Source organism: Hippichthys cyanospilos, chromosome 11, assembly GCF_059441005.1.
Source record: "Hippichthys cyanospilos isolate Australia breed blue-spotted pipefish chromosome 11, RoL_Hcya_1.0, whole genome shotgun sequence".
Lineage (NCBI taxonomy): Eukaryota > Metazoa > Chordata > Actinopteri > Syngnathiformes > Syngnathidae > Hippichthys > Hippichthys cyanospilos.
The window spans coordinates 19510257-19654435 of NC_142379.1; the positions used below are offsets into that span (position 1 = coordinate 19510257).

Genomic DNA, 144179 nt, shown 5'->3' on the forward strand with positions numbered 1-144179 from the left:
ATCCGCCATCATATGTGAGTCCCACCGGCCTTGATACCGTTCTTCCATTGTTTTAATGTCCTGATGAAAACGCTCCCCTTGTTCCTCGCTCATATCCCCAAGGTTCTCCGGAAAACTGTCCAAATGGCTGTGTAAATAGTGAACCTTGATACTCATTCTACAACCAAGATCTCGCAGGCTCATTAGTAGCTCTTCCACAATCTCTTCATAGTTGTCTGCTTTCTTATTCCCTAGAAAATTCTGCACCACATTACAAAATGCATTCCAAGCTCTTTCTTCTGTCTCAATCATTGATGTGATAAAATATGGATCTCTCATAAGTGTTCTTATTTGAGGTCCATCAAATATTCCAGCCTTTTTCTTCTCTTCACTAAGACCAGGAAAAGTTGAACAAATATAGCTGAAGCATTCTCCACTATGATCAAGAGCTTTGACGAACTGCTTCATCAATCCAAGTTTAATGTGCAAGGGAGGAAATACAATGTTCTTCCTACCCACTAGAGGATCATTGATGACATTCTTATCGCCAGATGCCAAACTCTGTCGCTGAGGCCATTCATTTATCACCCAATGCTCTGCTGTAGCTCTACTGTCCCAGTAACACAGAAAACAGGGGTATTTTGTGTACCCTCCTTGCTGACCTAGAAGAAAGTTAACCATTTTCAAACCGACACAAATTCGACCACCCGTGAACATGATATTGCAACCTCTCTAGAACAATCTTGATGTTTTTATATTCTTCTTTAAGATTTACAGAATGACCTATTGGTACAGAGCCATAATTATTTCCATTGTGTAACGGGACACATTTCAAACTTCTTTTGGAACTGTCAATAAAAAGCCTCCAATCGCTTGAATCATATGCTGGAAGTCCCATAAAGAGAAGTAGTCCTTCTACATCAATACAGTAGACAAGCTGGCCATTTGAACAGAAGTACTTACGCAGTCAGTTCTGCTTCTCTGTTGCGATAAAATGAGACACTTGTGCCGGGTTTCAGCATTCTATTCTCTTGCAGTCTTGAAGCCAACAGTTCGGCAGACTCATTTGGTATATAAAGATCTCTAACCAAATCATTAAAAGCAGACTGAGTAAACAGAATTGGTTTGTCACAATCTTCATCACAAGGCTGAAAAATATCTGTAGTGTGTTCTTCATCACTAGAAGCAGGTGAGCAGAGATCTGTGTCATCAATTTCTGGAAGCTCAGTAAATATTGGTACAGGTATTTCTTCACTATGGGCAACTGGTCGAATAGCTGAAGGATCATTTTTTCTTGAAATTCATGAAAATGGATCTACCGCAAAAACGTGATGTGATAGAGAAAATATAAGATCAGATTTGAATTCAGCACTCTCAAATTAGTCCAAAACTGTTATTAAATTCCATGCTAGAGAAATTTATTTTTTCTTTGTATATCAGTGTTATGAATGGTTATACTACAGATGTGAATGCTTAAAATGGTCTTTTTGACACTGATTTGTACTCCATACATGCCAAGCTGAAAGAAACGTAAATCGCAGTCTATGGCGCAAAATTTTGTTGAAAAGTTGAATTTGAATTATTTTTTTTGAATCATTTATTTATTTTATGAAAAGTGCTCTCAATTTTTTCATTCTTTTTTTGTCAGACTCCACAAGTTATTTTTCCACATTAAAATTTTTAAAAACTTGATTTTAATCTTTCATTTCAGCAAGAAATAAGTAAGCTATAGGTGTCTTTGAATCCCTAAAACAACAAAAACCTCTCATTTTACTTTCATGTCTTAACTTATCCACAAAGTTATCATCTTCATCATATGGGATTAAAATCAACATTAGATAATTTCATCCCTGTGATAGTTCCTTTGACCTGAAAGTGACGCTTATTGTATTTGTTCCCGGCATCGAGATATTTCGTATATACAGTGCAAAGAAAATGTTTCTGAGAGAATAATGAAATACCAATAATGGTTTGAATTTCTTTTTTTTCCATATCATAGATTTCAGATAATTTGGAGTTAAAAAGTTATATAATTCAGGTAAAAAAGTAAACCCAAGGATTTATGATGAATTAAACCTAATCAAAGATGTTTGGTCATGTTTTTTGGTTGGCATTACTGCTGAATCCTAATCCACTAATTTCCCATCTTTCATGGAGTGGAGTTTGACATTTGTGTGTTGCCAGATTGCCATGATTTTGACCTATATACTGTGTAGTATGTATGTAAAGTAAAGCTTTTACTGACCCATTGACCGTTTTTATGTAGAATCAATATCTATGTAAAAGCTATCTAAATGATCAATAGTCCAACAGTCATCTAATTTCAAAATACATAACCTATTATTTTTCTTAGTTTGTCATGACACCGTCAGATTACATTTTTAAAATATCTAAACTATGAATCTTCAGTATTTTTCTTTGTCTTCAAGAAAGCAATTTTCATTTGGAGACTTGGAATGTGAGCTTCAGTTTGGTTGTTTTTGTCAAACATTTAGATCTGACAATAATGCGAGTACTCAGTTTGCCAATTTGATTACAGTGGAAGCTGGGTCGACTGGTCAACACCTTCTTCTTTAAGAAATTAAAAATTGGAAATAAATAAGACTCAAAACTTTGACGTCCCAAAATGTTTTACGACTGGTACAGGCAAGGTTTCAAGGAATATTTTACCATTTTTAACTGCATAGGTGTGTAAAAACATTGTAAGCATTAGTATGAAGCACTTCTAGTCAATGCATACATACAATCAATAAATATGGCGGTAACTGAGTGTGACTTCATGTGCCATGTGCCAGTATTCCTTTGCTGCTGAGAACTAGATAATTGCGTGTCATTTGTAAAGTCAAAATGCCGAACGTCAAGACCATCGTAAACAGGAGACCTCCTGTTCTCACTATTAATGTGACATGAGGTAGTGCAGAAGATTAGTGTTTGTGCCTAGGAGGTGTGCACAGTACATGCTGTACTTTTTTTGTTTGTTTTAAATTTGTGTTCGGATGTATGACTTTCTTCGATAGGCTTTCACAGGCTCGTGACAATTATGGTCAATATCCCATTCGTGGTCATAATCATACTTTTGTCTTTTCCATGGATGATACTGTTCTTCTGTGGTACCAGAAACACACGCACACATGCAGGCACACATGCGTGCACACGCATGCGCAGAGCCAAAGAAAAGACAAAACTTAGTATCTGGAGGGAGCATTCATGATATTATGCTTTTCAGTTGTGTTGCTCTGCTGTCCTGGTCTCTGTTATCTTGCAAGTCACAGTCTCTGGGTTTATTGCATGTTTGGTTGGAGGATATCTGGTTTGAAAGAGCTACTTAATTGCTCGTTGTTGGATCCATGGTTTCGTAACACATGAGAGACAACACATTTGAGCTGACGCCTAGAAAAATATAAAAGTCTTTGTCACTCCATTTATTTTCAAAGTCTTTTCTGAATTCAATTTTAAAACTTTGGAACAAGCTATGCAGCATACATCAAAATATGCAAATCTCTTCTTGCTAACAAATGCTAGACGGGCTTGGCTTGGCTTGGCTTGGCTTGGCTTGGCATGGAATCAACTGGCCGTTCAGGAACAAATATGCCACTTGCTACCTTACTCTACTGTATCTTGGACCAATTAGATTTCAGTTTAATTCTCCCAGAGCCAGCAAGAAGGGCGCTGATCCCGACCTCTAATTGGCTGGTCAAAGCAAAACTTGTTAAGGCTAACAAGTGATGAGTGGAACTGGTCTGTAGCGATCTGCGGGTATTAATTCATTTATAATGAGTAGAGCTAATAAGTGTGGTGTGTTTCATTTACATCTTTAAAAGTTTGTCATGTTATTAGACAAATATTGTTTTGTACTGCACCAGAGGATATGCATTAGAGCTGCATGTTGTCATTTTGAGTTTTGTCGAGCAGTGGTTCTCAAAGTGGTTTCCGTGGACCCCCAAGGGTCTGTGGCCTGACGGCAGGGGGTCGGTGGAATAATTTGGGTGTTTTGGAACTGATTTAAATTTATTTTATAGATTACAGATTTGTGCCTTGTTTGGCTTAGTCATTGTTTATTGGCGCAGCCTCTGGCCACTGTTGAGAGTGCATTTTGTGGTGGGGAAGGACAATGTGGCTTCAGTTGGGAGCAGTTGCTGTTAGTGTGCACACGTTCCTTCTCTTTGTGATATCTGGCCCATGAGTGTCTTGAGTTGTGTTTTCTTCATTGGAGTGTTGTCATTTATGCTAATATGCCCAACATGCTAGCTAATGTTAGTTTTTATCTTCAGCATGTTATAGAGTGTTTAGGTCATTAGCATTTTCATTGGTACTAGCTATTTGCTTTTGGTTTATGTTTTGCATTGATAATCATACTCGTTTGCATCTAATCAACATTTTGAATGGAAAGGAATAACATTTGTAATTCAATTATATGATTGGTCTAATCTATGCAACCTTTGCATATGGGATTTACCAGAGTTATGCTGTCTGTCTACTTTGATAGAAGCCATTGGAACATCTAGGGATTTTATAATAAATTGTGAAAGTATGACTTCAATAAAACAATCAATTCAAGCAGTTTCATATTTTTTTTTAAAATGTAATAATTTTGAAATTTGCCAAAATGATGTGGTGAATCCAGCAAAGCTAAAGCAACATTTTATTTTATAATGCTGTTTTTGATTAAAAAAAAACAATTGGCTGCCATCTTTTGGGGGGAAATTGCCACGGTTTGTCACAAGGAGGCATAACATTTGCAATTTTTATTTTCTAAACTTAAAAGTAACAAATATACTTGTCAGATTCAATATGTTACTGAATAAAAAGGACGCTCATGTTTGGCTTATTATTTTATTTTTTTTCCGAAAACATTTGCAATGGTGGTCCTTGGAATATTTACTTTCTAAAAGGAGTCCCCGATTCCAAAATGTTTAAGAACCCCTGTTGTAGAGTATTGATGGGTTGTATCATTTTGACGTGATAGTAGTCATATTTAATTGTGGATTACTTCAGTTAAATTCTCATTGAAGGCTACCAAATGCGCAACTACTGCTATCATGGATTTCTTTGCATCATTCTACGCCATCATCCATCATTCCAAATGCCTGTAATACAAAAGAAGTGGTGGTGATATTTTCAGTTTGTAACAGAAAAATTACCGTATGTCCTGACCCCGTATCCACGCATACCCAGAGCATTCCATTGCTGGGAAAAGAGTTGATTGACTGGCGTGACACATCAGGTAAGCGTGGTTCACACACAGTATGTACCGCAAACAAACACAGCAGATCATGCGCAACACCTTTATCGTGTCAGCCGTAAAACAACCCAAGCAGTGTGCAGATACACCAGCGGTCATCCATGATGAGCAAAACAAAAACATGTGCAAACACGTGTGACCGTTCACCTTTTGCTCCATCGCTCTAAGTTAATATCTAACACTGGTTGTCATGCAAGCACGGACACACACCAAACAATGTGGAGGACAATGCTTGTGTGTGTGTGTACACTGTGGCCTCGCTGAGACTGAGGGGAGGAAGCAATAATCGAACGTGCTGTCCTGCATAGCAACAGGAGGCTTTGCAGTCAACACTGGACCGTATCCTGGAATAGAACAACTGTTATTCAATACAATTCAATAAGGACTGTAACAAATGTGAAGTTTCCTGTCACGAGTTCAACAGATGTTACTTCCATAATGTCCTCACAGAAAACCACATCTTTTGAGCAGAGATAGTTGACTCTTACGATTTGTATCTGCATCATTCTCAAAACAATGTCTTTTTAAACAAACCCGGGAAAGTCTGTACGTGTTAAATGACCTTCTGTTATTTAGACGCATTCATGTTTCATGCACGAAATCAAATGAGACAGAATTAACCATCATAAAGGATCTGAGATAATCGACAGCAGAAAGGAAGTTATCTCTCTTAAGAGTGCAGTAAATGTGAGAGGAGGACACTAAAATAGAGACAGGAGTGGGAGTAAATGCAGCGAAAGGAAGGGAGGAGGCGGTAATGTGGAAAATGTGTTGCCTGCTACTGACTTTGTCGAAAGCCTTAGTCAAAAAACTCTATGATTCACTACAGGCCGACTGACCCCCTTGGATGCTTTATGTGTGCTGGAGCCATTTTCTTCCACTGTCTAGCTTGATGTGGTACAGGATTGAGGCATGGCCGTGAAATCCACATTTTTCTTTTTTGAACCCCGAACAGATAGAATATACATCAGATATACACATACAAAAAGCGGAGATTGTTGTGATTTATGAGCATAAATGTGTTTTTTTTTTTAGGGAGTCAAACAGCCTTTTGCAGTCACAACATGCTATCACTTGATATGTTTGTACTGTATATTTGTTGTTCCGGCAACCCATGATGTTGAAAGAGCAATATTGAACAACGACACCACAAAAAGGATCTCTTTGGAGCAGCAACAAATTGAAAGCTTTATATATGAATGAAGGCAACATATTTCATAAGTGTCTATATTAGTTATATTAGCCTACTATTCAAAAGACTGAGGGCGACAATTACGAGGCTTCATGATTAATGTTATTATCCCTGTGGCGCATGTATCCTCGAGAGAAGTGACAATGTGACAATTCTGTTGTATGGCGGTGCTTTAAGTTTTACTCCCACTACAATGCTAATGTGATATGTTTCAGTGCATTGATGGAATTGTGGAATAAAGGAATCAGATTTTTGTTGTCACTTTTATTTTGAGGATTAGAAAAAAAACAAAAACAACAAAGGGAACACCATCTTCGGACCTGAGCAACAAAACACAAAAAACATCTCAATGTATCATTCCAAATATAGACTGACATAAATCAGAAACCCCAGCCAATTTGGAAATAAACATATACCTATGACATAATTTTGTTCCTATGCATTTAATGTGTTCAGTTTTCGGACAGCACTGAACAGCTTCTCAACATTGGGCATGTGAGATGTTTTTGTTATTTGACAATTCATTAAAAAGCAAACATGCATGCAATCCTTCTGCTCTGGCAATGAACACAATTGATCCGGTTCAAGAACTGTTGAATCATCTGTTCTATCAGTGTTTTTTTTTTCCTGTGGGATTTATGGCTCATTAAATATCCGACATCAGAAAGTTATTGTTTGCACCAGCCACCAAATGAAATGTGCGTTGCAGGCTATGACACAAATCTTTGTTGAGAGATTTGTTGAAATTTAATATTCATTCTCATTTTTACAACATTGGAAAATTATTAATGTTTGTGGCATGTTTGTAACCCATATTAAATCAAAAACTGTATTTCCCCAGCTTCAGTTTTTGAAAACGCTCTGGGGACCGGGGACTCTAAGGCAGCCACATGTGTCTAGCTCTACAGTACAAGGTTCGGGTTCCAGCTAGTCTACAGCTTGTCAAAAACATATTTTTTCACATTTATACATTTTCAATAGAAGTGTAACGGAATTTTCAAAAGATGTTTTAACAGCTGGCCAATGACAAATGTATCTTACTACACATTTCTGTGTCTCTAGCCGAAAACATGTTACTGTGTAAATTAATTCTACAGCAACCAACAAAAGATTTTGGAAAGGACATTTTTCATTTTATTGCAGCCCAAGAAACCCGGTCGAAATAAGAAAATTGCATGCAAAATGTGCTGACATTAAGTTTACATTTGTGCTGCAGTCTTCATTTTCAAGTATTCATGAGTGAGATTATACGTTACTGATTTATGCCCTGCAGCCCAGGTGTGATCCGTACAGGAATGTTTGGGTGATTCCCAACAGGTGAAGAGTAGCGACAGGAAAAACACATCATCATGCATCAAGTGAATCAACTGAGCAGAAAAATATAGACGGTATGTTCTTCTCGGTTGCCGTGTGCAGACGTTCAAGCCCTGGAACTCATCTCAGTGGCTTGGAGCAATGACCCCAAAATTTGATATCCACTCATTTTGAACTAATGACTAACTGTCCTTAATAATACCTGGACAACATGAACAGGATTTATGCAAAGCTCACAAATAGTTACCCTATCGATTTGTCTACGGTTATGCGGGCCGACAGAAGGGGAACGCCCACAAAAAAATTAATTAAAAGGATAACATAAACTTTTGGTATGCACAACTGTGATTTTACAACAAACACAAGAATTAAGTAGCAGCACAAAAAAGCCCCAACAGGTTGCAGTCTTTTTAAGGCATGTACTATTAAATGTACCATTCATTCAAATCCACGTGTTTAATTTCTATACAATTAAGCCAACATTAGTGCGTTAACACTAATACTGCAGTGTACATATAGCTATGGGCTCTCCATCAGGTGCAATTGTGGGAATTGCACAAATTCACAAAATGTTTGCAGTCAAACCCACGTTTTCACCACTTGGACATTTTCTCCAATAAAACGTTATAACTAATGAATCGGAAAGTGTTTGCCTGGCCAAATGCAACACACAATGTATTCTTCCCATTTCTGTGCAAAAACAAAAGCAATAGCTAATGCTCGGATAACGTTGGCATGTGTTTTGTCTGCGCGAGCAGCACGGGGGCAGTGTAGAGGCTGTACGAGGGTTTTCCACATATTGTGACATAATCCAGAAAGATGCAGTCATTTTATCTGATAGGGTGGGGCTGGTTATGAGAGTGCAGCGAAGAGCAGTGATTCCCAGAGATTGGTCAAGGTGTGAAAGAACACTTTGGGACTGTTTGGAGTGAGTAATTAGCATTGTAACATGGCTAAAAGCTCCAAAGATTTGAATCACCGTAATACAGCCCCTTTACTATTGTAATGTGAAGACAAAGAATCGTGGCAAATTTAATATCACAGTACCACAGTTTTTTTATACCCCTGCAAACTATATTGTTTGTCAGGGCTGCAAGATGGTGGACCCAAGAGCACGCGCAGACAGGTGAGTTCAATGACAGTCTTTATTTACGAGTGGGTACTTGCAGGCTTGAGAGCTGACGTGAGCGAACCGCTGTGGAGGGACGTCCGGGCCTGGTGAAGCTGGAGTGCGGCAGGCAGTCAGGTGGTGGGGGGCAGATAGGGTAGAGACCTGTTTGCGCTGATGAAGTCGGTGGGCTATTGGATAGTCGGGGACAGGCAGGATCAAGACATGGACAGAGGAGAGAGAATGGAGTGCTGGAAAGTTCGGCAATCTGGTGGTGAGTTCTGGAGGGGAGAGCCCAGGCTTTATACTGAGCAGGTGATTAGTAGCATCTGTTGGTGTTTAGGGACGACTGGCAGGAAGGTTGAGCAGGTGTGGTGAGGCAGAGGATGAGGTGACTGGACTGTGGTGGACTGTGACATTGTTGCCTTACAGCAGTGCTTCTCAATTATATTTTGCCAAGCCCCACAAGGAAAGAGCAAACGTTTCGCACTCCCCCACCACCACCCACTTGACGCACTGACTATAAGAAAATTACTATCTATAAAAAATGGATAAGTATATCCTACTTCTCCGAAACCTGTATTCTTTTTAACATTAACAAGAGAAAAAAGCAACATGCAGTAAATCAACTTTTAGCAATTTTTCATTACTTTTTAAAGTGTTTATATGGGTTACAGTTTAGTCTAAAACAGAAAAAAATAACCAAGTGCATCAAAGTGCCTGAAGCTAGAAATTCTTGTAGTATTGCAATTAAACTTCACATGACAAAAACAAAACCCCTGGGGTCATCTGCACCACCCTGGCGTCACCTCACCCCCCTCAGGGGGGCCCTTCCCACTATTTGAGAAGTACTGCCTTACAGGAATGATAGTTCTGTTCATGTTTGTCCCACATAAACTTCAAAGTTTGTTCATGTCCCAGCTAAGAAATATACTATTGAGTCTATTCAGGAGATTAAGATAAAAAAAAAAAACAGTGCTGTCTGAACAAATAATGGAATTGTGCTTTTCGAAAATAAATAAAATGGTATGTTCTGTCTTCACAGGAATTTGCTTCTCGGTATACTGCAGAATTAGTGTTTACACTTGTAATGACAATGGAAGAGGCCATGCTTATGGTGGTAATGTTCTCCCGTGCATGTTGGAAAGGCTGTCTGCCTTTCTGGTGTCAGACCCGTCTACTCCTCATGCCAGCAGCTTCATGACCTACTGCCTAGCGTGCTTCTGTCTGCATGCATGTGTGTGCGCGTGTCTGGAGGCTGCGGGACTGCCAGCTGTACGAGCAACATGCCCAGGGAGAGCATCGCCTGGCGGGATAGACAGAGAGGGGCCGCGACCCACCTCTTTCCACGCTAACACTTCCATGTTAACACAAGGCCTGCGTGCATGTGTGTTTGTGTGAGTGTGTGTGTGCGTGTGTGTGTGTGTGTGAGAGATAAGAGACAAGCAGACAGCATTCAATGGTGCAGTAGTAGGGGGTTGGCAGAGGTGACTTGAAGGGCCTTCACATTTCATTACAACAACCATTCACTCATGTAAAAGCACACAAACATTTGCGCATTTGGCCAAACGTCTCGTTTCCTCATTTAGCAGTCCATTCACTCACATTTACACACGTTTATTCCCTGCGTGCTCGCGTGCAAACATGCGCACAATTCCTCCCATGAGAGAATAACCTCTGCTTCAGTCACTTAACGCACACGTCCACATAGTCACACTCGCTCATGCAAACAAGCCAACCTCTCGCGGTGGAAATGGACATGAACACCTGATTCGCACATGCACTTTGAACACATCGAGTAGTTCACAGTGGCAAGCATGCACACCAGCAGATTAAGTCAATTCAAGGTCTAATTCAAGGTTGATGAGCATGTGCACGAAGAGCTTTGTGATATTTACTACGATAGTGTGACACCTCATTCATCTGTGCACACACCTGCTCTAAGATCGTGTTTGATATGCTAAACTCTACCGGATGCGCTGGACTTCTTTGGCGAATAAAATTCAAGTCAAATAATGTAACTTTTCAGCTGCACTCCACTTGGTTTGCTCACTTTGGTGCTGTCCATTTTCCCACTTGAAAGCAAAGTGTTCTGTTTACTTCTCAGCATGTGGCTCTTGGCTGCATTTAGGAGAGAAATTGTATTCAAGAGTAGACTGAGGTCAGCAAGAAAACAGGCCAGTGCAGCAAAGCGGTGACTTGAGTTATAATACTGCAACATTGAAAGCCAAAGAAATCAATCATCTGGGTAAGCTTTTTTTTTTATTTTTGTCATCACTAGCCATGCATCCCCAAAGGATACACCATAGAGAGGCCCTTCGCATTTGGTATCACTTTGGTGCTCAATTAACTCAAATGAGGTATAGAATGTATTTCCTTGCGGGGGTGTCAAACACAGGCTTGTCATGAGTAACATTATGCCAATAGTTTCCCTTCAAATGGCCCATTTTATCTGATCTGCAATCCACTGCCACCTTTTTTGTCATTCCTTTTTATAGCTCTTGTCTTTGGAATTTAGTTGTCAGTACAATGTTTACAGAATAAAATAAATGTTAATTTCTCTCATATATGTACATTTAAATGGCAAAATTAAGAAATTGATACAAAATGGTCTCAATTTTTGTCAAAGCTATATGTACAGTTCTGACAAACATTTTTATCATCTCATCAAATATACAAAAAAAAAATTATGGCAAAGCTTTGAAATCAGAAGTCTGGGAAAATAAGTTCAGTAATTTCAAGTAAGTTCAATAAGAATTATTATGATTAGGTTTCAAAGTGAATGTAATGTGTGTGTGCAGGAAAGAGGTGAGGCAAAGACAGGTGTGCTTTAAAACAAGTATTTAATTATAAAATGTCAAACAAAACACTTTAGAATCACCCCAAAACTATATAAATCAAGTTTAAATAGAATATTAAAATTAAAAAAAATCACAATAGTCCTTGATAGTATACATACTGTAACTGAAAATGTACAAAAGCATAGCTACACAGACTAAATCCAATCATTAAATACTCTATCTTTCAAGTCTTACTGTGTGAATTGTTGTTTGTCTCTACATCAGTGACCGGTGACATGTCAGAGCATGTGTAGATCCGCACAAACAAACATGCCACTCCTCATGGTAAATTCTGCATAAATGTTTTGGTGCTTGAGCACATGTAAAAGAGGCCAAGGTAGTAAAGTCTATTTTTTGTTGCTGTCGAGCATCTGATGTTCTGCTCGCTTGACTTGGTAAAATATCCACATTGAAGTACTTTACATAGCACAGAGAAATGCAGACTGCTTTTAAGGAATAACTCAAGAAGAGTTGTTATCGGACATGTGTTTTGCAACTGCACCATCAGAGGACCAACTAAGAGGCTTCCCATATGGTATGCTCCACACATCAGAGCTCATTCAACACATCACAGGCATGTTGGTAGATTCACCAGAAATTATAGCCAACGGCACAGCTGCAAACAAACACATGTGATTAACTTTCTTCTCTTACCCTTAGTCTTACCCTTAGCCCTTTGGAAAGGCCTTTTCTGTATATAGAGAATGGAATGGCAAAAAGGTCACGGTCTCCGCAGCATTTAGCTAAAAAAAAACAATCCTGAAAAGCTGGGAATTTGTAGTACAGTGAGATTGCAAATGAAAATTCCACAAGTAACGGCACACTGGAAAAATGCATAGAGACTCAAATAATGAATTCAATAGCGCGATTTTGAATATTGACATGTAGAGAACCCAGAAAAGTGGATGCCTTTCCTTTGGCACTATACCAAATGTGTGCAAGTTTGTATTCAAGTTTAACTTGTCATAACATTCATCAGAATGCACCCACTCTAAGTGATTGCTATGACAGTCACTGAATGCATTTTTGTCCAGAACAATCGCACAGCTGCTTCCAAGGCAGTCGACCAACTGCCAAACTATCTCGCCAAAATGCTTTTGGATCCCATAAAAGTCACAGAGACAGCTGACATACATTAGGTTTGAAATGATCACATTCAGAACATTCTCACAAAAACTCTCATGACATCCCTGTTTGGTGTATTCACAGCCAGAGCAAATCATTTCCATAAAGTCCACTAATCAGGTCATTGCGCAACACTTGTTGAAAGCAACTGTTTGGTTTTTCTCAGTGATGCTGGGATGGCATGGGGCAGCAAGGGAAAGATATATAGCCACTGAAATAGTGCACACTGTTGTGAAGTATAATGATGTCAGATAACACAACTTTGTCTCCTTCAGAGAGGTAATCATTTAGCATTATGATCTTTATTTTGTTTGGAGTTCGCAGCGGTGTGAAAATCACTACTTCATCATGTGAATTCCTCCAATTGTGTTACCCTTCTCATGTAGCTTCATACCACACCACCACAATATTGTTAAATGAATGTTCCTCTGACAACTGAAAGAACAAAGCATAATTATGTTTGAAAACATGTTTTTTTTTTTCCAAACACTCCTCTCAAACATAATCTCATTCAATTCTGAAAGTCATTGTTGAGTATCGTTCCATTCATACCACAAAAACCAAATTAGATCAACAGATCAGCAAACTTGGGCATTTGTTTTGGGAAGGTATGCTCTTTTCTCACAATCAGCCACTATCACATTACAGTTGTTTTCATGACTGTTTAATGCTGCAAATCCCCAAATATAGGACACACCTGTAAATAGGATGCTCTCAATTTTAGGGTCAAATTCTAGTATTTTCTATATTACCACGTATAGGATGCACCAAGATTTTGAGGCAAGGTAAAAACTATTGCAAAACCAATTAAATCTTGCATTTGTAATTTCTTCATATTTTCTTGTCTTTATATCCGTAAGTTATTTGTTGCAGTGCTGTGACAGAACTTTCTTTGACTGATCAAGCAAGAGAGAGAGAATCAGGATGTGCAGCTTAGTTTACCTGAAGAAAGAGTGAAGAGTTTCACAACAGATTCTTTTAAAATAAATGTGAATGCTGATTGCAGCTTCTCGTTATCCTGCTTGGGCAACGACATGCTCCACTCAAGGTTGACGTGCAAGGGCCGTTAGCCCAAACCTGTAGCAGCCTCACGGTTTGCATCCCGCTCTGCTCCAAGAAACACTTTTTTCTTGAAAGTTACTGTTCAAAGCATATGCTTTACGTCGCAAAGCTTTGAAAATCATACACTGACAATCTTCCTCGAATGGTGTCCAATAAAAAACTGGGCAGTATAAATCTATAACAGTTATGGTTTGAAAATGTCAATATTATAGACACTTTCAAGCCATAACTGACTGTGCTACCTTATACATGAAGTCTTGAATTCTATATTGGGGTCGAAACACATTTAAGCCCTAGGGGAAGTTTTGACCGAATTCGGGCTTTTAGATGTTTTTGATGTGTGATTGATGTGTGCTTCTTTACTGCCATTCAAAATCTGAAATAATGTCAATTTTGGACATATTGAAAACCTGTTTTATCATGCATTTCTCCTGATTTTTTAATTAATCTTTGGAGTTCTTTGTAGAATAGATTTTTTTTTTTTTCGTTGGGACCCCAAAACCACCAGGGGGAACTCACTGACAATTTATGACATTTGCAAGCCTTTTAATGACTTCTTTGGATGGCTTAGCCTGACTCCCATAATGCAAAGTTTTTGCTATGCATTGTTGGACTTGTAGTTGACAAACTACTTTGATCCAAGAAACAAATGTTGCAGGAAAAAATTTCATTAGCTCCAGGGAAGCATCGTATTTCTTGCAAAGCATAATATATCTGCGTATTCCCGTCTGCAAAATCTGCATCTATATATACATATATATACATATATACAGTCGGCCCCCGGTTTACGAACACCCTCTTTTACGAACATTTCGACTTACGAGCGTGGTCCGCAGAGTTTTTTGTCCCCCACTAACGTACAGACCATTCGCCTTACAAGCAATCTGACATGCCGGCCAATGTATTTGTTCATATATTTTCACCTTGCCATGTCATCAAAATCAGTAGTTAAAGCTTATCACGGCAACGAAGAACAATATTGTTCTTACAATGTCACAGTCACTGTCTCAGTCACGGTGTCAGTCATGGTCTCACTCACGGAGATGCTATTGGCCGGCGTCATGTCAATCACAGAAATGCCGATATGCTATTGGCCGAACTCCTTTATCTAGATTGATGGCACAGCTGGTCGGGACGGAAGGAAGGAGAGAAAATGAGTCAAAAACGGAAGGAAGGAATGTTGTTAAGACTTTGCAAACTTTATCTGTTAGACATGGCTTCTAAAATTGCTAGTGGCGGTAAAGGAAGAAGTAAGAGGATGATGACAATAGAAACCAAGCAGGAGATAATTAAAAAAAAAAAATACAAAGGAGGCGCACGCATGGCTCGTGAGTATGGCCGTAACCGCTCGGCAATCTTCTAAGGGCAAGACTTTCCTTGCCGGGGGACGGACCTCGATCGACAACAAAATTGAGAGGCTTCTTCTATTATGGATTAAAGAGAAGGAAATTGCCAGTGATATGTTCTAGTTTTGAGAAAAGTTTCCGTTTAAGAAAATAAATCAATAAATTCTGCGGGTTGGTCTCTGCTCCCCTCCGCCTTCACCCAGCTCAAGTCACGTTGCCCCAAAGGTAAATGTCATTTTTCCTTTGTATATTTATGTTATTTAATTTAACTGTACAGTAGATTATCTTACTCATTTTTAATATGTGTATATAGTCGTGATGTTTTTACCTAAGGTTTTTGCACGCGTTGCACGCATTCACGAATTAACATAAGTTTGGATTGCCCGTCATACGAGCAGTTCGAGTTACGAGCGTAGCCGCTGAACGGATTAAGTTCGTAACACGGGGGCCCACTGTGTGTGTGTGTGTGTATATATATATATATATATATATATATATATATATATATATATATATATATATATATATATATATATATATATATATATATATATATATATACACACACACACACACATATATATGCACATGCATGGATTGGGCTGATGCCACTGAACATTTGAGGGGTTGAACGTTAAAAATGTATTTGTATTTGAAGATGTTATGACCCTTTCAAAGTCAGCTCAAGTTGGGTGATAATAAGGTGAAAAGTAAGTAAAAATAAGTGAAAAGTCTTTGGACACCCAGGGATTAACAACTTAATGTCTGATAGTTTTATGAAAAACACTAACAAAATGCAAGTGCGACTAAGAAAACAAGCATGTACGACTAGTAATTTGCACATGCGTGCGCATGTGTGTGTGTGCGGTTGGCATGGACTCCTACTACGTTGTTTGTGCTGCAGCCAGCACTTCCTGTGTCTTTGTTTATAGCCCTCTGCTGCTCTTTTCACACAATTGATAAGAAAGACACACATTTTAAATGCTTTTGGCAGGAAAGTGGCCACAAACACACGCATACACATACACAATTCTCCCAAATCCACTGCGGTGACCTTTCAGATGCCAAATGTTCTACTGCCAAAATGTCAACATCTTTTGCTGGCTCTTTGCTTCTGATGCAAAAGGAGTTGGCAGCAGGTTAGCCCTCATGTCGCTACACATTGTCTACATACACACAATGCATTCTATGCCCATCTCTTTGCATGATAGAGTAGGGACTACAGTAGAAGTATTTTTTTAATTGTTTGTTACAAAACCAGTTTACAAGTAACTTTGTGAAAGTGTGGACCACGTTGAGTAAGCCAGACCCTTTTAAAAATGAGTGATCCAAATAAAAGCGGAAGTGTTTCCTCAAATCATGGTCACCACTTTAAGGCTGAATTTACACTGGAAGTCTCAATACAGCTTTATTGCCTATAACTAAACTAGATTTAAAAATTCACAAAGTTGTTTTTTTTTTTTTTAATTATCACCTCAAAAAAATATTTGCCTTTTCAAGTACCATAATAATGACCAATATAGTAGTGGAGTAGGCCCACATGTACATCAAAAAAGAGGTAGAGGTTTCATGTTTAAAAAGTATACATAAAGTTATTGTAAACCATTGTAAATAGCATTGGGGAAAAAAATACTTAAATAAAGCAACTCAAATGTACTGCGCAAGGTAAATCACAATTGTTCCTAAAAAAAAAAAAAAAAAAGACCAGAATTTTAAAGATTAATAGACCACAATTGTATAGAACAAATGCACTGTACTGAATTACAAAAAAAGAAATAAAAACAAGTAATTAAGTTCCTTTTCATTGACTATAATCTTGATTCCCACAGCACCTGCATTGAAAAGTATCCAGATTCCATCCAGCCATCCATGTTCTCCACTGCTTATCCTTATTGGGTTCACAAGTGAGCTGGAGGCCCAGCTGACTTCGGGCCATTTAAACAGTAGTGCAACTGTAACCCAATACAAGTCGATTAATTGTCAAAGGCTACATTTTGTCACATATTTAACTGAAGAGCAAATGACTGTGCAAATTAACTGGTGTGCGTTCACACAAACAAAAACAGAGCAGCCCGTTCTTATCTCCTTGTTGTATGAACACAGTGAAATCTGAGGTTTATCGGAACGAAGGAATGGAACCACGTGAGCGTTTGTTTTGGGACTGAGCTCAGCCTGGAGGGTCACCATAACTTTGCGGGAAGCTGAGCTCGTGTCATCGCAGTCCGGATAGTTATGTATCTCACCGCCCGGGTCTTGCTGACCCAATAAATAATCTCTACACCTCCACACGTACAATATGAGTCACACCTCTGAAACACAAACCCGCTGCTGGAGGAGGAAAAAACAGATACGGCTTTTGCTTTGTTAAATTGCCTCCAGTCCAGTGCACAATAGGTCTGCAAGAACTGCTTCCAGAAATGTTTTAAGATTGATTAACAATGTTATGGGTGTGCGTGCATGTGTGTGTGTGTGTGAGAGGGAGAGGGAGAGAGAGAGAGAGAGAGAGAGAGAGAGAGAGAGAGAGAGAGAGAGAGAGAGAGAGAGAGAGAGAAAGGGTGGGTCTTCAAACATAAGTTTACATTTGTTTTCTTTGGTCACACGTGTACAAACACATGTGTAGGCAGTGTGCTGGTACGCACGCACACAGCTAGGGGGTGAGGAAACGTTTTATGGCTAAAGTGGGCACAAAGTGTAAACACATGTCTTTTAAAGGACAACTATTTCATTCCCTTTTCTCCCCTTCATCTCACTAAAAAAAAAAAAACCCACCAAACAGCCTCAACTCCGGCAGATCACGTACTCTTCCCTTTGAGCCAACAGAGACCATTCATCAAGGAACACTACAAATGTGAATTTGCAACGTGCGACCATTTAAGCTAAATTTGAGTGCCATAAATGTGTGGGTGATATTACTAAAATCATGAATGGATAGGTTGGCCATTTGCGGCCATGTGCCATTATTTAAGGATCTCGAGGCATTTGCCACATTTCGCTTTTCATTTTACACCACAGGGGAATATACTTTTCTTATCTCCTTTTTTAAATCCATTCAATTTATTGTGTTAGCACTCCATGTCCTTGTTCACGGGAGATGACGCAATCTGTTACAAATAGAGTACAAGCACTATAAAAGAGTGATTACTCACAAATAAGGGCAATTTAGTGTCTTCAATTAACCATCTAATGGCCACCCTGTTCATTTAGAACACTAACTTGATTTTGTGGTAAATTTAAGACATTTGCTTGGAAATGAACAACTCTTTACTCCTGGTCCTCAACACCCAGCCTCCTGGGTGTTTTGTATGTCTTCGTTTTGCAACAGATCTTATTCAAAAGATGAGCTAATCAACGAGATCTGCAAAAGATGGATCATGATCATGATCAATTGAATCTGATGTCTCACAGCAGGGAGACATATAAAACATCCAGATCATCAGCTCTTGAGGACCAGGCATTACGAAGATCTCTGCATTAAGGCTTTAGTTATACTTGATGCACATACTGTATGTTTTGCACACACACACATACCCAGAACACACATACAGCCATGTTTTTTGGTGGGTGGGGTGGGGTTTCCGGGCTTATGCACTATAAGAGCTTTCAGATTTTTATTTATGCGTTTATTTGAAAATCAACCCCCCCCCATGAAATACTTTTGGCTGAATTTTAAGAGGTTGTTCAAGGAAAAAAAACAAAAATAAAGGGAAGCTATACTGTTTGTGAACATTTCATTAAGTTTTTAAAAATTACACTGAAGAGCTGCAGTTGAAATTATAAAGATTATAAAAGTGAGGCAGACATGCTAAGTACTGGCCTACGGGTGCATTTATTTACTTGCACTGGATTTTCAATAGAGTGAAACATTTAAATCCAAACATCCCTAGGATTATGCAGTTTGGAATTTTTATTTATTTATTTGTTTATTTGTTTGTTTGTTTTGGCATTATCCATTGAGACAACAGACTTCATTAATCACATGCATAACACCAAGAAAGTAGAATCCTATTTGGCAGAATTCATGATATGTTCAAATTAAAATAAAAAAAAAGGCCAACTATACACGAATGGAATTTATTAAAGAAATCTGCATTTTGTGAAAAACCTAGAAGTTACTCAGGAGGAATATTTCACATCTGTGTTCTGCTTGCTTATATAAAAGTGTACAAAGCTCTGAAAATTAACAAAATGCTGCTCACTCTGATGTGGGCATGGTTTCATTTTGTGAAGAAAGTGACAGTCATGGGCTCCATTAGCGCCTGTTCAGCTTTATTAAAGAAAAAAAAAAGCTGTGTGCTGTGGAATGCTCCCATTCCTTTGGAGGAAATGAAGAAAAACAAAAGATATGCCCCCAAGCTCTTTCTGTGAACCCTTTCACTTTGCAGCACATGCCACACGTCAGTGATAAAACATTAATAAAATGCTATTTCGCTTGAAACCATCAAAGGGCGCATGTGACCACTTGTTTGCTCTCTTGTTCTTCAAACCAAATGTGCAAAATCATTTGTTCGAAAACCAGTCAAATCGTTTGAAAAGAGCATAGCGCGTCACTATTTAGTTCATTGCTTCTGTTTCGGATGGAATGTGTTACAATCCACTTCATACACTTCTGTTATGATACTTAAACCATGATAAGAGGCACATGCATATGTACTACTTATTGCTAAGAGGGAGACCACAGATTACTTTTTGGTGGAATGCCCCAGGGGCCGCATAACTTGGAATTTGACCAAATTTCAGAGGAGGAAAGAAATAGAACTGCTGTCATTTATGACATTGTGGTCAGTGGTCATGTGCCAGATTCAATTAAATCCAGAGACCTTCAAAGGAAAAAAATTACATGACCGTTTTGTTTTTTTGTTTTGCAGCTGTTACAATAAGCGCCATCTTGTTCTTCTAATTTCATTTGTAATAACCACTGTGCCAGAGGAAAAACAACCAATGATACCGAAGGGGTCACTGTCAAGGTGTCATTGTCATAGCGGGCACAGCCCCATTGCATTGTTCTGACATGTTAACTTAAGATCCTTTCACCGAGAAAAATTGTGTGTGTGGGGGGCTAGGGGGGCATCACTCATTTGCCACGACCTGGGCATAAGACTAGCAAACAGAAGAAGAGTGAAGGAAACTCGTGCAGCTGAGAAGATTCAGAAGCAATTGAAGATTAACAATATTTCCACTCAGCAAGGACATTAATCATTCTATTTGATTTTTAAAACTACTGCCATACATGCTTTGGCAAAAGGGTCTGCTGGCCGGTTCATCACATTTCGCTTAAATGAAACAACGGAATGGAATAGCAAACTTCTCTGTAGGTCAGCAATCTCTTATTGAGGTTATCAGCCATGTTTTTTTAATGTTTTATAGGCAGGGGAAGGTAGGTAGGGAAACAACAAGCATGTTTTTTTTCCTTCCCAATCTCTCTTTTGAACTGTTTTTACCAGCCTCTGGTTTCAAAACTAGCTAAGAGTGTGACAAACACAATTAAAATGTATTTGATTCACAGTCATTCCAGCCCTCTGACAGAAACTATAATTACAATGTGGCCCACAATAAAATTCAGTTTGACACCCCTGTTCTAAGGGAAGCATTATATACAGAATTACAGCGAGAGCTCTTAGTGGGACATGCCCATTTCATTGTGTATAATTACATTAATTTGCGTGCAGATAAAAATGAAAACCATTATATTTTGCAGTAAGTAAGCCTTCTCCAATAATAGATCAATTCAAAAGTGTCGAGGGCAAAAATGATTCACAAACATTCAGTAACAAGGCGATCACGCAGCTGCACGCGTTCATGTGTCGTCATCTACATGTTTATCACGGCCATGTTTACTGCTGGAGAGTAAATGAAAATAAGCGGGGTGCTATTTGACCCGCTACTGCCCCCACATCATAGCTTAGCCCCCCGCTGCGCTGCTCTCTTTCTTAACTCTGCAGCGAGCAGCAGGCAGTGCGTGTGCGTGTAAGCGAGTGTGATGCACCCAGGCAGGTTTGCGTGATGTCCCTGTCTTTAAATGGGGGTAGAGCTTAAGGATTAAATGTGCACTTCAGGGGTGCAAGAAGGGAGGAAACGAGGAGGAGCAGGAAGCGATCCCAAATGGCCTGCCAACACAATGCCAGGTTCACTCACTCTCCCTCATGTTGATTACTTTGGCTTTGGTGATCCCAGAGGCACACTGACCAACGCACGCATGCACACACACACGCACACAAACACTAGACACCCTCAGGATGGTGTGCCTGGCAATACTCTGACTGTAGCCTGCAGTGTGTGCATGACAGATCACCTAAAGTAGAGGCCTTGTCTTCCTTTCCAATGACTTTGTGACACTTGCCTAAAGCTAAGCTGTGAGAGTCCTATTTTACATCTGCATGCCACTACACTATGCATGCGTGAGTGTGTGTGTGCGCGCGTTCTGTACTGTACGTGTTTTCGTGTTTCTGTGTCAACACGGTGGTGTGACATTAGCCTTGGCAGGCAGTAGTGGTGTCAATACAGAGAAACGGGATGTTTGTCAACATCTTATGTTTGGATTTGTAAAAAAAAAAAAAAAAAAATGTTCCTTATCATTTCTAATGGCTAGCCATAACTACTACTACTACTTCTACTCCTACTAATAATAAAAATAATAATCATGATAATAATAATAATAAATAATAGGAATAATAGGAATATTCTTGTCATATTCAATCCGCGGTATTTTGTCAACTCATTTGATCTTTACATAAAAGACATTTCATATCAAAGGGAAAGCATTAAAAGAAGACAAAGTGAGCTGATGTTTCACCCAGATGTTGACAAAATGACTGAGTTAAACATGGCACAACCACTTAGTTATCACACCACCAGGAATGTGCCATCACTTGGCATAAATACTGCAAGAATGATATGGAATAAAATGACCCAAAAATGGTCAAAATACTGTACTGCACAAGGGTTAACGCAGCATAAAATTGACGAGTATTTTTTGTTAAAGAGTAACGCTATGCAATTATTACTTTGAGCTACATATCAATCACGATTCATCTTTATCTATTGCAGGAATGCAAAAATTATTTTGGTTTGGTGACGTAACATTTTTTATTTACAGTCAGTCGATCCAACACTGATCATCCATCCATTTTTTATAGCCGCTTAGCCGAATTAGGGTCACTGGCTTGTTGTTGCCTATCCCAGCTGTCTGCAGGCACTAAGCACACAGGGACGAACGACCGTTCAACCTAAAGATAATTCAGGTAGGTGTAACTGAATGCACCAACCATTTTTTTGGAGTATGAGGGGGGGTGAGGTGTGGGCACGGTTAGAACATGCAAACTCAACACAGCGGGCTGGACTTCAACTCGCCACTCTCAACTGTGAGAGGGATGTGCTAACCACTCTTCCACCCTCATCGCTCACTCCTTTTAGTCTGTAATATATTTTTATACAGACAAACCAGGAAGTCACCCAAACAAACAGGCCAATAAAACACGTGGATAGTCATGCATAAATTGCCTCCTCCCTGCCCTTGGTGGAGGTAATTCAAGTGATATAAAAGCAAATACTTTTTCTTTTTGTCACACAGCACTATTTGATGATTTGACTTTATGCTGCATGTTGCTGCTAAAAAACTATCGTGGAATGTGTATAGCAAGAACAGTTCTTCATTAGTACTGTACTTTAAAAGGGAAGTATAATTTACAGAAAGTTGGAAAGGAACAAGAGAGAGAAGAAATGGATGAATTGACTGGCTGCGGAAATGAACTGTCATGCCAGACCTCGGGTTTATTTTCTGCTTGAAAAGCACTTATTCTGTTCAAGTAAAATTAAACGGGATGCAGTGCACATCCAAAGATGCTGATGTAACACAATTTGGTTTTGCAGGAAAATAACCATGAGTCATGGCTCATGATGAAGTCAATGTCTTGCTGAGAAGAGAAATGAAGCATATGCTGTGTCATGTTAACACATTGTTGTACTATTTTATTGTTTGCCTTGTGAGTTTGTTCAAAATAAAAATAAGCTGTAGGGTGGATAGGTGCTTTGTGCAAACAAGGCGCCATTCAAGATAGGCTTGTCACTGATTGTAAATAAATACAAATTGAGTAGTAGTTGTAATAATAATAATAATAATAATAATAATAATAATAATAATAATAATAATAATAATAATAATAATAATAATAATAATAATAATAATAATAATAATAATAGCAATAATAATAATGAGTATTTTTATCATTATTATTGTATTATGATTATTATTATTATTATTAGTTTTGTTGTTGCTGTTATTGTTGTTTTTGTTATTATTATTGTTGTTATTATAAACAAATCGTTCAAAATGAGTTTAACCACTGATCTTTTCATCATTGGGGCCATAAATTGTCAGTTCATTTGAGACTTTTATTCAAGTGTTATTCTACAAAGTCGCTTTTACGTTAAGATACTTGTACGTTTACTCAAATACCGTAATCACATACTTTCCAAGACTGTTTTCGTTTTCCTTTGAGGCCAGCGGTTCACTTGCAATGATCATATTTTACCTGCGGAGGACAATACTGTGAATGAGCGCTGTATGTGCTTCCTGTGCAAAAAAGTCGAAGAAGAAAAAAATCAACGGTTGTACTTCCGGATTAATGCTGACGCGTCCCTCTTGAGCTCGCCTAGCGACGTGTCAGTCCTCTTGTGTCCGCAGACGACCAGTCAGTACAACTATGGCGCCTAAAGTTAACAACAAACAGCAGTCAGAAGAAGACCTTCTCCTCCAGGACTTCAGCAGAAACCTCTCGACAAAGTCCACCGCTTTATTCTACGCGAATGCTCTCATTGTTTCAGCCATCCCCATCTGTGAGTTCTCAGCTGCTGCTAATTGCTAACTGCAACTCCGTGCCGCTATCAAGCATTGGGAATTAATGGAAAAAAAAACGTCGCATCCCGTGCTAAAATTTTATTAAAAAAAAGTCGCAAACAATGCGCGGTGATCGACTAATCTTAGCATCGATTTGTTACTGCACGAAGGCTTTCCCCTTTGATAACCAAAAGTAGCTCATTGGAACCCGTGGGACGTAATCGGTATGAGGACGTGTTAGATTTTCTGCCTGTGTGTCTAGGGTTGTTCTGGAGGATTTGGCACATGGACCTGGTCCAGTCAGCGTTCCTGTACACCGTGATGACGCTGGCCAGTACCTACCTGGTGGCCTTCGCCTATAAGAACGTCAAGTTTGTTCTCAAACACAAGTGAGTTGGGCACACACGACACTGTTTTTCAAAGTAGATATTTTATTCAATTGGATTTTTGCATTAAATAATCGCATTCTGAAATACTTTTTATGTTTGCCCATTCAATTGAATAGCACAGTTTAGAACTATGTTTTTGGAGCCTTCATTGATTGTATATTCTGCAGATTTTAGAGCATAAAACACTATTGTGCACTTTAAAATGCAAAAGATGTTCTTTAACTCAGCTGCTGAGTTGACCTGGTGTCTACACATGTTTAATGTCATGTTAATATGGTGCTTAAATAGTAATAGGAGTGGTAGTGCTATTATGGCAGTGCTTCTCAATTTTATTTTGCATATCCCCTCCCCCAGGAAAGAGACCCCGCCCCCTCGCCACGCCAACCATAAATAAGGTTACATCTATAAAAATTGTATGTATACCTAGAACTGTAAACTTTTTAACAAACACAAGGAAAAAGCAATATAAAAAAACTTTCAACAACTGTTAAGGTTTTTATTTTTTTATCAGCATTTAGACAGGTTTATCTAATTATACGTCACGTGGCAAAAACAATTGCTTCGCGCCCACCCAGGGGGGGCCTGTAAACACTGTGTTAGGGTAAGTCAGGGCCTCTCAAATAGTGGGGTGGTCCCCCCTTAGAGGATGTGGGGTGATACCAAGGGGGCATGGATGACCCCTGGGAAAAAGATTTGTTTTGTCATGTGGTGTAGTTGCAATACAATAAGAATTTTTATGTGTAGTTTTTTTATTTTTTTTTTTATTTTTTTTTAGGCACTTTGCAATTTGTTTTTTTCTGTTTTAGATTAAACTCTTAACTTGTATAAACGCTGTAAAAAAACAACAGTGGTTGTTTTTTGAAATTTTTATGGCACAATGCACAAGCCACAGCTATTGAGCCACAATTTCCTTATAGTCCTTAAAATAAATCAATAAATTAGTTCTTAAAAACAATCGTTGTTACGGATTCGTTCCAAATTTATTTTAACGTTTTTCCAGAGTTGCTCAGAAACGCGAGGATGCTGTTTCCAAGGAGGTGACCAGGAAGCTCTCTGAGGCTGACAATCGCAAGATGTCTCGCAAGGAGAAAGATGAGAGGTGAAATGTTCTATCTGGAAAGACTTCATCTTTTTTTTCCATGTAAAATATAGGAATGTACCATCGCATCTTTTTGCACCCGACTCCGAGTCACCTGATTTTTGAGCATCTGCTGTTATCGGGGCCTGATCCGATTTAATAATTTGTTTTTTTAAATCTTTTATGGCCAAGCGTAATGTGAAAAAGCAACCCCTACAGTAGCAGCCAATTTCAAGAATTTTGCAGCATCTTTCAAGGCTGACAGAATATTGTATGATTATGTAAATATTGGTGGTGCCACATGAACAATTGGACATTCTTTAGCCAAAAAACTAAAGAAGGATTCTATCTGATTCTGTTGTTTAGTAATCACATTTTGAAAATAGGTCATTGAGTGATACCAAGCTAGTTTCCACAAAAGGAGAAAAATTGCTTTTTTTGTGTGTAGATATGTTTTCTTTACAACAGTGACTTTGACACAGTTTTTTTGTAGCATCTGAAACAGTCTTTCCCTTTGATAAAACATGAACAAAAACTGTGAAAATGTGTTTTTGATGGCAAAATAACTGCCCCGAGTGTCATCTATCATCAAAAAAAACTGTTGATAAGAATTGACACTGGCACTTAACCTAATTATTTTACATGACAAAAATTCTTGTCAATGGCACTGAAGGAGTTAAGGACACATTTTCTTTTAAAAGTTTCTTTGTTTAAAAATCTACAAAACCTTTTTATATGGGTAGTAAATCAAGTAGCCTAAAAAGAATGTAGTTTACTGCCTGGCTTTTTTAATGTCCGCTGTTTCCATGTTACATTTGGTACCTTTTTTTTTTGTTTGTTGGTTGACGATATCTTTTTTTCTATGTCTGTGTACTTTTCTAGAAAACTATATAATAAAATATGCATTTTTTTGACCTGCCTCTCTCCGATCAGCTGAATGTTGTGATTTGGCCCGATTTCTGATCACGTTTCAAATTTGGACTTCTAGTAAAATACATACAGCAAACTAAATCATCCCTTTATGACAATTGTTGAGATGGTGTTTTCTGTTTGCTCAGAATCCTGTGGAAGAAGAATGAGGTTGCTGACTATGAAGCCACCACCTTCTCCATCTTCTACAACAACACCCTCTTCCTGGTGCTAGTTATCGTCGCCTCCTTCTTCCTGCTGAAGAACTTCAACCCAGCCGTGTATCCTTTCTTTTGATAGAAAGTGTTTTGTGTCAAACAAATATAAAATGTAGCTTTGACCTTAACACGCTTTTTCTCCAGTAACTACATCCTGTCGATCGGCGCTTCCTCCGGACTCATCGCCCTGCTGTCCACCGGATCCAAGTAGATGATGATGGCATCATCATTCAGTGCCAGTCATTTGCAGGCTCTTTTTTTTACCGCTAAAAAAATGAAAAAAATTATGAATGAGTATGTGGGGATTTGAGTGAACACTAAGGTGACAAAAAAAGTCTTTGGCATTGGATGAGATATTGGAAGGAGGAAGGGTGGGATGTTAGGGTCGAGTCCTGTTTGCTTAAGTTGGGAATGGGGAACAACGCATTTCAACTTCATGAAATTCATGATCACAAATCTGGAGGCTTTTGCTCCAGGTGTATCTTTTTTGTAACAATAAAAAAAATAAGCCATGGTACTTTTAACTTTTTTTTGGTTTGCTTGTCTGGGGAATTGGATTACTAATTTTGGTATATTCTACTGCTCACTCACTTTAAAAGAATGACACTTGTTTTCATTGAATTGAGCATTTATTCAGTACCTCATTATATACGGATAATGTTATTCGGGGGAAATATGCTTTTGGTTGGCATGTCGCCACCAAAAACAACTTCCTAACATCAGTAGCAGTGTGTAAAATCAGACCGTTCACTGATATTGGAACGGAAAAGTCCATTTGTCTACTATAACCCCTTCTCCGACATTTGTTCCCCACACACTTGTACTGAAGGTAATTGGGGGGGGCTCATCAAGGCACACGGTCGCGTGGTAAAACCTTTACACGAACACTTAATCTTTCACACACAAATAATGTGCGTAGCGCAGGACATTGTGACTCACAAGAACTGATATGGCCACTGCACATCAAAGGGTCAGCCATCCTTCCATTTGATCGCCTGGTTGCTAGATTGTCAAATTGCATTGGGGGTAAGAACATCTCCGCAGTTTGAGGACTACTGCTATAGCAACCAATTTAACTCTTAGCTTCATGTGGTTTTCCCTCAAAAGATTTGTCAGTTGGAGCATGATGATTAGCTTCATACGATCCTCTAAAAATGAAGTATGTCAACACAAACTAATTCAGTGTTGAAAATTAAATGACCTTTCAGACATTTAACTTTGAGAATGACTCAACAATGCAAGATAAAATATTAATATTTACAACATATTCACATATTAACCAATACACATATACAGTAGTGTACAGTTTCGAAATGCACAAGCCTTCTGTATGTTTGTGTTAAAAAACATACCCTAACATTCTACAAAATGTACATGAAAATAAACTTGTTCAACTTCAGCTTCAAACGCCACTACAGTATTCTAGAAGAAATACTTTCACAGTAGAGCAGAACCTGTGATAGTACTTTTGCTGCTAGCCATGTTTACATAAAATCATTACTACGTGATTGGCAGAAACTAAGATATGGGAAAGTATGAAAATGAATGGAAGAAGGAACGCACTTCCTCTCGTGTCGTTCAGTTCCTTCATTGACCACGTGAGGGCGACATCTTTCCGTTTAACCAACCAAATGTTTCCCGCAAGTGTTGGGCGGAGGTTACTAAGCAGTAATCCACTTGTTTCAAAAGTGTGCTTCGTTGAACCAAAGCAACAGAGAAAACATGCATCAGTCTTATTAATTTTCTGAAGACATTGTCACTCATATCGCATTCAAATCTGACTTTTTTAGCTGACGTTTTTTTTTCTAAACTCACAGATCGTGGATATAAACAGGTGTCTACATACTCCTAATTCAAACGTCATAATTTTGTTTATTGAAAAATGCGACCAAGAAAAAAAAAATGAATATTCCCTCATTAGTGTGAAATATCCTGAGCCTGTACAACTCAAATGAATATATGTCCAAAATCAAGTAAAATTCAGATGTTATGGTAGTCTTTACCCAACTTTTTTTCCCTTTTATTTTCCCCCCCTACTGTCTGTATTTTGGAAATTCATAATTCCCGTCAATTTGACTTAGGACCCAGTTGAAGCTAAAAAAAAAAAACAGCTTTAAAGCATGGTCACAAAATGCGTATGTTTGTACTAGAAGTTCGTTAGTTTTACTGATGGGATTCTGTGCTACTCTGAATGCAAGCACAACTACAAGCAGCACGACTACGCCAACATCCGGCTTTGCTGTGTTCTGTGTGAAAGGCAAATGGATGTTCTTTTGTGGCATCGCTGTGTGAAAGAGGGTTAACCTGCTTCCTTACTTGCTCTCAAGCAAGGCACTTTTTTTTCTTGAAACACTCCTAATGTGCCGTTCATCATGTACAAAGAAGTCACTCAAAGGCAGGGGTGGGCAAACTATGGCATGTGGAACATATAATGTACAACCCATGCTGTTTGACGGAACTCACTGAGCATTTTAAATGATCAAGAAGCCTGCAATATTTGTTGCATTTCTTTAGCTAATTCTCATTGCAAATGTTTGCAATGTTTGGGGGGGGCACTCACTGCTCTCAATTGAAGCCGTACCATCACTTCAAAATGTAATATCAACAGCAGCCAGAGACGGCGCCAAAAAACTACGGTCAAGCCAAACAAATCACATATAAATTTACTGTTATAGGATAAACTAAATCAGTTAAAACACATCATTATTTCGGGTGCGGCCCGATACCACTTCATCAGTTGGCAAGAACACCTTTGAGTGATGTGACATAGCCTAGCCTTTGTATTTCTTGATTATCTCCAGCTTTGTTTCCATACTAATCATCTTCTTACTTCTCTTTTCAACATCACTAGCAATCTTGGGATCCATGGCTAACCAATTAAAGTTTGAATTAAGCACTAAAATGCACAACAAATACGGTATTTTAAGGACTCACATGAGAATAAAGCTTTAAAATGCCGCCATTTCGAACCGAGACGCTGACCATTAGCAGACCAGCATCTTATTGACTCTGTGACGCCGACCAATAGCAGACCAGTATCTTAGGGAGCCGTGACACCAACCAGTAGCAGACCAGCTTTGTCGTGACGTAAGCAGTGACGCATGCAGTGGCGTATGAGCGTGGTCACGCTAGCACACTGCGAGCCATGTTTGAGAAGTTGTTGTCCCCCCGCCCCTCCAAAATGATGCAAGGCAGGGACGTTGTAAACCGGGGATCCACTGTAGTTTGAATCAGGTGCAGCGGAGGAGGGTTACACTGAAAAAAGGCTGCATAGGTCCCCTAGAGTTGGTGACCCCTGACCTAGCCATTCTTTTTCCATTGCCATTTTAATGATTTACTTGGGATTGTCCAGTTCAGTCAATTGGTGTGCGTCAGGCCTAAAAATAATTGAATACAACGCTTGAACAAAATGTTTTTGCCCACTCCTGCTCTTGACATACTATACTTAACAGGCTGTGCCACATGTCCACCCTGATGCTAAACAAGCCACGCTAACTAAGCTAAAGTAGAAGCGTCAAAGAGAGGCTTATCAGGTTTGCGTCTGAGGTGAGCCTCATGTAACTGAGCGGGATGGCTCACATAGACCAGGTCATGCAATGCGGGGTCTGTTCCAGTCTGAGGCAGTCTACAGCAGCTCCGTGGTCGCGGTATGAATATTCTGCAGCAGGCTTGACTTCTTGGTGATCTGACAAGCTAATTCTAAGAGCGGTAGTCCTTCTTGCTGTACGGCCTGTTGCCCAAAATGTGGTCGATTTCAGACACCACGTGAGACGTCATCTTGGGAAGGACCTGGATGTGAAACACATGGTAATTGATAAAGGTGGGCACTGTCAGCACTGACGGACTGTTCCGACTTTGCTTTTGTAATGTGTGTGTGTTTTGTTTGCTTGTGATTCCTGATTTGCAGTTGTGGAAAATGGAAAAGGAAAAATGTAATGAATTTGTTTGTTTGTTTACTTTTCACTCGGCTCGTAAATGAAACTTGTAATTGTGTCCTCACCTGTATTGCCCCAAGGTTCTCTGTGAGCTGCTCAGGGTTGGATGTTCCCAACAGGACTGAACTCACTCCTTCATTCCTTAAACACCATGCTGCAGACAAAGGATGAGAAAAAAGCATGAGTTTATGCAGCAAATGTGGTTTCTTCCCTTTTTGTTTTTTAGAAAGAAAGGTGCTGATTTTGTAAATGGCAGATTTTTTTTTAGTATTGACAGTAAAACACCAATAGATGTTTTTCACTTTACTATATGAGACTATAATTATTAATGAAATCAAAAGTAAAAGTATCAAGTAATTATTCATTAATATGTATTAAATACTGTAAATTGTTATGAATCATGAATATTTGCTGTGTGGCTCCTTTTGTTGACTAGGAAGAGGCAGTATAATTTATAGGTGAGGAACACAAATGAAGAAAACAGTGACAGTACAACTGTTCAACGAGCTGCATGAATAGTTGTTGTTTTTCCACAAACGATACAGAAAAGCTGCCTCTTATAAATGTTATAAAATCAGTCTTAATGTGTTTCTACAACATTTGTGTTTAATATCCCTCATTAAAAAAATACAAGTACAGTAATCCCTCATTTTTCGAGGTTAATGGGGACTAAATACCCCTCGCAAAAAGTGAAAAACCACAAAGTAGCATCAAAGAATGAGGATATAACAGTCTCTTTTGTGGGTACAAACTTCATTTTTCTTTTTGAACACATATAGCAGAGTGCTTTCAGTGAGGCTGCAGCACTGAGTGCGCTATCCCTCCCCCGCCCATTTCTGCATGCCCTGTCACTATGTAAATTCTGCCTACACCCCTCCTCCTCGCCAATTTTCGCATGAAAGTCACCTCTGCTGTGTCTTCCCACAACCCAGCTCTCCCCACATGTATGGGAAGTTCCGTACATTTGTCTTCCAGCGCACAGAGGCGAGTCTCGTAGAGTTTTTCCTAATGCCTTTACATAGTGCCAGAAGTAGAAAAGCAGTGGTTTAGTTTTAAGCAAAAAGTGCCTTCGTTGAAGATAATGTTTTAGAGTTGTTAAATTGCCTCAGGTGTTATGTTAGGATTCAGTGTCAGAGTGCCGGAGAAAAAAATCGGCGATGCACTGAGGACGCGAAAGGGGAGGCGCCAAGTAGCGAGGGATCACTGTGCGCAACACTCATGGTAGTTTCCTTCACTCATGTCTGCTTAGATGTGTGCTTATTATTATGTGACATTAAGCTAACCAACTTTTGTATCAACTAAAACCACATCCAACTTTTGTATCAACTAAAACCACATGCTGTGGTCACATAAACAATGGGTAATCATTTTGTTTATATCTTTAGTTTGACTGTAAACTTCAAATATGATTAGCAATAGGCAGCTAAAATCAATCAATTGACTTTTTTTTATTTGAAATATTGATAAATATATGTCAAACTGCCCCCGCAAAAATAAAAAATAGCCAAACAGCAGCATCTGTCAACAGACATGCATGTGTTTTTCTTAAGATAGCAAACATGAGTGCATCGGACAGGCCGAAGTTTCTCTTACCCACAGCCAGTTGAGGTAGTGTGCAGCCCAGTTTCTCTGCAATGTGGTTGAGCTCTTTCAGCTTGGCTTGCTGTTTTCTTCCGTCTTCACTCACTATTTTTTCTTTGAGCCACTGATATGACTGATTAGAAGAAAAAATGAAAAGGTGACAACATGTGTTGAACGTGAGCTCACCTTTTTGTTTGTGTCCACCAGGACTAGTGCAATATTACAATAGCTAAAGAATTATTTTAAATAATTTATGTTAAATATCCTGTTGACTTATAGTCTGAAAATGTTAAATTAAACATCAGATTGGGGTGGGACCTATTTTGGGGGACATCTGAGGTTGTAGAATATCTTCCAGGGTTAGTGTGGAATTATAATACCGAAACAATTACCGAATTTTCCGCACTATAAGACGCACCCTCAAATAATGACATATTTTAAAACGTTTTCCATATATAAAGTGCACTGGATTATAAGGTGCACCCTCATTTAATTACATATTTTAAAACCTTTTCAATCACAATATAGTAATACTCAAAGTAATAACAATAATATCTCAAATAATAACTCTAAACTATCAATAGCATAATAACTCAATGTCAATATGACTAACCTTGTTCAACTGTAAACACACAAAAGAAACAGGTAAAGCGTACATTATCAGTTCATTCCCCATCTATGAATCCCAATCTCAATATCGATCCATATATAAGGTGCACTTGATTGTAAGGCGCACCATCGGCCTTTTTAAAAAAATAAGGCTTTTGGGTGCGCCTTATAGTGCGGAAAATACGGTACTAATGTTGTTTTTTGGTTTTTTTTTGGAATTATAAATCACACATCCAAAACATCAGAAAGCCCCAGTGGGATCAAAATTCTTGCAGAGGTTAATGTCTTCAATTGACCTAACTTTTTGCACTATGAAAGAAATCCGAAGAACCTGGGGAGAAGCCCTGCTAAAATCCAATGTACGTACCTTCATGGAAGCCCTGGAAGATTCCGGAATGCCATTTTCATATTTTCCCGTGATAATGCCGCACGCCAGTGGTGACCAAGTCATCGCACCAACTCCTATAAGAGAAGCAGAAGGCAAATAGGACTACTTATGGCAACAGAAGAACTGTGGAGAATATGACAGAATGACAGCAAAGACTCCTTGCCTATCTTGTGATAAAGTTCAGGCAGTTGCACTTCCACTTTCTCCCTCTGGAAGAGATGGTACTCTGCCTGCTCACACACCGGAGGGATCAGATTAAACTGTCTTGCCACTGAATACGCCTCCTGCAAAGACAAAGACGGACAAAGAATTGGGAATTCAGATGGATTGATTAGCCTGCTTCTTTGTCACTATAGAAGGGAGGAGAGGTACAAAGAAGCAACTGATGGAGCAATCTTAAACAGAGGGGAGGTGGATGAGAGGGCAAATCAAATGGTGGCAATCAGGCACTAATTCAAATGTTAATTAAAGTCCACAAATCAATATGCCCTCTAGTCCATTTCCATTTGAGTACAATTAAAAATCATTCTTCTTTTGGTCGACAAAGGCTACTCTTTTAATCATTACAAATACTTTCATAGTGAATATACAGTATTGATGTATTTTATTCCATACTTACCATGATCTCCATAGCCGTCCACCGAGACGTTCCCCAGTACATTGCCATGCCTTGGTTGATCACATAGGTCATAGCCCGGACAATCTCTGTCAGATGTAGAAACCATCAGTTAAATGCAATACTGGTCGCCTAATATTCAGAAATATATTGCTGTAGAGCTGGTTTTATTGCTTCCCGTTTTCTTGTTGTTACTTTGTTTTTTGCTTTGTACGCAATATTTTCAAGGTTTTTTGTGTGTTTTACAATCAACTCAGTTTTAAAGTACACCCTACTTTTTTAGGGGTTTTCTTTTGTATTTTTTTTTTTTTAATGTGTGATGAATATTTTGTGTACATGGTACCAATCAGAAGTTTAGAAATATCTTCAAATTGATATAGTCTGAAAAACATTGTGAGGTCAAGAAATTCTAGCTTTTACTTTTTGGAATTACACAGGACAAATGAAAGTCATTCCAAATCATAAAGTATACTCCACGTAAAAAAAATAAAATAAAAACCCTACTAAGAAAATAGCAATATGTGCAAAGGTCATCTAATCTAATTGTATGTGTGCTCCTGCTCAATGTCAGCTGGGATAGGCACCAGCAAATCGGCGACCTTTCTGAAGATAAGCAGCTATATGAATGGATGGACGGATCCATCCATTATTGTGTGTGTGTGCGTGTGTGTGTGTGTGTGTATTATCCTTTAATCCATTTTCTAGATAGATAGATAGATAGATAGATAGATAGATAGATAGATAGATAGATAGATAGATAGATAGATAGATAGATAGATAGATAGATAGATAGATAGATAGATAGATAGATAGATTGCAACTGGGATGATGTAAAGTGGGTGCAAAAACGTCCTCCATCAACAAATGGTAAATAAACAATAAATGAATACAGGTGATACAGGAGACACACATGCACAGTTTTTAGACTGCACACATTTTTGGTGTAGTTTTTTGGACAACTCATTACTGATCCCAATCCACCGACCTAACAATCTCATGTAGTGAAGCTTATGTACAAGCTTAGCACAGGTCTAATGATGCAATTAGCCTCAAAGAGTGCTGACAGCAGGAGCCCAACACAAACTCAGACTCAGGACTGTCATTAGGGCCATTCATCATAACCGAGGCATCATTCTAATTACCCTGCAATCTTGCTCTGTGATAGCATCGCACTTATATTCCTGCTTCTCGGTTAAGTGATGTAGTATGAAGCTTAACGTGTACCTCCGGAGCTCGGAGGGAAAAATTATACAGCATATGGTTCATCAGGAAAAATGGCATCCGATTGTGTTTTGGTTACACTGGCTTTTAGAACAGGCTTATAGAAACCAAGTGAAACTTTCTGTTTTCTGTTGCCGCAGCCATATTTGCTCCTATTGTTGTTGGTGTGCAAGTCTGGATGGCATTAGCTGTCAGGCAGCACCAGCTTGCACACATTTCCAGACTATGAACGCTATAAATGTGCAATTTGAAGCTTATTGGTGTTTCAACAATAGGAGGGAAAACAAAGGCAAGCACTACTTTTGTGTGCCTAAACCGATTAATTTAAAATGTAAATTCATGCATAGCATGGGTATTGGTCAGGACTTTCGATGAAAACTTATCAAGAGTAAAATGAGCCAGGCAGCATATATTTACTAGACAGTAACTAACAAGGCTAGAATGAGATGAGTTTTTGTTGTTTTTTTTCTTCAAAGCTTGATGGGCCAAACTTGCAATGATATACACAAGGACTTTCAAAATAAGCTGTATCCTAACAAGTAATTTATGACACGAACAGCCTCCTGCAAACATGGTCGCGGCAAAGGTCTACTTGATAATCTTTTGCTCCCAGAGGGTTTCTCCGCAATTTCAGCCGCTTCAATAGGAACCATAGTCCTTTCTTGCAGTTTTAATCAATGAGACAGAATTGGAACTGTTATTAAGTGGGGATGCAAGCACTACTAAATGGAACCCAATGACCACTGCATGTAAAGTATGCACAATAGTAATAGGATGAAGTAAGAAAAAATATGCAGGGTAATAAAATGACATGCAGTCAATCGCTATAACTAACCACAGTGTTTGTCCTCATACTATCCAGTTGCTGGAAAAGTGACAACATTGTGAGTGGTGTGTGTGGGAGGTGTGCAAGCCACCCAGGCTACACCACAAACCTTGCGAAGCATCTGAGACTTAATCACAATATAATGTGAGAAGGTTGAGCATCAGATAAATATTAATTGCAATCTGCCACCAGCTGTCTGAATTTGTGTTATTTGACTCTGACAACTTTGTTCCACCAGAAACTGGCTGTTAAATTGAAATGGTCCAGCCAAGTTGGAACATTATGCCATGCTAGCAACAGCGCAACTGTGCACGACTATGTACACACATTCAAGGAAATAAAAATGAAACAAAAATCTGGGAATAAAGACAAAATGGTAAAATGACAAGAGGCTTTACAATTACATGGAATTACATGTGAAGTAATAATAAAGAGATTGTGATTTCAAAAGTGCCTCAAATGGCTACAGCCTCACCTTCCATAGGTGTGTTGCTGTCAGGGCGGTTGGCAAAAACCACATCGACGTACTCCAACTGCATCCTCTGGAGAGATCCTTTTAGACCTGAGTGAAACATGTGAAGGTTTTTTAGAGAAGCAGTAGCTTATTCATACTTGAAAGTCTAATATTTTTTTGGGACCCATACTCCAGTAACCAAAATAAAAACGCATGCGTCTTCATGTTGGTGCCAGAACAGGTGTGGTCAACCATGAACTGCTAATGTGTTTACATTACAGCTACTGTACTTTTGTATGTGCGTGCGTGTGCATGTGTGTGTTTGTAAAATGCTTCAGATCTAGTAAGCATCTTAGATTTCTTTACTGAGAGCAAGGCCCGCAAGATGAAATTCTAATTACATCTTTTTGTTCCTCAGTAGAATTAGTGGGCTTTCAATCTATACGGCAAAGCGCTTGATATTAGGGGACGCAAGAAGCTTTTTGCATACATACTAAAAGATGTAACCCCTTCGCCACCATTTCTTTTTCTTTTTTTTCTTTTTTTCAAAAAACTAAATCTTATGAGTTTATAAGTCTAGGATACTTGGAGAAATTGTTTACAAATTCCCACTTCATTTCCACCAAGGTACACCACTGAGACTGTACATCCCATAGACGCAACATGCGTACAAAAAACGTGCCAAAGAAGTGAAAATGATCACCAAACGCTCACAGTACATAGTAATCAGTGTATTATATAGAAAGACACATTTATCGCACATATTATCAATATATTTCCACAGTACCAGAACCCCTGGGACGCCAGTTCATGTTATACCTACAATTCCTATACCCACTGCGATATTTTGAAACTTTACAGGGTGCATTGTACGGGCGGGAGTGAAATGGTTAAAGGTTATGAAAAAGTTTAATATATTGGAATATTTTTTGCGGTATATTTAATATTTAATCTAAAAATTTAACTAAGAACCGATGCCTACAAAAATACTTGTGACAAGTACGTGTTCTCCGTGTGGCTCTTCGTGTGCGCGCTCGTGCAATTATGTTTAGGGCAAGGTGTCCGGGGGCACAAAACACATTTTGCACCAGGGGCCATCACCGTGTTGTCACAACACTAATAATGTCAGGATTGGCAGGAACACAGCTCGTTCCATCCCATCACAGCACAAAATGACGCAAATGGCCCAAATAACTCAGCCATGCACAAAGACTAGGAAAATACCAAGATACAAAACTCCACCCATGTGCAGCTGGGCATCACTTTGCAATAGACTTGCAACAACATTAGTGCCAATAGTGTTTTAGCCATACCTTCAATAATGTGCTTTCTGGACAGGCCTCTCTCTGTCTCTGCTCTGATGGCACAAAAAAGCAACATTAGCAAATGATACGAAGAACAACAAATAACAAACAACAACAAACAAAGCATTTGTTTTGTCATATTGTCAGCAAGGCTATGACAGCTCCAATGAATCTGCATAAGTTAATGTATTGTATCACATACATTAATTTATGCAGATTCATTCAAGCTGCCATAGCTCTAGTGCTTTTTAATTATTTGTTGCCAAGCCTTGCTAACGAAAAAGAAAACATTTTGCGTGCCTTCCACTTGCTGCTGTGACTAAATGTGATCATTATCTATGAAAGTATTATTAATGTACCTAAAATTGTATGCTTTTTTTACATCAACGAAAGAAAAAAGCAAATTTAAATCAACTTTTATCAAAAGCTACTTTTTACAGGGTTTATACAGTATATTGTGAATCTGAAAAAAATGGCAAAGTTCCTGAAATGAAAAAAAATGTCAATCCTCATTCTAACTAGAAACATGTTAGATCGACTGAACCCTTTGATGGCAAAAAAAAAAATTAAATGACTAAATAATAGCACGGTAAATCTCCTCTACTACGAAACCTGCATGTGCAAAAAAAATTCCCCTAGTATGAAATAATCTTCATGCATTAAAATATTTCCCTTTGTCCCTCTTTCTTACTAAAAATCCTCCTGTTGCATAATACAAAATGTTTTTCTCTGCAATTGCCTGGCATTGAAATGTACTATAGCGAAAAAAAGCCTGCAGCAAAAGTCAAGCTTGGTTTATGCTTGACGCACCGGCACGCATTTTGCAGCACTTTATACTCAGTGTGCCTTTCCCCCACAGTCAGATGATATTCTCCCATACTCTAGGTGGCAGTAAATGGAGTCTACAGCATACAAACAACACCACTCTATAACAGAGGAATAGAATTCCAGTAGATTCAAACGATCTAAATTCTTCCAAGTGTTTTTTAACAGACTCCTCATCTCTCCCCAACATGGTGCTCGTCAGGAGTTGTTTACGGTATTTAGGACACGGCAGTCCTTTTCTGCCGAATCATAAAGATGTTCGTACTTCCATAAGCAATAGTTTGTTCACCATGTTTTACAGATATTCCGGTCGGTATGCATTGCAGAAAATGTGTTCCGTGCAGAGGGGCGTGGTTGCGGAAATGACATTATTTGATGCGCGGAGCTCGCGGACGCGTCACGCTTAAACTAAATTTACACTTGAAGACAGTATAAAAGTAATAAAGATGAAAGTTGAAAGACATTATGCAAGAAGTTGATGTAAGTAAGAAAATGAATGCTAATTGTAGGTTTGGCAATTTATTTATTTCCTGTACTTTCAATGTGGGCTATTTGGATGGTTTTGTTTTTAACTTCTGTCAGATTGTAGATTCCACAATATGCGTTTTATGTTTACGTCCGAGACATAGATTTGCTAGAGTGAAAAGTCCCCTGTTGTGAAAAATTTCCGGCTGCAAACATGATTTTGTTGTTGAGTTCTACTGTAAATGTGAATCTATTAATCTATTAGCACGTAAGCCTCACAGTTCAGGAATCCAAGTTCAAATCCACCTTGCCTTCCGGTATGGAGTTTGCATGTTCTCCCCGAGCCCGCGTGGGTTCTTTCTGGGAACTCCACCTTCCTCCAAAAACTCCACTCCAAAAACATGCATGGCATGTGCATTGGACACTCCTAATTATCCTTAGGTGTGATTGGGTGCGTGAATGGTTTTTGGTCTCTGTGTGCCCTGCAATTGGCTGGCAACCAGTTCAGGGTGTCCCCAGCATACTGTGCCAAGTCAGCTGGGATTTGCAACAGCAAGCCGTAACCCTTGTGAGGAGAAGCAGCTAGAGAAAATTGATGGTGAAGAAAAAAATGAATAAAATCTGCTAAACTTTTTTTTTTTTAAATCTAATTAATCATTAATTTGACTTGTTGTTGACATGGTTTGAAAAAGTTTAGAACTCCTGCACATACTACTGCACAAAAGTAATTACACTCACAGCGCAAACTCTGAGCCCCCCACCCAGCTCTACTATTTAAGGACTGATGTAATACAAAGGAATAAAGTACAAATATTTAGAAAATATTTAAAGTAAATTCTCACAAATACTTACTTTCCTCCCCAGTAAAGTTTAGTCGTGATTACTAAGCTGGATCTTCTGCAAAAGAGTAAAAGAAAATAACCTTGAAAAATGGTTGCTTCATTGAGTTTAAACTCAGTTGTAATTTACCTTCAGGATCAATATTGCATCTTTCAGTCTGTCTCTGTCTGTCTGTCTAATCTATTATTCTAATTTTCAAAACAAACATTTTGTTGTATACACAGACACACCTGAAGTTAAGTTGCTTCGGTTTTCTTCTAATCAATATTGCATTCACAAGTTGTTTGTGGTTGATGTATTTCTCTTTGACTCACTTGTATGGTGGCAAGATGTGCTGAGTTCATAAAAGTATTGTCATTACCTCCAGCACTTCTTCCTGATAATGGTTCCAAGAATCACTTCAGCCCTGCAAGGCAGGATAAAAATGACAAAGATAAACTTTTGATGCAATAAATGTGCTTTTATTGATTATTTTTTTCAGAACAAAAGACAAATATGAAGGACCCACTCAAACAAAATGAATACCTTTATGCTACTTTGAAAATAATCTCAGAATGCTAAGACAATTACATTTTTTGTTCTTAGCATGACATTTTCTAGAGGGAAATTTATGTCAGTTTGATGGCTCATAGATCTTATTAATTTTGTGAAAATTAAATTCTTGGCACCTTGTCTTGATTCTGAAATTTCATATGTAAAATATTGATGTGTTTCTGCTATGAATCAAAATGTCACTTCTAAAAAATAGTACTCTAAGAGCTCAACATTCACAGTTGTTTAGCTTCATTTAGAAAACAAATGTCGATAAACAGCTCTCTGTTTTACATGTTGGTCACACCTTTAGCTCATATACAGTAAATGCAGTTGTGACTATTTTTGGTGTGAATAATCAATGCAATAGAATAGTTTAGATTTCTGCAAAATAAAGAAATAAATAACTGTTATATATCAGAACCAGTTCTAAAGACACAGGAACAAAATCTGAAATATTGAGGACTTACTGTATCTCATAATCATCTCTTATTAATCAGGCTCAAATGTTCTTAGTCTAAATGAAAGGTAATTAATTCATAGTGTTATGAAATGAAAATTATTTTGATTATTAAAGAATCAATGAAAAAAAACATGTAGTACTAGTTACAGCAACTAAAGTTGGAACAATTTTAAGGAAAGGCAAAGATGTTAGAGCAGGGGTGGGCAATTCCGGCGCTCGAGGGCCGGTGTCCTGCATGTTTTCCAGTTTTCTCTCCTAACACACCTGATTTAAACCATTAGCTCATCAACAAGCTCTGCTGGAGCTTGAAAATAATCCAAATCATTTGAATCAGGTGCGTTTTGAGAGAGAAAACGGGAAAACATGCAGGACACTGCCACCCGAGGCCTGGAATTACCCACCCATGTGTTAGAGCAACACCCACCTGCCACCCGCATACACTTCAGCTGTGTCAAACAGGTTTACCCCACTCTCGTAGGCAATGGTCATCAGCTGTTCTGCAACCTGGCAGCATAAATTGAACGATGAGAAGTTAGACTAAAATCTCTATTTCACAAATAGGAAAAAAAGTAGCACTATTGGATGTCAGGGTTGTGTTTGTTTGTTCAATTTTTTGTCCATTTTTTGTACTTTTTTTTATCTTACTAAATGTACACAAATTGCATAGATGAAATCAATCATATAACTGAATAAGATCCATTCAAGACTTGTATAATTAGATGACAAATTGCATAGATGAAATCAATCATATAACTGAATAAGATCCATTCAAGACTATTGTGTAATTAGATGCAAACGAGGATGATCAATGTAAAACATTTGTGTATGCTAACGTTTACCAAAAGGAAATACATAGCACAAACAACAATGCTAACGAGCTACACACATACAAGGCAACGCTATGTAATATGCTGAAAATAAAAGCTAACATTAGCTAGCGTGTCACCTAGTCATAAATTGGACCAACAAATGACAAACATTGTGCATATAAGCATAAATGACAACATTCCAGCAAAGAAAACACAACTCACAGAACCCTCGTGGGCCAGATCTCACAATGTGAAGGAACAATATGTACGCACCGACAGCAATTGCTCCCCACCACAAAATGCACCATTAACAGCAAACAGAGGCGGTGCCAAAAAAACAAAACAAAAAAAAAACAATAAACAAAGACCAAGCCTAACAAGACACGAATCTGTAACTGTTAAAAGATAAACTAACTGCGTTCCAAAACCCAAATTATTTCTCAAATCCTCTGCAGTCAGGCCACGGACCCCACTTTGAGAACCTGACCAATGTGTCTAAATTCAGTTGATTTTACACCAAGGAGGAAAATGTCCTTTTCATATTCAAGAGTGTGTCAAAATACAGCCAGTTTACTATTAAGTAGTAATTGGTACAAAACAAACATGAAAGTTACCGTGTGACTCTATTGCCATATTGCATAGTTCTGCCGCAGGCCTTTACATGTAACCGGTTTATTTAAATCCGCATAGTCTACCCCTTGTTGTTGTTGTTTATTTCAAAAAGTCCCATCTATATAAAACCGCATAGTGCGGAGTTCAAATTCGTGTACAAGCATGCTAAATCGCTAAGCAGCAGTTATGTTGCAAATTCTGTCCAATCAGAAAGAACGTCCACCTCCAAGGTGTCCAATCAGAAAGAACTTCCGCCTCTGACGTCACCAGAATACGCATCTTTGGCGGGAAAAAGAGGAGCACGATGACGCAGATCTCCGTTTAAGCTAGTTCCACGCAATCTCCACTTTGGCCAAATGTTCTTTGTGTGTATTGTTGGGTCTGTGGTTTTATGTACTTCAGGTCGAATGAATCAGCCTTAAAATTCAATAGCTTCCCATTAAATATGTTCGCGATGAAAAATGAAAACAAGACAAGTCCATTAAAATGGGTACTAAAACTATGTAACAAGTGGTTATACGTAGCAGCCAAACTGCTCCCATGTGACAGTGAAGCTGCTCAATTTCAAAATCAATTTTTTTGACGGCAATGATGAAATGGTGAGTGATGTCATCTTGCAGCCTTCTCTCTTCAAAAGCCTCAACGACACCCAGTTAACAGGAGAGCAATCAAAAGGATTACTCTTGTTGCAAGAGAACAGTACAATTGCTTCAAAGGGAGGGAAACACAGCTCTTCATGCCCGATAAATAAAAATACATTTGAGTTTTAGAAATACACTAACATAACTTCTTCAGAGGAGAGGTTGAATCTGAATTGACTAACTTGTACTTTTGGTCCAACAAGACCATCTTTAACACTACTATATGATGCAATATACTCCAGACATTTTACTAGCGATGCACTGTAAAGTAAATTCACAATTGTCAATGGGCAAATAAATAAAAGGCAAAAACGAGGGTTCAGGGCTACAATTCTAAAAGCCTGGCAGTTCTCGTTCAGTCTGTGAACCACACAGAAATAATGAAAACTGAAGAGAATGAACACAAAAGGTGGGAAAAACAGCCCCCATAATTCCCCAAATATAAGATGTGCTTGTGTATAATTGATATAATTAATGTTGGGGTAAAATTATTGTATATTCTAAGTTACTGTGTATAAGACAAACCAACACTTCATAACAAAACAGAATAAAAAAAAACATATCTTGAGACCTTAACTTTTACATGATCCTCTCTGTTTTACTAATATTCCTGCGTGTGAACAAGGATGGACTCATACATTGGTTCAGTTTGCTTGCTTGTTTTATTGAAATTAATGTTGTAACAACCTTAGTTAACACAAGCTGCTGTTATCTGTAACAGGCACCGGATGCTAACAGCCACCTGGCATCCACCCTCCAGCTGGTCCCCATTACGTTAATTAATGTTAGTAAAAAAAAAAATAAATAAATAAAAATCTACTATAGAACACACCCATACTTTAAAATAAACGGTGCCTTATATTTGTAGGATTACAGTAATTGAACTACATGTAAAATTGAAGGATTGTTTAAAATTAATACATATACACCTGACTCGGTGTAAAAGCAGAGAACAACTAAGTTCTTTTGGCATCTTCATCTTTTGTTTTAGTGATTAGTACAAAACAATTCCCTGGTTCTTCAATGAGTTATTATGCATGTTCATGGCAAGAAATAAACCTTGACCACAAGATAGGAAGAACTTCTCTTTGGCTATCTTTCAGACCAGTAAGAAACAAATGCACTACTATATTAAGAAAAAAAAAGCCAGCTATCACAAAGACCTAATACTCAAGGGTGGGTGACTTGCTTTTTTTGCTGGTCTGACATGCATCAGAACTCCATCATCGTTACTTCATCATTTTTTCAAGTACGACGAAATTGTAATCATCAGTCCGTCAGTCCAGGTATATCCGGTGTAGTTTTGCCCAATCTTTTGCCCACCACTAGAGTGCGACATTTGACATTTCTTTTTTTATTTATGGTTCGTCATTCGTCAGTCGCTGGTCTACTTCTGTTTGCACTCATACTAATTATTTTTTTCCGTTTTCGTACTTACACTTAAAGGGACAGCGTGTAAGATTTTGACCATTTTTTTTGAAAAGGAATAAATGAAATGATTGTAAATTTTAAAAACTTGCAAATGAATGTATTCTTAATGATCACCAGTATGTTTTAAATATAATCATAGGTCTAAGTTATCATTAAATTAGATTATATGGAGGGTAGCACTTCTCTGGAGGCGGCCATGTTTGCTGCACCTACAGCACCTCCTCCATGGAAAACTGTCTAAATCTTACACACTATCCCTTTAAAGTTAACACCATGTCTGTGGTTCTACAGTTACACTCAAATTGAAACACAACACAATAATAAAAGTGTAACACAAAAACAAAGCCAGCTTAGGGGTTTCACCCTAGAATACAATACACCATCATTTTTATTATTCCACATCTGATGGAAAGACAGGAACTACAAATAAATTTCCTCTAAAGTCAGCTGTGTTATAGCTGTGAATTATGTGAATTGAACCAACCCAGTTTAACTCAACTGAAGATATTTCTCCACTACTTGAACAACTTCATTCTTTCTATTGTTTAGAATCAACAAATGTTTCCCTCTTTGTCAGACAGTGAGACACTTAAAATTTTTTAAATTCAAAAATAAAAACCCTAAAATCTTAAAATTTCTAAAAGGCTTTCCCTGCCGTATTTCGGCATTATCTTCCATCTTCTTCAAAATGTTTTAAATTCAAAAATAAAAACCCTAAAATCTTAAAATTTCTAAAAGGCTCTCCCTGACGTATTTCGGCATTATCTTCCATCTTCTTCAGTGTCAGAGTCTGTTATATTTCAGTAAGCTAAAGGAAGCGCGGCGGGCTGATGAACATATGAGGGACATTTGACGTAATGTCTATCATTCCTGTCATTTGACGGACTGTCCATCAGTGCCCACCTCTGCTTATACTGTTGTATTACCTTCAACCCACGCATCCTGTATTTATTTTTGTTCAGTCCGTAGAATATGCAACAGTAGGGGCAAGACAACTTCATATGACAATGAGACGACCCAGTTTTGTTGACATTGATGACATCAAGATGGAGCTGCGTAGAATCTTAAAAGATTCCTTCCTGGAGTGCATGGTGACATGGCAGAAATGCTGGGAAAATGCAGTAGACTCTCAGGGTAGTTCTTAAAAGGGGAAACATTTGTAATCTAGTTTGGATTTGAAATATATCCTCTATGACAACTCCTGAAACTTTTCTGACATAGCCCTTATACTGATTCAATCCTTACAAACTACTTTGGCTTTGTGAGTTTGTACACTAGTAGAAAGACTTTAACTTAAGGCTGTTGCTTTTTTCTTTCTCGGGTGGTGTGGAACCATTTGATTTGAAATACATGATATTGGTTACCTCAAAAAAAAATAAAACAAAGCTTTTCAAATCTCACAGATGCAACCCACACAACGCCGGCTTCATGGCTACATACCGCAACATACACACACTCCTCTCTTTGCATCACTATTAACAAGTCCAATTTCCAACTGATCATTGTTTTAACTTAGTCTGTAATTTCTGCTGCTGCTCATAAAGGAGTAAAGGAAAAACACATTCCATATTGAACAATGCAAACGCGCTAATAGCCAACATGGTCTTCAAGCTAGTTTGAAATGTTTCAACGCTGTTAAGATAAGCCATGTGTTACACAAAGCCTCTGGGTTCCAGATATCCGCATGATGGATTACAGAAGGGTTCAAGCCGGATCGTATACCAGCTGAGCAAGTGCTTTGATATAAACAGAGAAACAAATTATCTTAAATTAAAGGGCAGCAGTAAAGTCCACCTTGTTGAGCCAATGATCATCTATCACAATAAAAAAAGTATCTCATTGCCACCGGGGATTGTCTAACAAAGCTTGTGTGTATGTCCCGTCTTTAGTCTAATTAGAGATGAGGCAGTGTGTTGATCAGTTGATGTCAACAGAAAAGTTGAATCAAAGAAAAGTTGAATAAAAGGAGGTCGTGCTCCTGCCAAACGGGGCACTTAAATGATGCAATCTAGAGCAACCTCAGAATTTGCCCAGCAAAGGCCCGATTCTCAGATGGAAGTGAACGATTATCCTGACCAACTATCCTGTGGTGTGGGATGAAGCACTATGAAACGGTGAAAGTGAAGATGTCACCTGTAATATTCTCACAGGGGTGTCCAAACTCTGTCTGTCCATCTGTCCAGCATGTTTTCTAGATTTCTTTCAAAAGATTCAAATTATCAGGGTTATTATCTGACTGAGCTTGTTGATGAGCTGACTTTGTTTGGACACCCCTGATATAAAATGATTTAATTGAATGAAGGATTTAAATAGCTTTTCTGATCCAGTGTCCTGTTTTTTTGAGTAGTGGCAGAATGGGAGAGGGGGTTCATTTGGAAAGCAACCAATCAGAAAAATAAAAGAATATTAGCATTAATAGTTTGTCACCTTAGTTTGCATTATATCAATATACAAAATGTGTACTTATAATGGAATTGTTTTAATTATATCACACTATAGCTACTACATAGTATAATATTTTAAATTAATGTCAAAGTGATCCTAATCCAATAGCTGTATCAAACATCTTCTGAACGATAATGTTTAGTTTTCAATTACACTTTGACATTATTTAAGATTAATGATTATACATAGGGTTGTGATATGAACAGATTGATGTGATAAAATACAGTCATTTTACAGTCATGTTTTATCGAAGGGAAGAAGTGTTGAGATATTTCAGATGCTACAAAAAACAGTCATTGTTGTGCAGAAAACACACCTTCACATTTTTTGGTGTACCTTAAACAACATATTTTCAAACAGTGATTATGAAAGAACAAAATAAGGTATAATCTTCCTTTTTTTTTTTCGAGGTAAAGAATGGGATTCAATCTTTCATATTTTACCCCTAATGTATACAGTACATTGTCATACAATACAATCGTCTGTCGGCCTAGAAAAATGTGCCAAATTGATAAAAATCAGCTTGTACTCTATGGTGAGGGTGCCCAAGTCCGGTCCTAGAGAGCCCCTATCCAGTGTAAACCTCATAGGTGCACCTGATCAGGTGGCAACTTGTGTACCAGATGAGGATTTCATGCAAAAAAAAAAAAAAAAACAGGCTAGATAGGGGCTCTCGAGGGCCGTACTTGGGCATCAGGTGTACCAGATGAGGGTTACATGGAACACAGGCTAGATAGTGGCTCTCGAGGACCAGACGTGGGCACCCCTGCTTTAAGAGTTGCCTTTGAAAGAACGCTTGGCATTGAAACAGTTATTGTGTTTTTTTTTTTTTTAATCGTTTGCTTCATTTTTTACATCTCTAATTTAGTGCTTTCTATATGTTGATTAGATATGTTTTTATGCATCAAGCTTCTTGTGCTCAAGGTGTTTGGGGTTGGAAAACAAAGGCCAATTGCACCCCTAAGTGGACAATTATTAGCAGGCATTGTGTATGGCATAACCTGGCAGGGCAGAAAGAAAACATGAAAATAGATTGGGTGAGAGAGCAGAAGGAAGACGTGAAAATGGATGCGCATGTAAGTGATGACAGTTCGATCAATTGTAAATGTATGTATGGTAAATTTTAAAAAATGCAACAATGGCCCCCTTGATACAGTTGGAGTGATATGCATTATTTTTCAGGAGTTTTCTTACTACAGAAGCAGATCAAGTTTAGGATACCACATAAATGGAAAGCAGCTAGCAATAGCAACGAAGACACTAATTGAACAAGACTTTGCAAAGCTCTTCGCCAAACTAAACTGGCAAATGTGACACATTTTCACATGATGAGCAATGTTTTATTTTAATATTATTTTCTAATTATTTAATGATTGACTAAAGAAAAATGCACTATTCCTCCTGATTGTCAAAATCAAAGATTGCAGCCAGTACTTGGGACTAATGTCAAATACAGCAGAAGGTAAATGGTTACAACTTGCATTTGTTAAAGAAAATAAATGACTAAGGCATTTTTATTGTTTCAAATCATGCTTTTAATCTGCCACAATAACACAATTTGTCTAATTTTTTAAATGGCTGAGGGTTCTCAGAAATGTTTAGTTGAGATTAAAAATAGATTGATAACATCAAATAATTACAAAACTTAATTTAAAATACTTTGATTCATTGCACTTACAGTTAAGAGTTCTGCTGCACTGCAAATGTGTTTCCAATGCTTTATTACTATATCATCATGAGAAAGCAAAGTTCATCAAAACTGAATTTTCTGTTTCAAAAAAGCTGAAATGAAAAACACAGAGAAAAATGATCATACCTCATCTGTTATCTGGCCTCCGAACGTCACCCATGTACCTGGAGAGAAAACAGTGACAATTTTAGACCTTAAATCATATTTTGTAAAAATGCTTTTGTTCATGAGCTGTGAAATTGGGAGTAAACAAACGAGGCTGTCATGTTCCTAAGAGAAACAGTTCATCCTTTGATGAAAGATTACTCCGCGTGACTGTTAGCGCTTTGGTGATGCATATGTATGTGACAAAACGTCTGGTACCTTGCACTTTGCATAATGAGCTTTCATGTCAGAATACTTGCTGCTGATTAGCAGGTAAACTATGCTGTGACGGCATGCAAAAGGTTACGCCACCACAAGCAAAGAGAATAATTCCTCAGCAAATTCCCTCACAAAATTATTAATATACCTTTGTTGTGAGCGAAAACACTTCCCATTAAAAATTATCTGTGTAATCTAGGAATTTACAGAGGCACAAAACAGCTTGTAACAAGAACAACTAAAGTATTTGTGTCCTCTTCACACCTGAGCATGGTTGCAAGACTTCATAGTACCTTAGGGCAGTAGTTCTCAAAGTGGGGTCCACCGGTCTGCAGCCTGACTGCAGGGAGTCCGGGAAATAATTTGGGTGTTTTGTAACTGATTTAGTTTATCTTTTAACAGTTACAGATTTGTGTCTTGTTTGACTGAGTCTTTGTGTTTTGGCGCCGCCTCTGGCCACTGTTGATAGTGCACTTTGTGGTGGGGAAAGACAGGCATCAGTTGGGAGTAGGTGCTGTTGGTGCGCAGGAGTTGTTCCTTCTCTTTGTGATGTCTGGCCCACAAGTGTCTGTGAGTCGGGTTGCCCCAAATTAGTCGGTCGTTGGTCCAACTTGTGACTGTAGATAACATGCTAGCTAATGTTAGTTTTTAGCTTTAGCTTGTTCTATAGTGTTGCCTTGCATGTGTTTCGCTTATTAGCATTTTCATTTGTGCTAGGTAAATGGTAAATGGACTTTCACTTATATGGCGATTTTCTACCTTAGGTACTCAAAGGGCTTTACACTAACTCGTCATTTACCAACTGATGACGCAGCATCAGGAGCAACTGGGGGTTCAGTGTCTGGCTCAAGGACACTTAGTCATGGTCTTGAAGGTCGGGGGATGGAACCCACGGCCTTTTGGCTGGGAGACGACCACTCTACCACCGAGCCATTTTTCCTTTTGGTAAATATTAGCATTTGTCAATGTTTTGCATAGCTAATTATACTAGTTTGCATCTAATCAACATTTTGGATTGAAAGGAATATCATATGAAGTTCAGTTATATGATTGACTCAATCTACGCAATTTGTGTACATTTAGTAAGATGTATAAGTTTTGCACATGGGACTTATCTGTATTATGTTTGGTGTCTATTCTTTAATTTACAGTTTCACAATATAAATGAGTGATGGATGTATTACTGACACAACTAAATTAAAAAAGAGTTATACTCATTTAATAATAATAATACTTACACAGCGCCTTTCATGCAACCCAAGGCGCTTTACAAAGCGCTGTAAGACCAGTGGTGCCACACTACGTTGCGTAGCCACAGCCGCCCTGGGGCAGACTGACAGAGGCGAGGCTGCCACACCACACCACAAGGCCTCTCCGACCAACCACTGGAGGCAAGGTGGGTGAAGTGTCCTGCCCAAGGACACAACAGCACGTGACTCTGGCAGAGCGGGGAACAGCCGTCCCTTGAGTTACTGGACGACCCCCTCTACTGCCTGAGCCACGGCCCCTAAGAACAGTCGAAAGGCCAAAAATATATATATTTGTGTTCATTTCATTTTATTTCATATTAAATTGTGAAAATGAACATGAATTTTCAATAAAGCAATCAGTTCAGCTAGTTTAATACCCATTTTTTAAATTAATCATTTTCAAATTTGGTGTTTTGGGATCTGTAATTGCTTGCTAATGAGGCAATGAGGCCAGCAAAGTCAAGCGGCATTTTATCTTGAAAAAATAATTGACAGCAACATTTTGGGGGAAAATTGACCTGGTTTGTTATTTGGCATGCAATTTGCAATTTTGTTTTCTAAATGTCAGTATAGCTGAAAAGTAACAAATATTCTGGTCAAATAGAATATGTTGCTGAATGAAAAGGGCATTTATGTTCATGTGATGAAATGATTTGTTTTATTCCCGCAACAGTACAGAAGAAGGGGTTCCTGACTACAAAAAGGTAGAGTACTCCTGACTTAGGAGATTGTAAGGAAATATAATGGCCAGAAAATCTTGGAGAGGTGACCTGCCACTATTCAATTCCATCCGGCTCACCTGACATGGTCAAACGTTCCAGAAAATCTCTTACAGGAATCTCACCATGTAGTAGGAGTGTTTCTTTTACACTCCCACACATAATTCTTACATGTCCACTGTTAATGTCTGTTGCTCCGCTGCCATTGGGGATGACAAGGTGTAATAAAGAGGTTGTTAGCCACATGCTCAACTTTACGACAACAGAAGCCATTAGTCCATGCATCAGTTCTAACAGCTCCTAAGAGAGTGGATTTGGTGTAAGTTACAGATGATGCCCTTGAATGCGTTGTGGTAATATAAAGCAAATGAGCCAGTGTCCAGCTGCTTACGATGTGCAGTGGTGCATAACATTAACATCCCTATTATTACTGCCGTTGGGGGTTGATTTGAGAAATCGGTGAAATCAGTAACCATGGAAACTTTGCAAAGTCTCCTCAGAGTCATTATGTGATTATACACAGTACAGTACAGTATACACAAGTTTTTTTTGTTCAAGCATTGCATGAATATTTCTTATGTACATTTTTCACATGCCTGTGAAATGTTTGTTCTGATTGTCTCTCTGCAGGCGTGTGTGTGTGTGTGTGTGTGTGTGTGTGTGTGTGTGTGGGGGGGGGGGGGTGTGCGCGAGTATGTGTGTTTGTAATGTGTGCGCGCGTGTGTGTTCTTGTCAACCCTTTAAGCTGTTTCCAGTGCAGCAGAATTGTAATCGTTACTGCGGATGTCCAGTTGTCGCTTTGTGTCTGAGTGGGAGGCTCAGTATGGGATGAAAACCCTGCCGAGCTTGAGTGTCAAGGCCACTGCACATATGGGATCAACAGAGTTTTCGCCCTTTGATGGAAATTGAATCCCTGTGAATGTCAAACATTGCTTTTTCTGTGGCAACCGCGAGCAGAAAGTGCTGGTGGATGTGCATTAGGTTGCTATGCAACATTTGTAAATCTGATAACTTTTTGAAGCTTGCTCCTGAAACTAGGAGTAATTTCAAGTAAACAGGCAGACCTGAAACTGACACCCGGTTCTAGCGAGCTGTCTTCACAACTCAGGAAGGGAAAGTGGTTCTGCCCTGTATTACAGTGTGGCATCAACCCTCTGATCTCAATGCGCTATCAGGGTTAAAACTGACATATAACTGACATTAAAACTGTTATATAGCAGAACATGCCGTCGAATACAAACCATTCTGTGAGAAAACTAACTTTTGAGTGGTTCCGATGTTGAGAGAGAAAAGCAATCTCTGTGGAAATCATGTTACAAGAATCATTTTATTTGTGGCTTATATTAGGATGACCTTTGGAGCATTTGATTGTTGAGGCTCTATTAACTATAGTTTAGATCAGGGGTGTCAAACTCAATTGCACAAGGGGCCAAAATTTGAAAAACACTTAAAGTCGCGGGCCGAACACGATAAACATTTATTGAACACCCTAAATGTATTTGGGACATGAATATGAATAAAAACATCCAGGAATATTATTCTGCAACAAACTTAAATAATAATAATATAATAATAATAAACCTTAAATAACATATATGTAATATTTTGTTCATAAAAATATCTTGTTAAATTATAAAACTTAGAACTTAACTTAAACAACTTAACAATATAATAACATTAACTTAAACAATTTAACAATAAAATAACATTCAAATCTCTTTGCTCCTATGTCAATGTATATAAAAAAAATAAACTTAAATATCACAAAAGATTTTGCTCTCCTTAAAAAAATATCTCCTATCTAAAATATACATTAGAAATACGAACATGCAACATAACCTGGAAATATACATAAACTGTGTGCTTTTCAGCAATAATATAAATGATTCAGTTTACATTGCTCTTATGACTTTCTTCTGATCATATGCTCTGATCGCAGCCGGACACCTGGCATCTTTTTTTGGCAACAAGTTGGTTTATGTTTGGTGTGAAGTCCTGTGTTGTGGAGATTCTCAGGATGGACTGCAGGTGTTCATCAGTGAGACGACTTCTGTGTGCTGTTTTGTTAATCTTCATCACTGAGAAGAGCTTCTCACACAGATATGTACTCCCAAACATGCACAAGATTCGGGCCGCATGAAGTCGGAGCTGGGGCATTGTTGTGGGGATTAATTGAATAAACTGTGCGGGCCCTGCAGTGTCGTACTTTGCCTTCAGTGTCTCATTACATTGTAGCTCAATCAGTTCCATCTGAATCTGCGCAGGTGCAGTTTCAACATCGACAGCAAATGGGTTGCGAAGCAAGTCGAAACTCCTTTTTTGTGCTTCAAAGTCACTAAAGCGCCGTGCGAACTCAGCGCGTAGTGTCCTCAGTTTGTCGGCAAAGTGCGTTTTGGGGAACACAGTAGTGCTAACTTGGTTCAACATTACTTGGCAACAGGGAAAGTGAGACAAGTTACACTGTTGCACTTGTGTCTCCCATAAAAGCAGCTTCACTTGAAATGCCTTCACTGCGTCATACATGTCAGTAATCATGCGGTCACGTCCCTGGAGCTGCAGATTTAAGGCGTTAAGATGAGCTGTTATATCAGCCAGAAACGCCAACTCGTTCTTCCATTTTTCATCCCTCAAAACGGTGGAGTCTTTTCCTTTACTGTCCATGAACTGACAGATTTCGTTGCTGAGCTCAAAAACTCTGTTGAGAACTTTACCCCGACTTAGCCAGCGCACCTCTGTATGATAAGGAATGTCAGCAAACTCTGAATCTATCTCCTGCATAAAGGACCGAAACTGTCGGTGATTTAACCCTTTAGCTCGGATAAAGTTTACGGTTTGCGTTACAGTGCTCATTACATGATCCATCTTTAGGACTTTGCCACATAGTGCTTCCTGGTGTATGATACAGTGATATGCTGTTAACTCACCAGTGCAGTTCTCCTGCTGCATCTTCACTCGCATCCTTCCCACTAGTCCACTTTTTTCACTGCACATAGCCGGTGCTCCATCAGTTGTAAGTCCAATAAGTTTGTCCCAGGGCAGTTTCATGTTGGTTACACTTTGACATACTTTTTCAAAAATGTCTTTTCCAGTCGTTGTCCCGTGCATTGATATAATGTCCATTACTTCCTCTGTTACGCACAAATTGGAGTTCACTCCACGGATGAAGATGGCCAATTGTGCAGTATCAGTCATGTCAGTACTTTCATCCACAGCAAGAGAGTAGGCAATAAAGTTTTTGCTTCTTTCACTCAACTGTGCTCTTAAATCAGTGGCCATCTCACAAATACGATCTGTAACAGTATTTCTACTCAGGCTTATATTTACCAGCATCTGCTTTTTGTCTGGACATAAGACTTCAAACACCTTCATCATGCAGCTCTTCAGAAATTCTCCCTCTGAAAACGGCCGGCCCGATTTGGCGATCTCCTCTGCCACGATAAAACTTGCTTTCACAGCAGCTTCACTTTGTGACTTTGCACGGGTAAAAAACGTCTGCTGGAATGTCAGATTCTTCTTTAACTCTTCTGCTTTCTGTCGCTTCTGCTCTACATCCAGGTCTCTCAGGTTATCTTTATGTTTTGTCTCGAAGTGCCGTCTTAAATTAAATTCTTTGATTACAGCAACATTTGCTCCACAAATGAGACACACGGGTTTACCGGCAATGTCAGTAAACATATACTCAGCCTCCCATCGGTTATTAAAGGCTCTGTTTTCGGAATCAACTTTTCTTTTCGGCATCGTGAGGGGTATCTTCGGCTAACGTCTATCTTTGTAATATCTTGTAATACTTTGACCCAGGGAGGTGCGCGGCAAGGCAGCTGAAGCGTTGCATTGTGGGATCTGTAGTTCAGTGCAGTATCGCGTTATTAGCGCGTCATATAGACGGGCCATTAATAACGATAATGTAAAATGATCTCGCGGGCCGGATATGATTATTTAGCGGGCCGGATCTGGCCCGCGGGCCGTGAGTTTGACACATGTGGTTTAGATAGATAGATAGATAGATAGATAGATAGATAGATACTTTATTCATCCCCGTAGGGAAATTCACATTTCCAGCAGTATCCTCAAGTCGAGATATAAAATATGAGAAATAAAATACACAAGATACACATAAGTCCAGTACAGAAGTATACTTAAGGTGCTTGTTAACAGTGTAAACAGAATAGTGTGAATCGTTGGAGTCTAGTGCAAGTATAATTAAGGTGCTTGTATAAAGTGAATAGTGCAGTGCAGAGTATGAGGTTTAGAGAGTTTTACACTGTGTTGTCTTTATGTTGAAAACATGACACACAAATGCCCACAAATGTTCAATTCACGCATGCAGTACATACAAAAACATCCAAAAGGCATGTACTCAAGGGCGAGATGTCAGAGTGAGGTGCAGTTTAACTGAGTTGCTCCCCTGAGCAGTTTGGGGGCATTTAGTGCCTTGTACAAGGGTACCCTGACAGCACCCTGTAAACAGCCAGGCTATCCTTCTCGTGACAAGTATCAATTTCTATTTTTATGATTAAGTACACACAAGCACACACACACACACATATCCGGATTGATCTTGGCTACATCTCTCCAGTTTTTCCCCTTAGCCCCTCTCGTGTCGTAGGCATCATGTGTACTTTAGGCACCACGTGTGGCAGACAGCTGGCATTCAGCTGACCTTTTCTGTACTGCACAGCTCCATCAAATTGAAGCAGACCACGTCGAGTAATGTGAAGCACACAAGTCATCAGTAAGACAACTATTATTGACGTCATGGCCGAGGGATTTGCTTTTTCTTGGGCTTTTTGGCACACTTTAGAAAGACATCTCTAGATCGGTGGTTCTCAAAGTGGGGTCCCAAATAATTTGGCCAACATATATATATATATATATATATATATATATATGTATATATATATATATATATATATATATATATATATATATATATATATATATATATATATATATATGCAGTAAAATGCACTATAAATACGGTTTTGTAACCACTCACGAGCTTTACCATTCCGCCATTTTGAGTGAGGCCGACCAATAGCAGACCAGCATCTTTGTGAGGTGACGCCGACCAATAGCAGACCAGCATTTTAGTGACGGGTTGCAGGGACGGCAACAGAAAATAAGTGTAATTATCTAAATACGCCTGCAGATGGAGACAAAACAATACAAATGCAGCCAACCCCCTAGGGTTATGACAGTTGTTTTTGTCGCAAAGCGGGGTAAATGCCTTAAAGAGGGGACGAAAAAACTTTTCCACATTGCACTGTAGAAAGTACATTCCTCTGTATACTTTTGTTTTCATGTTAGTTCATGCTAGTTGCGTTTGAAATAACTACAGTTTCTTACTCAGGTTATATTTTTGAACGACTTAATCGACAGTCAAGCATGTTGTCACTCGGACTGAGACGAGAAGAAAGTGAAATTACTTACCAAGTCCTAGGCAAGACACTCGTAGTCCTGACTTTCCAAGGTTCCTTCAGAAACAAAAGAAAACTACTTAACCTAAGGGTCAAGGCATATGCACTAGCACTCATCGTTTGCATGAACATCATATCACAATTTAAGAAATGTAATTTCATGCCTGTTGATCCAGCGATCAAAGATTTCCATTCAACTCACATTAGACAACCTCGCAACTGGATATGCAGATGTTTACTTGAAAACACAGTAATGGTATCTCTCCAAATTTTGCACGCCTGTCAAAATCACTCAGGTAATTAATTGCTGACGTGATTTCAATGTCATTCGTTTGACATCCAAATGAAACCGTGCCAAGTTAATTTTTGATGATGCATTAGACGCAAGATGGTTCTTCAGCTATGTAGACACATCAGCTACAAAACAAAACAGTGTTCGTGGGTTGGATCACATCTTGTCCTGACATGGGTACATGGGTATTTACACAGTACGACAAAAAGCGTTACTGAAATGTGAAGTGTGAGAAAAGGAATACAGAGGAAGAAAGAGCTGGTGCCAACAGGAGAACACCACCAGGTATAACAAACACAAAGTAAAGTCAGAACTAGTCATCAACTCGGAAAGATGCAATATAGCACGAAGCAAAAGGGCAGAGAACAGATCAGGTTTCAAAGGAGTAATAATACTTGTGAATAAAATATTCTCCCTGGTTATCCGTATGACATCACTGCTTTCCGGCGAGCTTCCAGTGCTATATATTTAAAAGGATTGAAAAAAAAAACCTCTTCTCCAATCAGAGTTCAGCTAGCTTGTGTAGTCTGAAATCTGCCAGTCTTCAGAATGAAAAGAAAAGGCCCTGCCCGCTGAAAGTGACAAAGTTCATTCAGTTTACAGCTCTCTGACCGAGTATCTCGCGAGGCTGTGATCTCAGGGAAGGTCACTAGCCCTACATAGAAATGAATATGTATTCACGTACACGTCCTGTGATTGGTTAAGCTCTCCCAGGAGTCTGACAGTATAATTTCTCAACAAAATGCAGTGAATTTAAACTGCATATAATTTGTTGTTTTTATGTTTGTTTGTTTTTTGTAAGCCCCGATGGCAGAAGGAGGAGAAGATGTGAATTTGGTTGCAGATATGTTTGACAAACAACGGACCGTTTGAGAAAAACTGAAATTGTGAGCAGATGTTGGCCGACTCCCGTTAGCTACTCAGTCCCAGCAGGGAAAAGGTTGTTTCCCACATTTTGTACAAGGAACTATAAACGGTACTCCTGGCTTAAAGCCTGTTGAACGCTCATTCACAACACTGAAGCATCTTAAAAGATATGCCAACCGGAACGATGTGGCCTTCAGTAATAGCCTCCATTCCCATAGCGAAAGACTTACTGATGAGCGTAACCCCTGAGTGAAATTTTGACCCAACTCTGGCTTTTTGATGTTTTTGATGTTTGTGATGTCAAAGGTAAAGCTAGGAGGCCAAAACATTACATAGGTTGTCAAAACATGACAACTTTCAATATGCCATGCTGCCGTCCATTCTATTGTAAATGCTTGCCAACGGGAGGTTGAGAGGTATAAAATAAATGTAAATTTAGCCCATGTCGAGTTCATTTACTGCCATTCAAAATTGGAAATGTTGTCAATTTCTGCCATATTGAAAACCCAACGTTTTATCATGTGTTTCCTCCTGTTTTTGGATTAATCCTTATATTGGGAACTCATGAACGGGGCGCAATAGTTTTGTTTTGACACTGTAAAACCACCGGGTGCAGCTAGCGGCCAACTTATGGCATTTGCATGCCTTTAAATGACTTAAATGATTGCCTTAGCCTGGATTCCCACAATACAAAAGTCGTATTTCAATTTCATACATATATAAATTTACAAATACTATATATATATATATATATATATATATATATATATATATATATATATATATATATATATATATATATATATATATATATATATATATATATATATATATATATATATATATCCTTGTAATGTTAATTCGCTAATGCATTTAAAACCCCAGGTAAAAACATCAAAATGTTTTATGCATATTAAAAAATTGTATCAAAATAGCAAGTGCTACATATATATAATATACATTTATACAATTAAACGACAGGTAAAAACATCAAAATGTTCTATGCATATTAAAAAATTGTATCAATATAGCAAGTGCTACATATATAAATATATATATATATATATATATATATATATATATATATATATATATATATATATATATATATATATATATATATATAATATTCATGTATACAATTAAACAACATTATAAATAAAAAAGAAAATATAGAAAAGATGCATTTACCTTTATGATTTGAACTGAGACCTTTGAACTATGAGGTGATGTGCTATTCACTATATACATATACACACACATAGGACTGATTCCACTGAAGATTTTGAGGGTAAATATATATTTATATTTGACGATGGTATGAGCCTTTCAAAGTCAGCCCAAGTTGGGTGATAATAGGGCCAGGCTAGTGAAAAATCCCGAACACCCAGGGGCTAAACTCAGATAAATTGCTCAACAGAGCCATTGAAGTCTTATTGAGGAAAGAAAGAAGCATGGATTTTATTTTCAAATTTGCAAACAATTTATTTTTGTATTTAATATCTTTACTGATGACGTAAAAAATACTGCTATCAAGCAACTAGTGTTGCAACTAGTGTTGCTTGATTAGCCAATATTAATGGTGATGGAACGTTTGGGTGTGGATTCTCAAACACTGGTGTCATATTGATATTGTTATTATGAGGCATAATAGGAAGGGATAAATATGAAATTACTAAAGGCCCAGGTGTCAAACATACAACTCACACTTACATCATGACAATCCATGACACACATCTGTTGTAGCTTTGAACAACGCAATGAGACTTCGTATCATGGCCTGTGGGCACCATGTAGGTGAGCCCTGCCCTACAGGTTAAGCTCATGTGAGCAGATTTCATGATTTGGGGAATGACAGCAATGAGGCAAAAAGAAGCAATGTGGAGATGGAGATAAAAATACAGAGAAAAAAAATAACATTTCTCACTTGGTAGATGCTGTGAAATTCATCAAGTCCCTCGTTTGTAATCGGTCTCAAAAGGCTCTTACAGACACTTATGGGAACACCCCAGAACCAATTATTACACGCACATACACTCATACGTGCACAGTGGGCAGCCTTCCTGGCCCATCAAATATTTATTGAAATTTTATACCCCTGTAATCGCTTTTCCAAACAGATCTGGCATAACAAGCCTCCTCTGCCAATGAAGCTATTCATCAATACCTGAACGTGTCTTAATTTGCTACCTAATGACTTTCTCTTTATCTTTTCCATCATGGCCACATTTGCCTCTTGCTACAAGAAATACAAACTTCTGTAAATATGTGACATTGTACTTGTGGAATGAACATTGCTGCATATCAGGTTATGACTGCAATGACAAACGTGTACAAGCTGTGAGGAAAAGGACAATATTTCTAAGAAAAAAAATGCTGACTGAAAATGTGAATTCCTGGATGACTTTCAAAACCTGGCTAGACACTTTTTGTAGGTTTCAAATGTCCAACAAATGTCAATTAGGATCATGAGTGAGTCACGAGCACATCCCAACTGACTTTGACGGGATACGCTTGGGACTGATTGCCAGATTGCAGTACGTCCTTTACATTTGAGACCGGCCTGCGTATGAAAAATGAAATAGAAAAATAAGGAACAGAGCTAAGCCACAAGAGATTGTGACACATTTCTCCAACCATCAGAAAAGGGGCTGACAGAGCAACCGTTGCACAGGCTGTCAGCCACCTGAGCTCCACAGCAAACGTTTTACAATGAGTTCCCCCTATCTTCTGGCAACATTTCCAGACGGAATCAAATCAACCAATGCTTTAAGGTGCTCCAAAACCATTTAGTATCTCACAAAGCGTCGTACAGAGAATATTAATTATTTATATCCTGCCTTCATATTCAATTTGTCTGTCAGCACCTCTGGCTTCACGCAGCCTCTGTTTCTTCCCACTCCTGCACTTTCAGAGCTGTTACTGAGAGACACGAAGAAAGAAACCACATTCAAATAAATCTAGGGATAAAGTGGCTCGCCCCTGAGGTAATACTTTTGCGTCCCCTACTACAAGGGTTCGCAACTTCTTAAAGAATAAAATTCAAACTGGTGAATAATTTTCACATCCATGTAGTTTACCTTTTATAGAAGATGGTACATACCTTTTACTAGGATGGAACATAAATGCACAGAATCCAGATTTGAAGCTTATTAGGTACATTAGCTCAGATTTCTGTGCTATTTCAAAAATGAAGTGTCACGTGAATGGCCTCAAAGGCTGACCGACACATATTGGAAGTAGTTTTGTGACTGTGAGTCATTGCAGAAGTCACTGATTCACTGAGTTGAACCATCATTAATATCCAAGCCTTTAACCTGCATTACAAATTCACAGTACAAAAATCATAGTACTGCCAACCTTATTTGGCAAAACAGTAATGCACAGTGTCACCTAAAATGAGACTAACAAAGAGAAATATGTGGTAGATTGCAATATTATGCTTACTGGGAACATTGTTGCTTTATTTTTCATTGACAGTGTATGAAATGCTTAAAGTAAAAACAACCATTCTTCATTTAAATTGAGTGAAAAACTGAAGACTGCATTTACACATCCAACTACTGCAGAGTCCCAGCTGTCATATACAGGCTGTCATTATTGCGCAGGCATGATATAACAAGCAATTAGAAATAAAAGGCAATGCAGATGTGACAAAAGGAAAGTGTTTGCGACAATGATAAATTGCACAAGCCACAGATTAAATAAAGCGTGCATGAGACTGGCAACGGGCATTAGTCAGCAATTAATACAAGCAGGGATGTGGTAGTAAATTGGATGGTTGCCCCCCAATTGATACTGTATAAGAAAGGAACCATTAATCATAGTATAACAACTCGTGAAGTTGATGGACCGGATATTAAAAGAACGCGTACTACTTTGTGTTTGAATGGTCCACTACATTCAATTACGTAAATGACCAAAATCAAAGTGTGCATCCTTCTTGAGCCAAACAATGCATTGGCCCTCATTCAAATCCAAGTTGAGTCAGCTCCATATGCATCCTGGGATTAGTCCCCGATAAATAAACACTTTGTGAAAATGTCTGTACCCAGCTGTTTTGCGACCCAGTTGTGTTCCTTCAGTAAGACTCATTGCTTTTACAGTGTTGTTAGCCAAAGATGCAGCAAGCCATTGAGACAAACTGATTTTTTTGAGGCTCATTAAAAAGCCTTATTGGTTTATGATTAACAAACTGCTGTGGATGCAAAAAAATCACAATGTGGATATTTAATGAAGCTCACACACCCAATGATTAGGGAGTAAAAGCACATAATTTATGGTTAAAATATCAACTCTAAATGCATGGACTTCTCGTCAGCTCCTCCATCTATCTACAATTTACAGGCAATCATCTGCAGCTTACCATAGCTTGAGTTCCCCTTTCAGTTCATACCAAAAAACTCTCCGGGTCTGGAGGATTCCCCTAAACATCAACCAGGGACCTTCTAAGCGCCTAGTTGTGACTAGGGTCTTTGGCGAGCTAACTTGAGGGGGCCGTGTTGTGCTAACGAACGTTGATTGGTCGGTTGATCTTGGGGTGTGTTGTTTAGGTTGGGAGCTGCACTGACTATAACAGGAAGGCTCTACAATGCATCGTAAGGACAACTGAGAGGATTATTGGTGCTCCACTCCCCTCCATGCAAGACCTGTACACCACCCACCTCAGCCGCAAAGCCATCACAATTGTCACCAATACAAGTCACCCTGCACACTGTTCAGCCTCCTGCCCTCCGCAAAGAAGTACAGGAGCCTCTGCTCCTGCACCACCAGACTCAGGAACAGCTTTATCCACCAGGCCGTGAGACTACTGAAGTCTCCCACCTTCCCACCTGTGAAACTGCTGAACTCTCTCTCTCTCTCCCCTCCCCCCTCCAACACCCAGCCCCAGCCAGAAGAAACACCTAGCTGGCAGACGAAGTTTAGTTCATTGGACCCCCCCCAACCACCATCACCTAAATTCACACTTTGCTCATGCACTTGCAAAATGTGCACAGATTTGCTGCTGCTATATTTGTAATTATAATTCTATTGCACTCGCAATTACACTTAGAACTTTAACAACTACCTCAAATGCACACAGCTGGGAAAACCACAATCAGAGTTGTCTTGCTTTGTCTCGTACTGATGGATTGTCTTGTCATACGCTGCTACTTATGTCTTGTCTTGGAGTACTCTTGCCATACCTGGTTTTTGTTTTTAGTTCTTAGGTTTAGTTTTTAGTTTAGCAACACTAGGCAAAAGTAGCCCTAATATACTGCACGTTACAATTGTCAAGAATGTAGTTTTAGGATCGTTTCGTCTTGCGCACCTGCACTTTGTTATTGTACATGTAAAACGCAGAGGATAGTGAGAAACGCAATTTCGATTCCTTTGTATGTTAAACACATGTGAAGAAATTGATAATAAAATTGACATTGACTTTGACTTAGGTATCAGCAGCTGCCATTACGCTTTGTTTTCACTGTGGCCAGTCTAATTCTCTGTCTACTTCTTTTTGTTGAAGTAAACTGCTAGTGGATGTCCTAGTCCCTCCTAATAAAAGTAGACACAGAGCTGAATTGTGGACGAAAGCGCCCGCCTTCAGCGAGTGCTTCGGTGTAGCCCCCCGACATGCCCACCATTGGAGGGTTAGCTCCACAAAGAACACATGGATCATACACCGACTGCAATGGGGCCAAATCCAACCGAAGCAGACTTACATCAGGGATCAGAAACCCACGACAGCTGGCGCCCAGTCCGTGACGTGCACTCCCCTAAAAGCACTCGCCGGTGCCCACCTTCGCCAAGCGCTTTCATGTCCTCCGGCAAGCTCTCTACAATACAAGCCCATGAAAAAACACGGACCAAGCACAAGCTTCAGCGGGCCCACACCCGCCAGTCGTTGTCAGTGTAAAATGGTCCTTTTCACCGTGTACTTTTAGCAGGCTTCCCATCAAAAAGCACTCGCTGGAAGTACAAAAGTGCTGACTACTCGTAGCTTTGTTGATAGATTGCATTGGTCAAATAACATATATACATGTATTAGTGTCAAAGTAACAGAGATGCAGATAAATAAAGAAAAAGTGAATTAGGCTCCATTCTCATGAAGTGTGTGGCAGCTTCTTTAGTTCATCATCCTGCTTGTTCGTCATTCAACTTTCTAGTTAGTACCTTTTGTTATACATGAGGCTGTAGGCACTACGTCACACTTATTTGAATATTAAATCAGATTAAACAAAATATGTTGCAGTGTAATCACATTTTCAAGTTGGATTTAAACAGCTTTTCACAGAACAAATGCCATTTGTGTTTTTTTTTTTTTTAAATAGCATAATGATTCATCTCTGTCATTTTTTTCCCTGAACTGATTAAAGGCAGTGCAGTGTTTAAACCTGCCTCACGTCATCAGTCCAGTTTGAATAAGCTATCCCTGCACTGTCCCTCGGAATGAACGCAAACTCATGGACTGCAGACCAGGATTTTTTGACCCGGAAACCCCTACGAGCGGGAACTCAGTTCCTGGACTGTTTGGTGGTAAAAGGGCTCATGTTCTTCATTTATTGATGAATGAACTGCTGAAAATATCAAATATAAATAAATGAAAGAAAGAAAGAAAGAAAGAAAGAAAGAAAGAAAGAAAGAAAGAAAGAAAGAAAGAAAGAAAGAAAGAAAGAAAGAAAGAAAGAAAGAACCCTACGTTCCTGTCTTGGTGGCTCTGTTTTGTTTTGTTTTTCCCCAGTTTCTGTTTTGTTGATGAGTGGAGCCTACTGTTTGCACCATTTCCGTGGAAAGCACAGGAAAAATAGAGATTGATTCCGCACTACTACCCACTCGCCACCAGTCACCATCTTATTTTTTGTTCTTGTTTTTGACAAACCTTAGTAATCCTGCTGTTGCCTTCCATGTTGAATTTTCGTAGGTAAGTAGTTTTCAGACATTCCAACTTCTTTTCTAACAAGAATTGTGTAGTTTAGTTTCTTTTCATTTTGTGCTTGTCCTGTTTCTTCTAAATCATGAAGTTTCAATTGTCGATTCTTGTCTGTGTGGTTTTGCGGATTTTTCTAATGTTTATTTCCAATTCCATTTTAAGATTTCTAGTTGCATGTATAAAGAATCTATGGAAGATAATTGGCTTACACTGCACATCCCTCTGCACGTCCCTCCCTTCAGCTAAAATAAAACAAACAGAAAAGCATTCCATAATGATAACATTTGAGCTACACACCAAAATATCAAGTTCCTGAATCTTGCTATCAGTTTGGTTATGATGGAAGGAAAACCCACCTGGAAAATTGAAAGTAATTTGTTGCGATGATTGACGTACTATCGCGCTTGAATCCAGAGCTGGTAGCCACAAGCTGTAGCCAGGGGGGACCTAAATGTAGTGACCCCACAAATAACCTTCCACTTCATCCATGCAGGATCATAGAACCCACCTTGGAAACTTTTCTTGCTCTTTTTCTTCACTTAACACCTGAGCACACAACACCTTGCTATCATAGCTCCGCTGCTCTGGATCCACATTTGGCGCTGTGCCTCCCTCTGGTTTCATTATCGTGTTTGCTCATCTCTAATACTGCTTCCTCCAAGCTCGGGCCTTGCCGCCACCAAGCTGTTTTGTGGCACACCTGAATGCATACCTCGCTGGTCTACATTGGAGTTCACTAATCTGCTTAACCTTTTGCTTTTGTTCTGTCTTTGGATTCAGAAAAATACAAAAATTAACTGTGCCAACACACACTAGCCAATCCTCTTGATTTTCTTTTAGGGTTTTTCAGTTTGCCACTAATGTATTCACTTGTATTAACTTGCACTTGATCACAGTTGTTTTCAATCTAATTCAGACTACAGCCAGAAGATGACAGTTGGAGATCATTACCAATCAACAAGTGGCTGTTACCATTCTCACTTTGTTCTAGATGGTGCCCTGATAGGTGGCAGCCATTCAGACAAGAGCTCAGCAAGAACTCTATTGTTTTTTGTTGTTTTTGTCATATGGTGTTTGTTGTCATTTGTGTATGTCGCTCGTCAATCGATGCTACAGCGGCATAGTCTGCGCTGCGACGACTCATGCTCACTCCCTGCCCACTAGAATGTGTTGTCCTAGTTAAGAGGTTTGGGTGTGACATCCTGACCCTCAATGCCTCTCCTTGTGTGCGGGGCCGTTGAGGGACCAGAACCCCTGCTGAACTGCTGCTCAGCTTCAGTGAGGCACACCATTCTTAATGTCACTTTCCGCTTGGCTGTTGTATGCTAATTTGTTTGTGTTGTGGTGTGTTTCCTATGGTGAGGACACTGTGGGTTACTTGGCTCCTGCTGTTTTGGATTTTCTTCAGTCATTCTTGGAAAAGGGTCACTCTCCTTAAACACCTGAAGGTCTACGCTGCAGCCATTTATGCTCAGCATTACAGCTGGCCACAGCTCATTGGGTTGCCTCCCTCATATGTTATTCTTCCACAAAAGGGCCAGAGATAGAAGCGTGATTACATAGCTAATCAGGGTAAAAAGGTCTTTATTACAGCTTTAGCTGTCAGTGATGTGACGTTCACATATGAATCGAGTCTTTTGACCAGCTCTTTACTGTAAACGATTGGACTGGAGTCTTTGTGGAGCTGAATTCTGATATAACTTGACCTTAATCTGAATATTGTGTGTAAGTAAATCCAATGTGTGTAAACTGTTCTGCATGTTAATACAGTGGTACCTCGGTACTCGACCGCCTCTATACTCGACCAAATCGGTGCTCGACCAAAAAATTCAAGTAGGTAATGCATCGGACCTCGAACAGATTTTCGGTTCTCGACTAGCCGAGCCGACCCGAACGCGCTCCTTGGCCCTTCTCGGCCAGCGGGTAAGCGCCAGTTCAACTCAGACCGCCAGCGGAGTAAGACGTTTGTTCGAGTATTTCTTCCCGGATTTAAACTTTTTCGTGTTGCTCTAGCCCTTAATAATGGGTCCAAAGAAAGACAGTGATAAGGGGAAGGCAAAGAGGAAAACAATGAGGACCACTATTGAACCGAAGAAGGAAATTATAGCAAAATATGAACGCGGTGTACCTCGCATCGCAGTTAGCTAGCGTCATCATGGAAGGAGTAACTCCCTCCCGTCCTCTCCACATCCATTCCTGTATGCCATCAACCACTCTCCAAAACGTAAGTAAATTATACAAAATGGTTTATAATGCTTTATTTATCTTTATCTTTATCTTTATCTTTATCTTTATCTTTATCTTTATCTTTATCTTTATCATGTACTGCTTGTGCACATTTACTTGTGCACACATACTTTCCATTATTTCTTATGGGAAAAATGGTTTCGGTGTTCGAACAAATCGGTGCTCGACCACCACCTCAGAACGGATTATGGTCAAGTACCGAGGTACCACTGTATTTAATTACATTCTAGATAATTAGAAGTTACATTTTTACATTTTTTTATGTGTAATTTTTCTCTTACGCCTGTGGGAGCTTTATGCGCATTACGGTAAATGTAGCAATACACACCCCTTCTCCTGCTGTCCGTAGCTATAACAGACATGGCGACCTCCGGAGGAGTGCAACCCCCCATTTAATATCATTTAATAATAACTAGAATTATAATTAAAACATACTGTTGGCATATTTGTTTGTGAGTTTTTGAAATTTATAATAATTTAATTCATTCAGTCTTAATGAAAAACTGTCTAAATCTTACACAGTGTCACTTTAGGGTATGACATGAATGTAATGTATCATTATCCCAGTCTTTATAGACTTTTACTTAAACAAGTAGATGTTGTGAAAGGGCTATTCGTGCCCATTTACAAATTACAATCTCAGAAATGTCAGACAAAATAAATCAGAACAATGTAGCATTTCCATGGCTGTAACATTCAAAAGTCCTGCCCAGATTGAAAGTATTGTAATATGTTTATTACTTCTTATTCTCGTGTCACCCAGTTTCCTATGTTCTTATGGAATTAACACTGCTACATAATTCAACATGTAAATTGTGACCAAAGAGCTCCATTGAAAGCACCTGACATCATTCATCATTCAAGTGATTTAATCAATGTAGCATTTAGCAACCTGGAGAAACAATGTTGATCCAAGGGATTTCAACTAATGAAAGCTGGCTTTTGAATAATTATTGAAGTGACAGTACTTTGAAAAATTATATTGTACTGTACATGACTACTGTGTTTATTTATTGAAACAAAGTAATGATGTTCGGCGTATTTTTTTTTTTGCAGTTACAAATATCCAATTATCCTCTATGATTAAACATTTCAAAAGCTGGCTACGTATTGTACATGTCAAATCAAGCACTTTCAGTCCTCCTACCACAAGGGGGCAAACACAAGTTCAAGACTATTTAAGCTTAAGAAATAGCAAAGCAAGAAGGCACACTGGGGAGAGAGGAGGAGTTTGGAAGAATTTTGATCATATAAATCTACTAGGATTCTCTACCTCTGTTATGAAGTATTATTGTTTGCATGCTATAGACCCCATTTACTGTTACCAGTATGGGAGAATATTGGCTGACTGCGAGGGAAAGCCACATCGAGTATAAAGTGCTGCAAAACGCATGCGGGCAAGATTTCGCACATTTTGTTTCCGCACGGAGTGTTCACGCATAAAACATAAACAAAGCCTATGCATAGTTCACAACAGACGCATCAAACATAAACAAAGCCTATGCATTGTTCACAACAGACGCAATAAGTCGCGTCGCTACGCTCATTCGGTTGCCAGGTGTTAACTGCTGGCATTTAGCTTGTTCCAATATTCGCGCGACAGGTGGGGGATGAACTTGTTGTGCATGACAATTCCAGACTGGAGAACACCACTGAAATTTTCACTTTTCTGGGATCTAGCAGAGCCAATGTTTTCTTCTAAAACAACTTCTTTTTTTATTTTTTTTGTGTGTCCATCGGTTTACGGCAATACTCATCTGACAGAAAAAAAAATGAATGTCACAATCAAGTGACCGATACTGTGCGAAATACCGTGCTGTCGATGCAGCACTTTTGCTATCTTGACACAGTATCTATGGTTGCACAACTGTTAAAAAAGGAAGTAAATACTGCACATACTAGTAATCCCAAGTTCTCCGCCGTTCTACAAGCCAGGTGAGTGCTCTTGCTCAGCTCTGGTTTTGTATTGAAAGCTCAGCTCTCCGTGTTGAATAGCTCCAGGTTACTGCAAACCGTGACATTTTGACTGGTAAGTCCATACTCACTTCGAGTGATTCTGGTATTGTTAGCAGCCTCGCATCAGTACCAGAGTGAAATGGCGTTGAGTGTCTCACCTGATTCCTAATATATACCTTGCTAGCTGTCAAATGAGACCCATTTTGGAAAATCTGATTGGCAAATATTGGAATAAATTGGGTTTGACCAAAAATGACATTTTAACTGCCAAGTCCATACTCCTTCGAGTGATTCTGCTACTTTTGTTCTGGTTTTTTTATTGCAAAAAAACTTTAATGTTGTGTGTTATTACAGGCCTGTTGTTGTAGTAGAGGGGTCACCAATGTGGTGCCCCCGGGCACTGGGTGGCCCCCGGATATTACGAGTAGCCCGCAGACCTGTTCTGCAAATAGTTTACAAGGGATAGAACATTGTGATTTTTTAGGAATTTTACTAACGAATATGCATATATGACATATACATTACATATTACACTTGGTTTACATATTTATGACAGCTTTTTCGTAATTATTGTGGGAACTCAATAACATGATCAAGGTCTTTAAATAAAATGACACCCCTTCATGTTACTAAGTACCATAGAAGTTGCTCTTGGTTTCAAAAAGGTTGCTGATCCCTGTTGTAGTATGTGCTTGGTTCTAAGTAGGCTTCATTTTTTTCATTGGTTTGCACTCAGCAAGTAAGTTAGCTGTGTTGGAGCCAGGCCAGGAGGAGGGGCTCGTTGGTGAGCACCTGGTGGCCGGGCCTGCACCCATGGGGCAGTGGCAAGGCTTAAAAACTTTAAAATTCGAAAGTAGAAAACTTTAAAATCTTAAAATTTCTAAGAGGTTTTACCGAATATGTTTCTGCATTTTGTTTCACCTTCTTCAGTGTCACCTGATGCTCCCGTGACTCGTCTTTTTGTCAGCTGATGTTTTCGTGGTTTTCGAAGAAAACAATGGATTTTTTTTTTTGTTTTTTTTTTTTTTTTAGCATTCCCGTCATTACTGTCAGCAAAATGGGCGTCCGTCGGTGCCCACCTTTGATTATATGTCATATCTCAGAGCATCAATATTGTGACTCATTGAGATACTGATCTATTTTCCCCCCCCTGATGGAAATTTTGTGTTTTTCATTTGCTCTAGTTTTCATACAAAGACAGATAAATGAACCACGTTGAATTGATCAAGACATGTTTCTCTTACAAGCATGCATACGCTCGCTTCACAAAGAACCAACATGTGCATTCTTTCACAGGGCCCTGGAAGTAGGCTACATCCACTCATGGGGATCAGGAAAAAGTCACAGCCAGCACATTTTGTGGCCAATGGTGTGGCTGATGGGGATACAATCAATAAGTCCCACAAAGCAGCAGAGCAGAATTGCTAGATGGATTTTCTTTACATTACTCCTTGCTATTTATTTATGCTGCACAATTGAGCACACACAAATAATTGTCGAAATGTTGATCCCAATGCAAAAGTTTGTATCGCAAATGTAATTTCTTTCACGGAGTCAATCAAGTATTTATCTGTAAATTCATTATTGTTGCTTGTATTATTTTTATTTTTAGATGAATACACAGTGATTAAAATACAAACAGTAATTTCAAGTATTCTATAGGGAGACAATTAGCTATGCTGATCATTTAGGTCAATGTTTTTCTGACTGTACATCACAATCATATGCAAAGAGTAAGCAGTCTCTTGTCATCTCCTATATTTTTCCGCAAGCATTTGGCCTAATTTTTCTGACTGCATAATGGATGTTGAAATGCATATCAAACATATTCTACTGTATTATGTTTGGTATATGTAAAAATATGCTAGATTTACTGAAATGTTGGAATTCACAAAAAGCAAGCCTTTGGAATTTATGCCAGAGTGATCAAGCAGAAAACAATCTTAGTGGAAGCAAAGATCTCAAAGATTAAGGTCTCCATTATATATATATATATATATATATATATATATATATATATATATATATATATATATATATATATATATATATATATATATATATATATATATATATATATATTTATATATATATATATATATATATCTTGCACCCACCCGATGCACCCACTCACTTAAATAGTAATACAGTGGACCACCATTCCGCGGTTGGGATTGTAATGCGAATTCGCCGTATAGTGGGCAATCCAAATCCAGAAATTCTTGTTGTTAATCCTCGTAATGTTAATTCGCTAATGCATGTAAAACCCCAGGTAAAAACATCAAAATGTTCTATGCATATTAAAAAATTGTATCAAAATAGCAAGTGCTACATATATATAATATACATTTATACAATTAAACAACAGGTAAAAACATCAAAATGTTCTATGCATATTAAAAAATTGTATCAAAATAGCAAGTGCTACATATATAATATACATGTATACAATGAAACAACATCATAAATTATATATATATATATATATATATATATATATATATATATATATATATATATATATATATATATATATATATATATATATATATATATATATATATATATAAATGACCTTTTATTTCTCCTACCCTTTACTGGGTTTCTCATTTGTTCAGAGAGGAAAAAAATGCACTTAAAGGGAAAAGCAACACCTTGGAACACACCTCCTACTATCAATAAATCAATTATCAATCACTCACTGGTCAGTGACTCCATTATAACATTCAACTCCTCTTCATGACATTATAACAGTTCACAATTGTGTTATCGAATAACACTTCATAAGAATTTAAACTTTAATTGTAAAAGTTTAAGTCAAATACATTGTCCTCAACAGAGATGTTTTAAATTTACAAACTCCAATGAGCCTTTGCTAGTAGTGTTGTTGCCAGTGTGAAAGTGGTGACTAACTCTTTTCCTTAAACAAGCAGCCAGCCAGCCACAAGTGTTGTCTAAGTTATCCTCACACTGTCTTGTTTTTTTTTTTTTTTTTTTTTTTTTTTAAAGGTCAGGCTAGAAAATCACTTTCCAATCACGTGTACAGTAGTGTTTGCTTCCGGCCATCTGCTACCCGATTCATGAAATGAATATCACTGGAGATGCCCTAACCCAAACAGAGGAAAGCAAAAAAAGAAAGCTGTTTGGACAGTTTTTTCCACATATCTTATCATTAATTCGAATGTGAAATATATATATATATATATATATATATATATATATATATATATATTTATACCTACCCTACCATATATTGTGCATCCATTTGCTTTTGTATAGAACATTGCAAAAAATGCACTTCCATCAAGCGTCCCCTAATTGCCTCTTTTGTTGTCAACATCAAGGCTCCGCGGATAATTTTTTCGGCGGACTTTGACACGTTATAAAATACACGGAAAATACGGCTTGACTTGTCTCCTTCAGTCTCTAGACGTGTGCTTGAACAAGCTGGCGTGGATGTCAGCAGGTTGGGGGAGAAACGGGACAACATTCCACACTCTGATCTCGCAACAGTCATCACTTAGGTAAAGAACATCCCCAGTAAGATGATCAACAAATCAGTTCAGCAGACCTCCATTTCAAACAAATTAGACCGGTCAGAAGATGACTACCCATGGAAGAGTAATGAGCATATTTGAACAATTGATGAGCAAATAGGAGAGGAAGTCTGGGATTTAGATGGGACGAGCTATTTGGCGTGTCAGATAGTGATGATGACTTTTAGAGCTTTTAGATGAATTCACATTCAACTGTGTCAAAAAATAAAGCGTTGAAACTTCAAATGGTTTTATTGTTGCAACATTAATTTCAGCATCTACGTCTACACATATGCGCACATTACCTTGCATTTGTCTCGTTTCTGCCCCACGCAACCCCTCCTATTACCGCAACAGTATGTTATTCAATATACGATGAAGAAATGTGTCTAAAAGTACCGTAATTTCATCATTAAAATAACACAAAACATGTGTTATAGGACAGATATCGGACAGTCATGATCTATGTAACCACTAAAGTCAGGGGTAGACTGATAATCGCGTTTTTGTAAAATTCACCCAAATTGAAGTTAAAAAAAGAAGGGGCCATTGACTTGTACTCGGAGATAAATGGTAAATTCTTATTGACAATTGGCTAGATCTTTCCACTAAGCCAGGACCAAAAAAATAACATTAAGATGCAAGGAAAAGATGGGCACCCTTTCTTTAATGGGTGAGTATAAACAGGTTTTAACAACCAGCTGCGGTATATTCAGTATGGCCCAGGACACACTGGAAGCAATCACTGAGCTTTGTATAAAGATATTTATTTCTAACAGCACATACTGTAGTGAAGTATCTATAGCGCCCTTAAGTTTCATGGAAGACTAAATTGCTGTTAAACAATATTGACGTACTTGCTAGTTTTATAAGCGTTTTGCTGCCCTCTAACTAGGTTATCTTACTTAGTGTTTGACCGCTCCTTCAGGTTCAAGATATTAACAGAGTAAATGGGTCGCTCCCGGAGGAGAGTGCCTGTGGTATGTGCGATTACAGTCAACTCATATGTTTGGCATTTTATATAATTAAAAAGAAAAAACTCAAAGCACTGTGCATGACAAAGCGTGAAGTAGCACTATATATATATATATATATATATGTGTCAGTTATAAGTAACAAAGTTGGAAATTTTGTGAGACTTATGCTAGACTTATGCTATAAATATTGTTTACATTCATTTTAAGTGAAAATGAAATGAATTTCCCTCGTGCATCTAACGTATTGTCTCTTGCAGTTCTCATAGTGAGCCCTTTCAAAATTCTGCCAAACCAACGATGTCTTCAGATGTTCTCTCAAAAGGAGGTCTGCTGCATGCACTGCATGCAAATTGCTAATGAGTTCATATAGACTCTGACCACGCTAAGCTGCACCAATGCATTATTCACCACATCACTTTCCAGCTCGCTCAGCCGTGAGCTAACTGCTGCAGCCATAGCATATGCCTGCTGCAGCCTTTTAGGGTTGACTGTTTGAACTTATGTGCTGTGTACTCATCAGCCACACCAAATTCAAGAGCCGCTGAGTTTGAATAAAATCATCTGAGAAGCAATGAAGCGAATACATTGGGTGCGCCGTACTTGATTTCAAGTGCATCATCAGATCGGAGAACCTCACGGGGTGAGTTGTGTAAAGAACAGTGAAAAAGTGAACGGTGAACAAAATGAATTCTTCAGTGATTTTCTTTCCAGATGTGATCTAATGTGTTCATTAGATTGTCAAGGAATGGACATGAATAAATCCTTAACTGATGCCAAGAGAGCACTTTAATAATATGGTGACAACTTAATGAAGCTCTGTTTTTAACAACTAAATAAATAAAGAAATTGCATCCACAGTCACCTTTTTATCTCTTTTGGCTTTCGACACTTTTCCTGATCTTTCATCCCAAAAGACTGTCAACCCACATTGGCTTTTTGCCGTAGGGCCAAAAAACAAGGCAAGAGATGGCATGAAGCAAGAAAGGACCTGTAATTATAGGCCTACTAAAGGACCTTCAAATGGGAAGGGGGTTGTACAATGAAGCTACAATTAGCAACATGTGAGAGTATGTTGCCATGCTATACCGCCCTAATCACATGTTTTTGTCCTCAGGAAAAGACAGAGAAGAATAATAGGAGGACAGGCTGGCATATTTTATGTTATATATTAAATATATATTATATGCGTCCTTCTCATTTTGAGAAAGATGCTTAAGCATAGTCAGTGTTGGAGGTTGACTTGCAAACGAACCTGAAATAGAGTCCCTTATGATATCTACAATCATTCGAGGTTTTTCTTTTTATTTGATGTCCTGGTGTCACCCAGATATACAAATAAGCATACATCGCATTGTATTTAAGATGAGAGTGTGACTATTTTTGAGATGGCATAGGCGTATGATTCCCATCTCACTGACAATCTAATGTTTGACTCGCTTGACTTCCTGCCATCAAGACTGGTTGCTTTCTCGCTACGTGACCTGCAAATAACTGGTCACTTGTAAAGGTTAAATTGTGAATTTCAACCAATTTCATCTGAGATATGCTGCAGCTACCCATAAGCATTAAAGCAGTAAACAAAACAAGGGGAGGAATTATGATCCCAAATGGGGAAACTCAACTTACACTCTTGTAGAATGTTTTTAATGCACATCACACAGTGCAAATGGTGAGTGTGCCCTAGAGCGCAATTTAGGGAGTTTGGTTGCCTTGCGCTACAACAGCCCCAGCCCCCTCCAAAATGACTGTTAGGATGTAGCTTCCCTTCAACAACTGCTTTGTTTTGCCCTCAGTGGGATCTGAACCAAACTACAGCTATTGTCACTCCAGCCCAATACGTACAAATGAGTTTACCTTACTGATACTGTTTAATTTCAGCTATGTGTGAAATTATTTACTGTATGTATTCACCTGTTTTGCTCATTATGTGTATTTTTTAAAAGAAAATCGGTATTGCAGGTTCTCCTCCAGAAACCACACAAAAATACGTATTGTTCATTATTTCGATATGCGTATTACCGCAGGAGGTAATTTATCCATTAATGTCGAAAGCAATGCATGAAAACTTGCGTGGAGGTCAAACCCTTCCTTCGGAAGATTTACTTTGGTGCTGGCACATAACTGGATGGGAAGAAAGTGGAGAGGAAGCAGAGCAAATCAATCTTGGTGGAATTTGACAATTAGCTGAAGGAATCCCTGGCACACCATGTGATTGAATAGCTGTCCATATGTCTCATCCCAGCTCTCAATCACTTCCTCTCATCTAGCCCTACTCACTCGAATGCCACACATACTGTACATTCACACACTTTTCAATTTTGTTTTATCAATTTAAGGTGTGTGTGTGTGCATATATGCGCATCTAAAATAAATGTTGTGATCACCTCACCTATCTGAAACGCAAAACATTCCCACAAAGTGTTTTTTTTTTCAAGCTTCACGTTTTGTACAGACTAAATTTCGAATCCACAGTGTATAAAACACCACCGCAAAACCTCCGCTAAGACACACAAACACACATTTGAGAAAACCCACACAACAGAGTCTCTTGCTCACAGCTTTTTGTCATTCCCATCTCCATGGAAACAGAAAGTCAATTACACGGCCTTCACATGGATACAAAATCACATGCGGTCCATTTTCCTGTAATGTAGCCGTGGAAATGATGCACAAACACATCATCAACATACGTATTTCAAAAGGCTTCTTTGTTTTTGGCTCTCCGCTTATTTTAGTTTTCTGACTTCACGTGAAGATTGCAAAGAACAATAACACTTACAAATCATATATTTTGTATATTTAGTATCACGTCATATCTCTTTGTGGCTCATCAGTCAATTAATAAAAAATGCATGCATTAAGTGGTAAAAATGTCTATTGTAATTTCCGTGCGAAACAATGCAATTGGTTCTGCGGTGTTTGCTGTGAGACTGCAATGGATGTTCATGGCTCCAAGGACAAGTAAGATTAGCATACCATTATTATAACAAAATAACATTTTGTGTCACGTTGTAAATACAATGGGGATCAACAATTAGACTGTTCACTAGCCCGCAAAAATGGTTCTAATTCACAAGAACATGTTGTCTCGTGACCTCAGTGAATACTATCTACAAGGCGCACTTAAAAGCCCTTCATTTTCTCAAAGATTGACACTGTGGCCTATAAACAGATGCGTTTGTGTATGGATTTTGAGGTAGAACAAATTTGGATTCATTTGCTGTCCATGTTTGTTTCCCTGGTGCAATAATGCGTCTTGTAACCTAGTTCAACTCATAATCCAAAAAATGCGGCACATATAGACAAACAACCATTCACACTAAGCACAACAAGAACAAGTAAACTTCACACGGGAAGACCGGGTGTGAAATTCAAACAGAAGACCAGGCCTCAACCCTCAACTGTGAAGTCGACATGCTAGCCACTAGTCTATTGGGAGTTGAGGTTGTGTGGCTCCAAAATGTTTGCCTTTTCTAAAGAACAATGGGGAACACATCAGTAAGATGGATACTTTGTGCATGTCACACCTGAGGATCTTTTCTCGCGATTTTCAAGGCACACAGTTTTGACTGTTCATCAGCGTGTTATTTACTACATGTATATAATATATACAGGATGTATATCGTATATAACAGACAATGCTCTATCTGTTCAAGAGTTCAACAAATCATTCCATCTTCACAGAATCATCAAGAGAGAGGATAAAATGGAAATATATTGTAGTGAGGGTGTTGTATGAAAATTACACATGCGTGTACACATGTAAAAACCAGCCTAGCATGCAGAAAGCATGCTATTAGCCTCAGGTCTCAATTAAGTGATTTTCTCTATGCACAATGGGAGACATACATTTATACATAACTGCACCTATTCCTCTCTATGACACCACCATTGGTGAGGAGAACAGAGAAAGGACTGTGCTAAAGTAGAATGCAGGTGGATGCTTCACAGAGAATTATGTTTAACATTTTCTATTCTGGAGACAATAGAATGATAACATTTCCAAAGGACAACTCCGTAAATTATCCATCCATCCATTTTCTCGAGCCTCTTATTCTAACGAGGGTCGCAGGCTTCCTGGTACCTCTCCCAGCTGACTTCGGGCAGTAGGCGGGGGACACTCTGAACTAGTTATACGTAAATGATGAATTAATGAAATCAGAAATTTGAGCTTTTGTCAGTCTGTTAAACATTTGCATTCAATAACGTGTGCATTTCATCATGATTGAAGTGGAATGCAATATTTTTTATCTGGATTTTCACCCAAATCACACGTGGATAATCCTGCTAAATCAACACATGAATGAGCAAAACAATAACTTGTGAACTTGGTAAAAGAAGTCATGCTGGGCATCATGAGAAGGGAAGAAACAAGTGATGCCAGTATGGCAGAAGGGGTGTTTTTTCACCTGCAAATGAATATGTCTTCATTTACAGGCTAGCAGAGCTTTTTTGTCAACTGGGATGTTTTTCATTTCACTGAATTGCACATGCTCACATGTGCATACAGTGGCGCTTTAACGCTCCGGTTTGTATCGCTTCATCACAAACACCTAATTCCCAGTAATTCCGCATCACATAATCATCAGAATGACAATCCCGGAAAATAATCAAGACATGCAGGACAGGTTGGACTGAAATAGATCCAAGGATGGCATGCACCATGTCTACTTTATTCAGGATGATATTTGCAAGAAGATCAAAGCAGACTCACGTTCGCGTTACATCAAACACCACAAATATGCCACCTTTTGTAAGGATATTTGATGTATTCCATTATTCCATTTCTCTCACACATTTATATGGATTAGAGCAGATATGCTACACAAAAAAGCCACATGAAACCACCAAACAACATCAGCATGAAAAATACGATCGTCATGGATATGGTTCATCATGGTTCATGCTACGTAACTGCACAAATTGTCTGTGTGGTTTGAAGGATATGAAAAGGACGACTGCGTTCCGAAGCGCTGTTAGGCCTACACCAGGGGTTGGGAACCTGCCAATCCTGAGCTGCATTCACCTGGTGTTTTTTCAAAAATATATGAAGCTGAAAAAAGAACGATGGGGAAAATATATGTTTTGTTATAATATTGTTTACAAGCATTCCACAAACATTCCTGATGTTTTCAACTGCTGTAAAAATGAGTAGAACAAATATTAAAATTCAACAGTTCTGTCAATGAGTATTTACATCATAGCCTGCAACGAACCTTTCATTCAGCTCGGGGTGTATGGCAAGCGGATGAGATCATACAACAAAACAGTTCCTACAAGCTCGGGCTGCACAATTAATCGAATTTTAATTGTGATCACGATATTGGCTGCCACGATTAATTAAGATGATCCTTGGCGATATTAACATTTAAAAGGCCAGCTACCCATACAGGACATGTCTAATTAAGCACTTTGTCATCCTACCACCAGGAGGCAAACACAAGGTTAAGACTTTATTAAGCTTAATAAATAGCAAGCGAGCAAATCTGGCAGCAACGGCGAGAAGGGCGGCGGCAAGGTTTGGTTTTTGTTTGACGCACTCGTGAGAGCTGCGCGGCTCCACATGTCAAATGATGTCATTTTGGCAAGGCCAGAACTCCGCAATACTTACCTTCCGGATTTTCTTTACTGCACGGAAAATATGGCAGCCAAACTATTGCTTATGGAAGTTCGCCGGTACAAACACCTGATTCGGCTGAAAAAAGACTACCATGACCTAAATACTTTAAACAACACCTGCCGAGCACGCACACTGGGAGAAGATGAAGAGTCTGTTGAAAAAATAGTAATAAAAAAAAGCAAAAAAATTAAAAAGCTTGGAAGACGCTTAAGTTTGCTTCACAGCGCCCTCCCGTGATTTCAGCTTTCAATTCCACCATGAAAGCTTTTAGATGGAAATATTTCCCACATGTTTGCATGACAAAAGTCTCTGCTTTTTAATCACCCTAATGTATTACTTACCAGTGTGAAATGGTATTGATTGTCTCACCTGATTTTTAATCTATCTATATCTATATCTATATCGTGCAAGCTGTCAATTGAGACCCATTTTAAAAAGTCCGATTGGCAAAAAATTTGAAGAATTTCGGTTTGAAATAACTGAAAATGACATTTTGACAGCTAATTTATTAAAATTTGCTCGATAATAAATAACTTGGCTCTAAGTAGGCTTCATTTTTTATTGGTTTGTACTCAAGTACGTTATCTGTTTTGTCCTGTGTGTCAAGTAACTTTAATTATTCATTTAAGTTTATTATTATTATTATTTGTAAGTATCGAGCATTGAAGCCTTGTTTATATACTGCCTGTTTAAAAAAAAGGCCAATAAATAGACATGTTTGACCAAACGTGATGAATAATCGTGATTAATAATCGTGATTTCAATATGGACCAAAATAATTGTGATTATTTTGGACATAATCGTGCAGGCCTACTACAAGCATAGATAATCCAAATCCATCCAATCTTGGTAAGAGTCACAGGAAACTAAAATCATTTTGATGAGTCTTATTGTTGCTCTAAATTCAGTCTTCTTCTCACTGGATACTGCGTTGCATACCTCCTGTCCGCTTTGTCTCTGCTCCACCGTACCACGTCACAGAGTCCCTGGAAGGTCATCCTTCACTTCCGAGGGCAATACCAACTCGCAAGATTAAATAAAAAAAAAAATTAAATAAAAAAAAAAAAAAAAGTTTTTCTTAACTTCCCGAAACAAACCAAGCTCCATTTTTGTAAAGTTTGTGTGGATAACACTTCATTGCATGCCTCATTCATAATGAGTCAGCGCATACAGTATTCGTTTTAACCTTTGAGTCAATTATAGAATCGTGACTCAAACAGCAATACAGTGATCCGTCGCTACTTTGCGCTTTGATTTTCGCGCCTTCGGTCTTTTGCGGATTTTGTAGGGAAAGAGACAAAAAAAGCTAGACTGTATTGCGGTGACACACTGTGAGGGTTTCTTGCATGCCAGACAGACGAGGTAACTATGAATGCACTTTCCACGGCCCCTCCTCGGATGAGGAACTACTGCAATTCACATATTTACTCCATTTTTATCATGTTTGATCATGTACAAATTTGACCTTAATTCAACGCTAATATGACCGCAGCTGTGCGAGACTTCAGAGGAAATGGTTAACTGCTCACTTACTGTACAGTGTATAAGGTTTAATCATTTAAGATTTAAGTATATATGTGTACTGCTGTAATATTTGTCTTAAATAATATGTAAAGCATGAAGACTTTTCACTTAAAAAAAAAAACCCGATGGAACACTATATATGTGTACACACGTTAAAGCGCGAAGTAACAGGATGAAAGTGTTTGCTCTTTTTGTCTCTATGGCAATGGCGCAGAGAAGGAGAAGCAGCCATTTTTAGCTTCATCCAATCAATCCGCAAAAGAGAAGACAATCTTGTCCGTGTAGAGTGCTTTTTCTTTGTGAATTTGAATGTAGATCACGTTCTTTTTCCTGTTTGGTGCTTGGTGAACTGTGGAATTGATCATGGCGCATGGTGGCAGACCAGATTTTTCAAGTCCTGCATTTTGTTGGCGTGCGGTTCCAAATGAACAGGACAAATGAGCAGGTTGATGTTTCTTTATATGATTTTATACTTGTGTGTTAGCCATTTTTTTTTGGTTCAGGTTCCAAGGACTTTGAAGGGGGGAATGATGAAAAGTGATTTTTGAACTATGGATGAACTGGGAAGCCTACGCGACTAGTCTAGCCAATTCATTGATTACCTTTAGGTCATAGGTGTTGAACTCCAGTCCTCCAGGGCCGGTATCCTGCAGGTCCGGTTTTCTCTCCTCAACACAACTGATTCAAATGATTCGCTCATTAGTAAGCTCTGGGGGAACTTGAAAATGATCCTAATCCGGAATGTTTAGGAGAGAAAACCAAAAAAACCTGCAGGATACCGGCCCTCGAGGACTGGAGTTTGACCCCTGTGCTTTAGGTGTTTCCTCCTTCAAAGTAGATTTAAATAATTAAGGTGTGGTTACTTGTATATGCAAAACATAATTAATAAAACAATCAGCGTACATAGAAAGCCAAGAAAAGGGATTGTCAAGAACAACCACAATTGCTTGTTCTATGCAGGTTTAAGACACTTGTAATGGTTTATCTTCCATCTAACCATTTTCAACCACTTACGTATACTGTTAGAGATCTAATGGGTGAGCCAGAGACAATCGATCTAGGGAGAAGAAGTTCACTTTTCTAGGAGCTTTCTTTCATCCTTTCCTCACAGCTGTTTGCCTGCTTTGTGATCTTTTGCTTCCAGTTATGATCAGCATCTCAAAGACTCCAGCGCGCAAGATTTCCCCTACTTTAAATTCCATGAATTTATGGGCATGTGTTAATATATTCATTCTCATCGTTACATATCCTTAAATTAGTAGACACACTTTTTTTTCACCAGTATAGTGTGCCAGAATGTTTTTAAACTAGTATTAGTCGTTTTCATTTTTCAAGGCTCCACCATAATTTGACTAACCAAATAATGTCACATCTGCCCGTTTAGCAACTCTGACCACATTCCTTTTGATCAGCCTAATCATCACTTGATACAAATAATCACCCACTCCTGCTTACAAGCCTGCTGGTTCCTGCTTTCCTTTCACCAGACTGTCTTGCATGTTAAGTTTTCTTGCATCTCTTGGACAGACTTCCCGGCTTCCAACCCTGGTTGTCCTTGACCACCCGAACTCCTGCTATCCTGCTATCCTGCTAAGAAGACCTGCTCCGCCTGCCCGGCCACCATTATGCTTGCCCCTGATTTTTGCCTTCTCTGAGCACTTTCTCTCTGTTCCCCGGCTCCTAAGCCTTCTTTCGCAAGTCAGCCTCAGCTGCCTTCCCAGTGATGGGCAAATGAAGTTTATCGACACATTGGGCAAACTCTATGGATACTGTGTTGATCAATGAGGCTCCTGGTCGATCTTACTTGTATTGTAGTCATCTATGAACAATAAATTTACTTGTATGTTATTTTGCATTTTTCGATTTCAATCTAAGTTCAAGATATATTTGAAATCTAGTCAATCAATAATACAAATGCGTTAATGTGAAATATTTTTCCATGGGTGGGCACTTGGTCACCACTGACAGAATGTCCGTCAGTCCATCGCTGACGGACGTCCGTTTTGCCAACGGACTGATGAATTACGGGAATGCTAAAAGAAAAAAAAAATGAAAATTCAAAATGTTGGAATGTCATCATACGTATGTCCGTCTGCCTGCCCGCCACTTGTCAAATGTCGGCCTCTAAAGGTGGCGGAGGGCTGGGCAAAAATACATCGACGGACTGATGGACGGACAATTACAATTTTGTCTGGCTTGAAAAAATGAAGGCCCAACAATGACGGAAAGGGGACGGGGCTCTTACGAATGACGACGTAGGACCAGCAAAATAATGTAAGTTGCCCAAATACAAAAGTGAAATACCAACTGCTTACTATAATTACATATTTTCAATGCAAATCTTCACATGTAGCAAAATAGATGATGGCTTACAAAATATTTTATAATTGCCTCATCCAATGCATCAAATTACTGTATGTTATTTATGTTAAGTATGTTAAAAAGAAAGAAGTAAAAAATATAAATAAAATCCATTAATGAAACTTGTCGAATTCAGTTAAAAAGTAAACACCTCTACGGTGGAATGGAAATCAATGTTATGTGGTAAACATTTGTTTTTCATTAAAAAAAGAAAAAAAGACTCCAGCAGCTAGATCTGAGACATGGATCCAATACAAGTGGATGTATCCATTACGTGATTTTTCTTAAAGAGGTACAACAACAGTCCATGGGCTTTTTCGGTCAATAAGCACGACACGTGCGCCAATGCATCAGTATTGCCGGACCCCATCACTATGTTTTCCTGCCTTTTCACCTTGTCCACAAAAAGTGGTAGCTACATTAGGCACTATTTATGTGTTTCTAGTTATGTATTGTGATTCTATTCACATGTGTTCTGAAGTAAATGACATCAATAAAAGTCAAGGATATGATTTCCATGGCAACAAGACAGGAGTGTTGGTTAGTCGTGCGGTAATTTGAAAAAATGACCAGTACACATAAAGAATTACGTCCCCCACATTTTCAAACTTATAATATATTACTGTATTTGCTACATCAGAGTGAAAATCATTCAGGGGTTTCCATCAAATATAACTTTTTGCTGTTCAATTGCTCTGCTAATCATATCAAGTGCTATCACGTTTACATGCATCAGTAATGTGCGTCTTGCATTACTATGCAGTGCTAATATCTCAGCAGAGAAAGTCTCACTTCTACAAGAACCCTGAGTAGGACAAATGCAGCGGGAGGGGGGAAAAAATTAAACCACACATATAACTGTAAAAAAAATAGTTCTAATGACAGTGATATTGTTGGAGATTCTACTTACTGCAATTATTTTATTATTTGTATTATTCATGTGCACATTGGTGCCTTAAGATAAGAATTGAATTCATTCTGTGTCCATGCTCATAATATATTTGCTCTATGATGTCATAGGTGTCAAATTCCAGTCTTCGAAGGCCGGTATCCCACATGTTTTCAATGCTTCGCCATCAAACTAATCTCATTTAAATGATCATGATCATTTTGAAGCTCCTGCACACACAGCTTATTGATGAGCAAATCATTTGACTCAGGTGTTTTGTGGAGAGCAACCTGGAAAACAGAGGATACGGGCAACCGCCAACTATGCTCTATGGCATTTCCACTTGTGTACCTGCAATTCTCTATGTTTAATACTTAAGATTGACAGTAAACATCAACAGGGAGTGGCCATTTTACATTGCTTCTTGTTTAAGGAATTATGCCAAAACTGCTGCTTGTTGTGAAGTCAACTGAGAGGAATTCAGTTCATCGTTAATTCAAGCATTGCAGTTGTCAAAAGATTTGTATTGTTACTAGGCAATACCAACCTTAAGTGTGTCCATTTCCGACATTGACTTGCACAAATACACATCAGTCTCAATAGTCTAGAAGGATTCATGAGCATTTTACCACCTTGAGCCATTCTCTGTGACCCTCAATCCCATAAAGTTGTAGTGCATCTTGTTAAATAGCATCCAGCCGCTACACTGTTTACTCACTGGACTGAGAGTAAAGGGCACTTATTCCAAGTAAAGTCTTATCAGCTGACTGGCTCTTCTTAACAGGCTTTTGGTCAGACCAGAAAGGGGAAAACGACTCTGTATGACATGTATTATTGAACAGAAATCCTTGAAATAGCATTCAAATAGCAAAGTGGGTGTTTGGACTACACTGCCTACAAGCACTACAGGTGAGGCACACAAGATCAACCCTTCAAAAAAGCAAACAGATGTTATCAAACAACCAGCTACTGTCTCCTTGGCAAATGTGTTATTGTGTTACCCCATTGGATTTGCGAATATCTCCTTTGGATTCATGGATCTCATCCTTTGCATTCGTGGATTGGATATGCAAGTTAAGATGACGTCACACCAAGCTACCAGGCAAAGTCGTTCGATCTGTGAGCCATCCGCGTCGCATAAGGCAGAAAAAATGAATTGAATGCAAAGTGAACGCCAAACAGAAGCTTTCAATAGTTCATCAGGCTTCAGTCTTAAAGATAATATATGCGCATTTTTAGTAATGCTCAAATGATGCTTTTGTGGACCATTTGTGGCCATTTAGAGACAATTTTTGCGAAAAAAAAAGAGTCTGCTGGCACAAACAAGCACTGCAGTTGATTTGGAAACATCATTTTCTTTGAATTGCACACACAAATGCTGAAGTGGAATCCTAATATGAAATAAAGATTACGTAATTACAAATAAAGATTTTTACATTATACCCACCCACCTGTGGTCCCTTCTGGAGGTTTCTGATTTTCCCCAAATTGGGGTTTTTGAGTTTTTCCTTCCCCTTCTGGGAGCTTTGACAGGGGATGCTGTTGTGTACCTTACATTGAAAAGATGTCTCTGTATGACCTCTTTTCATTCTGTGAAGCCCTTTGAGACTTCGGTGATTTAGGGCTATATAAATAAAATTTGATTGATTGATTGATTGACTTATTGTTATGGCTAGGTAGCAATTAATGTCTTAAAAAAAACATTGTGATGGACCCATTTATAATTAAATGAATGATTTTTCAAACAAGTTTTGGAGATTTTGAGTCACAGCTTGCACATTACGGTCAGTCCAATTTCCTGAAATAATTTATGAATAAATTGGTCATTGGGTTAGTTGGTTTATCAATAAGACGTATGCGTGTGTGACCAATGGCGGTGTGGATGACTCGCAGCTCAACTGACTTTGCCTGGTAGGTTTGCATGACATCTTAATTTGCATATTCAAATCCACGACCGCAAAGGATCAGATCCACGAATCCAAAGGAGAGATTTGCAAAGATGTGAAGTCATGTCTCGCGAGAGGCTTACTCATACGAATGGCGAAACACGCATACGTCTATTTGAAAATGATCTTCCCCATAGCGGCCAAGCTTTCTGAGAATTTACTATGCATACCTCAAAGTTAGCATAATGGTAACACTGCCCGTCCCACTTATTTTAAATGCAGCACGGGACCCCAAATAGTAAAAATTTAAAAAATCTATTTCCCCTTTTCTGGTTATCTGAACAACAGTGTCATTGTTGTTCACCACTTTGGAAATTGGCAGTACATGTATCTATCAACTTTATGATTGACTAGGCACATAAAAGCAGCCAACATGTTTTTCACTGTTAAAATGAGCTGAATTTTTCTGATGCAGTATATTTCAACACGAATTAATCCAAGCACCACTGTTAGTCGTACAATATGGTGTGCGCACATTTGTAGCTCTACCTCTGGGAGCAGGTGGTGTACACAAGCCCTAATTCACCCACTGATGAAAATGAAGACAGACTTAAATGTTGATGTACTATAGGCCCCATGTTGCAGGATCTGCATTAAATAGTGCTGAATGATTAGTAAGAACATCATACTCTACTCATGTCACTCCTCTTTCTGTGTATGCAGAATTCCGTTTTTTTTTTTTTGCAACTGCCCACTTAAATGAAATGACTTTTGGCCCAACATAATGTGCGTTCACTGAGCAAGTGCGCTATACTGGTCTGGTAGGTAATTAAGGAATGACTCAGATGTAGCTGAGTGAGTGAGTGAGTGAGTGAGTGAGTGAGTGAGTGAGTGAGTGAGTGAGTGAGTGAGTGAGTGAGTGAGTGAGTGAGTGAGTGAGTGAGTGAGTGAGTGAGTGAGTGAGGCAGGCAACAATCTTCAATGGATTCATTGCAAAGGTGTGATACATTCAATTAGCATTACAGTACTTATTTTCTAGTACAGGTTGCTCAAAGCATCGACTGCTGAGGTAGTGTTAGTCCTCCACTATAAGAAAAAACAGAGCATCAGTTGCTTGGTTGACAAATCAGGCAGCCAGTTAATGACATTTTTGTCACGCACATGTGCAAAGAAAGGACCTGAGCTAATTACATTCGCAGTAAGCTATCAAGTCATAACTATCAAGTTAGTCAGTGAGCAAATTACCCGCAATGTTTCTTGTGGAAAAAAAAAAAAGAAACAGATATTTTTCAAACAACAGTCTTCAAAAGTGAAAGCCTCATCCTGGTTCTGTCAAATCAACATTCCAGCTGGGAGTAATGGTCAAAGACGCATTCGTTGAAGCACTTGATGTATTGGGGAACTTTCAAAATAGGTGGAAATGTTAGCCTCAATCAAAGCTCTCCAACTGTCAAGAAGTACAGTTGCATGGTGCCGTGAAGTCATGGCTGAGGATCGAACCCAGAAATTATGGACATGGTGTTTCTGACTGCAGTTGGACGAATCTATTGACATGAGTGTCGCAGTAGAGGTGTGCATTTTCATCCATAATATTAATGTTTACTAAACAGTGATAGTGATAGCTTTGCAAAGGAGGAGCTCTTAATTCATTCTATTGATGCTATACTTCTAATTTATTATTACGCCAACCCCCACGCTCAACCGCCTGAGGCTTGCAGCTGAAAAAATAGATCTTGAGGCAAAAGGTTAGGAATCCCAGGCCTACAACTGACACAACCACATTTAATTGCAGTCATCCAATTTGATTTTTTACGTACCTTCTCTGATTTAGATTTGAGACATCTGCAACTGTGACAGCCATATGAATACATGCAATATATACATCATTGTTGTCATGAATGACTGGTCAATAAACCCCCTAGTCACACTCTCTCAGGAAGTTTCATGTAATTTTTAATTTTCTGTCGGATCCATTATGAGAGACTGGGCCACATAAAAAATTAATTTAGGCTCCTCTGTAAAGACCAATTAATTAATTATTTGCAGAAATTCTACCCGAAAAAAAACAAAAAACTATTATAACTATTATACAGATTGGTGATTCCAATAATCCCTGTCCATGTCCAACCTACCATAATACTTTTTTTTTCCACCTTACCAATATTGCAATATTGAGTACTGCTGCTGCCAATACAAGGAATCATAGTGACAAAGCCATAGACTGGGCACCTGTCTTGAAAGCTCTCATTACTGGTCCAGCTGTACCACAGCCCACTTGGATTACATATTGTCCACTCAGTGAGTAACTTGACTAGGGTTCCAAAAGGAGTACGCAGTGTAATACTTGCTCTTAAAATGACCTGCATTCCAAATCTATAACTTCTGGTCTTGAATGTTGCATAATATACATCAGTAAATCATTTGGAGAGAAACAAAGACAACATGCACATCAACTGTACTGCAGATCCAGATAGCCATTTGCCCATTTTGAATCTCCTATTATGTTCAGTGTTATGGGTAGCCTGTAAGCCGAAAGTTAGTTTGGGCAGACTTTAGTCAGCTACGTGAGAATGACAAGCGGTACAGAAAATGGACGGATGTTGACCATGTCTTGTTAATCTCAATACTTTTGCTGTACTTACTTTCCCTGCCTTGCTTTAGTTAAAGAGTTGATGGCCACCATCAAGATAATAGCTCTTAATAGAACCACTTTCCACCTGCAATCTGTCATGCACACCCACACATACACTGCATGGAGCTTAAGAAGATGATTGCGGCATTCTGCACTGGATTCTCATCTTGAGACCAAGAGAGTCAAACGCACAAGTTGGCAGAGGTCAAATTGGATTCAGACGTTCTGCCCACATTGCAGATCTGTGTCATCAAACCACAGCCAAAGACATGGAGGTGTGTCTTTGACGCGTGGGAGAAAGCAGGAGCATATGAGCGCTATTCCATTCATGGCCCTTGATAGCAGGTGGAACACTAGTGTTAGCAAGTAAAGACTGCAAAACGGAGTTGACAGGCAGAAGGAAAGAGAAAAAAAATGTTTGCTTCTAAGAACCATCAAGTATCAAACAAGTCGGCATGTATTCATGAATCCTGTCAAGTTGGACACAATGAGAAGCTTCCTGACTAAATTCTCCTCTCTTTATGGATAAAAACAATATCATGTCAAACACAGTGTGTCAAAAAATGTGCATGCCTTGCATTCCTCTTTATTTTATCCACTAAATAAAAGTACACTTTGCAAATTGATCACGCTATACGTTGGTAAGGCTTTTATTGCTCTGTATAGCTTTTCCACACAACAAGGAGCTCCTGACCTTTGTTTAAAGACTATAGAAAATTAAAAAAAACAAGAGAAATGCCATTGTTTTTCTCTTCTTGCTTAGTACTGCAACTGCGGGGGTCCATGAAATAATTTGGGTTATTAATAATTTACAGTGATCCCTTGCTACTTCACGTTTTGATTTTCACGCTCCCGGTCTTTTTGGGGGAAAAAAATGTTATATTGCGAGAGACATGCTGTGACGGTTGCCTACATGCCAGATCAGGTGGATTATCTTTAAATGCATTTGACATGGGCACTCCTCGTATGTCCAACTACTGCAGCACACATATTTACTTAAATCGTAGATTATTAAACCTTATACAGTGACTGGACTGCGATGCGTTCCTTTGCCATGTCTTGGCTGTAGTAGTCGGGTGAGCCATGGGCAGCCAAGAGCGATTGAAAAAGGGAAGAAAGGTTTGGGATCCTCTTGCCTTGTGTAATAAATTTAAATTTTAAGTTAAATCTGTGACTTTAAATCAGGTGTGGTCTTGTTCGCGGGGTTTACTTACCACTATATATATATATATATATATATATATATATATATATATATATATATATATATATATATATATATATATATATATATATATATATATATATATATATATATATATATATATGTGTGTGTTGATTTCACTTTATTCTGTATTAAATTGTCAAAGTAGTCATGACTCTTCAATAAAGCTGCAAGAAGCAACATGTTACACATTTTATGTTACCATAATGCATATGGGCTGCTTGTCCCACAAATATAGGTATTTTACAAGCATGAATAGTCTAGCCATTACAAAGTTCCCAACTTTGCTTTGTGTCAAACAAGGTGTTAGATAAAAACAGTGTGACCTTGCCAAATATTTAGCACATACTTACTGTATCTCTACTTCCTTGTAAAGTAAGCTGAAAGCTGATTTTTCACTTATAACACATTAATTTTGTCCTTTCCTTGGTAAAAAATATCTAATCTTTCTCTCTCTTTCTCTCTCTCTCTTTCTCTCTCTCTCTCTCTCTCTCTCTCTCTCTCTCTCTCTCCATATATATATATATATATATATATATATATATATATATATATATATATATATATATATATATATATATATATATATTAAGCAAAACAGTCTGACGGCTCTGCACTCGTGAATATCATTTCTTGATTCATTCATTCTTTTAAAAAGAGCTCTTAAAAATGCAAATCAATGTTAAACTCATTTTAAGTGCTTACAACTTTTCTCTGAAAGTTAATTTTGCATTTGCAGGGGATCATTAGTTCCACATACACACCTGTATTTCATTCCAGTGTGTTTCCCGGTGGACTCCTTGAGTGAGATGTGTCGTGGAGTGAAGGAGCCAAAACTGCGAGCAATGATGGCCACCGTTCGGAACTTGGCCCTGGCTTGGTTAACCACGTTGGGGCTGGTGGCGCTCTGCTTGCTGTGATCCCCATTGCCCCTTTTCAGGTTGTGGTCCGTGCAGGCGATGGACACCTGCATGACTGATGTTCTGGCAAGAAAGGGGGTCGTGGGTCAGCAGGAAAAAGTACCGATGGGTTAGCTCAAACTCCTTTTATTTCCGTCTTCTTTTGGAGAATGTCTGTCCAGGCTTAAGTTTTGCAGGCGACAGATGGAATCTTGGATTGCTGCAACGCCATGTGCGTCACTTTGCTCTACGAAGCAATATCAAGCTTTTGCTTCTTTCTAATGTTCTCCTATCAAGTCTTTCTTTGTAGGAAGAAAAGAAATAAAAAGGTCAGCCATCAAAAGCCTTGAAGATTCTGCATTTCCGTGTTGCTTATCTGCAAGTTCTCTCCTCGCCGGACTTTTTCTTCTTCAGTGTGATGCTTCTAATGTTGCTTCCAGCTGCAGAATGATAATCAGAGAAGCTGGAGGGAGCGATGGAAGCAGGAGAGAGGGAGAGATGCTGCGCTCGCGCTGCTCTCACTGTGGAGAGCGGTGGCGTGTGAGTAGACGAGGAGGAGGAGAGAGGGTCAGAGTGAAAGAACAAAACACGACGGGGGTGGGGGAGTCACACTGAGGTCCTGCAAGGGTGCACAGTTACATAGGTGCCATCAGTACTTTCCCAACTCACTTCAAGTTCTTCTAGTTCAGGATTTTGAAACGGTGTCCTCTTTGTCACTATCCAATGTCTATTACCTGCAGGATGTTGCACTTTCAGCGCTTCCTGGGGTCCTTTTTTTCCTCGGCAGGTTTGTGTAACAGCTGTACCTCCGACTCCTCTGTTTCTTTTTTTGCTCCCATTTCACCTGTCTCACTCATGAGAGTTAGAGACGTTCCTCAGCTGTCCCCCAGCTTTGAACAATCACCCACATTTTTTCCATACTATTTCTGTGTTGATTTGTCCAAATTCTTATAATTTCCCTCATTTATGGCTCTAGTAGTCACTCTGAGCAACCTGCACTTGGCTGCATTTTTTTGTGCTGCTTTCTCTGCTGTTGCTGTTGCTGTCTGATGTTTTCTAAGTACAAAGACCAATGTGGGCACTATCTTGTGGAGTGAAAGTAAATGTACAAAATAATCCCCTGCTAGGAAATGAGGAAAAAAAACATTCAAATGTTGCACAACCCAAGATTTGATTAGAATAGGCACTGTAACGCGTGCAAAAGAAACTACATATTTGTTAACATCGGAACATTTTTTTTTCTCCTGATCCCCTCACACACGCTCTACATCTAACTCCCACAGGCAGCCACAAATCAAAGTGAACTGGCGAGAGCCGGATGTTTGAAGGGGAGGGGTGTGTGTGTGTGTGTGTGTGTGTGGGGGGGGGGGGGGGGGGGGGGGGGTGTAGTTTTCAGAATGTGAATATAGAAAATGACTTAAAGCAACTAGCAAATCAGGCTGAGGAGCATCACAACTACAGTATTTTTACACATTCCTCACTGCAGTATATACTGTACAGCATGCTATTTTTAGATGAATAATATAATATAATATAATATAATATAATATAATATAATATAATATAATATAATATAATATAATATAATATAATATAATATAATATAATATAAATACATTGTGGATTAACCCCATGTACATCAAATGGATAAAATCTATCCCTATTTGATATGACTTTATAACCATCCGCATTTATTATTGAGAATGTTTTATTCTTTAATCTGCTTCGATTATGCTATCCTCTTCCTCCAGATGAGACAAAGAAAAGTGCTGAGTGTGGCCTGTGGAATGCGCTGGAGTATGTGGAATGCATTTACACAGAGCTAGCAAAGCAAAACAGCAACACATTGAGGTCAGGCTGGTTTATAACACTGAAAAACTGGCACACATGGCTCACTCCACAGTATAATAATGCCACTTTCTGCGAACGTGAAAATTACACCATACTGGTGTACTCATTACCCTCTTATTTTAATAAACAGAAGACATTCAATTAATTCATGTATCTATGTTATTTCACATCAACCCTTCTAGTCATACTTAATAATCGGTCAGTACATTGCCTAAATAGTGAGTATGATTGCTATATCGTCCAACAGCAAAATTGAACAACTGAAATAAGCAAAAAGTTGTGCAAAAGGAGGCAGAATAAATCTTCACAGCACAAAACAAGCATTCTTTCATGCATTCTATCACGAGCCTTGCAACTTTCTCAGACTTTGTGGTAAAGGTGACTTGTCTTATCAATTAAATATGTGACTTTCTCTGACAAAAAGGTCTGCGTGTTGGCAGAGAGAGAGCAAGAGGGAGCGATTCAGTCGAGACCTTAAGGAGGTTGTTTTTTTTTTTTTTTTTAAGAAATCCAAAATTGACATCTTTGACCATTTTATGTAGCTACTTCCCGATTCTTGCTGGTGCCTTTCCCAGCTGGCTTCGGGCACTACGTGGGGGACACCCTGAACTGGTTGCCAGCCAAATGCAAGGCACACACAGAGACCAACAACCATTCACACACCCAGTCACACCTAAGAATAATTTAGAACGTCCAATACACCTGTCATGCATGTTTTTGGAGTGTGGGAGGAATCCAGAATGCCCGGAGAGATTCGTGATGAACATTCCAATACAGTTTCATCCTTCGAATATGACCTTAACCCGTCTGCAATTGTCTATTATTAGTGGGACAGGAATCTTGAGTAGCTGGAATGTATGCATATGCTTTCTGGTGTCACACATTACTTAGGTCTCTTTTCTCCCAGATCATTTGTAACCATGAAGCATGATGTCCGAGACACCATTTGGCATGGATGTCAAAGTCATAAGTATTTTACAGTGATGGGTCTTGGCCTTGGGAAGCTATGAGGCTATGATGCCATGTGTCTGTAGTGAGCATCATTCCAATTTTTTTTCCATCTACCAACTCAGCATGTAAGTCAAACAGAACAGTGAGCCTGTGAAGAATTGTAAATTGTACAATAACTCTTCACTGAACTGCATAATTGGGTTTAAAAGACTGGAAACTTGGTTCACTTCATATCAGCACGCAAAGAAGTTAATAAATACTTGAGGTAGAGAAAGCAAAGCAATTAAACTAAAGTGCAGATATTGTGCGCTACACTTGAGAGGGGAAAAAAGCTGGGAGCAAAAATGTACACCGCAGCATGAAATTGAAGTTTTTCATTTGCAGTGGTTGGCCAGTGACCTGTGCTATAGGGGGGGGGGGGGGGGGGGGGCTCTAAAAGTACTGCACTATCAACAGTAACAGTAACCATTAAGAGTAAACGACATGGCTCCCTATCTGAAATAATTAACATCCCTATTGTGGATTTCAATATTTGCACAACTTTTCTGCAAGGTAAAAACTTGTGTCATTTGTAACTAAATACCTTACATAATGGTTCTTTTCTTGGACCATGTACCTAATGAGGACGTACTCCCACGCTACAGCTTAAGAGTCTTCAGATATGGACACTTGACACTGAAGAGTGGCAACAACCACAGGAAGGCATCGTCTCAGTAATAGCATTGCTATGGAAACATCGTGTGTGTGCGTATGTGTGTGTCTATATGCAGCGACAGTTCTTTTTAACAGAGCAGAAAATTCATTTCAAATAAAAACCACACACTGGCAAATGCATTTTTTGCAAGATGACAGAAACTCCACTTGACTTTAATCGTTTTTTTAAGAACACGTTTAAATCTTCCATCCTATTTTCTGCTCAAACAATTTTATTGATGTCATGTATTGCTGTATGCATGTATGCACTGCATGTATGCTAGCACATACATGCACACGCGCCTTGAGCTGCTAGTGTAAGGGGTAAAATACATGCATTTGACAATGAAACACAAAAACTGAAGAGTGAGATTACTGTCGTGTTCCTGGTTTGAGATTTGGATTTCAGTTTTGTCATGTATTCCTGTCCTTCTTGTCAGTGTCTTGGTTAGTTTGATTGCGTCCTTCTGTGTTTATTCGCCTGATCCCTTATGTCAGGAGTTCTCAAACTTTTTGGAGTCAGGTCCCCTTTTAGAAAGCAAATTTTCCAAGGCAAATGTTTGCAGAAACAAAACAAACAAAAAATAATTTAAGACAGACATAAGTGCTCTTTTTATTCACCTTACAGGATCAATTTTACAACAAGTACTGTATATTTGTTAATTTTCAGCTATACTGAGGTTTTAGAAAATAAAGATTGCAAATTCATACCTTCTCATAACAAACTGGGTGAATTTCCCCCAAACAGGTTGCTGGCAATTATTTAGTCAAAAACAGCATTGTTGTTGTTGTTCCTCATTGCCTTCTTAGTTGTCTGGTTTAAGTTAGGTTTATTAAGCTTTTATTAGATTTATTAAGTTCTCTTCTTTCTTACAGTTATTGTCTGTTATTGCTTTTTTTCACAGAAAAAAAGTTGGGAGAGTGACTCAAATTTACAGTATGTTTAACAACCTAAACATTTTAAAAAGGATTATAATTTTATGCTGCATGGCAGACTCATATCAGAGATTAGGGAAGGACAAAATATGCTTCCAGTAATGAAGGTAGTTTAAATGAATGAGCTGGATATGTTGTATATGGATTTCAATCATGAGACAGTAGAAATTAAAACTCCTGACAAGATAATGAAAGGCTGAAAAGTGCGTTTGAAGGAGAGTCCTCACATCAGTTAGTGGCGCTTGACATTAGCTCTGTTAATTATCACCCGGGGGTCTGCCTGGAAATGAAGATGAAGGCACTTGGATGCACCTGATATTAAACTCTTGATGATGGTTTGTACCGTGGCTGCACACAACAAAGCAATCACCATCATCGACAGAAATGCTCAGTGACACAATATATTCTACCTATCGCTTGGCTGACTTGCACGGTCCGCGGGAGAGATGAAATCTATGACACTAAACTGTAAGTGGAAGAGATAAAGGTTAAAATATCAAACGTATAATTAGACACCAAAATGTGCCATATTTATTTTCTAGAGTAGCTTCAGTTTGTCTCTTCTTTATTAAGATGTTCAAGCACACAAAACTGACCAGCATTTTACATCACACTGGATAAGAGTTGAACGCAGCCTGCACCCAAAATAGGGAACCGTTATGCCGTCAGTGCCCTGCCACACAAACATGATATAATTAAGTAGGAGTTGTAAACAAAACACACACACTGTGAAAAAAAGTTACAGAAATTATTTTTTTCTATTATGTCCTTGAAACAGCTGTTACCTCTAAATTATACTAAACATATACAAGGAAAAAGAAAGAGTTTGCTCAAAAGTTAATTTACTTTTGTTGCAGATAATATATTTATTATGTGTTTTAGTTAAAACAGTCAAATAGTGGGGCGGGGCCACCTGGGAGGGCGCGGTGATGCCAAGGGGAACGCGGATGACCCCTGGGAAAAGGCTCTAATTTTGTCATCTGAACTATAATTGCAATAAAATAAGAGTGTTCATCATTTGTTTTTGTTTGTTTTTTTTTTGTTTCAGGCACGTTGATGCACTTGGTTATTTTTTTCTGTTTTAGACGAAGCTATAACCCGTATAAATGCTGTGAAAAATAAATTAACAGTTGTCGAAAGTTGATTTATATTGTTTTGTTTTGTTTTAATCAATGTTAAAAAGGATAAAGGTTTAGGTATGCTTTTAGAATTTGTATAGATAATAACTTATTTATAGTCAGCGCATTGAGTGGATGCGGGGCTCTCTTTCCCAGGGTGGCTCGGGCAAAATATAATTTAGAATCACTGAGCTAAAACAACCAGGGGTCAGATTGATCCCAAAGAATACTGTATGTGACGACAATGCATACAAAGTATACACAAAAGATTGAAAAATCTATTGTCATATTCATTTTGTGATACTGTCAATCACTCAGTTAAAATTGAGAAAACATTGATGTGGGTCAAATTGAAGAATCTGATATTAGGAAGGTTACAGTGAGCGGTTTGTGCCTCTGTTTGAAATACTGAGAGAAGATGCCAGACTATCACAGAAGCCTAGATATATCTTATAATATTGTTAAAAACAATTTTGTCACAAATTACAATTCACAGTGCTGTTGCAAAGCATTTTGTTGTAAGATTCAGAAGCAAGGTTAAACCACTGCAGTGTGAGAATAATGTATGATCTCTAAAAAGGGCCGTAAAATACCAGGAGTTTGCATGGAGCTACCTTGCTGATTCAGAGAAGACCAATGAGAAGAACCCAAAAAATTGTGACATCGTAAGGTTTTAAAATATTCTGTATCGTCAAGGAAATCTTTTTCAAGTTATCTACGTAAGTTTTCTGACATTTTATTTTGCTTTGGAAGACCGTGGTGAGCATTTCCCAAATTGCTGCATCAACACTGCATTACTGCACCAAAAAGGAAAGGGCATGCTATAATGTACTATGTCGTATCTATACAGGTCAGTGGAGGTGATACTCCGCACTGTCCCACTCTCTTCTTGAAATAAGCCTACAGGGAAAACAATGGAGCTGTTGCTTGTAAGTTATGAGAGCACACCCAAACAGTCCAATTCAGTCACACACACACACACACACACACACACACACACACACACACACACACACACACACACACGCACACATATATGCAAGCACACGCACACACAAAGGCATAAACTCGGTTTTACTGCAGTCTGAAAAGCCACAGAACAAAAGTGCTGACTTTAAATTTTGCATCCGTGTGTGGCTAGACCCATTCAAAGTAATGTATGATCATATAAGTAATTGAAAGTCCAAAGGGTGAGGATACAAGGAACAACAAAGAAACAGGCAGAGCAGAATTAAAAGATGACTTAAAAATAAAACTTCACTACAGGAAAAACAAAAGTCACCGCAAGGAGCACAAATTGGTTCAATAGATCCAAAATCATAACGATATAACTTTTATTTGATCCTACGTAGAGTCTAGATGGGTATTGCAATTATTTCTCTTGAACCATGTCCTGAAAGATCTTACGTCAGTCCACAGTGGGTCACACTCCAGAGGGACCCGTTAAATATTTCACTTCCAAGCAATTTCTCCTCTCCCAGCAAACACACCAAGCAGACGACCCATTCGGCGCGTCATCGCGAGTTGACATTAGATGATTGGCGATCAATAGGAACACTGACAAAGCAGCGCGTGAAAAAAATCAGCACGATCCCGTATACACAGATGGCTGTGAGAGTACAGAGGGAAATTGTGGGCATCGGTGCTTGTATTTGTCGCAGTGATAATTTTAGATCCACCTTTAGAATGAATCATGGGAAGTGAAAGTGTCCACAAGAACTACCGTCTCCACACCACACGCACACCTGCTCACGCACACACACGCACACACCGGCATCAGAGCAAGCATCTCGCAGCACCACGGCTCCCCCTAACGGAAAGTCTCGAAACCAGCAGCCATTTGAGTATGCGGCTTCTGTGTAACGTTAATGTGTACAGTAGAGCAGCCCACTGAGTACACCCACGTACTCCTTCATTTCCCCCATCAGAGATTCCTGGTGGCACTGCCCTTATCAAATTGATCTCACGTGCACTTATTGGCAGAGAACCGTAGGGGCACTTTACCGAAATCTGCAGGATATGTAATGAAAATAATCATTCATTACAGATACAGTGTCACCTTCACCATGAGATGACCGACGCTGAACGATTCTGCCTTTTCAGTAACAGTTACATCAATTAGTAATTATCTTTTATAGATCCGGGAAGTGAGAGCAAGTGGTACATCAATTTCATCTATTCACTGAATTTCTTACCGTGCTGTTCTCGTTCGGGTCAAAGGTAAGCTGCAGCCTATCCTACCTAACTTTAGATCAGAAGGCACATTCAAACTAACGTTCATTCCTCAGGGCACTTAAGAGCCTTCAGTTAACCTACAATATATGCTGTGGTTATGTGGGAGGATGTCAGAGCAAGCACAGAAAATCCAAGCAAATACTGAAATGAAAACTCCAAGCAGCAGAGGCAAATCTGGAACCACGGGAATGTTAAACTGATTTGAGGTGGTCTTGTATGGAGAACTGAAAGTGCCAAAATTTAATTAATAAATGTACCATGAAATAATTCAATACATTTGTCAATAATCAATTAAATGCTTCATTAATTGATTAAATGGCTTCAATAATTAAATCAATGTTAAATAATTGATTAATTGTGGAATTAAATACACCAATGTTTAATTAAATGTGTCCTTAATTAATTAAATGACTTATTATTAGAGTTAAAAAAAAATACCTACTTAACCTTTATCCATGACAACCAAGCCTGAGCTGAACAATATTTTGTTGGGGTTGTTTTTGTTTGTTTGTTTGTTTGTTTGCTCCGAGATATGATGTGTCTTGAAGCACACTTACATAAATGTGGTCCTCTGCTAGCAGACAAAATCGGTGCGTTTGATTTGGGTTAGGTTGAATTTGCAGTCATCCTTTATAGGGCTGGGGGATAGTATCGATATATCAATATATTGCAAAACGAAGTGACGTCGTTCATTATATCGCCTTAATGACGTGATTGTTGGCAGAGGAGGAGGGCACCCAGCAGAAAAGGAAAACTTTACGATACGAAGATATCAAGTGTTCAAGTCATCCGTACTAGGCGCCTGTATGCGTTCCCAAGAAGTGCAATAATATCCAAGCAGCCATATTACCGAGTAGTAGAATCTGATCTTGTGTTTAGTTCAAATGAGAATTTTGTGATTTCAAGTTTTGTTTTTTTTCATTTTGTTCTGTTTCTTTTATATGAGAAATAATTTTTGTAATATGAAGGGAAAAAACCTGTACAGAAGGGAGTGTATCTCGAGATTTCACCGTATTCGATAAATTATGAAAATAGATGTCGCCTTGGTTTTTGAGATTTTTTTCACCTACGCGAGTGATGTCACAGATCTGTTTTGTTGTAAATGGCTTACAAACCTCGAGCGTGCCGTGTTATTCCTGTTGCTTGTTTGTTGTTGCTCGATTTCGACATTTGTGTGACTGAGTTGTCAGAATGAGTGGCACTTGTAAATAAAATAAAATAAAGAAAGAGGAAAAATGGCAGGAAAATAAGAGTACAAAGCAGTACAACAAGAGGCACGTGTGACCAAGTGCTACCTTTGTATTCCGGCCACATCAGTGCCATGTGAAAGAGTCTTCCCAACTGCTGGGGACATATCAGTCAAGGACATTCTCCTTTTTTTTTTAAGTTTGTGTCAATGATGTGTTGCTTCTGAAAAAGAATCAATACAAATTGTCCATTCTAATAATGGCTCTCTTTTTTTCAGTCATCGTTAATATAATATATGCCATAGATTGATTTTATTTTTTTTTTACAAACATTGCCCAAAATATCGCAATACGCCTCTGCTGTATCGCAAAACACTTTTAAGACAAAATAACTAACACTAATCCTTTATTAGACAAGTATGTAAAGAGCCCATGAATGTAGCACAACGTATTGCTAACAAACAAGCTAGTCAAGAAGCAATAGCTAATTACGCTCTTGCTAGGTGGTGAGACAAACTGCAGCATAGTAAACGGCAACATACACACTATGTAATAGTTTTGGGTACCAAACGAACCCATCAAACCATACCTGATGGACATATGAAGCTTTTGGAGGATGCAGCCTTAAATAACGCGATGGTCACTGTGCACACACAGATGGTTCACTGTTAATGTGAGAGTGACACTGAGGTGAACATTGAGGAAGACTGTTTTGAATTTAAAAAAAATAAATAAAAAGGTGCATATCAAACTCTGTCCTAGAACTCATAAGAGTAAAAAAATAAGTGCACCCCTGGTGATAATTAAGTGTTCATGCCATGTTGAACTTTGACATGTTGTCAACATTTCGGTGAAATTTAAGCTCCCTTGTGGCTTTCAATGCTTTCCCTTTGATGTGAATTGCTTTTGATGTACAGACCAAAGGATTGGACAAACTACTGCACTAGGGTTGAATTGATTAACTGACAAACTATAAATTTGAAGGCATTGCTGATGCTTATTAGATGACACAACTTGGTTGAACATGGCCCTATGATCAAAGTATTTGCAGTCTTTTCTAGAGGTACCATCATTTTTGAAAAGCTTGCCATGAGTCTATTTACAAGACCGTCATGTCTTTCTGTTTTTAAATAATGTGGTTACACCTTACAATACAAAAATAATGTCCTATCTTTTATTGGTTAACTCATTCAGTTCCAACAAAAGTTTACATGTTAAATATCTATGTTTACTGGGCTCCACTAACAGCTTCAGTTCACTTTTTTTTGTTCGTTTTTTTATGATTCTGTTACACATCACAAAACGAAACAAATGTCCTCTTTTTATTGGTTAACTCATTATGTGCAAACAATAACTTTAGATGTGAAATATCCATGTTTACTGGGCTCCACTAACAACTTCAGTAGCCAGAGGTCCAGTTTGACTGAGATAGCAATAAAGGAGTTCATTTTCATGTATTTTCATGTATTTCATGTATGCATCCATACATACTGTACATCCCTTAACAGCTTGTCTTGACGAGGGTCATGAGCATGCTGGAGACAGTATGCCTATCCCAGCTGTTTTTAGGCAGTAGTCGGTGTGCACCCTGAACTGTGCGAATGGAAAAAGCTGGGGATCCAGTGGACTTTGTTATTATTATTATTTATTATTATTATTATTATTATTATTATTATTATTATTATTATTATTATTATTATTATTATTATTATTATTATTATTATTATTATTATTGTTGTTGTTGTTGTTGTTGTTGTTGTTGTTGTTGTTGTTGTTGTTATCTTCTTGCATTAACGGTAGGGTACCAAAAATGTTGTCCACAGTAATTCTACTCAGCTGTGAGGCTAAAAACTCAGTTTTTCAATTATGAAAGCAAAAAATACTTTCAATATCTGAGAACAACAGTGTCCCTTTCAATCACTAAGTCTATGACAATAGTTTTATCTTACAGTTGTGACAAAATGCAGCAGTAGCTACTTTATATATTCAACTGAACTGTTTAACAAATCCATTAAGTAAGTCCTCACAGCAAGCAGTCAAGCTAACAATTAAGCTTGGATGGGCATTGGCATAAAACTGACCTTAACAACTGCAGAGAAGTGATTAAAAAAAAAGCATGACCTTAACGTAAAGGCACTGACAGAACAACGAGTTTGTATGGTGGTTTCTATTATACGTTTAGAGGTTCCATGTTTGAAAATCAGCTGAGGCTCACTTGCATTGAGTTTTGTGTGGGCTTTCTACAGTTATTATGGCTTCCGCTTGTTAAAAAAGTTAAAAAAATATTGTACCTGCAAGATAAATTAATTGAACATTCAAAGTAAATGCATGTTTGTGTTGGTATTAAGTACAAGTATAATGGTACAATGAAGTACAAAGTTAATTTTGCAAAACTTCCCAAATTACTCATGATTAAAGTGAGACGCCACTATTCTAAATACGAGTGAGGGGTTGTATTGGCGATAGCATAGCCCCTCTTGGCTCTACCAAGGAGGAGATTAGGAAATATAATTAAGTCCAGCATACCACTAAATTCGAAGGAGATTTTCTCATCAGGTGCTTTCTTTCTTGCTGTCAAAAATAATTTGTCACACCGCTGCTTCAAAGCCAAATATTTCCGAGGATCTTCTTGGATCAACCACCGGTCACTCACATTTTATTTATGATACTGCAGCTATGAGATGTTTGGAATAGAGATAACACTACACCACATTATTCGTAGTGATACAGTTGGATAGTGGCACACAAGGATGCCCATCTTTAGAGTGTGAGAAATTTGATGACAAGAGCAATCTATGTGAACAATCTTGACCCTGAGGGCCATCCAGACTGGCTTTGCATCCAGTCAACCCTGCCTCTCATCTAATATGTTGTGCGATGGGATCAGTCCAAGCTCACACATGACCCCAATGAGTAGGAGTGATAAAGGAGATTTATAATATTTATCAGTGGTGGGCAACTTACAATTGTTTGCATTCGTCAGAGCCCTGCCCCCTTTCCCTTTACGTTTTTTACAAGCTAGACAAAGTTTAATCATCGATCTCTCAGTCCGTCTGTGTGATTTTGCCCAACCTTCCACCACCACTAGAGCGCGACATATGACTTTTTTTTCCTGGTCCATCATTTGTCAGGAGCTGGTCTATTTCTCTCTGCACTCATGACATACTGCACTTATAGTCATTATTTTTTCTGTTTTTGTACTTATGTTTAAAGTCAACACCATGTCTGTAGTTCTACAGTTGCACTGCAATTGAAACACAACATAATATTATAGGTGTAACACAAAAACAAAGCCAACTAAAGGGTGACCCAAACCTATAACACGCCATTATGTCTACGAAGCCACCTCTGAGGGAATGCAGGTTGGACAAGAGTGCAATTAGCAATCATGTCCACAGGCTACATGATGCTTAAATGGTGGATGTCCGTTCTCATTTTTAACTGCTTGGCCAACAATTGTTCAAGACGGTTTTCAAAACTTTTAGTTCAAATTTGTCTAAATGTCATCTGTCAAATGCACTCTGCGTAAAACAAAGTATTGCTGAAGTTGAATTTACTAAAACCGCCTTTAATGTGTCAATTAACAAACTTCTATCTTGCATTTCCTGGCCATGAGCGAATCAGAGAAAGAATACACGTTTGTTCTGCACCCATTGGTTACTTGAAAGAGCCTTGCAGTTGAAACGCACCGCAGAATGCTCTTATCAGCAAGCAATTTCTTTATTTAAAACATATTTAAAAAGTGAAATAACACAAAAAAATCTCCTAACACTTGATTGTAAACATTGCTTTTGGATGGTGAGATTGTGTACAGTACAAGTTTTGGTTTATGAAACCGAGACTAAGAAAGGGAGCAACTACAATTAAATCTCCAGTAAAGTCAGCCAGTCAGGACTAGCTGTGAAGGACAAGTTGTGAATTGAACCAACCCAGTCTATTCACTCAACTGAACTGAACTGAAGTGACTTTTGTCACATTGACTGCCGACTGATTGCAGTTTGTCCTATAAAGATGCAGCAATATAGCAGATGAACATAATAGTCAGTTGAATTATATTTCAGTAAGCAAAAATTGGTGTGGCAGATGACAAACTTGTGATGTAATGTATATCCCGACAATTACAAAGACAGGTGAAAATTACAAATCCAACATTTTTTACATTTTTAGTATTCCTGTCATTCGCCCGTCCTTTGGCAAAGCGGGCATCCATCTGTGATGGACTGACGGACAGTCCGTCAGTGCTGATGAAGTGTCCACTTCTGATATTTATATTAGACCGATGGGGTACCTTATCTTATTCCATTACTTATGTATGATGCGATATAGTTGCTTAAAACACAGCATGTGGACAGGAACAAATGATTTAAAAATAAAAATAAAGGTCTAAAAAATGCTTAATAGAAGTGCAACCAATGTCACAGGATTGTGGTCTGAATTCCAGATGGAATTGCATCATGGCTGTAAAACAATGCTGATTTGCATTGTGCGGGATTTATTAATTTGCATGATTGATTTGTTTTTAGTTTTATCCGCAGCAAAGGTCTCATAGGTTAATATTTCTGAAGAATAAAGGGATGTTGTTCGTCTTTAAGCTCCTTCTGCAGCACAACTCAGTGTCGTATTTTTATTCTTTCCTCGATTTACTGGCAGGTCCTGCAAAGACATAAATGTAGAGGTCTTGCAGCTAATGGTCCCACCTACCCAGCCAAGGGGAAAAGGTTAACCAAACCCTATTGATGTTAAGATGATTGTTAACAGAAAGCAAAGTAATAGACAGACCAACTGTAGTGATACTAATACTGTCAACCTTCACACTCTGGTCTGTCAGCACAGTTCATTTAATCTGATGGACTGACAAACATCCAGAGTGTCACTACACACATGCAAACACACACACACACATTTGTGGACATATGACATATGCTTGATACTATCACCTAGTGCGCACTGGAAGTTTAAATATCCTCTCAATGTTACTGCCCTTACTAACACGAGGCTGGCTCCCCTTTCCAATAATATCATGTGCGTGTGATCAAGCCATGCCAGCAACTTGATTGAATTGGTGTCCACTTTAATTTGGCATTTGTGATTAAAGTTAAGCTGCAGGCATTAATTTAAGTATCTATTAGCATTTTGGTTAAAAGCGGATGTACTATCTTTATGCGGTTGTTTAATTAATCCACATCCCTTTTTTGGTCAATATGACCACAGCTCAGTGACACCAATGTGAGCCTGAGCTGAGTCGTGCTTGTTTGAGATAACATTCTTGACTTACAATCATAAAACCTGAATTAAAAGGGAAATAAAATGGCATCTGCACAGTGAAAAAATCAGATCCTTGACCCTTACAAGCATAAAGTTTGTTCACATTTCCGAAGCAGTGTTGAAAATGGATGGTAGGAATAAATGTTTCTTTTTGATGAAGGTCAGAGATGAGCTAGGGCCTATCCAAACTGACATTGGGTGAAAGGCTGGGGCTGTGATGGACTTGATTTGTCATTCGTATTACTTAAAACTTAACTCTTCCCGAGGAAATGTCAATGCATACGTTCGCTGATGAACTCAACTTTGTGTGGCTCCCAGATGCAGCATAACAAGAATATTTCAAGTCAATGTAATGTTCTGTCAAGTTTCTGTGAATTAACGCAATAACAAAAAAGCCCCTTGGGCATCCAGCTGCTTTGCTATACTGTATGTATATAGTGTGCATCGCTACCAAGGCAATGAACAAAAGCTGTCCAACACACACATATGTGCGCAAACACACTCTTGAATGTACATATGCCATGATCCCAGGGCGAAGTGCGAACAGCGTATGGCCATATGAGCTCTTAAAGCCAGGTCGAACCCAAAAGGGATACAGCTTGCCAGCACACCCTACCCCCACTGTGATGGAGGGCTTTACAGTCTCATTTCTTCTGCTGCTACAAAACAATGCACTATGTTAAGGTCGTGTTATTTTTGCCCTCATTGATAGCTGGTCAAATATGTCTCAAGAAAATACATAGCAACAATTGAAAGGACTAACATGAAGCTTGTGGAAAAGGATAAGCCTCACATAGATTGTTTCATGGTAAGGATTGGGTTTGGTAAGAAGTTGGTTTCTTTGGGCTTGACTTCCCCAACTGCCGGTATGCAGCCCAGTTTGGGTCCATGGATCAAGTTGTGCCAGGCCGCATGGGTCACACCCGCAAATCTGATGTTTTGGAAGGGATTTAGTTTATCCTTACAACACTATAATCATTTGTGCTTTGTTTGACGTGATTTTTGTTTTTGGCGCCACCTCTGGCCGCTTTTATTACATTTTGTAATCAACAGTCACCATACTTGACACACACATTGTTCTGTCTCTCCGAAGTCTGGCCAACCAGCGTCAGTAAGTTGTGCTTTCTTTGTAATAATGTTATTTATGATAATATAACCAAAATTAGTTTGTAGATCCAATAACTTGTGACTGTGGATAGCATGATAGCAAATGTTAGTTCTTATCTTCAGCGCTATCTTGTATGTGTTAAGCTATTTAGCATTTTGTTTGTGCCAGTTAGTTCCCTTATATGTTAGCATATGTAAAGGGTTGCATTGATAACTACTCATTAGTGTCTAATTAAGGTTTTATATTGAAATTATTAGCGTATGTAATTCAGTTATATGATTTATTTAATCAATGTAATTTGTGTACATTTTCTCAAGTAGTTTTTAGCGTTTTTTGTTGCAGGTGGGTGCACTGAATTTGTGCAATAGGCAAAGTATGTGCTGCTTCTGAGGTAAGCAAGCTCCTTTTTCAAAAGAATGCATATCACTCTACCTTGCCGTCAGGGAGTATTTTAATATATAAAGTTAAATTTGACATCCATCAGACCTGCAACTTTCTGATGCTCTTCCTTTTTCATGTCTTCCACCTACTCCAAAACTTGAAATTCCACCCACAACAGGAGACTATCAAGTCAGGATATACAGTGACAGCTAATCAGTGTCCACTTGAGTGTTTTCAATTCCCCAAGTACATCATGTGTAATGCATTAAAACAAACATCTGACACCCCGAACAATAATACACAGTTTTAATTGACATCGTCACAGAGTTATTAATCAAAAATGAGCTACATCTTGAAACCAAGCATGGAACAATATCAAATTGTGAAAGTATGATAACTTTGATTAAAAATATCACAGTATCACGGTACCGCGGTGTTGAAATTACAGCTCTAAAGTATATAATGTCTTTCCTAAATAGCAATTTTTCTATATTATACAAACAACATACAAAATATATGATACAGCATTTGTTACAATAACAAACATTTACTGTGCTAAATTAAAATAAATACATAAATACAGAGAAAACAAATCTTAATGCGCTTTGCTTTCCATTAAACATATCTATGAATTATTTCTGATAGAACACATCTATTTTAAACTGAAATATGGACACTTAGTATAAAATAACAACAATATTTTTAAATATGTAACAATTATTATAATTAAATACTATATATATATATATATATATATATATATATATATATATATATATATATATATATATATATATATATATATATATATATATATATACTGTATATATATGAAGTATAATATAAAATATAAACAAACACACATTCACTGAACTTAGATTTCAATACAGTATTAACACTGAAATTGTGACATGCTCGAACTGTTCTTGCCTACAGCATAAAAAATGCATCATTATGCCGTGAAGCTAAGTAATAAAGGCATTAAAATACATAAAAAAAAAGATTTTGTATTTTGTCTTCAAAGGTTTGCAATACAATATAAACTAAATGATTTGTACTGGTTGTAGGCATAAGCCAATCTTTCACTGGCTATGTAATGAATGCAATGAGCTACATTTAATATGGCAAATCCATATTTCCAGTGATGGTGGCGAGAGTACTATAAAAGTAATGCAATAGTAGTGTAATGCATTACATTTCAAATACAGTAATAATGTCATGTAACTAATTACTTTAAAAAGACAATAATAAGTAATAAATAATGCATTACAGTTTTGAAGAAACTTGCCCTGCTCTGTATATTACATTACCTCGTCATGATAAAAAGTAATGCATTACAGTAATTACATTGTTTTTGTCATGCATTACTCTCAACACTGCTCATCTAGTCCGCGATACAAAAAAAAGTTGCGGAACCCTGGTTTAGAGGACATAACCTGCATTTGCATTCTCAGTTAGAAAAAAATATTTCCGAGTAAAGAAGATAGAAAAACTAGAGAAAAATACATAAATCCTGACACTAGTTCCAGATATTCCATCGACAAACTAAGACAATTCTGAGCAATTTTGTATGGAAGTACTGGAGTACTCAGCATAATTTGTTCTTCCTTGCCAAGAACCATCTCCAACTTCCTTCAAAAGAATGACACACATTGGCACACATTTCCTAAATGAGAAGTTGTGTAACTTCAACTAATCAAGAAGCGTTTTTCACAAGGACATCAATAGTTCTGTGCTGCTGTGGTCATTGCATAATCAAGCGAGCCATTTAAAATGGAGATGAGGGACAATTGATTGGTTTAGCACATGACTGTTAGAGTCCATCCATCCATTAATTTTCCACAGTGCTTTCCTCAGGTTGCGAGTGACCTATAGCCTGTAGCAGTGGTTCTCAAACTTTTTGGAGTCAGGGACTCCTTTTAGAAAGTAAATTTTACAAGGACCCCCGTGTTGCACAAATTTGCGAAAACACCCCCCCCCCCCCCCCCCAAAAAAAAAAAAAAAACTTCAAATTCAAAATTTAATTGCATTATTACATTTAAAAATTTAATAAGTACACTTTTTATTCAGCAACATATTCAATTTGACAACAAGTACATTTGTTACTTGTCAGCTAAACTGAAGTTTGGAAAACCGGGTCAATTTCCAATTATTTAGTCAAAAACAGCATTATAAAATAAAATGCACTTTAGATTTCCTGGCTTTAAGCAGTTGTAGACAAAAAACACATTTAGAAAAATTTCAATGATTCAATTTTTAAAAACATATTAACTCATTCAATGCCAAGGACTTATTTTCACATTTTTTTAAGAGTCCGGACGATACTTAAGTACATTAAATATCTGGGTTTGAAAATTGAAGTTAAAAAAAAAAAGTGAAAATACAGCACTGTCATTACATGAGTTAATCTAGTCGAATTGATTGCTTTATTGAAGAGAATGAATGCTTACACAAATTAATGTAAAAAAAATATATATATATATATATATATATATATATATATATATATATATATATATATATATATATATATATATATATATATATATATATAGAGATTTCAAACTTCAAGACTCAGAGAGGTGAAAAAAAACTATTGCAGTACTTACTGACTATTAACAAAGTCAGTATTCATTTGCTTGTATTCATTTGTATGTATGTATTCATTTGCTAGCACCAGTGGGTAAAAACAACAACCATCTGTTGCAACAGGGATGTGCAAGGAGACTTTAAAAAGGCATCTGTAAATTATAGGAAGTCTGCACGCAAATGCAAACTCTCTCCCCCACACAAACACACACACACACACACACACACACACGCACACACTCAAGAGGTTACCTGTATGCCATGCCTGTCTGGCTCTTGATGGAGTCGTGCAGTGAAAGTGAGTGGAAGTTAAGAAATTCCTCCAGCTGTTTGAGCTCTCTCCCATTGTGGCGTTTGCCGGCGCTCCACAGCATGAGAGGCACACACGCCCGGGGGCCTGATCCCGCCGCATACGTCGGACCCACCAGCCTCCCTTGACCAAGGCCCTGGGCCTGGACTGCGCTCTGCCGTCTGGACGCCTTCTGCTTGGGGTTGGGGATATCTGGGCACGTTGCTTTGTACAGATACATCTTCTCGCTCGAGCCGGTCTTTCAGCCAAGTTTTCTGCGAGCGGGTCCCGCTAACATGCACGCTCGGGATAATCCAGGTAGGCCCGCCGCCCACGCGGCGTTGGGCATGTGAGTAAAGCTCAAAGCAAAGTGAGTAATTTGTCTCACGACGAAATCCAACATAGATGCATCCTCCTCTTTGGAAGAAAAAAAATCAAAGAAAGAAATGCATGATATTCCAGTTTTTATAGAAAAAGTCCATAATGAAGCTGATAATAGTACCATGTGCTCCTGCAAGAGGGCTGTCACATGTGTTCTGTATGCACATGCAGATGAAGAGAGCAACACTTACATGCACTCTCTATCTCTCTATGCTCTCTTTCACGCCCAACACACACACACACACACACACATGCACACACACTGTCACTTTGCCCCCTGCACAGCCAGTCTGCATTAGAGGCACACTTTGGTTTTGCTCCCTATTAAACGGTCTGGGAATCTGGGACATTTTTTCCACCCTCCCTCTCTCTCTTTTCACTCTCCCCATCTCTGTTTTGTTTGTGTCTTTCTATCGCTCTCCATCCTTTTTACCCCTTCTCTTCCCTACTTGTTCTTATCCTCTCTCCCACCCTCGCTGCCTCCATCATCCCCCTTTTGTGTCCCAGTATTCCCTCTCTGTCACTTACTCCTGATCTCCTCCCTTGACTCTCCTCCAGCATTTCTTCCATTCATTTTCAGCTTCCCCATCAGGGATGTGTCATTCTTGAAAGGTGTTATTATGATGATTTACACTTTTTCACCCTCAATCCTCATTATTCATTTTGTCTTTGTCTCTTGTTTTCTTCCTTTTTTATCACGAATAACTCACTTTTTTCCAATTGTTTCTCGACAAAGTCCACATTGATAACACACATATGCACACACAAACACACTCGCAGCCAAAAGCATGTTATGCACATTTGCACACTGTCTGGAGGCAATGTTTTTGTAATGAAGTGAACCACAAAATATCATAGGGGAAGCCTAAGCATGCTCTGTTCGCGCTCCCTCACTGTCTCACTCACACATGCACACAAAAATACACGTACACAACATAGAGCATCACACAACTGACCTCCTATTGGGAATAAACAACAACATCATGTCCGGTTCCCCCAGAGTTAATCTTGCATATGACATTTGATTTCAGACGCACATCAGACGCATGTCACTCTTTGCAAACACACCAACACATCAAAGATTCTAAAAATAAACTGAAGTGAATATAAAGTATACTTTAGATAGAATGGAAACCATATTTTATTCTGGTTCTAAACTAATTAATTAATAATTATTTTTAATGCAAAAATTAGTGTCACATAATATTTTGCACTATCATCCTCATATGTATATAATTTCTTCCACTCCATCTACTCCAAAATAAATTCAGAAATTTAATCTATTCTTATATTAGTGCTTCATTATCGCTGCTTAAATCACAAATTTTGAATTGACTATGCGGCATGGTGGTAGAGTGGGTAGCACACCTGCCTCACAGTGCAGAGATCGCTGGTTGTATTTCAGCTACGGCCTTCCTGGCTACGAGTTCAGGGTGTAACCCGTGTCCTACTAAAAGACAGCTGGGACAGGAACAGGAACACAAGGTGCGATGGATGGGTGGGCTACTTGTTGTTTTGGGCCTAAACCACAGGCTTGCCTCTTGTCAGTTTTTGATTTGAAAATCATCATAATAATTATAATAATGACAATAATGAATAAACATAATGCACTTTTATTCAGCATATTCCTCTGAATTACTGAATTACTCAATCCATTGTCTAAACTGCTGGCAACAAAAGTGAGAACCCTCCTCAATGCAAAAGCTTAATTTGGATGTGAAGTGTCAATATTTTGGCTGACTTAAGCCTTATGGTTGTCACCAGAGCTGGAAAAGTTGTTATGAGAATCGTCTTCCACTCCTCAACATCATCATGGAACGGGTGAATGATGAAGGCAGGATGGTCCATTTTTCTCTTACAAGCTCAATTTATTCTTCTTGTTTGTTTTTTTTTTTTTAATGGAAAATATAACATTAGCTTGAATTTTAAATGTTACCAATTTGCTTTGAAGAAATCATTAAATAACTAATGACTTGCAAAATGCCCTCTAGAAATGAACAATATGGCAACATCTCCCTCTCTTTTCCTCCCATGATGTCTGGGAAGTAACTGTACAGTATGTGGCCATTCAAAACCATTGTACATTCCTCACAAATAATATCACAATATCAAAACCCGGGGATCAATCAGCCCCAAATTGTACATAAACATATCTAACCCAATACATCCAAAATATCACAATGATAAGCCTCCCCCATGGCATTGTGAGAGAAATAAAAATACATGCAACATGTACAATTCTGTCATGCCCGATCTTTTTTACGTCACAAAGATATGCAAACATCATACTTTCTGGGAAACTTTTCACCAAAAAAGTTTTTACAGAATTTATTAGATTTAAATTTTTAAAGTATAGTTTGACTTTCTTTTTCTTGGAAGTCCACCTCCAGTGCGTACGCTCACCGCAATATGAAAATCACGCTTCTTAACTACGCTCGTCTGTCAAGTCGGTCCAATCGCGGGAGGTCCAGTCTTGCATGTATTTTCATACATCCATCTTTGCGTGCAAGTCAATCAATTTTCTGAAACATATAGTTTCACTACGGTTGCGCGTCGGCATGCTAGATTTTTCAAAGCCCACCTTTAATGTTTCACTAAGACATCCTCTGAAACTACAAAGCAACCTCCAGCTTTTCAATTTTGGCACACATTTTCTGTCAAAAAAGTCCAACTATTGTGCAGACAGTTTTTTATTGGTCACAACCTGAAGTGGAGATGAATATGAATTTGCATTACAAATTTTGGTGGCAGTTGTTCACTGTTTGAGAAGATATCAGTGGCATTGTTTGGAATCCCAGTGCATCCCAGAAAAGAAGGAAGCTAAGACAAAGAAAACGTCTTAAATTACTTCTGAGTTTTTATTGAGGTGGCATTTTAGTGTAAACATTATTTTTACATCCAGACCAATCATATCAGTAACTATTTTCAACCAAAATTAAGTAATCCTGTAAAGTTTTTGTGCTTGTCCATATTCTATTTTAGGATGCTCTACAGATGCTCTGGGTTTTAGGTCATGAGACATACTTCCCCAGTGCATTAGGAATATTTTGTAAATTATGAAGATATAAAATGGAGTATAAAATCCCCAAATGATCTTTTTTTTTTCTCACACACGATTACATGAAAAGTTGTTTAAGTACAATTTCAGCTTCTCTGTTGTTTCCTGAGGCTGACAAAGGGGCAGCTGTGCCTATTGTCCAGTAGGAAGAGTGGAAAAACTGATCCTGTCTGGCAGAAGCGATGTCAGCTGATCTTGTGCAACCTGTGTTTACGGTTGTAAAAATAGGCACGAGTGTTACACCAGTGATGATCCCGTGTCCGGGAGAAAGTGCGACATAGCCACAGAAGGCCCACAAGATGGGGCTGTGGGGAAAAATAGCCCTTTACACTAAATATCCCAATAAGTTATCAGAAATCAAAAATTCAGAGTTTTCAAAAACTTAAAAGTTTTGATTACCTGCCACTCGTAATTTTTGTTCTGTTAAAGGCAGCATTTGTCATTTTTTCCATGTGCCTGTGGAAGCTTTAGGGGCATTATGGTAAATGCAGCAATAAACAGTTCTCCACCCGCTGTCTTTATCCATAACAGACATGGCGACCTCCAGAGTAGTGCCACCCCCCATGTTATATAATTTCATGATAACTAGACCTACGATTATATTTTAAACATACTGTTGGTCAAACACATTTAGTTTTTTTTAATTTATAATCATTTAATGTATTCATTTTTAATGAAAAACAGTCTAAATCTTTTACAGTGTCACTTTATCTAATATATATATATATATATATATATATATATATATATATATATATATATATATATATATATATATATATATATATATATATATATATATATATATAAACAATACTTATTTATTCATCTCAAACATAATTTACACGACTTTAAGATTTCAGTTATGAAATCAGTTCGTCATCATGTTTAGTTAATATGAATTAAGGTTTTCAGCGATATCAACTCATAATGTTTAGTTAATATGACTAAGTTTACAGTTATATTAACAAAATTTTTACAGTAATTTTCATCCATCCGTTCATCTATCGCTGCTTATCCTCACTATGGTTGCTGGTGACCGTCCCAGCAGTCTTCGGACAGTAGGCGGGGGACACCCTGGACCAACGCTATTGGCAGGTTCACTTCAATCTCGACTTCTACATTGGTTCCTATTTATATATTTTCTTATTTGAATATTGTCTCCACCCAATATATGCTCCAACAGTGCTGATTACGGTTACGGTTTTAAAACAGTGACCTTTTTAACAGACACATGCAATAACTTTGAAGCAACGGGTAGAAAAGTGGCCATATTCATTGGTGTTACTTAATTTTATTTAGTTGTGCTAAAATTACGCTTTTAAGTTCAGCTTGCTTAACACAAAATTGGTCGTAATAAATTAAAAGGTCTGAGTCATAGTTACTCAAATGTATGAACAAATGACACAAACTCAATTTATTTAAGTTAGTAGAACTTTTAGTAAAACTACACTACTCAATCTATTCACTTATTTGGAACATTCAGGTTTACTCTGTACTTGGTGGTAAATAACCATCCGATAAGTATTTTTAAATTAAAAAAGTTGGGGATTAAATAAAAAAAACCGTGTGTAAGAGTTCCGCCATGCAATGCTCAGGATTTACACCAGTTAAGAAAGTAGTGCCATCCATCCATCCATCCATTTTAGTTCCCAATGTCTTAAATGCCTTTTGAGAGTTTCCTATGATCTTTCAAGATAAAAGCTATACATTTTCCAGACAAATTCACTTTAACTAAAAACTTGAGCAGTCTCTGACACAATACTTTAATTTTCAAATGATATGACTTGGCCGAACTGAATTGAATCATTATTTTCCCCTCAGCCTCTCAGCTGTTTTTTTCTACTTCGACTTCATGTTCCATGAGACTAATTAGGCTTCATTCTGAGTCCCACCACCTCCATAGACACTCACTCCCACTACACTGATAGTGTGCAATTCTACATAGAGTATAATTATCACCACATTCATACATATTTTTGATAATGAGCAACTGGGTTGATTTGAAATAAAAGAAAAGGCAAAAACGCTCCCCCTTTTTTTTAATCTTACTGTTATATTTAAACTGTGACTAAAGCTAATGTATGTTCTACGCTTTGTACTTTGTTAATCATCTTATGTGTACAGCGCTTAATCATCTTTGTGTTTAGTAAACTTAAATGAGATATCCTTTTATTTCATCCAGCTCTATGGCAGCAATAATTAAGCCAGTGATCAGTTTCCAGCCCTCAGGGACTGTCCTGCTCCTATTTAAGACCAATGTGGTGGCCTACATTTCCGACTAAATCCCAATGTTATAATCACTCACAATCTAAACTGGATTCATGCTAAAAGGCACAGCAGGAATATTATTTTCAACAAAATAATAACTGTCCAAACAAATTCAAACAAACCAAAAAAAAAAAAAAAATCCAAACAACACTTGATCTTTGCTTGGTTAACATTCCATTTATTCTAAGGAAACACTTTTTGTACCACTTCTACTTTTTTTACACTTGCAACTAATTTGATGGACAAAAATGCAAATGTAAGGCATTATTATTATTATCATAAAAAAGTTTTAAACAAAAAAGAAACATTTTAATCTTATGATTCACACCATCAGTAGCAGTGATAGTTTGTTCATTCCATAAATGTAAACATCTCAACTCAGATTAAATGCATGTACAGAAAATACAAAATAAAATGACTTTTACGAAGAAATTTAAAGCTTGACTAGTGCATAAGAACATTTTGTTCCAAAATGTTGTGTACAATTGAGTTGCCATTAATTGCTCTTGATAGAAAAAGAGGCACAAAAGCTATTTTTAGCCCATTTCAAGATCCCTGGGAAATCTGTCCCAGTTTTTAAATAGAACCGCTAAAGGCCGCTAAAAGCATTTGTATTGTGTGTGCGTGCATGTGTGCTTGTGCATGTGTGTATTTTTCTATTCTGGTGAGTGTTGCTCAATGTGGTGCGGTCCTCGGGTTAATTGAAGACTATCAGTTGGGAGTAGTGCATTAGAAAAGCAATGCAATTACTGTAATGCATTACTTTTTGTTGTAACGCAGTAGTGTAATGCACACAAAAAACAGTAATATTTTACTCGGTACAAATGAGAGTAACACAATATATTACAATGCATTTTTAACCTTCTCAAATCCACCAAAAACACTGCGAAATAGGATGAGAAAGATCCAGGGCAAAATGTTTACATTCTGATATTAGTACCTACTAACAGCAGCAGCAGCAGACAACAGGTTAAATATGGACAAAACGTACTGTACACAAGATGGAGATGAACATACGGCCATTACTTTCAGTTCCTCAGATATAAAGACAAAAAGAATGTAATAGTTAGGTGCACTTTGAACTGTCCACTTTGCCAAATATCACCATTAATTTCACAAAACATTTAGAACGGTGCCATAGCAACGTGACGTTAGCAAAAAGAAATCACAAAGAGGATTGCGAGTAGATATAAAACAAAGCAGGCAAAGCAGGCAAAATCATTGTTCTCTTGCTCAGGGATGCCACTTTGACCTCAAGCTCAAGGAGACTCGTGGCAGAGTATGTTGTACGTAGAAAATATGCTGCTGTGTTCCATAGTGGATTCGCCAGTACAGTGGACCCCAAGGTTACGGCATCCCTCGCTTGTGTTTTTTTCACGTTACGAAGTGGAACGCAAAGAGTTTTCGTCTCATTGTTACGGCATTTTTCCAGCCTTATGGCATCATCAACAATTTCTCTCATGAGGCCAAAAAGTTAAAAAATTCAGGCTTGGTAGTCAGTGTGCGTGCGTATGACTGTGGGAGTCACCTGCCTCACCCCATGCTCATACATCACTGTATGTGTCATTGCATACGTCACTATGATGTGGGTCTGTTTTTGGTCGGCGTCACTAACAGGTTATACCAAAATCCCTCCCACCTAGCTCAGTTCAGAATCTCGCGTTTGTTTTGTAAAGGCTTGATATTGTGTGATATGATATCATACTTATTGTGCATTTCAGAGCTTAATTCAAACTTTAATTCATTAGCCATGGGTCCCAAGATTGCAAGTGATGTTCATGGAAGAAGTAAGAAGATGTTTAGTATGGAAACGAAGCTGGGGAAAAAAATTAAAATACAAAGAAGGGGCCCGCGCATCATTACCCTCACTAGGGAATATGCCCATAACCGGTCGACGAGTGGTCCAATTATCAAGAACAAGGAAGCCATTAAAGCAAGTCTTCTAAGGGCATGACTATCCTTGGAAGTAGTACTCACTATGCTATTTTGTTACGAATTTTTAATATGTACCTAAAATGTTGATGTTTTTTGCACACAATTGCTAATTATCATAGGTTCATATTGCCTGCCATACGACGATTTCGCCTTATGATCCCAACTCCAGAACGGCTTAATGTGGTAAAGCGGGGTTCCACTGTATTTCGAAACTTTGTCAGCAAGATCCCTGTTGCAACTAGCAAACATGACCAATTAAGCTAACACTAAATTTCAGTGTACAATTGCTATTAATAATAGTCTACAAATCATTGTGGTAAATGTGTTTCAAGATAGAGTATACAAAAACTCATGTTAAACAGTATGTTAAACACAATAACGAAAATGTAGACTAGATGCTCATGTTAGCTCCACCGAAACCTTTTATCTTTGAAATGTCTGTCCCTGACCTAGCCAACTGAACTTGATTTTGAATATTAACATTGAAATTGAGGATCACACTAAGTGTTTCTGCCTAAAGCGTAAACAATGCATCACAATGCAATACAGATGAAATTATTTGTACTGTTGGATGTGTAAAGAGCGTAATCAGCTACATGTAGAATGGTAAATTCATATGTCCAGTTATGTTGGTGAGAGTAATATAAAAATAATGCAATTGTAGTGTAATGCCTTACAGTTTAAACACAGTAACATTGTAATGTACCTAATTACTGTACTTTGAATTCACAGTAATAAGCAAATAAATAATGCATTACAGTTTTGAAGTAACTTGCCCAACACTGAAGGCTATAAATTCTCTAAAGCAGTGAATATTGGTAAGAATTGAATGCATGAGGAATGTGCAACTGGCAGCCCTTGACCATATTTCAGACCTTTTTTCTCAGCCATTGTAAGCTGATAAGCAGTAAAGCCGTGAAAAAATTAACGTATTCATAATGAATTTTAATCAGTGCTTTTTGTTCAATATAAAAACAATGCGTCAAAGATACAGTGCCAAAAGGTTACTCATGGAGTAGTGTTTCCCTTTCCTGGCTTATGTGCAGGCAGTGCAGGTCCAATTCCCATTCAGTGACAGCATGAATGTGAGTGTGAATGGTTGCTGTTGCTATATATGCCCTGATTGTGATTTACTCTGAGCCAAAGTCAGGCGGAATAGTCTTCAAAACCTTGCAACCCAAAATATTCATTGCACCTGTATATAATTCAAATAACCTCAATATTCAATCACTCACACTCTAAACAGGATAATAATAATAATAACCTTTTGAATCATGTATAGACGGAGAGAGACAGAACACCATCTGTTGGGGCACTTTGCATTCTTTTTCTTCATGCAATACATAGATTAATTAAAAGTTCTTCATCATATCTGTCTCTTTTGTTGGATGTTAGTGAACAGAGCCAAAAAAACAGCAGAGAGCTATGAAAGAGGGGAGATGAGTGGAGAATGTACTACGAACAAAAGAAAGTGGGACTTTAAGGTCGGATGATTGCAATGGGGCACAGAGCGATTAAGCATTGTGCAAAAAAAAAAAAAAAATAGAGTGTGGGAAGAGTCATTTTAATGAATGAAAAACAAAAAGAGGTTTTAATGGTTTGCCCCAAATTTCACAAGCCAAGGATGTGATCAAGATCTTTGACGTCACCATGGGTATCATGTCTTTGTACCAATCCCACATTCCCACCACCTCCATATGTTTTGTCACCATGGTGTTAGGCAACATCAACACGATCAAATGCAGCAAGACAGATGCTGCCTATTAGCATTGGAGCAAGATCAGGTGACACAACTCTTAAGTCGGGTCAAATTTTGGCGACACACAACACTCACACGTAAAATGATAAGCCAGGAGAGAAAACACTTTTCATCACTGACAGCTTTGCCCAAAAATACTTTGATAATCTGTCAGCTAAAGGGGGAACACACATGCCAGCAATTGGGCCGAAATTAAGCATTTTCCATATAAATCAGTAATTAACCTATGTTGTATTTCTCAGAGTACAAATCTACCTCGCTTATAAGTCGATGCCCCCTTTTTTGCTTCAAGTTTTACAAAAACGCAAGTATAAGTCTACTTTAGTTACATAGATTATGGCTGTCCGATTACAGACATTGTGTGTGCTATTAAAATGATGAAATTTACTTTCATCATATATTGAATAACATACTGCCGGGTTATAGGGGGAGAGCAAAAATGAGACAAGTGCAAAGCAATGTACGCGTGCTCGTAGACGCAAATGATGAAACTAATGTTGCAACAGTAAATTGATTGGAAGTTTCAATGCTTTCTTTTTTGCACACAGTTGAATGCGGTGGCGAGCCATGACGTAAGCCTTCTGTGATGTCAGACTCTCAAATATATAGCCCTCATGAGCACACATACGCATTACTGGGCTACACAGGCTATTTCCCTGCGCTTTTAAATGTCAATAAACCCACATCAGCCATTAAAACTTGTCATTATAGGTGATGCTGTCAAAATCTAAAAAAAAATAATAATAATTTGAAATAAATACCCTTGAAATTTTATGGAGTCCAAATTACAAATCGCAATTTAATATAAGAAGAACATCATTTTTTTTTAATATTAATTGAATATGAACAACAATTAAACAACACAAACATATTAAAAAACAAACAATAAATTAAAAAAAAGGCTTGCACTCACCAAAACAAACGGCGGTCACAATCGATCAGTATTTTTCAATATCTCCCGATTTTTCTTGACCTCTTCATGCTCTTTCTCTTGGCACTGAGATGTACAGTGTATCCACTCGGGTGTTCCCAAAACTTTTTTTAAAAGCACCGTAGCACACAGAGGAGCCCTCTATACCTTCAAACACAATACTGTCACACAATACAATCACAATACTGTATATCCACTCAGGTGCTTTGGTGTGTCATTGTGGCCTTGGTTAAACAATTGAAGTTTGCAAATCCAGTTTAGCTCCAAACACCAAATCGATCCTTTGCAAACAACTACTACAACAAACTAATTTGTTTCAAATGGAGGTGTTTGGAGATGATTTGCTGACCATCTTACTTGGGATTTTCTTTAAAGTGACGACTGTTGTGAGATCCCCCCCCCCCACCTGCTGACATCCATGCCGGCTTTTTCAAACACACGATTAAGCGCTGAAAGAGACAAGTCAAGCCGTCTTTTTCTTTTATTAATGGATCAACCCTAAGTTCAGCGGAAAAATGACACACAGCCTCATTATTGACAACAAAGAGGCAATAAGGCGACGCTTGACAAAAGTGCATTTGAAAGTGCAAACACACTAAAACGGATGCATACCATCTCAAATTTGATTATATATAATCATTTTAAGCCATGTAAATCGGAATTAATGCTATTCAAATATGGATATTTGGGAAAAAAAATATCTGTTATATCAGTGTTTCCTTAGAAGACAACCCACTAATATGGGGGCTGAAAATTAGGGAAAAAAAACTTGACTTGCTCTTTATGCTTACAGAGGGCCACCCTAACCAAGGCTGTGAGATTTTTCACTTCTTTTTTTTTTTTTTTTAAATCATTTCACATGTTAGAATTCAATGAGTATGTAGCAGTTTGGGGTATTTATTTTGGTTTTGTTTCTATTTTGTTCTGACTTTAAACCCCAAAATTTCTGTTGGTTTTGATGAGTTTTTTTAGAATACACCATTAAATTTGTATCAGTTACTGTTTTTCAAAAAATGCTTAGTTGAAGTTTATTTTTTTATTGGTTTTAAGTTTTTTTCTTTGGAGGGGGGAGCAAAGTGGTGGATTGGCACATCTGACTCACAGCATAGAGATCGTGAGTTTACTTTTGGTGCCAGGTGGATTTGAACTCGGGTCCCTTTAACTATGAGGCAGACGTGCACCATCGAGCCGTGCCATGAACAGTCTTTTTTCTGGGAGGGGAATTGGTTTTAAATGCCACAAAGATTTTTGCTTATTTAAAAAACAATACTCAAAAAATGTATTCACTCACTAAAAATAAATGATTGCCCAACAAATAAAACACAATAGTTTAATTTAAGTTGCAAAAAAATCAAAGAAAGGCACTCTGTGTTATTGCTGCTTCTATAATGAAAATGTAGATGAATAACACAACATACTGTGAACTCTGCTAAACCTACAGTTGCTATAAGTTTATGCATCCCTGTTCAAATGCTGGCTTTTGTCATATAAAAAATGACACCAATGATACCTAAGTGTACCAAAAGGAAACATGCAGTTGTACCATGAGACACAAAATTAATTTGTTTTTTGCAAGTGAATTTTGTTATATCCTGAGTCCAGCTTCTAATGTAAATAATCTGACTGGCGCCATACAAAACTGTGGAACCTTACCACAAACCTTACTTTCAAATGAGTCAAGATCCAAAATCATTAGCAGAAGGAAGGGGAGAGCAAACGACAGAAAACAATTTAGTTCAAAGTAAATGGGAAAAACAGAACAAAATAAATGACAGAAAATGTTACTGTATGAAAAGCTTCTGAAAGTTTGGCCTGGAAAATCTAAATTCATAAAACGAATGTTATGTTCAGTTGGTTAGTCAATTTAATTATTGTAAAAAGCCAGATTCTCTTCCATGTTGATTATTATGTTGATTATTTTTTTGGGAACTAATATTTATTAATAACAAAGTTAATGATTTATTTTTGTGAAGAGATCTCTACTGTAATACCAAAATAGGTCTATTTATATTAAATATTTTACTGTGAACAAATATTTATAAATAATTATTTCATTTTGAGAAGAGGTGTGACGATTTGTCAATTTTCTTTTTGTTAAGTATTTTTCTGTGGACAAATATTTATTTGTAGTTTTTTTTTCTTTCTGAGGACAAGTCTGACACTTTACATTTATTATTTTTTGTGGGGAAAATATTTGTTCATAATTAAGTTATTTCTTTTTGATAACAGATTTTTTCGATGATCCAAAAGAGGACACCTTAGGTTGATTCTTTTTTTTTTTGTGGACCAATACAAATGAAGTTTGAAAGGGTCTAAGGTTTCATAAATCAGACACCGATGGCATGTTGGAATTTTTGTGTTTTGTTTATTGTTTTTAACCCAAAATTGCTTTGCACTGGTTAAGGGGTAATTGGCAGAAAAGATATTTCACAGGGGGTACATCACTGAAAAATGGTTGAGAACCACTGCTCTAACATGATATTTCTTCAGTCGGACCAAAACACAGGTTGACCCACCCAAGCGTCAGGATTAGCCCTCCACATCATCACTTGAAGCTTAACAACTAGTATCAGGGAAGGAGCTAACCAATGGGAGAGCAGGATGGCAGAAATGAGTCCATAGTTGGTGGTGCACTAATTTTTCTCATTTTCGTATGTTGATTTTATCTATGGATTATGGTTAAAAAAAATTCTTGAATGTCATTTCATACTGTATATTGGGTTTTTCGTAAACGGGGACTTTTGTATTTTGAGGTACCACTGTACATGGTTTATTGTTTTATATTTAGTTTAATTTGAAAAAAAAAAAAAGAAAGAAAGAAACAACATGCACACACAAGGTTTTTGCCTCGCTGGTAGTATTAAAGTACCGGTAAGCTTAATATAGCGAGGCTACATACGCACAGCCATACTTGACATGAGGGTGCGGAAATGAGTCTTGTCCTCGTGGACAGCCGTCTGTCCATCCTTTCATCTTCCATTCGTGAATTTTCATGCTCACACTGTTACCAATTTGACTAAGGCTTGCAATATTCAATCAGTCAATTAAGGGCTTTGAAGGATCTTTCATCAACCTTTTACATTTTAAATCGTCACAAAACGTTTACAAAAGCTAAAACAAAGACTGTTTTCTCATGTATTTTAAATGTTTTTGTTTTGTGAATAGCCAATGCTGTTTTAGTCAGCTATCGTTAATGTTTATTTTGGTTTTCATTTTGTGTTCCCTTCAAGTTACAATATCCTCCATTTAGAACAGACACACACATTGAATGTATAGTTGAGATTGATGTGTGTGCGTGTAGATGTGTGTGCGTGTGTATGTGTGTGTGTGTGTGTGTGTGTGTGTGTGTGTGTGTGTGTGCGCATGCGCGTGAGTGTGCGTGTGTCTGTCAATGTGTTATGTAAGGGCTCACCTGTAAGGCATACCCGTCTGGTGAGTGACCGTTTCCTCTTTGCCCAGTCCAAACATTTTGAGGTACCAGTTGCTCTCCATCTCTCTGAGCATCGCCGCTCTGTTTTGATGAAGTGCCCCCTGTCGTCCCGAGCAGGCGTTGCACCTGATCTCGTTGGAGTTACTTTGGCCCTGACATTTCGGCCCACCGGTGGAGCTGACTGAGTGTTCCCTGTGTATCGGCGGAGGTTGGTGTCCCCCGACACCCCCTCCACTGCTCCGGGCAGCTAACATGACCCCGACTGGACCATTCAAAGTCAGATTTTGATTGGATTTGCTACTTCACCACCCTTGCCTACTCTTTCGCCATCCTCAGCTGTCCCCAGACTCACTACTCTGTGTGATTTGTTCAGCACGTTTGCCTTCTTATTCTCCGCTTTGAATGTTCTTCCAGAGTGCACTCCTGCCTCTTATAGCCTGATCCACCCTGAAACAAGATCCGGGTTTCCTTGTCTCGTCATCACTCTGCTCTGCCTAAAAGGAGGGAGACAAACATGCCAGAGCCTACAATACACACATACATAAGCACACACCAACCATGTACACTGTAACAGCCACAAATTTCAATAAGTGCTTGAAGGACGCAATAGTTTAAACCTAAGTGTATGAAAGAACACGCAGTAATGATAACTGCACTTGAGTATGGATGTTGTCATACACACTGCAAGTACACTGGCCTGCTTGATTGTTTTTTTCCAATGACTATGCTATATTTACACATCTGCTGGACTTCTTTGAGGTCTGGGGCCTTAAACACCATTCCTCATGTGTCACAAGGCTCTGGACTGAAGTGTAGGGAACACAATTGTATTACTTTCGCCACGTTATAATACTCCAACAAATACCAACTACCATATTTCTTCATCCATGTGCAAGTTGATTTTTTTTTTTTCCCCTCATGGTCAACCCCCATTTGGGGGGGGTTTAATTTATATCCGCATAACTCAGAACTCAGAACCAGACCAATTTATTTTCACATTAATGTGTTTGAGTTACATTAATTTGAATGTGAAATAAGTAATATCATGGCATTTACAAGGCTTTGTAATATTATTATTATTATTATTATTATTATTATTATTATTATTATTATTATTATTATTATTATATATAAAATGATTATATATATATATATATATATATATATATATATATATATATATATATATATATATATATATATATATATATATATATATATATATATATATATATATATATATATATATATATATATATACCTCTAATTTGATATAGTATGCATCCATTTTAGTGTGCTTGCACTTTCAAATGCACTTTCGTCAAGCACCGCCTTATTGTTTCTTTGCTGTCAACAACGAGGCTGCGTAGATATTTTTTCCGTCGGAATTTGTCACATTATGAAAAGGAAAATACGGCTTGATTTGACTTGCTCTAAATCTCCCACAAATCTCTCCCAAGTAAGATTATCAGCAAATCAACCACAAAGACCTCCATTTCATGCAAATTGGACAGGTTCAAAGATGACGACCGGTAGAAGAGTAACAAGGATGTTTGCGCAAATGACGAGCAGGAAGGAGAGGATGTCTGGGATTTCAATGGGAGGATCAACTTGGCGTGTCTGGTACAGATGATGACTTTGAGTTTTTAGATGAATTCACATTCAACTGTGTGTCAAAAAATAAAGCATTGAAACTTCAAATCTTTTTACTGTTGCAACATTAGTTTCAGCATTTGCGTCTATGCTCGCACTTGACTCGTTTCCACCCAACCCCATCCCCACATGACTGCAACAGTATGTTATTTGATATACGATGAAGCTGGGATAGGCTCATCCACCATCCTAATGCGAACAAGCACGACAGAAAATTAATGTCTTATCATCACTGAATGTGTATGGAGGGATTTAGTGACTTTTCCGCTGCAGATGTCAGATTGAAGCAGTCGTTTTTCCTTTACTCGGTTCCAGTGCATTTTACCATAAATACCCGAAGGTGAGCAGCATCCATGTTTCAACAAGTTTATGAATGTGTGTACATGCCAAAAGACTGCAATAAAAAACAAGTCAAACAGATTACCTTTCTGTGTTTTCTAACCGGTGCACACTTAATTGACTCAGCTCGAGACACCATAACTTTTTCCTCTCGATTTTAAGTTACCGTTTATAGGACGCACCCATACTTTTGTCCTTCATTTTTGGGAGAAAAAAAGTGTGTCTTATATTTGGAGGATTACAGGAATCTTTTACCTATTTTTGTGGTGGGGTGGCTGTATAAGTGAACCTAAAAGCGACGCAGCAACAGGTTACGGAGTTTCATTAGTCTTGGATCAATGACGTTAGAGAGGGGTTATAGTAGTAATTGTCAGACTGACTGAGAGAATGAAAAAGGAGGGAAACTGTGAAAAGCTCCCACCATCCCAGATGAGCCTGTTCTTTTGGCCTTCCCTAGGAGGCAGCAAAATTTCCAGTTTTTCCAGAGTAAAAGCATAACCTGCCATTCATGTGCCTCTGGCGCTCCCTTGGGGTCAAACGAGTTGGACCATGCTGCATGGGTTCCTCTGGGGAGATGGGGGCTTCTGAAGATGGTATGTGGTCTGCAGAGTGGGGCATTCAAAAGGCCCTGGGACTGGAGCCAATCAACGGTGTCTGCTTGCTCTGTCTCTCTTCTCCTATCGCTGAGGCGATTATCAAGATTGATATCTAATGGAATCAACTCCTTGAGGGAGAAAGGCTAATCCCCTGTCGCCAGCTCATTCTTAACCTACCTTCGATAAATTACAGGGAAACATTGAAACTAAGGTTGGCTGTTCCCACTAACATTCAGCTAGCAAAATCCTGAACAATGGAATAGGCTGCAAAAGACTGCAACCCTTGCACTAGCGAAAATAGGTCATTTCTGACCTCTTTCCCACGCACAAGGAAGTTGGCAACTATGCAATTCCAATGAAAAACTTTCAAACAAACTTTAAATAGAAGAGCCTTTCTCCCAAAGAGCACTAGGCCACTCGGCTAAATTACCACATAATAATTTAATGCAGAATGCATTAACTAGTGGGATTTATATCAGGTGACAATCAAGCAAAGGTATTCTAAATCCCTGAAATAAAATTCAGGCGTTAGAAATAAAGCGTCTGGCATGTGGTTACCATGCAGTGGAAAGTAGCACGTTTGGTTAGCTCCTAGGCCTTAACGGGAGTACAGTATGTGTAATTTTTCAGATGTGCCTGTGGGAGCTGTAGGGACATTACGGTAAATGCAGCAATAAACACTCCTCCTCCTGCTGTCTGTAGCTATAACAGACATGGGCCCCTCCATGGGAGTGCTACCCCCCCATGTAATATCATTTAGTGATAACTAGACCTATCATTGTCTATTTAAAACATACTCTTAGTCGTTAAGAGCACATTTATTTGAAAGTTTTTGAAATTTATAATAATTTAATGTATTCATTTTAATGAAAACCGGCTAAATCTTACACAGTCTCACTTTAAGCCAGTGTTTCTCAAAGAGTAGGGCCTGTCCCCCTGGGTGGGCGCAATACGACCCAAATGATCCCAGGGAAAAGGCTTTATTTTTGTGATATGACGTTTAATAGAAATAAAATAAGAATTTTCTTTTTCTTTTTAGTTTTAGGTACTTTGATGCACTTGGTTATTTTCTACAGTTTTAGACTAAGCTGTAACCCATTTAAACACTGTAAAAAATAATGAACCATTGTTGAAAGTTGATTTATATTGCTTTTTTGTTTTGTTAATAAGGATACAGGTTTAGGTATATTTGTACAATTTTTGTAGATAATAATCTTATTTATAGTTAGCGCATTGAGTGTGTGGGGGGGAGGGGGGGGGGGGCTCGTTCCTTAGAGGGGGCTTGGCAAAATATATTTCAGAAGCACTGCTTTAAGCTAAATAATAATGTGTCCTAACTGTTTAAACAAAATGCCACCAACTTCATTACTATGGAGGTACTAGCACACCTAAATGTTCTTGAGATGGCTGATTACCTCACCCTTGAAGTGAGAGTTTGGAAATAGTGACGTCGCTAGTCTCTCTTTCTTTAATCTCCTAGCATGCACATGAGTTGAAAATGGGATTCGCGGAGGTAGGCACTTTGCAGCACTAACAGACTGTTCGTCAGTCTGTGCCGATGAATGACAGGAATGCTCAAACAATGGCCGATGAATGACGGGAACGCTCAAACAATGGCAGCATTGTAATCATTCATCTTTCGTTGGACACCGTCACAGCCCTTTTTGTTTAGTGAAATGTAATTAATTCAAATGACTTGGATGTTTATTTGCTACATTGGTGTATCCTTATAGTAATTAACTGCAATCAACTTCACAGGAGTACCAAGCATTGGAGAAATAAATTCTAACTGATTGGCTCAATTCACTTCTTTTCATTCACAGTCATTACACAGGCAACTTTACTGTAGCTTTATTTATAGTTGCTCCCCTTCTTAGTCCTGGTTTCATAAACCAAAACTCAAACTGTACACAATCTCACCAAAAATGTTAAAAATATAGGCAATGTTTAGAATTAAGTGTTAAGAGATGTTTTGTTTTATTATGCTTTTTAAATATGTTAACATAAAGAAATTGCTTGCTGATAGGATGCGTTTCCACTGCAAAGTGGTCACTCTTCCAAGCAACCAATGGGTGAAGAACAAATTTGCATTCTTTCTCTAATTGGATCTTGGCCAGGATTTTTTTTTAAATTCACTAACTCAAGACAGTAAATTCAACTTCAACACTACTTTGTTTTATTTGGAGTGTATGTGACAGATAAAATTTAGAAAAATCTAGACAAAGTTGACAGTTTTGAAGTTTTGAAAATTGTCTTCAACCATTGTTGGTCAAGCAGTTCTAAATGACAACCGACATTCACCATTTGAGAATAGTGACGGCGATACAATGACACAAGTCTCTTAGTACCTAAGGGACACCTTAGGGACAGCCAGTTGCAAGGCACACAGAGACGTACAACCATTCACACACCCAATCACACCTAAAGACAATTTAGTATGTCCAATTCACCCGCCATGCATGTTTTTGGAGTGTGGAAGGAAGCCGGAGTGCCCGGAGAGAAACCACGCGGACTCGGGGAGAACATGCAAACTCCCCACAGAAAAGGCCGGAGCCGGGTGGATTTGAACCGAGACCCAAGCGAGATTTGATTAGATTTTTTTTTTTGTATGTTTATCGTTTTATTTATTTACATACCTAGTGTAAACAATCACATGATCATGATCTTTTCATAGTCAAGGTTAACATTGTTCATATTAGATTAAATTTACTCTCACTTAATGAGCATAAATAACATGGGCTTGTCACGAATGGTTTACTTGTCACTGATGTACGTAAGTGTCATCACTAGAAAACCTTGCTTGAAATGACTACTTTCAATATTCACTTTGATTTTGTGCTGAAAAATATCAATATGGTGTACAGTATTTTTCATTGTATTTGTTGCTGTGTGCATTTTAACTAAGAAATGTGATTTTGAGACAAGGATCTGCAGTTTATTTGTTGACAGCTTTCCCGGGATGCGCTATCTAGCAACTAGATCTTTATTTTCATTCACTAAGATTAGACATTTTATCGATTTGGTCACCGGCAAATGAAAATAAAAACTAAAATATTTGTGGAGAAATATCAAAATCAACATTTTTGGCAAAAATTAAAATTGTCACTTTTTGTCAATTTTATGTGCCGAGTAGGTTATGATGATGATGTTGATGAACATGATAATTGTTTTGTTTTTTTTTTTGTTTGTTTTTTTAAATCTTTTGTCTTCATTTTTTAATCTATGTTTTTAAATCTTTGGGTCACTGGGTTGCATATACAACATACTGTTACAAAAAAAAATTGCATTTAGCTTTAAGTTAAAATTCCAAAATTCAGCAGTTATGCGGCTAGCCATTACTCCAAGTCATAGCCTGGAGGACAACTCTTTGACACACATCCGCTTACAAGGAGCTGTTCTTTCTAAAGACATGTGCCATTATATAATAGTGAAAAAAGCCTTCAAGGACACATTTGCGATATTCGTATGCAAGCCCTGAGCTTTTATATAGCACAAGAGTACTTGTAGCGCTACATGTATTACACACACAAGCCAAGTGCGGATGAACAGTAATGCTAGTTTCATTTAGCCAGCTTGGGACTTGTTTTACAAAGTTCCTACACAGCAGGTGCCTAACTGCATGTTCACTCAATTTAACAGATTACAAGTGTAAAAAAAGCCCTGTTTTTGTTTTAACTCATCCCAGTTGAGTGTGAATTGGATGTCCATCTTGTGCAACATTTAGGGGAGTCTTGGCTATAGGGAAATTTTGGAAAACTTTCATAAGGCCTATCCTCTTTAACATTTAACAGAAAAAAAGCACTATAAAAACACTATCAAAAATCGTTGACTTTTTTAGGGTTTCTCCCTCAAGGCAGGTGTTTTGATGAAATGTCGATGAAATGATTATCAGTGAACTGTTCCACATTAATATCTGATGAGCTTTTTTTTAATTAAGAAGTAAAAAACCAAAAAGTATCAAAACTTGATACGGGGTACGGGTACCCCGGGGGTACTTGAAGGAACTCAAAGGTCTACTCTTAAGTAAAACACCCCCCATACTAGAATGGTTTGACCAGACTTGTCACACGTCACTTCTCATTCCCAGTCAGGTTAATGATTTAATGATTAATGATTTTTTGAACAGATCTTTACTATGATCCCAAAAGGACACTTTTATGTTGAATATTTTTCTGTCGACCAATATTCATTCATAATTATTTCTATTTGAGAACAGGTTTGACAGTCTATGTTGATTATTTTTTCTGGACAAATATGTATTATTAATTAAGTTAATGATTAATTTCTGTGATTAGATCAGTACTGTAATCTCAAAAAAGGGTGCTTTAATATTTTTTGAGGACAAGTATTTAATTGTGAATATTTCTTTTTGAGAACAGGTCTGACATTTTATATTGATTATTTTTTTGTGGACCAATTCAAATGAAGTTTGAAAGGTTCTAACGTTTCATAAATCACACACTGATGGCATGTTTGTTTTTTTTGTTTTTTGTTTTTTTTTACCCAAATATGCTTTGTTAAGGGCTACTTGACTTGGGGTACCTCACTGACAAAATGTTGAGAACCGCTGGTCTAAAAAAAGCCATTCCTCCTTATCAAATGCATTACCCTCCAAAAAAGACAGGTATGTGTTATAGTTGCGTTGTTATAAGTTGTTATAAGCTGCAGCCTATGCACCTTTTAATATGATTTAGCAGCTGCTCCGGCTTGTCAGCATGCGGCAAATTCTTCACACATTCCTTCAGCGCTCTGTCAGCGGCAGAATTTATTATTGTGCACATTGACAACTTTGATTGGACACATTCACAGCTTTGCGGATTCCTTGAAAGGCAAGTGCTCATGAACATGCGAATGTACCCATGTACCAAATCGTAGCACACATTAAGAAACATGTAAAAAGGGTATATGAGTGTCAATATAATATATTGGATTAGACAAGCCTCTTAGGTCCCTATTTTCACATCGAATACAAGTCTAGTCAATGCAAGTCTGTGTATTTTCATAAGGCCCAAGTGCCTTTGTGGGTATGAACACAGTCAACTTGCTTCCTGGCCGATGGCAAGTGGCTCCTCTTGTTCCCGCTGGCGCAGCGTTCCAAAGTACACTCAAGGAGGCTGCACAAAATCAAGAAGTGTGGCTACACAAGCACTTTCTATAAAATAGAGCCTTCAATGTGGAAATAGTGAAATTTTGAAATAAAATCTGAAATGTACTGTGTTGAAGGACAAAAGGACAATAACTTATTTCATCTTATCCTTTTTTAAGAATCATACATACGTACATCACTTTAATGCAGTGCTTCTCAATTATTTTTCAAAAAAGGGAAAACATTGTGCCACTCCACTCGCTATGATGACTATAAATGAGTAAATAAATAAATATTAATACATGTAAATTGATCTTGAACACTAACAATAATATCTTGAATATTTTAACCTGGAGTAAAAGGTATAAAACATTGTGTTGATTTTTTTTTCCAAAATCACATTAATCATAACTTTGATAAAGACAAATGTTGACAGCAATTTAAGGTTTCTAACGCTGGCGCAGACTCTGACAATGAGCGCGCCACCTGGTGCCGTGCATTTGCAATTACACTACACAGCGCAAACGCAAATCCCATTTCCTACGCGCCTCCCCTGCCATTGCATCTCACCCAATTTATTGAGAAGCACTACTTTAATGCAGCACAATGACTTACTTGTTTGTTGCTTTTTTTTATTCACTATTAATTGTTATAAGATTATGATATATGACATCTTGGCCCTTTGTTTTGGTGTAGAATTTTATTTCATTTTTATTAACCAACCATTACACCCGGCTAGACCATTAGAAAAAGTCTGATGCCAGTTGTACAATTAATATACAAGTACAAAATATGATTCTATTTATAACATACAGAAATAAATGCAGTTTAAATACAAAAGAAGCATTCATGTGCAGTCATGGACATTTACCATTGATAATCTGAGTCTAACTGGATAAAAACCTAAATACATTTTCAAATGTTAACTGCAAAGACAAAAGTCTTTGGCCCAAAGAGGGGGATGCAGTAAAGCCACATTTGTTTCCAATGGCCAAGTGCATTTGATTGTTTATAATCAATGACATTAACATTATATTTTGTACCATACAATCTATTCTCACATCTCTATCCTATTAGCTGTCATCTAATCATCAATAGCAGTTGATGCAATTGTAGAGTTGACCTCAGTGGCAGAAGTAGCGAGTGACGCAGAGGTCCCAGTTGAGGTTCCGTCACGTGGTTTGTCGTGGGGTCTCATCATCTCCTCAGTGTTGCGTTCAGGTTTGAGCAGGAGAATGTAGCACTTTGGCAAGAAGATGCAGGTGAGCAGGCCAAAGCTAGAAGCCAAGATGGCAAAAATCTGGACAGCCACCATGAACTTGCCTCGTGTGCTGAGGTAAGCAGGGACGAAGGAGATCCACACGATGAAGAAAACCAGCATGCCGAATGTCATACACTTGGCTTCACTGGGACACAGCAATGGACATTTGTATGAAAACCTACTGCTATGACCATCATGATGTGTTTACCTGAAAAATGCGGCTCTCCTACCTGAAGTGATCTTCCAGTTTTCGAGCCAGGAAAGCAAAGATGAAGGCCAGCAGAGCCAGCAGAACATCATAAGCAAAGATACAACTAATGAAGACCACAGAACCTTCATTGCATTCCAGAATGATTTTTATATTCTGAGCTGAAGTGTTCTTCACAGGATGTGGCGGCAGAATGATGAGCCACACAGTACACGCTAACACCTGAATGGAACGTTGTTTGGTTAAAATTGTAGAATAAAACATTTTGTCATTTCACTGAAACTACAATATCAAAGATACGATTCATGACGAATTGATTGCGTGATGACGCATATCCTACTGTCTTCGGGCAGTAAACAGGGAACACAGCCAATCGCAGAGCATGCGAAGACAAACAACCATTCACACTCACAATCACACATAAGGGCAATTTGGAGTGTCCAACACGCCTATCATCCATATTTTTGAGATTGTGGGAGTGCCTGGAGAAAACCCACGCGGGCATGGGGAGAACATCCAAACTCCACAGGAAGGCCAGAGCCGGTAGCGAACCGGGAATGATGACCAGACCAAGATAAAAAAAATCAACTTGGATGAAGGATAAGCGTTTGTTCTTTACCTGTATTAGCATTGCCGCAGCAACTATTGCCCTTTGGTGTGCAAATGTGATGCTGTCCGGCTTGATAAGAGTACCGGCGTCATTGAGGTTTGTCACGTTGGTTGAGATGATGTCAGGGCCGACACTGTTGGCTGCTGCTTCAGCTGCAGCTTTGGCAGCTTTGGCAGCAGCTTTGGCCTTGGCACGGGCCGCTTTCATTGCCTGCGCTCGAAGCATCAGCAACGCTGCCTTGCCTGGGTAGAACGATAGAGGTATTAGAGTGCAGATAATCTGTTGGCCCTAAAACTTACACATACATGTTCCCTTGCCTTACCCATAAGGGAAGAAAGGCATAGTGCAAAGCCCAGAGCTAAAGCTACTTGGCTGGTCATGCAGCTCCAGTGCTGAGGCTCTCCCAGGAAGATAATGGAGCAGAGAAAAGTCACCGCCAGTGAGAACAGCAGCGAGAAGCTCAACAGAGCATCATTTGCTTTCACCAGAGGAGTGCCGACATGGACAACAAACACCACCTACAAATCAGCAGCACCATTATACAAGTTCCGCAGTCATCAGAAATGTTCTTGCCTATTCTTACCGCCACAACAATGGTGACAAGAGCTCCGAAGGCAGAGATGGTGATGAGGGTAATCCCAAGTGGCTCTCCAAAGGCTAGGAACTCAATGATCTTTGGCACACAGGCATCATGGGCATCATTGGACCAATGGTCCCCGCTGCATAGGACACACTCACGGGCATCTGTCAACAACAAGAATAAAGAGATACTGTAAAGACCTTTGAAAAATATACAGATTTTGTTGGCAATTTTGTAACCTTTTAGTCCTACAAGAGCAGTAAAGAGAAGAAGATACTGTCCAGTGTCCACCACATATTACATTAAGTAAGCTGACTCACATTGAAGCATTAACATAACAGGACACACACAAAAAAAGTCTCAAGGACCCATGCGTGACCAGGAGGTCAGGCACTTTGACTTGAAGAAGCTTTTTCATACTAATTCCTGTGCTCATTTTAGAAAGTCCTACAGGGATCGAAGGAGCACAAATCACTGGAGCGATTTTCAATGGAGTTGCCAGTTTAATGTTGCTTGTGGCCGTCCTGAAACATTTTACTATTATAACATTGGGAATTAATTTTTACACACCCAAAATATTTGAGTTTCCATTATTTCCTACAGAATGTAATCACCTAAACAGGCAAGACTGCATTGTACAATGGATATGAAGAAAGAGAGACACTCCTATTATGAAAGTGTTAGGAAAAAAAATGTTCACTTTTACTCCCACTGAATAGCAGAGGTGAACAACCTACATTTTTTTGCTGGTCTGACATTTGTCAGCGCCCCGCCCCCTTTCCGTCATCATCAGTCCATTATTTTTTCAAGCCAGACAAAATTGTAATCGTTGGTTCGTCAGTTCGTCTGTGTATTTTTGCGAAACCTTAGGCCACCAGTAGAGGGTGACATTTGACTTTTTTTTGTCAGTTCTCATGTATGACTGCTTGACCAACAATTGTTGAAGGTGATTTTCAAAACTTCAAAACTTGTCAACTTGGTCTGAATTTCATCTTTCACATACACTACAAGTAAAACAAAGTATTGCTGAGATTTAATTTACTACAAAACATCTTAACTAGGGAATTAAAAAGAAAAAATTCTATCTTGCATTTCCTGTCCAAGAGCCAATCAGAAAAATATTGCAAATCTGTTCTCCATTCCCAGAATGCTCTTGTCAGCAAGAAACCTGAAACCAGAACTAAGAAAGGGAGCAATTACAAATAAAATATCTGTTGTGTTTTAGCTGTGATTGACAAGTTGTGAATTGAACCAATCCAGTTTACTCACTCAACTGCACATATTTCCCCACTGCTTGGTAGTGGTGAAAAGTGATTGTTCTCACATTGTAGTAACATTGACTGCTTTGAGTCTGATTGCTGTTTGGGCTGTAAAGATGCAGCAGTATAGTAGATAAACATGCAAGGCAGTTGAATTATATTTCACCAATCAAAAAGCGGTGTAGCAGGCTCTTGGACATATGACGGACATCTGACAGACATTTGATGTAATTCCCATCTGATGGACATTTGATGTATTTCCTATCCCAACAATTACAACAACGGAAGAAAATTGCAATTACATCATATTGAATTCACCATTTTCTTTTTTAGCATTGCCGTCATTTGTCGGTCTGTGGACAAAATGGGCATCCCTCAGCAACGGACAAACAAAGAGTCTGCCAGTGCTGACAAAGTGCCCATCTCTGCTGAATTGGATTTAAAAATGTCAATGAATTGTAGAGGCCACGTTAATGGTAAAACAAGATTTGAAATGCATTATCATTCTCTCATGTTTTTACACAAGAACCTTGTTGTCTAGACATGTTTTAACAGCACCACATTTTATATATTCAGAAGAAAGAGAAAGTGGTATACAGACTTGTCATGTTGCTAATCTCGCCATCGGCACATGGGATGCAGTCGAAGCAGCAGACTGGTTCTCCCTGTCGGATTCCTTTCCTGGTGCCAGGCTTGCAGTTTTCACTGCAGACTGACCGAGGAGGCTGAGTAGCACAGATGCAATTACATGACTGTCTGAAATTTGTGAAATATGGGCATGGCTAGTTTGAACTACGTATGTGCTACTGACCATCAGTGCTGCATTGTTCCAGACAATGGAATCATTCATTAAGGTTAACCTCTCCTCTGGAGCGGCGGAACCATTGTAGTGCCCCACAGTCAGGTAAGATATTTCTCCGTTACTCTCCAATCCCCAGTTAATGATATCGTAAAAGCCCTCCACATCTCCATCATTGAAGTAGACCTCCTCGTCTGTGTGTGGCACTTTGAAGTGCACATTCTTCAGGTAGTACATCAGCTGCAATTAAGCGTTGGATCTTGATCAAACACAAAATAAAACTGGCCATCTCCTACTCACAAAAAAAATGGCAAAATCTACGAGAAGCAAGTGACCCTGTTGAGGATGAGCTGCTATAGAAAATGGATGGATGGATGAAAAATTCTACCAATCCGTCAGAAAACATTATAAATCGACAGATATACAATCCAAATGGATTAGAATAGGAAATGAAGCATGCTATGTACCAGCATATCGATAGTTTAAATCATTCACTGTACCTCTGTACACACACCCAAAAACATATACAGTATAAATTAGATCAAAGTGTGGAAAACACAATTTCTACAGCCGGTTATGCTCACAAGGGTTGCAAGCTTGCTGGTGCTTATCCCAGCTGACTTGGGGCAGTAGGCGGGGGACAGCCTAAACTGGTTGCCAGCCAATTAAAGGGCACACAGTTACGCACAACCATCCATGCACCCAATCACACCTAGGGACAATTTAGTATGTCCAATACACCTGCCATGCATGTTTTTGGAGTGTGGGAGGAAGCCGGAGAGAACCCACTTGGGCTCGGGGAGAACAAGCAAACTCCTCACAGGAAGGCCAGAGCGAGGTGGATTTGAACTCGAGTCCCTGAACTGTGAGGTGGACATGCCAACCACTGCCCCACCGAGCGGCTGAGGAAAACACAAAACAATGCATATTCTCCCTGTCCCTGTGTTGTTTTTCTCTGGGTACTCTGGTTTCCTCCCATAATAGGTATATTGGACATTCCAAATCCTTAGGTGTGTTTGTGAGTGTGAATGTTTGTTTGTCTCCGTGTGTAATATATCCAATCTCAGTTTTTTTTTCTGTTCATCAATTAATGCTGTGCATATTCCATGTGCAGTCGGGGAATAAAGTTCACATAAAATAAAGTGTGTGTGCAGTGTAATTTCTCACCCGGCAACACAAATAAAGGCACTTTTACTAAAAACTAAACCACTGCTCACCATTCTAGAGCAAAGGATTCATGGCATAATATGAGGACATTTTGGCCCCAAAAAAATCAACAGTGGCATGTTTTGGCAACAACACAACTGTGAAAGAAGAGCTGCCCAAGGAACATGATCGAACGCCGTCTCCAAGGTAATAAAATAATTGAAGAGTGGTTGGCCAAATTCCCATGCCCGCTTTAGGATCCTGCTGAGGGTGCTGAGCTGGTCCACTGTTCCACGGCCAGGAAAAAGAAAACACAATGCTCCTCCTAAATCCAAGGTTCGACTTCCTGACGTACCTTCCTGTCCAGCATCCCTGAATAGACCTTACAGGGAAAGCGGAGGAGAGTGATCCTTCTAATTGTTACATCTTCTTAAAAAGGGGGGCCCACCGCCCTGGTCTTCCTATACAGAAGCAGTGTCATCGATGCCGATGCAATGAAGTGTGTCAACCAGGAAAGCTCTACAACTTCCAGAGTCTTTAGGAACTCCAGGCTGATCTCATCCACCCCCGGGGGCCTTGCCACCATTGAGGTTTTTGACCACCACCTTCAGCCCCAGAAATAGGAGCTCGCCTTGGAATTTCCAGACTCTCTTTCTTTAGAGGAAGACGTGCCGGTGGAATTGAGGAAGTCTTCAAAGTATTCTCCCCGCCAGCTCACAACGTCCTGAGTTGAGGTCTCATGAGGCCCCATTTTCTCTGTACACAGTGTTAATGGTGCACTGCTTCCTCTTCCTGAGACACGGAATGTGGACCAGAATTTTCTTGTAAGTGGCCCAAAGTCGTTTACCATGGTCTTACCAAACTCCTCCCAAACCTGAGGTTTTGCCTTGGTGACTGCTCAAGCCGCACCTTGTTTGGTCAGTCTGAACCTGTCAGAACCACAGGCCAAAAGGGCCCAATCGGCCTGTTTTTTTAGCTTGATCGCAACCCTTACACGCCAGTGTCCATCTGCGAGTGAAAGGATTGTCGCCCCAACAGGCACGGACAACCTTACAGCCACAACTCCGATCAGCTGCCTCAGTAATGGAGGCGTGGAACCTCCATGCATATCCATGTGAACTCTCCCCCAAGACATGGGAGAAATTCTGCCAGAGGTGGGAGTTGAAACTCTTTCAGACAGGGGACTCCGGTCGGACCAGCATCCTTCCCCAGCATGGAAGCAAACACACCACCAGATGGTGATCACTTGACATCACCCCTCTTTTCACCCACTGTCCAAAACATGCGGTCGCAAATCCAATGACACCACCACAAAGTTGAGCATTGAATTGCGGCCTAGGGTGTCCTGGTACCAAGTGCACACCCTTATGTTTGAACATGGTGTTTGTTTTGGACAATCTATGACAAACACAAAAGTTCAATAACAAAACACCACTCAGGTTCGCGTTGAAGATGCTGTAACTTCTAATGTCTCAGCGCCAGGTCTTACAGTCACTGCCCACATGAGCATTGAAGTCCATCAGAACGAGGGAGTCTTCAGAGTGGGCACTTTTTAGCATACCTTCCAAGAAATTCAAATTGGCCAGATACTCAGAGCTGTGGTTTGGTGCATTGACACAAAAAAACTCTCTTCACCGTGGGCAACTCCTGAGTGGAAGAGAGTCAAATCCCCCTGAGAGAACTGATACCAGAACCCAAGCTAGCCTGAACTTTTCTGCCTTGCACACCAACTCAGGATCCTTCCATGCCAGAGAGAGGTGACATTCCATGTCCCTTGCACCAGCTTCTGCACCCAGAGATCATACCGCTAAGGTTTCCACCAGGGCCACCACTCAGCTCCCACTGCACCTGACCCCAATGGCCTCTACCACAGATGGTGAGCCCATAGAAAGGAGGAACAACATTCCCTTTTCGGCCAATGCTCAGACAGGGCTCATGGTTGCAGGCCCAACCACCAGACGCTCGCCATTGAGCACCACCCCCAGACCCGGCCCCCGGCGACCCACGTCCGGGGAAAGGAAAAAGTTATCCAAATCTTTTCTTCATCATTACAGGTCTATGTATGAGCTGTGCTTTGTCTAGTTCCTCAGCTAGGACCTGTTTACCATAAGTAAGCCTGTGTTTAAAGCCCCTGACAACCACCTCAATAAGGTGATGGCTTGTGGAGGGGCTAAGGATAGTATTATAGAGTGAATTATAGAGGGCAGAGAAAACCACAGTTGTAGCAGAGTAGAACCTCCACACAGGAAATCTGGAAATGAGAATCAAACCCAAGACCTGTCTAATCTCTGAAGACTCTTGATTTAAAACAAAAAGTGTTTTTGGAAAATTATAAGACCTTTATAAAGGGACTCTTCCTTTATTTACTTGATTGACTTGAGAACACAGACAAAAAGCACAAACCTGCCATGGCTCAAAGTTGGTGATTTCAGCACAGCCGATACCAATGAATGGCCCCTTTCCCGGCTCACAGTGCTCCAGATTGTGCAAGGCATGGGCAACCGCGAACACCGCTTTGTAGACACTGTGGCAAGACATTACAGTTTCCAATGAAAGCTCCACATTAAAAAGAGGACTATAACGACAGAGTTTTAAGTGACCTGTAGGTGATTCGCAGCTGGGAGATGTCAGAGTAGGTGTTGTTGAGCTGAGCCAGGGATTCACTGCCAGTGCACAGACTAGGAACAATCCCTGATGCCTTGGACACTGTCTCATTAAACATCTTGGCACTTTCTTTAGCATTGCGTAGAGCTCTGCCATAGTCCAACGTACAGTTGAACAGCTGTACGACACATATAGTACTCAGGATTTCTTCTTTATTATCACTAACTAAAGTACTTACAATCTGTACTTAAGAGGAAATACCAACTACATACCTGTGTAAAATTCATGTAGTAAATTTTTGATTCAAATATGATTTGGCTTGAGTTTTATTCACCAACATGCATACCCATAGCCATCAATAATAACATGATAGGGACAGAAAGTTGGTTCACATGCTATCTTTTAGGTCCCCAAGATATCAACCAACTTACCCTCTCGTTAAATACAGTTTTTGAGAGCCATCATCCACAGTTGATAAAACTAACTATCACTAAGTCAAAGTAAGGCTTATCTAGACACCTTTATTTTGTTGCGATTTTAATGACAGTATTTGGTGTGGTAATTTAGAAGACATTTGGGGTAGTATATTTAGAAGATATGTACCCCCATATTACAACTTCCCTGATTTATGAAATGTTCATGTTGCAACGTGGAATACTAAGTTTTTTCATCCCCTCTTTATGACATTTTCCCGGTTATGAGAACAAAACAACTGTCATGACCCTTGGGGCTTGGCTGTATTTGTGTTGTTTTGCCTCCATCTGCTGGTGTTTCTAGGTACTTGCACTTATTGACTATTGCCGTCTAACTGCTTCTATGCAACGCATGTCTGCAAAGCTGGTCTGCTATCTGCATCTCCTCACGGAGATGGTAGCCTGCTATTAGTCATACGACGAATTCGCCTAACGACCCCAAAAACATTGCCTGATTTAATTTTACTTCCTTTGACCCTCAGACAAATGGTTTAATGCCTTTACCAACTGATACCAAGAATGTGAACAAGAGTGTGTTTTCACCACAACAGTACGTCTATTAAATAAATGACTTACAGTAAATGAGTTTTTTGAAAAGAGATGTGCAATGTGTGTTCAAGTGTAAGGAGTAAAGGCAGGAAGTAGAAAAACGAAAAAGTACGGATGGCAAAAAAAGAAAAAAAAAACATTACAAAGTTAGTTGCTTTCCACCACAGTCTCAGATTGATACTTCAGCTGAATCACTCTGTTTTATTATACTGACCGTCTCCCAAAATTCCTCCGTGAGAGGGTCATCGTAAGGGTCCAGATCCAGTAAATGTCGCTTAAGACCAGGAATGTCAGCCCTCTTCACCCCGAAGCCAATGGTGCCTCCGAGCACAGAGCTCACCTAGTTACAAACAGTCAAGGTCATGTCAAAATAGAGCCATAGAAGGACTTTGAAAAATACAGTGTCTTACTCCAGGCTGATTGATGAGAGCTGAAGTAACCCAAGCCTCACTGGCAATCCAAGTGCGGTTAGTCACATTTTGCCGAATTAGCTCAAGCACCAGAGGACTGAGGTCTACATCTGATGAAAACACTATAATGATCTTGGCCGTGGACTCCATAATGGTTTGGACGATGCGCTGGATGTCCTCAGGGGAATTTACCTTAAAAAAAAAAACATATTTAACACAAAGTGAGACAAAATAAGAATAAGCTAAATGTGAACAAAACCACGGATGTGCACCTTAGGCAGTGTTTCGGAGAAAGAGATACAGACGCCGGCTTCTTCTACTTCCTCCTTGAAGTCTTTGATGCCGTACTTGCCGTAGTCATCATCTGCGGCTATGGTTCCGACCCAGGTCCAGCCAAAATGTAGTACCAGCTGGGCCATGGCGGTTGACTGGTGTTTGTCATTGGGAATGGTCCTCAGAAAGGTCGGGAATTGGAACTTGCTATTTAGGGCTGAGCAGGTTGAGGAGTAGCTGACCTAAAGAATGGGTGAATGAACACAAGGTTGGACACCAAACCACTATTTTGGAGTAAGTACCACTTAAACCTGTAGTTGGAATTTCAATGAGCACAGCTGCAAATTGACTTGTGTTAATTCTCAAAGGATGTTGTAAAAAGATGTGCATCAATGGTTTTGCTCAAACGAGCTTTTCAAACATAATCTTGATAATATAACAGAATTGTTACAATTCTGTATTGGAAGGTTTTCTAGAATGAACTGCCCATTTAAGGTCATACCACAGCATCTCAGATTTAAACCCAGAGTTTGACTTGGCCACTCCAAAACCCCAAATTTAGTTGGGGGTTTTTTTGAGCCAAGCCTAAGTTTAAAGGCACAAACTAAAGGCGGGACATTCCCCGTCTGCTAAACAGCAGAATTCTTTTTTTGTTTTATTTCATCAGTAACAGTAAGTTGTTGTGGTCTGAGAAAGCAAAGTATCCTCAGACCATAAAACTGCCACCACCATGCTTTACGGCTGACTTTATGTTATATCAAAGAATGTGCGCCATTTTTATGCTGGATGTAATGGGTTTAACACCTCCCAAAAAGTTCCATTTTGGACTCATCAATCCACAACATGGTCTTCCAAAAGTCTTGAAGATCAACAAGATGCTTTTTGGTCAGTGTGAGACGAGCCTTTGTATTCTTTGGAGACAGTAGTGTTTTTCACCTGGGAACCCTTCAATGGATGCCTTCTGTCCACTGTCTTTCTTATACAGTGATCCCTGGCTACTACGCGTCTCCGCTATTGCGCTCTCAGTGTATCACAGATTTTATTTGATTTTTTCTAAAGCTTTATTGCGGAGAGATGCACTGTGAAGGTTCCCTGCCTGCCAGACATACGAGTTAACTATAAATGCACTTGCCATGGGCACTCCTCGGACACTGAGCTACTGCAGTACACATATTTATTTAAAACTTGAATTATGAAACCGTATTCAGTAACTGTACTATCTTCCCTTCTCGTTCCCATCCCCTTGGCTATAGTCTCATGGAGAGCCGCGGTTATATCAATGGCGCCCAGAAGTTGATTAGAGTGAAGCCCGTAGTTGACGAAATATGATAACAATCAGAGTTTATGTGAAGGGAATCATATATTAGGTTGTTATCATTATGTGCTTAGTTCATTGTTACCCATTAATGCAATCCTAGTTCATCTTGACCCTGTCCTTAGATAGAACTGTTGACGCACGAAAGTGTGAGCCGGGACCTTGGCCCAGCTGCCGGTGGCGCCCGGCTGGCTCTTTTGTTGTGTCTTGTAATCTGCTATGCTTCTACTCAATAAAAGCCAGGGGGGGACGGCTGGGCAGTGAAAAACTAGCGTTGGAAGACCCACGAGTTACATTTGCCCAAGCTTTTTTCCCTATGCCCGGCATAAAAAAGTCAATCTTGGCTGGTCTGAGTTACTCTTTTTGCTGTTTAAGCAGCTAGGCTTGTCCTGGTCTTCTTTTCGGAGATTTCTCTGACAGTTTACACTTGAATTTCCAATTCATTACAAAAGAAATCTTGGTAAGAGATTTACAACCCTCCGGTGCAGCGCCTTTGCGTCTAGCTAACCGCATGTGTGAGTTTCATGAGGAAGAGACTGTACTTTGCAATTTTTCACTTTTTGAGGGAGTGTACCGGTCCCCACTAACCGCGAAAAACGAAAGATTACTGTATTGGATTCGTGAACAATGACCTCAACTAAGGCCAGCAAGGCATGCCGTTCTCTGGGTGTTTTTCTAGGTTCTTCTGTGAGCTCTTAGATGAGTCATTTTCACACTGTTGTCTTGTCTTTTCAAAGTGATAGATTTTATTCAACTCTCATTTCCTCTGGAATTTCTTTGAAATACAATAGTTACAGAACTGTATTTAATAAAGATATGACAATATAGAATATCAACTGTAGAAAACCATCTATTACTGGTTGATTTGTTTGGGACGTACCTGTGGAAAATGGTAGAGTCCCAGGATCCTGGCTGTGGCGATGGACAGGTCAGAGCCACCTGCGCCCACGAGCGCAGCCAGTGGAGCCTCCGTGCCACAGCGGTAGTTCGGCACTGCCTCGTCTTGGCCGGTCAAATATGTTAGGGTGCCCTCCACGGCCTTGGAGATTGTGAAGCAGGAGTCGTAGATGACATAGCCCAAGTCGGTGTTTGGTAGCAGCTCATCCATGCTGTTTATTTCATTGATGGCAAACAGCATGGCCTGAGTCCAGCGGAAGGTGCGGTAATTCATTCTAGCAGGTTGGGAGGATGAAGCCCACATTATCTATCATTCGGTTTGACGCTTTGTCCTGTCAAAGCTACAGCGGTGAATTTCTTTGTGTGCGATTTAAATGAGCCCCTCTGCATTATCTTCAACTTTTAATTAACACAAGTTCTGAATTGAGACAGGCCATGTTGTTTAACGTTCTACAAAGGTGCAATTCCTCCTCAAATACTGAGCAATAAACTTCAAATGCTTTCTGAGTACAAGTGCACTGGCCACCATCATGTTAGCTATTTGTTCTGCCTGTTAATTCTTAGGAGTGATTGAAGAGCTTCAAACAATTTGAATATTCAGTTATGGAATTATGAATGCAATTATAGGAATAAAATACGTCCACCTGGACAAAAACATATAACTTTGATTCACATTTACTTAAAAGAAATAGACTGAACTGTCAACTCAAAATTCGACTCACCCTTCACACCCCGAGGACACAGGCAGCCGTGAAGTGTTGACGTTACTGGAAGCAACTCTCATGTGGACTGGAAACATCCCACCAATGATGACCTTCTTCTTCTCCACATCCTTGTAGCCACTCAGGTTGAACTTGGCCTTCAGCTTGCACGTGGGCTCTGCGGAAACAGAGGTGTAAAAGTGGAAAAAGATGCATAATCCCAGCAAAAAACGACAGGGTTCCATGCTTGGGCAGTGCAGATAGGACTCAAAGGAGATTTGCTGTCAAAGAACACAGAGAGGGAAGCAGCAAGGTGGATCGGGTGTGTCATGGGTCCTCAGGGAGATTTGACTAGTGGTAGACTTTTAATTGGTAGATACAAGTACAATGATGTATTCAAAATAATTAGGCAAAATATTTAAACTAAAAATCAACTGTAGGTGCAGTGTATATATATATATATATATATATATATATATATATATATATATATATATATATATATATATATATATATATATAATACTGTATATACTGTACACATTTTGTAGATAGATAGATAGATAGATAGATAGATAGATAGATAGGAGCAACTGCAGGTTTATCTATCTGATGCTGCATCATCAGGAAAATGAGTAGTGTCTAAAGCACTTTGCGCACCTAAAGTAGAAAAGTGTTATATAAGTGCAAGTCCAGTATCATTGTTGTCTCTTGTATTACTATATCAGTATTATTATACACAACTAGCCACCTACAGGGTCACGTACTGTTAGGCCTTGTCCAGACACAATTGAGTCCCTGTAATTGGACTTATAGCAGGTTACGCTGCATAAAATGGTTGCAGATTCCCAAATTGAACTTTTTCATGAAATAACGACTGTATATATTGTTGAAAGCTGAGCACATCCTAGGAGACTTATAGAACTTAACATCATTTTTTAGACAGTCAGGCAGGGAGAGACGCATCCATCTACAGTCAAGTGATGCACACACTGCATGTAAGAAGCTAATTGGCCGCATGTGGTAAAGTCCACTTTACCCAACGTGAGTTAAGATACTGTTCCAAAATCAAGCAGTGTCCCCTGTGTGTTTGATGCCGTGTTGTGGTGGCTGACACAACTTGTCTGCTCTTGTCCATCAGTCAACTGGGGAACACACACC

The 144179-nt window shown here is 38.6% G+C and overlaps 3 protein-coding genes, 1 long non-coding RNA gene and 1 pseudogene across 6 annotated transcripts; 2 read left to right on the top strand and 3 right to left on the bottom strand.

The window, feature by feature from the left end:
• The first annotated feature begins 23827 nt into the window (after positions 1-23827).
• On the top strand, positions 23828-27159 carry ssr3 (signal sequence receptor, gamma). Its single transcript, XM_088427067.1, has 5 exons — positions 23828-24040; positions 24304-24430; positions 25431-25529; positions 26567-26698; positions 26780-27159. Exons 1-5 carry the CDS (start codon positions 23908-23910, stop codon positions 26844-26846), a joined length of 558 nt encoding a protein of 185 aa, XP_088283193.1. The 5' UTR covers positions 23828-23907; the 3' UTR covers positions 26847-27159.
• Positions 27154-109119, bottom strand: kcnab1a (potassium voltage-gated channel subfamily A regulatory beta subunit 1a). 2 transcript variants are annotated; one of them, XM_088427064.1, is made up of 14 exons: positions 108458-109119; positions 56084-56127; positions 48448-48485; positions 41118-41197; positions 40061-40105; positions 39712-39756; positions 37579-37622; positions 36287-36373; positions 33768-33853; positions 33312-33432; positions 33128-33222; positions 32164-32284; positions 30636-30724; positions 27154-30424 (listed from the first exon to the last, which is right to left on the bottom strand). In XM_088427064.1, exons 1-14 carry the CDS (start codon positions 108733-108735, stop codon positions 30335-30337), a joined length of 1263 nt encoding a protein of 420 aa, XP_088283190.1. In that variant the 5' UTR covers positions 108736-109119; the 3' UTR covers positions 27154-30334. The 2 variants fall into 2 exon arrangements, with proteins under 2 accessions (XP_088283190.1, XP_088283191.1); XM_088427065.1 differs by lacking the exon at positions 108458-109119 and adding an exon at positions 89757-90408 and having other exon boundaries at positions 27155-30424.
• LOC148416270 (uncharacterized) lies at positions 49169-50204 on the top strand. 2 transcript variants are annotated; one of them, XR_015867169.1, is made up of 3 exons: positions 49169-49254; positions 49449-49629; positions 49927-50204. It is a non-coding gene; the product is annotated as an uncharacterized LOC148416270 (long non-coding RNA). The 2 variants fall into 2 exon arrangements; XR_015867168.1 differs by having other exon boundaries at positions 49947-50204.
• Positions 52552-54567, bottom strand: LOC148416271 (general transcription factor II-I repeat domain-containing protein 2 pseudogene; annotated as a pseudogene).
• Positions 109120-130810: 21691 nt separating the features above from the next.
• Positions 130811-143263, bottom strand: vmn2r1 (vomeronasal 2, receptor 1). The gene is made up of 14 exons (XM_088427421.1): positions 143040-143263; positions 142301-142592; positions 140105-140347; positions 139833-140024; positions 139637-139762; positions 138397-138578; positions 138200-138320; positions 134663-134890; positions 134453-134576; positions 132596-132756; positions 132335-132530; positions 132022-132254; positions 131425-131624; positions 130811-131339 (listed from the first exon to the last, which is right to left on the bottom strand). The coding sequence occupies exons 1-14, from the start codon at positions 143261-143263 to the stop codon at positions 131018-131020; spliced, it is 2844 nt and encodes a 947-aa protein (XP_088283547.1). The 3' UTR covers positions 130811-131017.
• Positions 143264-144179: the final 916 nt, after the last annotated feature.

Bases quoted from the DNA above. Each gene is read 5' to 3' on its own strand.
- kcnab1a (XM_088427064.1), bottom strand. From the start codon at position 108,735: ATGTATCTGTACAAAGCAACGTGCCCAGATATCCCCAACCCCAAGCAG. The intron at 37,623-39,711 runs GTAAGTATTTGT...TTGTGCCATCAG, and splicing joins AAACTTTACTGGGGAGGAAA to AGCAGAGACAGAGAGAGGCC. The intron at 36,374-37,578 runs GTATGGCTAAAA...TGTTTCACTCAG, and splicing joins CAGAAAGCACATTATTGAAG to GTCTAAAAGGATCTCTCCAG.
- vmn2r1 (XM_088427421.1), bottom strand. From the start codon at position 143,263: ATGGAACCCTGTCGTTTTTTGCTGGGATTATGCATCTTTTTCCACTTT. The intron at 138,321-138,396 runs GTCACTTAAAAC...GTCTTGCCACAG, and splicing joins CAGCTGCGAATCACCTACAG to TGTCTACAAAGCGGTGTTCG. The intron at 131,340-131,424 runs GTAGGAGAGCCG...GCTGTGTCCCAG, and splicing joins AAACTGGAAGATCACTTCAG to TGAAGCCAAGTGTATGACAT.
- ssr3 (XM_088427067.1), top strand. From the start codon at position 23,908: ATGGCGCCTAAAGTTAACAACAAACAGCAGTCAGAAGAAGACCTTCTC. The intron at 24,431-25,430 runs GTGAGTTGGGCA...ACGTTTTTCCAG, and splicing joins AAGTTTGTTCTCAAACACAA to AGTTGCTCAGAAACGCGAGG. The intron at 26,699-26,779 runs GTATCCTTTCTT...CTTTTTCTCCAG, and splicing joins AAGAACTTCAACCCAGCCGT to TAACTACATCCTGTCGATCG.